At 46.8% G+C, this 143235-nt stretch overlaps 3 protein-coding genes and 3 long non-coding RNA genes across 26 annotated transcripts in view; 4 read left to right on the top strand and 2 right to left on the bottom strand.

Moving 5' to 3' along the window:
- Positions 1-13743: 13743 nt before the first annotated feature.
- Positions 13744-39383, bottom strand: KLF9 (KLF transcription factor 9). Its single transcript, XM_082696705.1, has 2 exons — positions 37792-39383; positions 13744-17235 (listed from the first exon to the last, which is right to left on the bottom strand). The coding sequence occupies exons 1-2, from the start codon at positions 38294-38296 to the stop codon at positions 17006-17008; spliced, it is 735 nt and encodes a 244-aa protein (XP_082552831.1). The 5' UTR covers positions 38297-39383; the 3' UTR covers positions 13744-17005.
- A 283-nt stretch (positions 39384-39666) lies between these two features.
- LOC309847003 (uncharacterized protein) lies at positions 39667-58423 on the top strand (the record flags this gene model as incomplete). Of its 3 annotated transcripts, XM_082696711.1 has the most annotated exons (5): positions 52329-52654; positions 55670-55800; positions 57374-57681; positions 57932-58074; positions 58167-58423. In XM_082696711.1, exons 3-5 carry the CDS (start codon positions 57596-57598, stop codon positions 58421-58423), a joined length of 486 nt encoding a protein of 161 aa, XP_082552837.1. In that variant the 5' UTR covers positions 52329-52654; positions 55670-55800; positions 57374-57595. The 3 variants fall into 3 exon arrangements, 1 of the variants encoding a protein (XP_082552837.1); XR_014302250.1 differs by lacking the exons at positions 52329-52654; positions 57932-58074; positions 58167-58423 and adding an exon at positions 39667-39852 and having other exon boundaries at positions 57374-57615; XR_014302251.1 differs by lacking the exons at positions 52329-52654; positions 55670-55800; positions 57374-57681; positions 57932-58074; positions 58167-58423 and adding exons at positions 39667-39852; positions 46211-49023.
- A 7574-nt stretch (positions 58424-65997) lies between these two features.
- On the top strand, positions 65998-66904 carry LOC309847008. The gene is made up of 2 exons (XR_014302256.1): positions 65998-66288; positions 66662-66904. It is a non-coding gene; the product is annotated as an uncharacterized lncRNA (long non-coding RNA).
- Positions 66905-67393: 489 nt separating this feature from the next.
- On the top strand, positions 67394-72080 carry LOC309847005. The gene is made up of 3 exons (XR_014302253.1): positions 67394-67649; positions 69021-69304; positions 70173-72080. It is a non-coding gene; the product is annotated as an uncharacterized lncRNA (long non-coding RNA).
- Positions 72081-75022: 2942 nt separating this feature from the next.
- On the top strand, positions 75023-76108 carry LOC309847007. The gene is made up of 2 exons (XR_014302255.1): positions 75023-75580; positions 75875-76108. It is a non-coding gene; the product is annotated as an uncharacterized lncRNA (long non-coding RNA).
- Positions 76109-117142: 41034 nt separating this feature from the next.
- TRPM3 (transient receptor potential cation channel subfamily M member 3) overlaps positions 117143-143235 on the bottom strand; it is a gene marked incomplete at its 3' end in the record, with an annotated part of 782399 nt that continues 756306 nt past the window's right edge. For 17 of the 19 annotated variants that reach the window (XM_082696696.1, XM_082696693.1, XM_082696679.1 and 14 more), the window contains 4 exons: positions 136410-136560; positions 136092-136291; positions 134457-134589; positions 117143-125665 (listed from right to left, as the gene is read on the bottom strand). In XM_082696696.1, the coding sequence (XP_082552822.1) occupies positions 124213-125665; positions 134457-134589; positions 136092-136291; positions 136410-136560 (1937 nt within the window). The remainder of the gene's footprint in view (positions 125666-134456; positions 134590-136091; positions 136292-136409; positions 136561-143235) is intronic. The other 2 variants (XM_082696689.1, XM_082696688.1) reach the window with 1 other exon arrangement.

Below are 143235 nucleotides of genomic sequence, written 5' to 3' on the forward strand. Positions count from 1 at the left end.
GCATAACACTAAAGAAAAGCCACAAGAGAACAAAGAGAAGAACAGGGGGAAACTACAAAAATAATGAACAAATAATTAATAAAATGGCAGTAAGTATGCACCAATAATTAATGTATTTGGATTAAATGTTCAAAAAACCTCATCCAAAAAATAAAAAATTATAAAAAAAATAAAAAAAAAAACCTCATCCAAATGTTGCCTGTAATACACTTCAGACTCGAAGACACACACAGACTGAAAATGAAGGAATGGAAAAGATATTCTGTGGGAATGAAAATTGGTGTGGGGGGGAAGCAGGGGTAGCAGGACTTAGCAGACATGATGGAGTTCAAAACAAAGACTATATCAAGAAGCAGAGAAGGGCATTACAGAATGACAATGTGATGAATACTAGAGGATATAACAACTGGAAATATCTTTGTATCCAACAGAGGAACACCTAGATACGTCAAGGAAAATTTAAGACATAAAGGAAGAAAATGAGGGTAATAATACATTTACATCATACAGAGATCACCAAGACAGAAAATCAACAAGCAAACGGTGGCTTTGAAGGACACATGAAATCAAATGGACTTTACGTACAGAACATTTCAACCTAAAACAGCAGAATACACCTTTTTCTTGAGTGCACATGGGTCAATGAAGAAATTGAAGAGAAAATATTTTAAAAAATACCTGAAGGCAAATGAAAATGGAAAGAAGGTTCCAAAATCTTTGGGACAGAGTAAAAGCAGTTCAAAGAGGGAAGTTTATAGCAATTTAGGCCTACTTCAAGGAACAAGAAAAATCTCAACCTGTTTGCACACATAAAGGAATTAGAAAAAGAACAAGTCCAAAATATAGAAGGAAATGTTACATATCAAAGCAGAAATACATGAAACAGAGACTAAAAAATAGTGAAATGATCAATGGAACTAAAAGTTGTTTCTTTGAAAGGATAAACAAAACTGACCAACCTTTAGTCACATGCATCACACACAAATGTGCGTGCGCACACACGTGTACCACTAAAAAACCCTCAAAATCAGAAATCAGAGAGAAGTTACAACCTAAGAAATACTAACAAGATAAATATAAGCGATTGCATTAGACTGCTCTGAAAAAAAATACACCAACAAATTGGATAACCTCCAAGAAATGGACACATTCCTAGAAACATGCACTCTTTCAAGACTGAATTGGAAAGAAATGGAAAATCTGAACAGACCATTCATCATAGTAAAACTGTATCCATAATTAAAAAAAAAAAACAAAACAAAACCCAGTAAACAAAAGCCAAAGCCCAGGTCTTCACAGTTGGATTCTACCAAACATGTAGAGAGTTATTATATAGACTTCCCAAACTACTGTCCCACCCAAAAAACAATTAAAGAGGAAGGAACACCAAATTCATTCATTACTTGGATATCTAAACTAGACCAAAGCATGACAAAAAAAAAGAAAGTTACACACCAACATCCCTGATGAACATAGACACCAAAACCCTCAAAGTAACAGTAAACCAAATGCAACTTTACACAAAAAGATTCATTCACAACAATCCAGTGGGATTTATTTCAGAGATTCAGGGATGATTCAGTATTTGCCAATCAATGTGATACATCATATTCACAAAATGAAGAATGAAAATCATACAATCATCTCAGTAGCTTAAAAAAAAAAATCTTTGACCAAATTCATTATTTATGATAAAAAAAAAAAACCTCAGTGTTAGAGGAAACACACCTCAACATATTAAAGACCACACGTGACAAATCCACAGCTGACACAGTCAATAGTGAAAAGCTGAAAGCTTTTCTTCTAAGATCAAGACGAGGATGTTCATTCTCACTTTTATTCAACACAGAGCTGAAGTCCTAGGCACAGCAATCAGTCAACAAAAGAAATAAAATGCATCCAAACTAGGAAGAAGTAAAACTGGGACTATTTGCATTTAACGTGACACTATATATAGAAAACCCTGAAGACTCCACAAAACGAACAAAAAACAATAACAATAAAAGAACCACCGTAACTATTAGAACTAATAAAGGGACTCAGTAAACTTGCAGGATACAAAATTAATATAAAAATATGCTGGATTTCTATAGACTAATAATCAAAGGGAAGTTAAAACAATTCCATTTGTAATTGAATCAAAAAGAATCAAATACCTAGGAATAAGTTTAACCAAGGAAGTGAAAGACTTGTACTTGGAAAATTCTAAGACAATGGTGAAAGAAATTCAAGAGGATATAAACAGAAACAGCCCATGCTCGTGGATTCCAAGAGTATTATAATGTCCATCCTACTTAAAGCAATCTACAGATTCAATGCAAACTCTATCAAAACACCAATAGCATTTTTCACAGAACCAGAACAAATAAAATTTGTTAAAATGTGTATTGAATTCCTAAAACCTGTATGGAATTACATAAAACCTTGAAGGGCCAAAGTGATCCTGAGAAAGAATGAAGAGGAAGGCATCACACACCCAGATTTCAAAGTATACTACAGAACTATACGAAACAGAACAGTATGGTACTGGTACAAAAATAAAGAACACAGCTCAGTGCAGAGAATTGTGAGCCCAGAAATAAACCCATGCTTATATGGTTAATTTACCGGACAGCTGCATGCAAAAGAATAAAATTGGACCATACAGAAAAATAAATTCACATGGATTAAAGACCTAAATCTGAGAACTGAAATCATGAAACTCCTAAAAGAAAACATAGGCAGTTAACTCTTGGACGACAGTCTTAGCTAGCTAGCTAGCTAGCTAGCTATCTCCATAGGCAAGAGAGACAAAAGCAAAAACAACAGAGACTACATCAAACTAAAAAGCTTTTGCACAGTGAAGGAAACCACCAACCAAACAAAAAGAAAACTTCTGAATGGGAGAAGGTATTTGCAAATGATACCTGATAAATGTTCTTATCCAAAATATATAAAGAACTCCCACAAGTCAAATCATGACAGTTTGATTAGAAATAGGCCAAGGACCTGAACAGAAAATATTTTCTCAGAGAAGACTTATAGATAGCCAAGAGACACATTAAAAGATGCTCAACAACACTGATCAGGGAAATCCAAGTCAAAACCATATGGAGAGGGGCGCCTGGGTGGCTCAGTGGGTTAAAGCCTCTGCCTTTTGCTCAGGTCAGGATCCCAGGGTCCTGGGATAGAGCCCTGCATTGGGCTCTCTGCTCAGCGGGGAGCCTGCTTCCTCCTCTCTCTCTGCCTGCTTCTCTGTCTACTTGTGATCTCTGTCAAATAAATAAAATCTTTAAAACAAACAACCATACGGAGAGATTTCCTCCCACCTGTCAGAATGGCTCAAGTCTAAACGACCAGACATAACAAGTGTTGGTGACAATGTGGAGACGAAGGGACCCTCATGCACTGTTAGTGAGAAGGTCACGTGGGGCAGCCAGGATGGAAAACAGTAGGAGATTTTCTCAAAAAATTAAAAATAGAAACACTGTATGATCCAGCGACTTCTAATTCTGGTTGTTTACTCCAAGAAGATGAAAACACACTAATTCAAAAGGATATGTGCATCCCTAGGTGCACGGAAGCGTCATTTACAATAGTCAAGATATGAAAACAACCTACGTGTCCACTGACGGACCAATGAACAGAGAAGATGGGCTTACATCGGCAATGAAGTACTACACAGCAGTAAGACAGAATCAAATCTTGCCATTTTTTTTTTTAAGATTTTTATTTATTTTGAGAGAGAGAGAGAGAACATGAGAGGGGAGGTCAGAGGGAGAAGCAGACTCCGCATAGAGCTGGGAGCCCAATGTAGGACTTGATCCCAGGACTCTGGGGCCATGACCTGAGCCAAAGGCAGTTGCTTAACCAACTGAGCCACTCAGGCGCCCAAATCTTGCCATTTCTAACCACAAAGATGGACCTAGAGGATATTAGGCCAAGTGACATATTTAAGATAAACAGAAACACTGTATGAGTTCACTTATATGTGGAATCAAAGAAACAAGTGAACAAACACAACAAAAAATAAACAGACTCATAAATACAGAGAACCAGGTGGTGGTTGCCAGAAGGGACAGTGGTGGGCACGTGGGCAAAGTAGATGAAGGGGATTTAGAGGTGGAAATCCCCAGTTCTAAGAGAAATTGAGTCATGGGGATGTAAAATATAGCACAGAGAACAGAGTCAATAATATTGTAATAACTTTGATGGTGAGAGATGGTGACTACACACCGTGGTGAGCATCTCGTAATGTATACAGATGACCAGTCACTCTGTACAACTGAACAGCATGAAACGTCACTACTGTTCAATTGAAATAAATAACCCTTAAAAGAATCCATTTAATCCTTAGTCTCAAGAAAAAAAAGAAAACTGGGGGAAGTTAGCTGGAATCTTGGCTACCATAAACACAGTATGATGAAATTATATAATGAACACATCCTAGAACATAACAAAAGTTTAGAAAAGCTATAAGCTGCTTAGCCTTTCCTCTATGGAGACCCCTGTCTGGTGTTTTGGGGTTTTTGTTTCTTTCTTTTTTTTTTTTTTTAGTTGTCTTGGTTTGTCAAATGTGTAATTATTGTGTATTTCAATGTGCAGATGAATAGAGAGGCTGACCTAGGCAGGATCTAAAATCTGCCAGAACTAGGCGAAACCCCAACAGAGATAACGCACCGCACCGAAACCTTTGAAGGGACTGAGCGGGGAGGTAGCGTGCTAGGGCTGGTATCCTGCTGCTTGAGGAAAAGGGAGAAATCTGCCAACATCTGATGGTTCACAGCTTAAAAATGCAAAGAATGTATAGGACCCTAAGGTTTTTCCTGGAATTAACAGAAAGTAGGCATACCTCCTTAGGTAAATATGCTTGCTTTGAGCTCCTGTTGGAAGAAACTAGGAGTCTCCAGGGGGTGTGGTGTTTCTGCCCGAGAACACAAAGGTGTCTTTGAGAATAAGCAAAACGGAGTTCAGTTTGGCGTGCCTATGATCATTCTAAGGGCTGGGGCCCTTTAAATCCTGCTCTTGTGGGTACAGCTTTGTTGAGTGTTAGTTTCACTTAATAAAGACTTCTTTACTTTTATAGAACAGCTGTAACAGAATGGATGATGGGCTAGATTCGCCCTCCAATTTTTTTAGGCTCAATGGAGCCATAATTTAACCCTGCCAGTTCTGGCGGCACACAGATCAGCCCCACCCAAACGCCCATTATCCAAGAGGAGAGGAGGGCAAAAAACTTTCTGCAGAGGCTCCTTTCTGTTTGGGGGACTGCCTTTTGTAGGAAAAAATCAGAATATTTACCGTTAGTATCTGAACATCTCACCTACACAGAAATGAGAAGGTCAAAGCGATCACACCGCACGGGAATCCTCCCATTATAAAGGGACAAACAATGAGTTTTGGAACACTGAAAAAAAAATTTTTTTTAAATAAAATAAACACAGGGATTACAGGGGTCCCTTTGAGTAACATCTTCTCAGATGCCTGTTTATAAATTGAATAACAAAGGAAGCCAAATGACAAAGGAAGGCGTTGCTGATCAAATATCAATTAAAATGTATGACAAACACAAACTTCAAGTAGTCAGTATTTGAAAATAGATATAAAACCTAAAAGCTTACCCTAAAATCTTGTCTAGACCACCCACCTGGTAGCTCCTAACGGACAGGCTGACTGTCTAGAAAGAAACAAGCCGCCTTAGCTGTGCCAGCCTTGCAAACCTGAATCTATCACCTCCACTGGGATTTAAGAAAAAGGATGGGTATTTCAAAAATTCAGCCTTCAAAAGACATTTGATTTTTAAAAATACGATCCAATGGGCAATACCGCTTATATTTAAAGCTTGCCTTCAGGAAATATTTATTTTTTAAAAAAGATTTTATTTATTTATTTGACGGAGATCACAAGTAGGCAGAGAGGCAGGGAGAGAGAGGAGGGGAAGCAGGCTCCCTGCTGAGCAGAGAGCCCCATGTGGGGCTCCATCCTAGGACCCTGAGATCAGGACCTGAGTTGAAGGCAGAGATCAGGACCTGAGCCACCCAGGCGCCCCTCAAGAAATATTTGGATAGGAAAAAGCCTAGAGCAGAGGTCAGCAAACATTTTACATGAAGGGCCAGATCTCAAATACTTTAGGCTTTGCAGGCTGTACAGTCTCTGCCACAAAATCTTCACTCGGACACTGTGTGACAGCTGTCACAGACTGTATGTAAATGAATGAATGGCTGTGTCCCAATAAAACTTTATTTATAAACACTGAAATGTGAATTTCATGTAAGTTTCATGTGTCTGGTAGAACATTCTTTTCGAATTGTTCGACCATTTAAAATTGTGGAAACCATTCTCAGCGTTATGGGTTCATTAAAAAAAAAAAAAAAGAAAGAAAGAAAGAAAGAACAGGCTATGGGTCAGGATTGACCAGGGGCCAGAGTTTGCCAACACCAACGCACGCCCCCCCATAGCGCACTGTACACACATTGCAGACTCTTTATATAAACAAAGGCTGACTTCAGAAAACTGTACCCACACGAGGGAGAAATGGGACTGAAACTCCTTTTATTAAGTGAAGCCTAGATTAACTCCAGGGGTGGGAGATGGAAAGACCAAGTATTTGCTGAATGCCTAGCACGGTGACTGTTCCACCGGAACAGTCCCAGGAGACGCTACATACACACGCACGCTTTTCCTAGAGGAGGTAGGACGCTCAGAGAGAGGAACTGCTTTGCCTAGATGTGGTTCTCAGCCAGCATTTGAACATGGGTCAGTCTTCAGAAAACCTGTAGTTTTCCAGGGAGGAGCAGGGTTGATGGGGAAGGTGGGAAGGGCAAGAGAAGCTCCGAGAAGAGGAAAAAACCCAAGCAGCAGGAGCTTTGGGGCTGCAAGGAACAGAGCGGACCTGGGCTAGAGCATGGACGCTAGAGTGAGCATTCACTGCTCTGCTACGCAGCAGCCCTAGAGACCATTCCTCATCCACCCAAAGTGACTGGGTGGTGTGACCCCAGATTGGCTTGTGGTGCGGGGGGCCAGCAGTCCTAAGTGGACCGCTAAAAATCGAACTTAATTAAGGCCAGACCATACAGCAAATCACCCGCCAGACAAGAACTACAGCTCTACCACTGCTGTTCGAAGAGGCAAGTTTAAGTCCATCTAAGTTTCGATCGACTTCTGGCATTTTTCCTCCTCCTTTTAACAAATACATAATCCCTCTGTAAAGACTTGGGAAAAATACACGTAAGGACTACACATGAAAAACTGTCCATGCAAATAATCACACTTGACATTTTTGGGGAATATCCTTTAAGTTTTTCTGGTCTTTTATCTACACATTTTGAAGCGGGGACTCTGCTATTCACCGCTTTTTGCACCAAACATACCTCAGACTTGTTTCTAGGTCATTCCCCAAAGTCAAATCTATAAGTCGTTCCCCCCAAAACAAAGCAGAATGACCGTTATCAAAAAAGGTTGGTGCAAATCTTCGCTCCGTCCGCGCCCCAGGTGTGAACAATACCTATCAGATCTGAGCGAGGTTTGCAAAGAACTCCAGTGGGAAAACCTGCTCACCTTGCCAGGGAATCTCGAATTTATATAATCATGGGATCCTTCTGGTACATAACATTTAGAAAACTGATACTCTACAGAATATCCGTGGTCAAAAGCTGTTCTGCATGATTTGTAATGGTCCCGAATATTCGGTGATTTATGCAATCCCTTACGAACTTTTACAAACAAAACCAACCACCAAGCCCAGTTTTGCAACTAAATCTTTACAAACACGAATTCCTTGGAGATGCAATTGCTCTGTCAAGGATGCGAACCTTACAGTTTTCTTTTTTCAGAAATGGGTATTGTAGATAAAATTGTCTTGCGTTTGCATGAGAACTTGAATGCTACATTTCCATTCTAAGTTTACTTCATTAATAATTAATGGAGACACTGAACCAGGCAAGCCTCTACTAGATGCTTAATATCCCATTTCTACTCTAAGACCAACATGAAAAAACAGCTGAAACTCTCATATACTCCTGGAGCAAACAAACTGGTACTTTGCAAAACTGTCGGCAGCATCTACTAAAAATGAACACAAGCGCACTCCATGTATTACTTTTCTAGTGCTGTATAACCCATCACCACAAACTTAGCGGCTTAAAACAAAACCATAGTCAACTCACAGTTCTGTAGATCAGTCTGACACAGGGTGGCTGGGTTGTCGTCTCCTGCCCAACGCTGAAATCAAGGTGTTCCAAGGACGGAGTCCTTACCTGGAGTCCTTGGGGAGAAATCCACATTCTATCTCCTTCAGGTTGTTGGCAAAATTCGGGTCCTTGAGGTCCTGTTTCCTTGCTGGTGGGCAGCTGAGAGCCACCCTCCGCTCCCAGAGGGCACCCCGTAGTCCTTGCAGGGGGACCCCGGATTATGAAGCCAGCAACAACGCCGGAAGGCTCCCTTATGTCCAGTGTCTCCGTCTCTCTCTCCTGCTCCTAGCTGCAGAGGAACTCTCTGTATTTAAGGTGGCTGGTGTGATCAGGTTCACCTGGCTATCTCGGTCTCATAAAGCCCACCTGGATAATATCCCTGTCATTAGGGCATGGAATCGGGTGGCTATTTTGGTATTCTGCCCGCCTCCTCCCATAACTGAGTTCCAGTCCTAGATACATACCCAGCCGAAATGCATACACAGTTTTCTCCAAAATGCAGGCACAGAAGGCTAAGAGAAACACGATCCATAGTAGCCAAAACCTAGAGAAACTCTTTAACAATAATAATGGTATATTTTTATAATATACACACACAGTGTGGAGTAACCAGGTCAGTATTTCATGGGACTAAGTGCAGGGGAACCTAACGGAGCCCAGAAAGTCTCAGAAGGCTTCCCGGGGAAAGTATAGCTTTCACGGCAAAGAATGAGAGTGAGTGATGGGGTAAAAGTGGGCAGGACTGGCTCTGCAATTGACATAATAGGAAAAGAGGTAACATGCATGTAAAAATTATGAGCAGATGGGTATCATAAATGGACAGCAAAATGTGTGTGTGGGGGGGGCAATGACATGCCCAGAGAAGTAGACAAGGATCAGAACATGGAGAACCTTGGAGACCACATTAATACGACTGACCTCGGGGCGCCTGGGTGGTTCAGTCGGTTGAGCATCTGACTTTTGATTTCAGCTCAGGTCATGATCTCAGGGTCCCGAGAGGGAGCCCTATGTTGGCTCCACACTGGGTATAGAGCCTGTTTAAGATTCTCTCTCCCTCAGCCCCTCCCCCAACTCCTCTCCTGTGCTCTCTAAAAAAACAAAGACTGAGGCTGACCTTAATCCTGTTGCTGATGGCGACAGAAGAGGAGGACCTTGTAAAAGAAAGGATATGGACATATTCACAATCGGGATCAGGACACTGCAAAGTGGAAGGTGACATTTCAAGAGGAACGTGAGGACACTAGGTTAGTTAGGAGGCTGTTCAAGGAGTACAGGTTAAGAGATGGGAACCTGAGTTGCTGGCATGAAAGGAGCAGGAAAGTTATCAGAAGTCTGGAAGACTTGTATCCACCTCCATGCCCCAAATCTCAGAGTCCTATGAGCGTTTTTGTGGTTTTGAATCCCATTAGCTCTCAGGAGGACATGTGCCGATCTATCCTAATCTCCACTAGCAAATGCCCGTGTCTCCCAGTTCTTGACAGAATGGGTGTTTTAAAAAAAAATCTCACCACTTACATAGGCAATAACTGTACCTCATTATTTTATATTGTATTTTTGGTCGAAAGTATTAACATTTTTAAAATGTGCGTTGACTGTCATTTTGTAAAGTATCAATTCACATCACTTTAGGCTAGATTGTTCTAACGGTGTTCGTTTCTTCCTATTGTGAGAAATTATAAAGATACTAACCCCTTTGAAGTGCGTTTCTCCATATCCACACCTTTTGATTTTGTGGAGGCTGATTTTTTTTTCATTTCTAATAATTTCACGTGATTAATTAAATCAATTCCTCTATTATTGGTTTCCACCTTGGGATTTAGGCATTTGAGTTCTTCCCCAATCATGACTGGTGAATCTTTACCTAGATTTTCTTTAGGTGCTTTAGTCATTTTATTTAAATCTTCAATTGATACAGGATTTATTTTGGTATATACTATACAGTATCTTAATTTTTTTCTGGATAATCATTTGGCTAAACAAAATGGGTAATTCATACCACTCATATATATTAAATTCTTAGGTCTTCAAAACAGGCTGTAATTCATGAACCAAATTCCCCTACGTTACTTTTCTTTTCTAAAATACTCTCAACTGTTTTTGCAAATAAGGGTTAAGTGAGCTTCCTAGAGTGAACTGAAATGTTTCTCATCATTTTCTATGCTCTGTGTTCTAACAGTTTAAAATCTAAAGGAGATACTGGTTCCTTAAAGCTTTGAAAGATTTTGTTTATAAAATTTTCCAGATGCTGAAATTCTCTGACATTTGTCAACTTCTTTTATAGCTTTTGGTCCATATAATTTACCATCCATTAAAAGTGTTCTTTGGGGGGCACCTGGGTAGCTCAGTGGGTTAAAGCCTCTGCCTTCGGCTCAGGTCATGATCCCAGAGTCCTGGGATCGGAACCTTACATCGGGCTTTCTGCTTAGCAGGGAGCCTGCTTTTCCTCCTCTCTCTGCCTGCCTCTCTGCCTGCTTGTGATCTCTGTCTGTCAAATAAATAAATAAAAATCATAAAAAAAAAAAAAGTGTTCTTTGGGGTGCCTGGCTGGCTCAGTCCATAGAGCATGTGACTCTTGATCTCAGGGTGGAGTTCCACACTGGGTGTAGAGGTTACTTAAAAATAACATCTTCTGGGGCGCCTGGGTAGCTCAGTGGGTTAAGCCCCTGCCTTCAGCTTGGGTCATGATCTCAGGGTCCTGGGATGGAGCACCCGTTGGGCTCTCTGCTCAGCAGGGAGCCTGCTTCCCCCTCTTTTTCTGCTGCCTCTCTGCCTACTTGTGATCTCTTTCTCTGTCAAATAAATAAATATTATCTTTTTTTTTTTAAAGTTAACTATTTGTTTAAAAAAAACTTCTAAGAAACAGGCAAATCTTCTTTAACTAGAAGAACCATTTAATCAAAATGTCCAAAAATATTAACGTATCATACCTATAGCTAATTTCTCTTTTCATTCATAACCTGCATTCAGATTTTCTTTTTCTTGCTAGGCTTTGTCAAAAGTGTATATTTTATTGGTCTTTTTAAAGATACACTTTTTGGGTTACCTATCAATCCCATTTAAATTTTATTCTTTCCTCGTGCTTTTCCTAATTTTTTTTTTCACTTTTTGGCTTCTGAATTGATTGCTTGGTTTATTTTTATTTTGTTCATGGATTTAAGCATGTAAGGCTCTAAGTTTTACTTGAGGTAGAGCTTTGGGATTTTTTTTGGATTTATAATTTTCCCTATTTTTATTGTCTTAAACTGTGATTATAATTTGTATTTTTGTCTTTGACCTATGAATTAAATGACAGCATTTTAATTTCCACTATTTTAAAAAATTATCATTTTGTTATGAATCGCTCACTGTGGTCAGAAAATGTAGTCTACAGTGTGTTACTTATAGTCTTACTATATCCTCTATTTTTGTCCAGGTTCCTTGGATATTTGAAAAGAACATGCATATTATAAAAATACTCTTTCTCTTCCTTGGGTAAGACGGTGGTTTTCATGAAGTCCTCCTGCTGGTTTTTTGTTTTTTGGGGTTTTTTTTGCATTTTTTTGCTTTGCAGTTTGATGGACTGTGACTAGGCATGGTTACATTTTCAATCGAGAATGTGCCCATACAAAGTAATTTTTTCCTGAAATTCTATTTTTTTTAATAAAGATTTTTATTTATTTATTAGACAGAGATCACAAGTAGGCAGAGAGGCAGGCGGAGGGGTCGGGGAAGCAGGTTCCCCACTGAGCAGAGAGACCGATTCGGGGCTCGATCCCAGGACCCTGGGATCATGACCCGAGCTGAAGGCAGAGGCTTAACCCACTGAGCAACCCAGGTGCCCCTTAAATTCTATTTTTTCCTGATACCAATATGACTACTCTTGTTCAGTGGATTCTTTGCCTTGTTTTTAACAATCACTGTTTAGCCAGTGTCGTTTCATTATTAGGGGACCCTCTAGTGAAATGTGCGCGGGTGTGCGCGCACACACACACACACACACACACGTTTGCAGGTGCACACATAGGCAGTACTTCATTTTTTCATCCAAATTGAAAATCTGACTTTAAATAAGGACGTTTAGGTGACACGCGTATTCTGTGTTTCTTATTTTGTCTGTTTCTTCTTATTTTGCCTTCTTTTGCTGGGCATCGATCCGGACTAATTTGTTTTCACTTTCTACAGACTGTGCAGGACGTCACTGTCCTTCCCCTTTTAGGTCTTTCACTTCCCGATTATTCCTGCCCCTACCCAAGCAGCTGTCTGTTTTCACCATTCTCATGTAACGGCTCTAATAAGCCACCAATAACTTCAGAGTCCTAAATACAGCGAAGGCTTCCCTTTTCACGAGCTCTGGTCTTACGACACCCTCCTCGTGACATTCAACACATCTGATCACTCTGCCCTCCCCCTCTGCCCCTTAGTCTAAGACCCTGCCCTTGTCTGGATTTTGTCTGCTGGTCATTGCTTTCTGTCCTTCCTTCTCCTCTCTCCCCCCCTCCGCCCCGTCCCCACTAGGCGCTAACACTGCCCTTTCCGTCTATATTCTACCACTGGGGAGTTCCTCCACTTGTGGCTTTAGTTACTCTCAGATATGCCTGACTTCCAAATCTCCAGTCCAGATCACTTTTTCGAACCCTAATGTCGCCTTCCCCCCACACTTAGGTCATATGCCTCTTGTTTTCATCACGTTCTTCTCACGATCTGCAATTATACGGAAAATTTACTTATGTGTTTCCATTCACGGACAGTATAGCCCCCGACTGCAGAAAGCTGGTAGGTTTTTCTTCAGTCTTGCATCCGCAGTGACAACAGTGCCTGACGTTAATTAATAGGGGCTCAGCAAAATGGGTCAAATGAAAATGACTCTTAATAAATCCCACTGACCTGATGCAGGCATGGAATTGACGGAGAACTGGATTGAGCAGATCCAGTTGTCTACACCTGTCTACACCACTTACTAGACGTGTCTTTTAGCCAGTTATCTGACCCTCAGTTTCTTCGTCTGAAATATGAGAATAACAAAGGCCTCTACTAGACGGGGCTGCACAGAACTGCTCCATGGATTAAACGAGAAGACAGACCTAAACAGAGTACATAGTAAGGGCTTAATAAATTGTAGCTAGCTAGTGTGTATCTATAGAAATGAAGCGTGTGCATGCACACACACACACACATTTTGTTCACTTCATTTAGTGTAATGGTTCTACCGTCCTGTCTTTGGGACCTTGACTTGCGTCTTCTTAACAACATTGTATCTCAAGAGCAGAGTCGGAGTCCCTAACGTCCTCCGCCCACTGCCTAGGCCGCCCCAGCACGGTTATGAGCTTTTATAAACCTCTTTAAATGATTTACCTGAAAATATAAATATTTTTCTCCAGTATCATACAGTGGTTTCAAGCAGCCTACATTCCTTCTACTTCCTCAGAGGTCTGCGAACAGTAAATACACACAGGTCTCTACAAATATCACACATGCTGAACGACAGAGTAAAATCATCTTTGGACTTACCGTAACAAATCCTGCGGGCCCACGCCGAAGCGGCAGCCCCCGTCACGGCCAGGTACGCCCCTTTTACAACACACAGCGGCAGGGACAATTTCATCTTTGTCATTTATTCCTTTTATTTGGACAACGTATATACATATGTACAAAATACCTACTGTCAGAATCCTCTTTTATAATTTCATTTGATTTACAAAACGGGACAACAAAATAACTTAGGTCACTAATACTGTACAAAAATAAAACTGATTAAACAGTTGTAAAGATCAGTATCTTACAGTGTTACAGATCATTCATCTGCGGTGAAAGAACATCTCGGTCTATCCAGAGTGATGAGTGCTGTGCTAAGTCTACCTGCGAAGTGACGAGTAACCAATTTCTGTAACATGACTACCAAATATAATTCTCAAAAGAAGCATGATGTAAAGCCAGACCTTAAAGCCAGGGCGTCATTCCAAAGCGGTGAAGGGCTTTCTTCTTCCCTAACCAAGGAGAGGAGTTATCTTAACTCTAAAACTATTAAATTTTCCAGAATATGACAACTACTTACAGTATTAGATAAAACGACTTGTCTTTCTTTTTAAACACCTGCAAGAGTCTTTCAAAAAAATTCAGTTTGGTTAAAAAAGTAAACAAAAATTACTATCCTGCATTTGGATTTTTACAAGTTAAATCCATGGTCTTTTTAATATAAAAAGTAATTGCTTCATAGTTTTAGTGTTCAATGAACTCTAGTAGTCCTATTTGAACCATATCTTGATAGAGTAAATCTAATTAGAATGCTGGTTCCTGTTTCGTGACATTTGAAAACAGGATTTATCACGAAGAATAAAAAGCCTTGAGTTTATACGTTACGTTACTATAACATATAAGAGAATATCAAATGTGTGTTCTTCAACAACTTGAAAAGGCAAGTAACAACTTTTTTTTTTTTGGGAAGTTAAATTGTGCATTTTTTTTTTTTTTAAACAAGTTGCTGCGTTTATATCCATCTAAGTAAGTGCGGGACAAAAGCCACATATAGATTTACTCTTGAAACTACAAAGATTGTCTTTCACTGACTTTGCTTGGTTTTCCTTCATTTCTTTCTGTGAGGGGAAGATGAGTTTGTCCAAGTTGGTGGGTTGCTAGGCAGCCCCAAACTCCTCACTCACTAAAAGGCAGCGTGCAAAGGATCACAAGCAGGACCGTTCCGTGAGCTCAGTAAGAAATAGACAGCCTAACCTATTTCGTATGGAAGAACAGATGTCCTTAAAACTTATTTTGGACACAGAAATTAAAATTTGGTTTAAAATAAGCGTTTCAAAAATCTGAAACAGAGGTAGAAAGTGTTCTTTATTTTTCCTGACATGTTTTCCCGTGAGAAAACACTTTCCTTTTTATCTCAATGGACTGTTCCCAGTCCCTAATGTTAAAAGCAGTTCTCTTTATAGAACTACTGATACAACTACATTGGTTAAACAAACAAAAAAGAAAAACACCGTGCTAGTGATGGCTATTGTATTGGAAGTCGGAGTCAGCCGTGCCCCACGCCTGCTGTAGGAGCCCACACCGGTTCTGAACCTGGCAACGAGCATGTGTTGGGTGAAATCACGAGTTCACTGACGGGGAGGCACCCTAAGTTTACACGACACAGCTTATAGCACATGTATAAACGAGAGTGCACCGTAGCTCCCTGTGTTAAATAGCAGATAAAATTGCCAGAAAGCATTCTTTCTGACAAAAGAAAATGTAAACATTTCTCCCACAGTCACTGCTGACTCCCTGTACTTGAGGTTTCTTTGCTATGAAAACAGTTCAGTTTTTTCTGACCACGTGAAGGCCAAAAATTAAGTTTTCAGGTAAATGGCATTTTATGGATGTAGTGGTTTAGGCCATTGTAGACACCTGGATACAAGATACATAGTGGTGAGGCTTCTGATGTCAAAGATACAGTGATGTGTCTTCAATCACATGCATTTCGTGTGCCTCTGTTCTCCAAAAGGGACCATTTCGAAGTCACCTTGGATAATCCTCATGGTATTTTCCCTTGGGACTCACTACTTACGGGGATATATTTTTCTTTTCACATGTCAGCTTCCTCTTCCTTTTTTACATAACTCTTGCACCTGTTAGTGGGAGTTTGTAGGAACACGGGAAGGAGACCCACACACCTCTTTTTCTTCACAAAATCGGTGTTTAAGAAGTTACTGTTATGCACCCGTTCGATAAAACCCAACAGAGTCAAAACCCTCTCCCTTCGTGGCACTGGAACAGTAAAGTGATGTTAACTAAAAGGATCGGAAAATTTGGAAAAGTTAATAGAGTTAAAATTCTCTTTGTTCTTTTTGCATTTTTTAAAAAAATACTACCCTCCTTCTCCTTCAGCATCTGTCTTATATATTCTGCCCTCCCATCTCTGCCATGATCTCATAGGGAAACGTGTATACTATATATATATATGTATATTTAAAAAAAAAAGCAGATTATAACGTGGTTCCAAACAGAATGTCTGCTTCTATCCTTAAAGCACATATTTAACGTATTCCTCCTCTGCATTAGAAAATAAAAGTGCAGCTTATGTTCAAAAAGTACAATTCATACAAAGCAAGGTTTAAAAGTTCCGTACTTAGTGTAACCTTTTAGAGGTTTGTCTTGATTAGTATAAACTCAGACTGCTTACCCATTGACTATAAGTAATTTTTGTTGTTGTTGTTTTCAAGTCTTTAGATGACAGATCATGCTGGAATAGATGTGCTCTTGCTTGCATAAAGACAGCTGTGCTATGGCGTGTTTTTTGTTGGTTTTTGTGTGTTTTTTTTTTTTTTTTTAATCTCAAAGGTTAACGTGATTCAAGAGAGTGGTTTTGCTAAAGAAACCGAAGCACACTCGTCATTACATCGAAAAGGTAAGAAAACAATTCTGAGACAGCAAGCACAAAGGGCCCAGAATCACTGTGCGACGCCACAGGTCCGCTCACCGGGTCAGACGTATGTACACCAGTGTTGAATCTTTAAGAGTTCACCCCCTCCCCCAGCCCCGTCTTGGCCTTGCCCCCCTCCCCCCACCCCCATCCACCCCCCCCCCAAAAAAAATAAAGGAGAGAGAGAGAGAGAGAAAAAAAAAGAAAAAACCCAAAACCAAAGCATCCGCCTTCCCTGCAGCAGTCAGAGACGGTTCCGAGCTGCGTCTGCGAGGGGCCCCAGGCTGGGCTTGGGTCGCGGGCTGCGCTGTGCTTTTCAGAAACCGCGGCGGGGCGGGGAGCGCGGGGGCGGCGGCGGCGGGCAGGGCCCCGCGCGCCCCGCAGCGCGCCCCCTGGCGGCCAGCCGTGTCCCCGGGCGCCGGCGCGGTCGGGTCCGGCGGGCGCGCGCCGCCGCTCACAAGGGGTGGGCCAGCGCCTTTTTCGAGCGCTTGATCATACTGGGGTGGAACTCGGTGTGGCGCCGCGCGTGCTTGGTGAGGTGGTCGCTCCTCATGAAGCGCTTCTCGCACAGCGGGCAGCGGAACTGCTTCTCGCCCGTGTGCGTCCGGTAGTGGCGCGTCAGCTCGTCCGAGCGCGAGAACTTTTTAAGGCAGTCTGGCCACGTGCAGGGGAAGGGCCGCTCACCTGCGGGCGGGAGGGGGGTCGAGACAGGACGCGGGTGAGACACAGCGTCGCGGAGGGCGGCAGGGGCAGCCCCGGGACCCGCGCCACGCGGCCCCGCCCCCAGCACCCCCCACCCCCCCGCCCCGGTCGCCGGGCTGGCATCCCGACCCCCGGGGCCAGGCACGGGGCTGCACGCGGGGACAGTCTGCGCAGAGGACCTGACGGAGGCCTCGGGAGGAAGCAGCGCCGACAGACACATTGCTGTCGCCTAAGCCACCCCCCCAGGGACACCTAACAGACCCATAACTACCCTGAGGACGTTCCCCTGAATCATGTTCTCCACGCGAAGGAACCTGCTGTGTTACACCCAGGGGACCCCTGAGCGCCTTGGCTGCTAACATCATCATCATCATCATCATCATTATTATTACTACTATTATTTGGGGGAGGGGCCTGGTTATTCCACGTGGTGGCTGGTCGCACAGGTTCTCCCAGAAAGTCAGGAACCTCAGCCCTTCCCTGCATTTGCTGAGGCCGCTAGCCTAACCCACGTCTCCCCTAGAGCAGGTGTTTCCCCTGGAGCTCCTGAGTGCTGTGGTCACCGAGCCTCTGTCAGGGCCAGTCTGGGGACAGGGAGGCCGGCACCCGACCAGAAAGCCTGCTTCTTCCTGAGCATCTTGGTAACAAATACTTTTAGAGACCTGGAATGTGCTTCCCTGTGAAGGCCATATTTTAAGTCATATTGTTTTATTATGATTAATCTCTATGCCCCACTTGGGGCTCAAACTCACAACACTGACATCAAGAGTCATACACTCTTCAGGGTGGCTTAGGGGGTTAAAGCCTCTGCCTTCGGCTCAGGTCATGATCCTGAGATCGAGTCCTACATCGGGCTCTCTGCTCAGCAGCGAGCCTGCTTCCCCCCTCTCTCTGCCTGCTTGTGATCTCTGTCAAATAAATAAATAAAATCTTAAAAAAAAAAAAAAAGAGTCACATCCTCTTCTGATAGAGCCAGCCAGGCGCCCCAAGTCATATTGTCCTATACAAAAAATACATTTGTTCCCTCTGCTGCGTAATAATCCTTTAACTATCTGAAGACGGCTCTTCTTTCTCTAGTCTCTGTTCAGACTAAGCGGCCCTAGTTTCTTTCCTATTCCTCATCAAAGAATTAACATTATTCTAAAACAGTAGGCGCTAAAGGCTTCACATGCGTAATCACACTGATTTCTCAGAGGATGCCCCTTGGAGGTGGCCCATTTCACAGATGAGGAAACAGGCTCAGCACTTGCTGATGTTTCCAGCAGCCCTTCCTTCGCGGCGGCTTTCCTCAGATTCACCATATTGTCTCCATGTCCCACTTACTTAAAATGCAGCCAAGCTTCCCCCTCCCATGTGATCACGTTAGCCCTGGGGGGCCTCCAGGCCCCTGCTGTGGCAGGAGAGGGCCCGTGGCCACATTGGCAGGACCCACACACAAGCTGAAAGGCAGAACGAGCCGTTTAAGATGAGAGGGCCTTGTGTCTCCCTCTTTGTGTGTGCCGGCCTGCCTACTTCTCACCTCATTCAAGCACAGCCCAAAGCAGCGGCTTCACAGACCCTAGGCACACAGGCTCCTGCCTTCCGCAGAACTCTCCAGACACTCCTTTGGTAGGTGTGAGGAGTGCATGTTTTCTCACTTCTGTCCCCACCTTCCTGGAACCCAGAGACTCCAAAGGCTGAGGGCTGCCCGGTGCGGTGCGTCTGAGTCATGCAAATATTATTCATCCTTCCCCTGCCCCCTGCTTCTCCTACCCTGGGCCAGAGATGTAGAAATACCGATAACAACAACAAAACCAAGCCTGTGTCATCTCGATGACAGTCCGCACATGGCTAAGATTTTATTTGCTGTTCTCTCAGCAGAGCAATGGTCATCACGCCCCGGTCAATCTCCTTGTTCTTACGGGAAACCGATATGTGCAAAACATATCTGTACCAGTAGCTTCGTTACACGTGGGTCGGGGAGTAAACCCTTGCTTCGCCGGGGGCTGGAGAGCCACAGTAGCACAAGGCAACACGACACCGATGAATGCCGAGTCCTACCCGAGGTGGACGGGTGCTGGGGTTCAGGAGGCATGAGTATGCTCAGAGACTCCAGAGGGCCAACACCCCCCAAAACCAAACAAAAAGCAACCGTACTTCAAACTGAACCCTCTGAAAAACTCAACAACACAGAATTGGAAACCACACTTTTTTGCAATTTCTGCTGGATCCAACAGCATTCTACCTGGTTCAGAGCTTGGAACAAAAAGGTGGAATTCGGGGTGTCATAACCCAACAAGGTTGAACCCCCTGGGATGAGGACAACATCAGTCTGATTTTTGTGCTGTTTATACTGCCAAGCATTTAGTTACTTCCTAAGTGTGTGAGCGTGTGTGTGTGTGTGTATGAGCGTGTGTGTGTGTGTGTACGTATGGCTGGGGTCGCTCACATGACCAGACCTACTCAGAAGTTCCCAGATCGCTGGGGAAGACAACTCCAGCCTCTTTCAGAGTTACACAGCCAAGGTCCTCTGAATCCCCGTGAAAGGTTTATGGGAGAAGTGTTCTCTAAAACATGTTATGTTAAAAAATATAATGAAGGGTTAGAATTCACACAGCGATGAATTATAAAACCAAACCAAACCAAAGCATGCCAAACAAAACCACCGTGCCTGCTCCCTCCGTACTGGAACCGTCTCTCCCCTGCTTTGTGATTTGGTGGTGAGAAAAGCGACAGAAAGGAAAGGCTTGGTGTTTTCTCGGTGCTTGTTAGGACAAAAACTCGTCAGAGTGATTTTTCTTAGAGGAGTGGTAATGTGGTTTAGCTTACTCACTAGCACATGTTTCTTTCAAGTGAGTCATGAGAGGAGGTTAATTTATTGGAACAGATCTGTGTCCACTGTGGAAAAAATGGATCAGAAGACCACTCTGCTATAGTCTGCATTGGAAAGAGAAAGAAGGTTCTCCCTCTGTTTTAGGAAGAAGGCTTGATGGAAGAGAGAGTCGATGGAAAATGGTCATGAAGCTTGAATCGGCTGTATGTACGGAACTATTAAGTATTTATGCTTGTGATGTATGTATGTTTCAAGTGTAATCAGGGTCCCTCCCCACTGAATTCACCTTCAGTCTAGCTTATGGCTACACTGTCCTCACGGCTCCTCATGGCTGTCCCCGTGTGATTATTCTCTTGCTTCTAACCCAGATGCTGCCTTTGACGTAGCATCTTTATCCGTTTCAGAGAAGAGAGGGCCACCTACTGAGCCCAGAGCAAATCCGAGCCAACAGCAGCCTTTGTTAGACTCATATAACTCGTATAATTCCACCTTACAGTTTCTAAGCATTTAAAAAAAGATCCACTTGGATGTGAATTCCTAGTGTAGAATCTCCAGGATCATTCTTTATTTTTCTCGGATCCTTTGGGAAAACATTAGGAGCTTTGGATCAGTGATCTAAACCAGGGGTTTAGCAAGCTATAGCCCCCAGGCCAAATCTGACCTGTAAAGTCTGTGAGTTAAAATGGTATAAACACCATTTTTACTTTGGTTTTTTACCAAAGCAGCTGGAAGGGGGGGGGGAGGGTGGAGAAATCAAAAGAACAATAATATTCTGGGATAGGAGAAAGTTTGATGAAATTCAAATTGCCATGTCCATATCCCAAGTTTATTGGACCACAGCCACATTCGTCTGTTTGGGTATTGTTATCTATGGTGGCTTTCTCACTGCGACAGTGGGGTCAAACAGTGGCTGCAGACACTGGACGGCCGACAAAGCTTTGTTAAGGAGAAAGTTGGCCAACCCATGATCTCACCCTGAAGACTTGAACTTGTACCTGCTGTACACCAGAGTTTGCAAGTCCAGATGTCTTCAGGAGCCAGACACATGGTGAAAATGGGTGAAACACCAGGTGCATTCACGGGTTGTGCTGGATAGGGCTTTGTCCCCTCAAAGGCATTTGGATTCAACACTTTACAAAGCATTGTGCCAGCCAGACAATGTGTACGTGCAGGAAGCCTGGGTTCTTCTTGGGGACCTAGGATTTGTAGCCCTTTGAAACCACCCACTTCTTTAACCCATGAAGGTTCTGCAACCTACTCTGGGATACATTTCGAATGTTCGCTAACAATAGACACATAATAATGTATCATCTAAAAAATGATACACGCTTTGCACCTAAGAAAGTACGGAATGGAGAAATCCTATGCGGAGAAGGAACAGAATTTAAAGGTGAATGGGACCAGAGATCATGGGACAGAGGAAGAAAAGAGAGGTCTTGGAGAAGCTGTGGCTGTTGTCTCGTCGTCCTACAGCCAAGGGGAAATCAAGTCAGGCCTGGGATTCTGCTCAGTGCTAAGGCCCACAAAAGAACAGTTAAGTTTCTTCACACCGACCAAATCGCAGGGCACAGCAACTACCAATTAAAGAATCTTTAAATTAGTCCTTAGTATTAGTGAGAGCGGTACCGTTCTCCAGGGGAGGGGGGCAGGAAGAACAGGCATGTACTAGTGTTTTATTTCTGGCCTTTACAGGAAAACATACCCAGAGGCAGTGACACAGTCAACTCTTGCTCTACGGGAGCAGAGCTCTCGCAGCACAAGCTCCTGCGCTCTCAGCATTTACACGCCGCTCCCCTCCCCTTGCAGCCCCGAGTGAAGCACCTCTCGGTGACAGGCTCGGCTTGGAGTAGAAAATTAACTGGATCAGAATAGCTACTGATCCAGTATGGCACCCAGTGTGTAGAACACTTTTTTGCAGACAAAGGTCAGGCCTCCCGAGGTCTCCTGGGCCTCCAAGGGGTTGAGAGGAGGGGAGAAGAGGCTGCTGGCTATGCGCATGCGCGCCTGCCAACTTAGCCCAAAGAAGGGGACAGCTCCTTGTTTTCCAGAAGGGGCCTCCACTCTACCTGGGGGTCAGTGGACAACGCCAAGTGGTGAGTCCTCCGTACAAGGGAAGAAAGAGGACAGTGTGGGGAGTGCCAGCTGGTTACACTCAACTTGGTCCAGGCTCCCTTGGGTTCAGAAAGGCTGCCAGTGAGCTATGGGCCCAGGGTCCGGGAGGCCTAGGCTTTCAACACACCTGCTTTCCCACCTGGCTCTTCTCCATGTCTGTTTCCCAGCTCCGTGGAAGAGCCTAAAAGGGGCTGACCTTAATCAAGGCAGGAAGGTTAAAAATACACGCTTCATGAACCTCCCATGGCCTCTACCAAAGGGAACTCCCTCTTGTAAAACAAATCTAAGGGCGTGAGGCCTCCTTTTCAGAACGGAACTCCAAAAATGCCAATTAGGAATCATGGCTTCTTGCAGATGGACAAAATCAGGGCCGCTTCTTGAGGAGAAAATAGTGCATTTTGATCATTAAAAAAAGCAACTAGGATTCCAGAGATAAAAGGATAACCTGACATTAGAAATCACATTGATAGGATTCCCCCTTTAAACCGACTAATACACTCACCCCCACATGTATTTTCCCTCGAAAAATGCAAAATAGTGTTTGGTAAAATTCAACATCCAGCCCTAATAAAAGCTTTTAGGAAAATAGAAGAATTATTCCTTAACGGGGTAGAAAAATATAGATCGAAAACACCTCCCCTGCAAGGTCAGCAGGAAGATAAAGGCAGCATTCTATTAGTCGGGCTGGAGGCATGAATGGACACTGCCCCCATCACTATAGCTACTTAATGTTGTTCAGGAAATGCTGGTGAGTGCCATTAGATAACAAAGGAAGAAGTAAATCATCACAAGGGGAAGGTGCTAGAAGGATTATTTGCAATTGATACAACTTTCTATTTGGAAAGTCGAAGAGAAATACCGAAAAAAACTAATATAAATTTAAAAAATGCATTCTCCGGTATAAACATACAAAAGAGCAGTGGTGGTTTTCTTATATGTTAACCACAGCCAGTCAGGATGAGCCTAATGATAAAAGTTCAGGACCTGCATGAAGAAAATCATCAGACCCTGATATAAAAGAAAATGAATAAATGGAACACTTCCCATGCTCTCGGATGATAAGATTCAACAGTAGAACATGGCAATGCTGTACAAAGTCGTCTATGAAATTAACACATACCTTAGAAATTCTTTTTTCTTGAACTTGACAAAATTATTCTAAAGTGAATTTGGAAGAATAAGTACACTCCACTTGCCAAGAAAATTTTGCAAGAGAACAACAATAAGTGAACACTAGTGATACCAGTTATTACAATGTATGATTAAAGCTGTAATAATTAAGACAGTGCGAGACCAGCACAGGAAAAGACAACTCAGTGGAACAGAGTCAAGTCTGAAAATAAACCGAAGACTCAACACGGATGGGATGTTCCAAATTAGTGATGAAATGAATGTTTAACTCAATAAATGGTATAGACATCTGAAAAGATTAAATCTCGGTCCCTCCCTTATACAGTTCCCTTCAATAAATTCCATAAATTTACATTTATCTACATAAATGTAAAATATAAGACCACAGAGGTGAGAGAAAGTATAGGTGACTATTTTTAGAATCCTAGAGTGGGGAGAGATTGTCTAAACATGAAACCAAAGGCAAAATTCTATTGGAAGAGTAGTTGTGAAATACATAACAAATTTTAAACTTCTGTATAGTAAAAATATACATAAGTGAAAAAATTTGAGTTAGAATGGTGAATAAAGGAATTTGCAGCATAAGACAAAAGACAATACAAAAGGTACACTTACAAATCAAAATTAATAACCCAATTTAATAAAATGACACAAGGATGCAAATAAGTAATTTGCAAAATAAGAAATATTAATGGCCAATAAATAAATGAAAATATATTTAATCTCACAAGTAATCAAAACAGGTCAATTAAGACATCAATGAAATATTTATCAGGCAGGCAAAAATGTTCAAAAGTATGTGCATATGGGGCAACCGGGTGGTTCAGTTGGTTAAGCACCTGACTTTTGACCTCAAGGTCATGAGTTCAAGCCCTGTGTTGGGCTCTATCCTGGACATGGTGCCTACTTATCAAAAAAAGAAAAAAAAAAAGTTTGTACATAAGCCCATCATTAGCGGAGTTATGAGGAAACAGACAACTTCTGCAAAAATGCACTTATCATTGATCTAGAGCTATCTGGCAATACATTCGTCTAGGAATTATTTCTGGTATTAATTAGAGAGGAACGCAATGGTATACAGGGATACCTGCTTGGTTCCTAAGAGCTAAAACTTGGTAACAACTTAACAATAGAGAAACAGTTTGCTACATTGTAGTGTATCCATCCAGTGGGAAAATGTGTATTTGTTACAAAGGTACTAGGTTGTTACAGAATGAAATGGAAAAGGTTAGTAAGACACCACTACCTGAAAAGGGCAGTGTGTGATCGGCTGAATAGGTAGGTATGAGCAGCATCTATGGAGGGAGAAAATCCTGGAACAGTAAATACAGAATATGGACAGTAGAGGTCTACAGGCGGGGGTATTAAGAGTAACACTTTCTGTTGTATTTTCTGTTTTTTTAAAAACAGTTAAGTAGAAATTTCTTTTATAAGACAAAGTTAGAAAAAAGTCTTACACAAAACAAAGGAAATGGATGAATTTGAGTTTAAAGTTTTCCATGAATGGATTGATCATTGATCAAGAATATATTCTATACAGAGAATGGGGGGCAAGTCAGGTATTTACTTTCTACTGGGAAATAACATTCCAGCGTCCAAGACCAAAGAAAGGAGCATCATTCTGTTTCCTTCTCAAACTGTTAGAAAGTAAGAAACTTTCAGAGGACACTTCACCTGTTTCCTCACTCCTTCTCTACTCCCCCCGCCAACTTTTTCTGTAATTGAGAAAAAATCACCCCACAAGGACAGGCAGGAATCTCCCTTCAGAGTTACATGGACAGTAATGACAAGGCTGCAACACCGAGGCGTGCGTTCGCTGGGAAGCCGGGGAGTGAGTGTATGCAGGGGTGCAAACCCCAGGGTCCCATACAGCGTTCCCAGACGAGGATGGCGGGACACATACCCGTCCAGACCTGCCCTGACCCTAGGCCTTCAGGACCCCCCTCCCCTTGTCCACGATCACCTATCCTCGTTCCGACTGCGGAGCGACGCTATTACAGTTACAGAATGTGAGCCTTTGCTCTATTCTTTTTCATGTCCTTGACCCTCAAATGCAGCAGGACCATGCACTTGACAGAAGAGGTAGGCAACAGACAATTCTACACTTCCCTGCAAATGTTGCTCCAATTAACCTCAAAAATCAAGAAATCAAAAGTCAGAAGAAAAACCCAAAGTCTCCCATTTGCCAGAATTATTGCGACCTGCACAGGCAGAGGCTCTGAAGAAATAAACACACTTCATCGGCTCTGGAAGAATCGTCCTGCCCCATATCTACTGCCATTCCATTATCCTGTCATTTGCTCTTGGCTCCTTTCTGAATCCCGCTTGTGATCTGGTTTCTTTTTATATTCCACTGGTTGATATAACAGAGTCATTTTAGAGCTTGAATGTGTGATTTTACTTCCTGGCCCCTGTGTTTATCTGTGGAAAGCAACCCGCTCCATTCTTTAGGTTCTGAGCTGGGAAGTGGGGGGAGTGTCTGTAACATCTATCATGGGACGCTTGATGTCGGTGTCTAGGAAGCAAGCCTGTCTGAATATTGTGTGTGTGTCCCCAACCTCAACGGATCTGGGAGTTCATTCGTGCGCTGGGGCCTCAGAAGGAGAGACAGTGGACACCAGATTCTTGACTCTGGGTTCTCAACCTAGCAAGAGAAATGTCCTCATGTCTCAGTCATACGGCCCCACCGGAGCTGGCGGAGGTGCAGTGACCTTACCCCCACTCCCAAGCACACAGCTAGGTCTGGGCTCAGATTAACTGACTCCCCTGCCCACGGTCTTCCTGCCCATCCCAGACTATACGGCTTCTGCCCAGTTGTTTGTGGGAAAGAGAAATAATAAATGAACCCACTAAACACTGAGCGGGATATAAATGTTTAATGGCAAAACCATCCTGAGAACATAGATTCTTTGGATCTTTGCATTTTGGATGACTTTGAGAACCATCAGATTCAAACCTGTCAAACCTGACAGATAAAGCCAACTCAGAGGGCAGAGGGCTTGTCCAAGGGTATGCCAGGATGAGAACCGGTTTTCAAACGCCTCCTTCAACTTGGAGCACAAGACAAGATCAGATGTGAAAGAAGAGCAAAGGCTCTAACTCACTAGAGAACGGGCTTCCTACCACGGGCTTCTCCCATTCTCTTACTCCTGGGTTCTTCTCCCCAGACGGGCTGACTTCGGGAGGGCATGTATAGTTTCAAGTCTCTTGACTGGACCAGTGCTTCCTACTGACACCTGAGCTATAGAGAGGCTGGAGGGGCTGAGTTTACAGAACAGGTATTGATGGTCCCTAAGAAAGGTCCTGTATTCTCTACTCTCCTGTTAATAATAGGTGTGGGCAGTCCTAGGGAGGGGCCACTGTCATGGGGCCTAGAGCGTGCACCAGCGGCTCTAGGGAAGTCCCCTCTCTCCCGGGGCGGGGCACGCAACTGCTGGAGTTGGGCAGCCACGCCAAGAGGAGGGTCTCGGTGCATGCCTCCTAGCCTCACCCTTCCAAATGTAGGGTGGGTCCTGAGCCCAGGACCACACAGCTGGGAGAATGTCCCTGGCATCCCGAGTCACAGAGCACAAGGATCTGCCACTCTCCAGAGGCCCTTTCGAGCAGAGGAGGTCAGCGCATGAGGACCGAGACCTAAGCTGACACACGACACCCCACAGAGGACCATCAAGGTCAAAGCATAGTATGCAAGATCCACAGCCCTCCCATGATGTCAGGAAGAAAAGAGGGGGACTTCTTGCTTCCCAAATACTAGCTCACTCCCAGGAGAAAGAAAGGCAAAGGAAGAGGGAGAGAGAATGCTGATTTTTGCAAACATTTACCCAAAAAAGAATGCAATTCAATAGAAGTGACAGAGAGACCCTGCCTAGGAGTCAAGATGACATTTCTGCATCAACAGCCCAAAATGGTGGGGGGTGAGGGCAGGGGTTGGGGGAGAACATGCGCCAGCGCTCAACAACCCAGCTCTGGTTACGGAGTGACATCTTTGCACACCTCGGGCTTGTGATTGGGAAATTCGTGCCCGATGCACACAGTGGCTTTACAAGCGCCAATGAGACGTCTGGCTTCCTTCGCAAATACAAGGATTCCCTTTCCATTTGCGTACTTAGGTCTAATCATACGTAGCATCCGCAGCTCCCAGTCTCAAGCAACCGCGATCCAGGACTAACGACTTCCGCTTGGATCAAGCAATGGGCAAAAGACAAAAGCCCAGGAGACAAGACTGCTGTCTGGTTAGAAAAATGCCTGCTCTACCTGCCAGCCAGGCAGGGGCCCTCGCGGTGGCTCAGAGGGACTGGTGATGCTTTTCCAGCATGTGCGACCAGCCTTTTCCCTCTGGGCTCAACCTCTGTACGCCGCTGGCCCCACAGTAAGGCTGTGATGACCACATGCCATAGGGGCCACCATCAAATCGTTTTTCAAGCTTTAATGGGCTGAGCTACGGGTTCCTATGGCCTGGTGTTTGTCACCAAGGACCACAAAGCTTGGCAGGACTGAGCTGTCCGACCTTCCGCAAGCAGCCCCCCACCAGCCCTCCTGGGGCTGGCATTCCCTGGGCAGAGCTTCGCCACATGAAAGCCAGCAGGACATCGAGATGACTCAGGCTGGAGGGACAGAGCCCCTGTTTCTTCACACCGGGAACCCCCGCTTGCGACAGATAATGCTCCCTAGACAAACATTTCTATGGCAGCACAGAAATTTAAGTCATGTTTATGTGTTTTTTTTGTGAGTTATTTTTAAGAGCTAATGTTTGCCTCACTATTTAGTAGGGTGGTGTCGGGCACGACGCATGATGGATTGACTCGGGAACCCCAACGGGAATTGTCGTACAAACAGCCCGTCTTTGTGAATTTGAGGCCTTTATCTGTTCACACCCAGGTGACAAACATTCCTGTAGACACAATTCATTTCTCTGGGCATTAAAATGGGTAGACAACCGGAATTAAGAAAACGTGAATGAGGCTGCTTATCACACTGCTGCTGTTAACCTTATTCCATGAGAGGCTTCTAGAACGTCCACGGAAGCGGCATGAAGTATGAGCCTGAACACAAGAAATGCATGTTGAAATAATCTATCTTCTGCCAAGACCATTTAGTATAGGCAGTGGCGGTCTATCTTTAAGGATGAACTCCAGAGATAGCTCTGAGTCCTTCCTCTTCAAAGGAGAGGGGGGGAATGCTGTCGTACGGATCTGTCTCTAATTTTGTCAAACCGCTGCTTTTTGGAAAATCCTGTCTATAGTTCTACGTGGGCAGATGGAGGGGGTATCTGCTGGCTTTGGCTGTCTGGCATCCATTGCTTCTTTGGGGTCACAAATAGCATGCCTTGAATTTCCTTGTCGAAACTATCCCTTCCCCACTCTGAGTCTATGTAATTCTTGGGCAGGAGAGGGGACCCCACACGCCAAGCCCAGAGGTTCGATGTGACCTAGCCATGCCACTGTGACTGAGTTCAGGGACAGGTGCAGAATTCTAGCTCAGTTATGAAGACTGAAGCCCAAGACTTTGCTGGGATCACTGGGAAAGGAGAACTTCCTCTCCTTGCTGAATTGGCAGGCTGGGAAAGTGCTACCACCGGCGGCTACCTTACCACTCTCCAGAGACAGCCTGCCCACGAATGAAGCCAAAGCACAGGACAGCAGAGCTGAGCCAGGGAGAGAGCCAGACACCGCGTCCCCGAATCCAGAGATACCAGAAACCAGAGCTACCCTGATGTGTGGGTAATTTGAACCAATAAAGTTCTATTTTTTTAAGGAGCTGGTCCTAGTCTAGACTCAGAGAGTCTAGACCGAGAGCCCTGACTAATACAGCTGTGGATCCAGAACGGGTGTCTTTTCAACAGGAAGGAAGCAGGTTCTGAATAGCTCTTGGAAAATATAGGATAGGTTTGGTCAGAGTCCAAGATCTCTGTAGATATTCTTAACCAAGGTTCATAAAAACCAGCCACGCGCCAGAGTTAGAACACAAGAGTAGACAGCGAAGGACCTTGGGGCCAAGTCCAGGAGAGGCATGCAAGGCAGGATCTCTTTCCACTGGTGAACCGCACAGGGTCCAGGCCAACAAAAATTCATGCGTAATTCCAGGTAGTTAGAAACATATGAAGAAAATTCCAGAGTAACAACCTGGACTAAGATAACTGACACCATGTCTAATTCCTCCTATAAAACAAGAGTACTTTCCTATCTCATAGGACTTCCATGAGTTTCAGTGTCACAGTGTATGTAAACCATTTGGCTTAGAAGCTGGCACATAAAAAATGCTGAATGTTATTGCTGTTTCTATTATTACTATTAATAATTTTCCATTATTACTATTATTCACAATGTTCACAGTGCCTGCTTTCAACATCTAAAACAGCTCTATGCCTGTAACAGTCACTCAATAAATAAATATTCTTTCAACGAATGAGCTGTTGCTGGACTGCTCCGGAATTGCAAACACAAATTCTAGGATCCTCAAGGCCTTCTGGGAAATACCTGTAAATTATTTTGAATTATAATTCTTGGTGTATGGGGACACTGTCCAATATGCTTTAAACACCTTATCTGAATTAGTCTTGGAACAACATCAGTTGAATCACTGAACTCCATTTTACAGATGGGAACACTGAGGCTCAGAGAGTTTGTACCATATGAGAGTGGCAGAGGCAGGACTCGAGCACAGTCTGAGGGCCCCAAAGCCCTCTGACTGGTCTCTCTACTGAAGCAAAGGCCTGTCCTGGAGATGCCTGCGTTCGAGGTCCTTAGAGTGGGCTGGCCTCCCTACCACACACTCTTCTCACTGCCTCTACCTCATCAAAGCTGGGCCCCTGGGAGGGAGAGATGGGGAAACCTCCTCTTCCCTCCCTTTGAACCAAGACGATCTATAAAATTCATTCCGGTTCTGAAGTATCTGCAAGGCTTCTGTCCCGTTGCCTGCCCCACCGCTTCCCTCTTTGGTTCCAGTCGACTCTGGGAGGCACTCACTTCCAAAATGACAGAGACTTGCCTTGGAAAAATGTTCACACTTTGTTTGATACAAAATACTGCTGCCTGCATTTCAAATCCTTGTCATTAATTTTGCATGGCTTAAGCTCCCCTCTCTTTATTTTCATCTACGTAAATAATGCCCTCGCTTTTTAAAAAGGCTCAATCAGGGATGAATTCCGTTCTCCTGTTCAAATTTATGATCATTCTCAGTTTTATTTAAAAAAAAAAGAAAGAAAGAAAAATATCGAACACCCAGGGGCCCTGGGCTTAGCCAAAGAGCTAGCTGTTTCTTGCAGCTCTAGAACCCTTGGATTTCATTTCTGGATGTTCATTCGCGGCTCAGGATTCCAGAGGTAACATAGCTCACGATGCACCCAGATTCCAAGTGAAGCCTGTGGGTGCACCTTTGCAAACATGGGCTTGGAGCACCAATGGAAATGAATGCCTCGCAGGAACCCAGGCATAAAAAATGGAGACCCCTCACTCCCTTAGTGGGAAAGGCATTCTCTGTGCATAATAATGTGAGTCCTATTATTTCCTGAGGGGACTGCTTGAGGCCAGGGTAAGACAAATGTTTACTACTGGCCTTAATGCACCAAAAAGGTATTAAAGTTTCAGGAGGGCTCCAGGAAGGGTGGAGAAGGAAATCTCACTGACACTTGGCCTCGGGCTGGTTCCCAGTGTGCAGTTCCCATAATAAGAGGGCAGAGGTCCCAGGGCTGACACTACCTCTTGTCCTTTCGCTTGGTTAATTTGGTTAATGCGAAGCCGCTTTTTAAACCGGGATTTAAAAAATGTTAACCGAGGGTTGGAATTTTCGGGAGACCGTGGCGGGGTGGGGGAGAAGTCAGATCAAAGAATTGCAAAGAATTCACCATGAGGGAAGGTCTCTAGGTCGGCCTTGCCCAGGCCTTTAGCAGGTCTTTGACAGCCCTTCAGAGTCCGGGGCGCCCTCTTGTGTTGCTGAGGAAACCCGGGCCCCCGGAGGCCGGGCTCTGGGCCCAAAGTCACATGGCTGTCAGGGCAGCAGGCCAGCCTCGGAACCCTCCAAGAGAACGTGCGTCCACAAAACAATCCCCGTGCCTACGAGGGTGGCCAGACCCTCCTCTACAGGCAAAAGGATGGGTGTGATGACCCCTCAAGGTCACTTTCAAGCTCCAAATTTTCTTTTGATACTGACAGCTGCTGCCACCAAAGGACTTTGACCTAGACCTAGGCCTGTGACTAGCTTCCCAACAAAAAGTAGGGCGCAGCCAGAGACAGGACCGCTGAGAGACCACTGCAAAGGATCCCATTTCTTTCCTTTTAACCATCTGTGGGGTGTTTTTTTTTTTTTCCTTTCCCGTCGCCCCTCCTTTTTGCGTGTGTTGCATAGAAACAGAAAGTGCCTTTGTACCAATTACGAGGTACTAATTTACGTTCTTCAGTGGGCGTGGGGCTTGCTGGAGAAACATTAGGAGAAGGTGGGAGGGTCGGATGTGGGGGAGGCTTGGAGGGCTGCAAGCTTTTTCTTCAAGCCTGAGAACAGCCACGGGGAGGGAAAAAGCAACCCCCCAAATCTGGAAGTCAAGACTAACGAAAATGACGAAGCTGGTTTTATCTTGTTTGTTTAAATCAACCATGCCCGTGACTGGTGTGCCTGAGTGGCTCAGTGGGGTCAAGCCTCTGTCTTTGGCTCAGGTCATGATCCCAGGGTTCTGGGATCGAGCCCCACATCGGGCTCTCTGCTCAGCGGGGAGCCTGCTTCCCTTCCTCTCTCTCTGCCTGCCTCTCTGCTTACTTGTGATCTCTGTCAAATAAATAAATACAAAAATCTTAAAAAAAAAAAAAAAAAAAAGAAAGAATGCCAGTGACCATAAGGCATTCAGAAATCACCCTGATGGCCTAGAAGGCCGACTCTAACCGGCGCACGCCATGTGCTCTCAGGGGCTCCTGGAAGAGTGAATACTGGAGCCCATCTGCCCACTTTTCTTCCCAACGAACTTCTCAAGGAAGACTATTGTCAGCCGCTTTCCCAATAGGTCATATGATAGTTCTCCCTGGGAAGTTCGAGCTGGGAATTTCCCACAGACATTGCAGAATGACTCGCTCTTGGGATAAACGTCAACAATTGAGACAAGAATGTAAATCTGACCCTTATGTTCAGAATCCAAGAACTCATTTCCCTCAGGTTACATCTTTACATCTGAAGGTAATGGGGTGTTGCCATCAAAACAGCTCTGTATTTGTCCAGAGACCTCCTCCCCCACCCCAGGCCCTACTTGTCCCTTCCCCTGTCCTCGCCACTCGTCAAAGATCCTAGGGGAAAAGAGGGGGAAAATCTTTTCATCCTATAATTCTACTCCGTGTGTATTTTCTGTTGTGAGACAATAACCTTGCCGGCAGCCAAAGCTTTTCTAAGTCAACTCTGCTTTAGTTCTGTGAGGACAGGGGAAGTGAGGAAGAGGAACCCTGGGTCCTACCTTGGGGACTGGCAACAAAGAGAAGTTGGGTTCCCCGAAAGGCCTCAATCCCCAGCGGGCTGGGGCTCCGGCGGCCACCTGGGCCATGAGTCCTTGGAACCGAGGGGGTTTCAGCCTCTTGTCTGAAACCCAGAAGCAATCCCTTCCGGAGTCCCTCCTCGAGATCCTTAGAAGCCTCACATCTTCTAGAGCTGGAGCCCGTGTGCTGCTATTTGCCTTCTTCTCGCCTGTAGATTGTCATTTTTTTGCATGAGGTGGTGTCTAGACTGTCTCACTGGGGAGTGGGGTGCATATGGCCCCAAGGGGGCAAAAATCAGATCTTTGGCAGGTGAGCAAAGTCTTAGCTATCACAGTGGTTTGTGGCCTTTTAAAGGAGTTCAGGACACACACAGCCCTGCAGTCTTCCCGTGGCACTGTCATGCCATGGGAGGGAGGCCGATTATAGGGAGAAAATGTCTAACGTCTCCTTAGGGGAAAGAAAATGGGGGTGGGGGGTAGAAAAACAATTACCTGTGCAAGCAAGCCCCACTCGGGCTAAGCTGTAAATCTATTTTGGATGAAGCGTGTCAGGCTATGAAATACAACAATCCACATCACTTGGGAAGCCCTATGGAGAGAAGAACAGGGCAGAGAATGTGTCCTCAGGGACCACACGCAGGGCCTCCCTTCTGCTTCGGAAGAGCAGAGAAAGTGGCAGAGACTGGACACGGGCAAATGAGGAGCCTGCCCCAAGGACACTTGTGCCTGAGGCCCCCAGTCTGGGGTCTGCGGCCAAAGCGAGACCTTGCCCTGTCCCTGAGCCCCTGCCTCCCGGGGAATGGAATGGGTCCTTCGTCCCACCTCTGATGGGACAAGGCTGTCCTAAACCAAAGGGTTCACTCGAATGCTTTTTCCGATAATTAAAGGAGATGAGTACAAGAGGCTCAAGCCAGGCCTGGCACCTGTGTTAACAAAATTTTAAACCTAGAGAACTTCGTGGCTGAACGGACATTCCTAAAGAGCCCAGAAAACCCGTTTCCAGGGTTGGAGGAGACCTTCCACGGCGAGGGTCCTTCAGACCCTCCTGCCCGATTTTCTCAGGTATCCCAGGGAAATATGCAAGCAGGAGAGGGAGAAACAGAAGCAATCGCTCTTTTGGGGGTTTTGCAACTCTGTGTCTCCTTGATTTTACACAAATGTCCTTCTGCTCTATTAAAAAAAAACAAATGTTGTTTTTAAAACGTTTTCCGTAGAACTGGAAGGATATACCCAGTGTCCTCAAGCTCAACCCATGTCGCCACTGAGGGAGAGCTGACTCGAGTCCTTCTGAAAAGAAAGTAAAATGGCACTTAGCCTGGGAGCAAAGCCTCAGGTCTCTGTCCTGGGATGTCAGCCTCATCATCAGCCTCATCGACACCAGCTGGTCCTGAAGACTTCGATCTGGAATTCGGATGTCCTTGCTTCCTTCCTCCAAACTTACCCCCACCCCGCCCCCCCCAATATATACATAATAATGCAAGGTGACCACAAAGTCAGGAAACAGGATAAACTTTTTTCTTTTTTTTAGTGTTCATGATGGGTGGAGGAGATGGGGATGTGGCAGAGGCCTGCGGTGTGAGTGGATATTGTGGAGCCCGTTTGGGGTATATGCTCTGAGGTGGGGGAGGAGTGTATGGCTGTAGATGTGGGGGCTGTGAGGAGACTTCTGTGTGTGTGTGTGTGTATGTGTGTGTGTGTGTGTGTTTGTAGGTGATGGCAGTGATGGGGGGTGTGGGTCTGCAGGGGGTGTGTGACAGGATTAACTTCAAATTGCTTGCATTAAAAAAAAAAAAAATATATATATATATATATATTGCATGTGTTATCAGGCAAAGCACTCTAATGGGTCTAACTGTTAAGCTGTAACGTTACCAAAAATACCCTCGAAAGTGTCCCAAAAGTCTGGAAATGAGAAGGAATGTATTTGTGGCATTTTTTTAAATTAAACCATGGATCTGCTGCTTAAAGGTTAGAAGCACATTACTGGAAAAGAGTATCTGACCCAGGGGCTGAAGGAAAGCAAATTGAGCACAGTATTATAAAATGTAAACTGACGTACTACTTCAAAAAAAGTTCATCCTGGTTCCTGATTTGGAGGAATCCCTCTCTATTACACACAAACTCTCAGATCCAGGATTTCTTGAGGTTTTCTGTTTGTGGCACCCTAAGCTAATTGCTTTGTCTACGTTATTTAATCTTTGCACAAGAGCCTATGAGGAGACCAGTGGTAACAGCCTATCCAGTGGATTAAGAAACTGAGGTTCAAAGGGGTGGGTAGTAAACTTACACGCCAGCAAAGATGATGCAAATGATTAAAATAAAGGACACTGCCCTGCAAAAAATGATCAGTTCAAGCCAACTGTTGCTGGATAGGGATTCAGGCCCCGTACTGCCCGACTGATCGATTTTTCCAGAGAAGCCAGAACTCTGGATTTGGGCCGAATCTTCTGATTTTCAGATGCTGGTGACTAATTACATTTTTCTATTAACTCTGTGTTGGCCAAGCCAAACGGATTTGCGAAGCAAACCCAGCGGCAAGCCTCTAGTTTGCCAGCTTGGAATTGAAGGAACTCGCTGAAGTTTCCCCCACCTGGGAAACAAGATGACAGAGGAGAACCAAACTCAAAATCGTCCTTCTCTCTTAGGAAAGGACAGCAGTGGCTGCACTGGCTTAAAGGCAATTTTGTTTAAATGACTCAACTTCTAAGGCCACTGCATCCATGGAAGTGGGAGCTGTAGGAGGCTCTAGGAGGCGACCACGCAGCAGGAAGGACTCTCATTGGGCCACACTGAGCAGGGGGGTGTGGCTGGAATTTTAGCTGTTAAAATCTTCACCAAATGCAAACGTTCCAAGGGCTAGCTCAGGTCCACCTTCTGGATTTAATACCAGCAAAAAGCAAAACAACAACAACAACATTACCTCATTTCCCCTCACACCAATGCAATCTAACTTGAAGCCGAAACTGCAACTTCCAAATGTACCAGACCTGTAAGTCTCTTATTTAAAGAGGATCCTTGACACACACCTTCTTCAGCAGGAGGGTGCTTCCCACCATATTTACAGACGCTGAGGTTTTTGTTCAACCTTGCCCTGGTGTTCCAGAGTCTCCAAACCTAAACAAGACACCTGCTCTCATCCGATCACTAGTTTCAAGAGACCGACTGCAGCATTTAGAATGGGATTAACATTTCACTCGGTCTTCCACTCCTGACTGTGTAAAAGGTTCTCCTGGAACAGCTGAGCTGCCTTGCCTTATGGAAAATTAGAGATCAGCACGAATGCACACACCCATAAGCAGCCATTTCTGTAAATGCCCGAGAAAAATCACTCAGCTGAATGGTTCAGAACTCCAGGAATCTTTTTTTCTAAGACAGCAAGGCTCAGGTAGCTGCCACAGAAACCCTGCAAGGCCTCCCCAGCCCAGCCTCCTGACCGGGCAGCTCCCTGAAGGAGAGCGTGCCTTTGCTCAAGGTGGCAGTGGGTGTCTGAGCTCTGGGAACATGGCTGACAAGGCCAGGCCCGCCCAACAGCTGCTGGTGAGTAACACCCTCCAGTTAATATACCCCTGCCTCACCCCGGGGGAGTCACACGAAAGGTCACATCCCCCAATCCGGGCGTACATCTGCCTTCCGACAGCCTTACACATACAGACTTCCAAGTCTGCTGTTTGAGGGCAGCTTTAGATGACAACCCCAAACAACCTCTTGGGACATGAATCACGCAGGAAACTCTGTTGCACGCCCGTGCCAGCAGCCACCTCAACAAGAAGCACCGTCCAAAGGAAATAAAATCCGAAACGCAGTTACGTGGCTTTGCTTTTCAAAAGCAAAACCAAATCAAAAACCAACCCATGATCATTTTAAAACCACAGGCCCAGGGCCTCGTCTTAAAAGTACCAACAAGGACACCCCCAGATGACAATACTTGGCTAAGTAACTCCAATAGCCTCTTCAAGATCACGTCAGAGGGTCGAAGGAACAGAGGATCCAAGAAAAGATCAAGTCCTGTGCTTCCTTATCAGAATAGCATCGGCAGAAGAACGTTACTAAAGATGGTGAGATAGCACGGCCCAACCCTTTCCAACTTTTTCTGAGTTATGTTAAACAGAATCAGCAAAATTGGCTGACCAAGGTCTCTGTACGCCTCCAAAGCCCGTTTTATACTGCATATGTCTTCCTGGCCACATTCCTTCAGCCGGGCCTTTTAGGTCTCGCTGGGGAGAGAGCCTTCCAGGAGGTCTCCAGGCCCAGGTTCTCTACCCAGCCTTGACCTCAGGCAAGGACCACACCTGCCCCCTAACTATTCGGGGTAGAGAGGGTGCCACGAATCATGGGGGTCGGGTGGTGGGGGGGTGGGAATCAGCTACCGAATCTCATTAAAAAGGCTGTCATTAAAAAGGCTAACTGGTCCTGAAGTTAACCCACCAGCCATCACTGGATCAGACTCCTCTGCCGCCTGAAGCCGTGTTATTTTAAACCACCCTGGGGACTCTTGGCCAAATTTAAAACCACCTCGGCAAGCCCTGAAAAGTGGCAAGCATACAGCTAAATGAGTCCTTAGTCATCCCTAAAAGGTTCCACGTAAAGCGTGCCGCTTCTCCCCAGGTTCTGGGCATTTCGCTGCAATCCCTCAAGAGAATCAAATAAAAGATACGCCATTTGACCTCCCCAGTGCCAGCGCCTGCCCAGGTGGGGTGGCCCCACGGTCGGCCGCGGGGTGCGGGAGTCCTGGGGGCGGGGCGGGCCGGGAGGGGCGGCACCACTCCCCTCCGAGCCACGCACAGGGGCTGGCACTCCGCACTCACTCTGCCCGCCAGGTTAAGGCTCTCCATGGCTTCTAGAGACTGGAGACGATTACGGAGAGAGGGAGCTTTTCCGTCTCTACGCGGCTCCAACCTTTAAAGCGTTAAACAGCATCTTATCCAAAATGTGGGCACCCTTGAGGCCGAGCGTGGTGTCCTTAACGCCCGGAAAGACTGCCCGGCCAAAGGTTAACTAACCCCAGAGCTCGGTGGGAGAGGGAGACGCCGCTAACCTGTATGCACTCTGTAATGGGCTTTGAGATGGGAGGATTTTCCATAGACTTTCCCACAGCCACTGTAGGGGCACTTGTGCCTCTTTTCGGAGGCGTGTTTCCCCTTCGCAGCCACTCCAGGGTGGAGGAGGGAGAGCGGGCTGGGCGCGCTGCCAGGATCCTGTCTCTCCTCCGGGCTGTGAGAAGGACTCGACCCAGATTCGGTGGTCACGTCGCTGTCGGATCCCATATCCTCATCCGGACTCTCCAGACTGTCGCTGCACACCGAGGGGGTCTGGATGGGTCGGTACTTGTTCAGGTCCAACAAGCTCTTGGCGATGGTGACCAGCGTGCAGTAATCCTTCCAGGTGTCCCCCGGGTCGCCGTGCTCCTTGGTCACCTCGCGCTCAGGGAGTCGCAGTCGCTCGGCGTCCGGAGCGCCCCCATGCTCCGGCACCGCAGCGCGGTTCGAAATAGAAACCAGACACTGGGCAGCCACGAAGTCCATGTAGGCGGCCGCGGACATGGTGCGGGCGACAGCAGCCCCGGCGGCGCGGCCGAACTTGGCGGTGGCTGCGGAGGTTCGGCTCGCCCTGCCCTGGCCTCGGACGACGAGCGCGGCGCGGCGCGGCGGCCAAGGGGGCGGGGGCGCGGGGCGCTTCCGACTCGCAGGAGCGCGAGGCGACCTCAGCCCCTCATCTTTACGTAACCGGCAGCGCCTCCGCACGCAGCATCCACGGCCCCGGGCTCCGCCGCGCTGCTGCTGCCGCCGCCGCCGCCGCCGCTCGCCGCCGCTCGCCGCCGCCCGCGCCCCGCGCCCGGCGTGATCCCCCCGACGGGCGCGCCGGCCGCTCCGAGCCGGCTCCCTTGGAAAGATGCCACACGTGGCGGCCGCAAGTTTATTCGCTGGAAAACGCCCCCGAGGCGCTGGGAGAGGAAACTGCAAGCGCGGTCCACGCCCTCCGCCGCCTCTCCGTCCAGCCAAAGCCCCAGGACATTCACCCGACCACCCCGGCGCGGGTGGCGAGGGCCGGACCGAGCGCCGCGTCTAAGAGACACTTTTCCCCCCGTCGGCGGACGCCGTCTGAGCCCCTGCTCCGGCCGGACCGCACCGATCCGGCATTCTCTCGCTCAGTAACAATTTCGCAGAATCCCATCACGTCACAATCCAAACCCCCTCCAATTGGCCAGCGGGGAGGGTGATTCAACTCTGTTTACTTTCTCCCCCTGCCAGTCAGAACGGCCCTTCGGTGGAGAGGTGCGTCTGGAACCGAGGCGTGCGGCCAATCCGACTGTGCCGTTTCGCCGCCTCGTGCTACCCCGGCCGCCTCGAACGCTGACATTTAAAAGGGTAACAGCCGGGAGGCTAGAAAGGAGGCCGCTGCCCAGCCTCGGGAGCGCCTCTCGGTCCGGGAGCCGCGCCGGGGCCTCCGCGCCCGCGGTCCCGCCCGCGGAGCCGGGGGACACGCCTTTCCCGGGCACTGGCGCGCGCGCTCGTGACAAAAGAAAACTTCAGGTGCGGTTCTCCAGCTTGCAAACAGTTAAGTGACTTCCTGCAAACGCTAGAGTCCCAGCAACCGGCCTTCCAATCAAAAGTAAGTTGGTTGATGTCACTGACATGGGCCCAGCCAATCAGGAGGGCGCTCCGAAAGCAAGCGCTCCGCACTTGTAAACGCCGAGAGCTGTAGTGAAACTGGACACATCCCCGTGTTTTGGGTGGCCGGTAGTAAAAGTGAGATATGTATGCGAGGGCAGGGGTGATGAGCAAATGCAACGCCGAGTCAAAACTTAAAACAACAACAACAACAACAACAAACAACGAAATATGACAGGCCGAGTTGCCCAAGAATAAATACAAATGAGAAAGCATCATTTCATTTTTTTTTTTTTCATATTCGGGGATGCAGCATACTTGGAGGCAGATTTTTAATAATCATTCGATCTAGTGCACAAATTGACTATGAGTAATTCATCTTAAAACCAAAGTCTTTTTTACTGGCTCACTGTTCCTACCTGGAACACCCCATCTTTGCTTCTGTGATGCCTTTTCATTCCTCTCCTTCCCAATGCAATCTACTCTAGGTAAGTTATTTCAGTTTTGTTTTGAAGCTCCTGGAACCCATCTTCAATGAAATGGACGCAAAAATTTCTATGACTTTATCAAAGACACCATTCTCCTTCGATCGATCCCTGGATGAATTTCAGGGGTTCTCTTCCCCTTAGAAGCAGTGATATGCAGGGACATGACTTGTCTATCTTATCAGGTAGACAGTGACAGAGCTCAACTGAAATCATAAATCTAATGATTCCAAGCCCTTTGGGCTTTACAACAACCAAGCTCTTCGATTTTGTGAAGTAGTAACTGTGCTAAACAGATTCTTAAGAACGGCAACAAGCCAGAGATCCTTAGCTATTGAATATTTTGGCATTACTTGATCAATGATTAGCATGGGTCTTGGAGTCTGATGAACTCAGTTTGCCTCTCCCTCTGAATGAACGATGAGTTGTTTTCCATCATGATAGCTGAGAAAAGAATCTAGGGTTGATGCCTAATGCAGGAGGCAAACTGTTAGCACGATTGCTTAAAAATACGTTGATTTTCCTAATTGGGTGTGAGAGGTACCTGCCTCTCACTGATACAGATCCACTGAGGTTCAACCATGGGCTCTACTGGCTGTTAGCCTTAGGTTAAGGTTTGGGAAAGTTATACTACTTTCCTGGTCTCTAAAGGAAGAGTTCCAAATGAACCCTCCCAGTTTGAAGGTCAGTATAGTTTTTTTGTTTTTGACTTTGCTTTTGCCATGGTCCAGGAAGATATAGCAGTAGGTTGATTATATGGAAAGGTGAAGTGTGAAAAGGAAGTGGCGGTCAGCCGTGAGTGTTACCATCGCCATCAGTATCATGGTAAAGTAGGTACATCATGGAATGTAATGGTAAAAGTGGCAAAAAAAAAAAAAAAAAAAAAAAGGTAGAAGTGAAGCCATCTTAGAGTTCTTATATTCCAATCCCCTTAATTTTAGAAAAGAATTCACTGAAGCCCAGGGGAGTTTGCCTACTTCATAATTTTTCTGGGACAAACTCTGTCCCCAAGGATACATGATCATCTAGAAGTCACACCTTGGCTTGCGTCTTTAAAGTCCAGCACAAATACCAATGGGATGGCTCCAGGGTCTCTATGATCACTGCCTGCACAGTCTCTTGAACTTGAATTGCAACAGGCATTGCACTGAGCACCCCCGGATTGCCCTAGAGTTCATTAACATTGGGGTTATTCCAGAAAAGAAGGAAAGTCTGTATCTTTCCTTGGACATTATAATCCAGGAACTTGAATGAATCCATCATCATCGTTTTTTTGCAAAATATAACTCCCCCCTTACTTCTTGCCCTCTTTTCTTTCATTAATTACCTTTAATTTAATTTTGCTTGGACTGGACATAAACCCTGAATTCTTCCAACTCGTTCATTTCAACAGTTATAGAAGAAAAGTAATAAAAGAAAACCAAGATTTCATGCACACGAGTTTCTCTCACATATTTATAAATGTATCTGCTGCTCGACTTGATTTAGAATAGCTTTTTAAACCCAGAAATTCTAGAATTATAGAATGCTTTCCCCTTTATCTCTTTTTCCACTCATTCCTTCTCCAGATACTTAAGTTTCAGTCACGGAGCTAGGCATGGGCGAGTACAGAAATGAAAAGACAGTCTATCCTCGATGAGACTGATATGTTAAAAATAAATTATATATACCATAAACTAACATATATCACAAGTAATAATTCCTACATCAGGAATGTGTGTGTGTGTGTGTGTGTGTGTGTGTGTGTGTGTAATTTAACAAGCTTCCCTTGCTCTGTTAGGATGTGTGTTATAATAGTTTTATGATTAAACTCAGCTTACACTGTTTTGCCAGCATGTAGTTGTCCCAATTAAATTCTGGCAAAGTAAATTATCCCAAATTAATATGAATCATTCCTAATTACAATGAATAATTTACCAGTAAAGTATATATTATGCCACATAAACATGAGAGGTCTGGTTTCCCCCAATTTAGTCTTTGTAAATACACATTTCAAATCCACACAGACCAACTGGGAGGAGCATGGGACTTCAAAGACTCTAACTGTGCTCCTCGTTTATAAGTATGTGTTTTCCTCTCTAAATTCTGTCTAAGCCTTGGTTTTATTATCCCAGTTCTCAAGAACAAGCGTTTATGGGCCTGTAGCTAAAGTCTTATTTTCTGTGCATCCTAAGATAATTATCAGTATCACCTCTAGAAGAGGTAGTGCCTACCTTGAGCTGATTCTTTGAGCAGGTATTTGGGCCAGCTTAGGGTAGAGAAGGGGCCTCCTGGGCCCGAGATGAGCAGCACGACCCTAGGCAACCTCTTAGAATTATTTCCTTATCTGTGAATTAAGGGCATTAGATGAATACATCTCCACAGTCTCTTACATATTCCAAATATTCTACGGACCCCCCCCCCCACCCAAAAAAAAAAAAATCATAGGGAAAAGTACTGAGCAAAACTTGGGTTCTTTAAACACCATCTCATGTGTTATGTATGTACATACAGGTCTTTATGGCAATGAAGGTCAGAATGTCTTAAATCAGTATTTAATGGGATAGCGGGCACAATACAAACTTGTCCTGAATCCCTTCAATCTTTTCTTCCTTAATTTCATGGTCTTGCTTTTTTCTCTCTTCAAGCTAGCTTGTGCAAATTTTCCACCCTAGCCTAGCCCAAGCGGAGGTATTTCCAGGACGAATGCAGCCCATTCCCAGTCCTCTTCCCTGAGATTTTAAATTTAATCCTTATTGAGCCCCTGGGCAGAGTTTCCCCAACTCTCTGGTGGAGCTTATCACCTGGGTCTTAATCTAAAATATATATTGCCCAGTCTCATCTTTGCCCAAGACCCAGGGAGGTTTAGGTTAGAACAGGACTATGTACATAGTGGGTTCTGCCAACTCTGGCTTTTCTCACTCTTTCCTGCTGGGAGGCGTGGACGGTGCTGGGCAGGGCTGCCAGCCTCCCGGCGGGAAGGAAGGAGAACAGATGGCCCGCTGGGGGTAGGGGATCACGTGTCGGACCTCACTCTGGGCTAGATCCAGACTTCTTTCAGGACCCAGGCCCTTCGGCTTCAGCGGTTCCACCTAGGCACACAGCATCTATCTACCTGGGGCAAACCAGCATTCATTTTAGGGAAAGCTGGGAATTAGGAGGTGGTGGTGAGTTGGGGGAGGGGAAGGCGTACCGAAGGGATCCGGGCTCCCAGCAAAGGCAGCAGTGCTGGATTTGAAATACAATCAGGTAAAGACCTATCTGCCAAAACGCCCGCGACCGTAACATCAGTTAACACGCAGGGTCTGGAGAGGGAGGGGGGCTCCGGCCCGCTCGCAAACTTGCACAACGCCCTACTTTGCTCTCGCTCCACTTAGCAGCCTTCCGCAAACTCCAGGCCTTTCCTTTGCCGAGCAGAAAGGCCACACGTTCATGCATATGCAGGAGGATAAGTTTAGCTAGCAGCCCCCCGCGCGCGGAGAGGCCCTGCGCGGCGCACCGTGCATCACCCGCGCTCGGGGGCGGGCGCTCGGCTCCGGCAGCAGACTGGCGGGCGGCGCGGCCACTTGCGGGCTGCGCGCCCCGGCCTGGCATCGCCCTTTTAAAAAGTCTTCCGCAGGCGGCCGCCGCAGCAACAGCAGCCGGAGGAGCCGAGTTCATCTGAGGACAGCCCCAGTTCTCAGAAATCCCTTCCCTGCTGGAACATCAAGCTCCCTTTACTGCAGTTGAACAAACTGCCCTAGATTGGGGGATGAGGAACCCGCCCCAAACTCGTGCAAGGAGCTCCGGGCGCCCGCGCCCACGTGAGCTAACCTTGAAATTAGTCCCCGCAACCCCGGCGGGAGGTGGGGCAGGCTGGCGGGGGTGAGAGTGGGCGGGGGCCGGCTGCTGGCTCTTCTAGGCCCAAGCCCTTGGGTTTGGGCCCTCCGCTGGCGCGTACCGCGCCCACCACCCTGTTTCATAACTGTCGGGTTGAATATTTTTCTTTTTTAACTCTTTGGGGGAGCACAGGTGCGCGCGCGCGTGTGTACTTGTGTGTGTGTTGAAGGAGGTTGGAGGGGGGCGGGTAGAGGCACCTTCCCCATCCCCCACAGCCGCGAAGAGGAAAACCTGCCTTGCGGTCTCCCCTGGGAACACTGCGGAGTAGGGTGTCGGGATGACATCAGCTTCTAAACATAGCCCGCACCGCACCCCAACTCTGAGCGCAGCGAGGAGAGCTGGGGCGGGAGCGAGGGGACGCAGGGAGGCGGGTGCTGCTGTCCGCGGGCGGGGCGCGCCGGCCGGCCGGGCTGTGCGGGAGGACATGACTTTGCAGGAATCCTGCTCGCAAGAGTTTGCAGGCGATCTCTCCCGCGATGGTCGGGCCACGGGGTTAGGAAACATTCTTTCCATTCCGCGCGCTCCCTTGCCCCACAAAAGCCACGGACACACGTGCGCACGCACGCAGTCCCGGGATCTAAGGTGTCTTTATTTATATAAATCAACCCAACCCCCGGCCGTAGCTCCCAGCTTGGGTCCGCCCGGGGGCATCCATGCCCTCCAGCCTCGCGCCTGCCTGGGGGCTAAGCCCGCGAGGGGGTCGGCGCAGCCCTCCCGGTGAGTCAGATGGGCTGTGTTTCCTGTGGTTGTTGTGGAACAGTTTGTCCTTTTTACCAACCCCCCCCCTCGCCCGGTCTCCACCCCCTTGGTAAATATAGCGCTCACGTTTCATCATCTCTTTGTCCAACGAGCGCCAGACACCCCGGCCCGCGGCCCCCGCCGCCTCCCTCCTCCTCCCGGCTCGCGGTTACCTCGCATAACCCCGCGCGGGCAGGCGGCGGGCAGCAGCTTGCCCCACGGCCCCCGCCAGCCCTGCACCCCACCGCTTCCCGGGCGGTACACTCCCACCCCCACCTCCTGTTCCCACCCCTGCTGCCAATGCCCCCGCGAGTTGTGTCCCCAAGCCTCCGTCCCACCCCTCTGGCCCGCTGTCCCGGGGACCGGGCCGGGATTCGTGTAGGTGTTGGGAGGTTCACTCCCGTTCTTCCCAGCCGCAGGCGTCCCCCCCGCGCTCCGGCCGGTCCTGGGTCGTCCTCCACTTACCCAACCTCCCCTCTCCCAAGTCCCAGGGCCGCCCCCTGTGCCCCTACTGAGCGCAGGTGACGAGCTGCTGAGACCGTGACTGATTCACAGACCGCTAAACCCGCGACGCTCACTTGGGGGTGGGCGCTTCGGGAACGTCTCCTTCCCACCCCCGCACCCCAGAGGGGAGTGGGCTGGAGGGGCGGGAAAAGCGGGGTGGGTGGGTAACAGCCGAGAAGTGCGTGCTTCCCCGTCCCTCTCCCCCTCCCCCTCCCGCTTTCATTTGCACACATACAGCCACCCACCGGGGACCGGAGGCGGCTGGTGTTCTCTGAACGCCGGGAACTGGCTCTCTCTGTGGTCTCCTGTTTACTTCCCTCCTCGCCTTCCCCCTCCCTCCGCCGCGCCCCCACCACCCCACGCTGCCTCCCGCCCCGGAGCAGCTGGGAAACCTGCTGCAAAACACTGCAGTCATGAGATTTCCCTGGACCCGAGCTGTGGCCTGGGTTTGCCCTGCCTTGCCCTGCCTTGCCCTGGGTCCACTTGGGGCTCTTGGTCCTGGAAGGAGAGGCTCTTCGGGCTCCCCATCCAGGGACCGGAAGAGGGGACAGCCTCCCCCCTCGCTCCTTTGTCCTCCCTCCCTCCCTTGGCACCAGATACCATCCTGTGGGGGCCCTGCCTGGCTGCCTTTTTGGCCAGGGCTCTGGGCCACCCCTAGGAGTGGCCACCTGTCCCGGGAGGGGTAGTGAGAGAAACGACAGTGTGCAAGGACTCCGAATCCAGGATGCTGCGGGGCTGGCTAATTGGCCATCACAGGCTGTCCTGGTCGGGCCAGGGTGCCGGAAGTTCCCTGCTGACTGAGGTTTTCCGGCAGAGCCCCCCCAAAACCTGCTCCCAGGGACACACCCTCTCCTTATGGAGTCTGGCAAAACCTTCCCTTGCAAAGCTTGCTTCCCAGCAGGGAAGAATTCGGTTTCTCTTCCTAAGTAAGCTGAGTGAACAAAGAGCTCCCCGGAGGCCATGAGGGTGCGCTCTGGGGGCCGCCCACCTGAAGCTCACCCCCATTTATAAACCACCTCTTCACCACAGCTCTGGGCTCCACTGTCATGGTTACCAGCTCCCTGTCCTTCCGCAGCAGCTCGAACATTGCACAGAGGTGGAAACAAACAGGGGCATTGAAAATGTCCTTTTGAATATTCCAAACGCAGCCTTGGAATTTGGGTAGTGGAGAAGAGGGAATGCAAGCCCCCCCCTGTGGTTCAGTGGTTGCCTTCGGACCCCATGACCTTGAATGAATCCGTCACCTTAATTGGCCCCTCAGGTGCCCGAGGAGGGAAAGGAGCCGGTTGAGATACTACAGAGTGCAGTTCGGAACAGAGGAGGTCCACCTGCGCTGGGGAATCTCAAGTCAGTCTCTGCCCTTTCCACCCAGCCTGACCCCCCAGCTGCTGAACCCCCAGCACACTACACCGCCCCCTTCTGCCGTCTCCTATGGATACCCTCTCCTTCCCGGAGATTCCAGCACCTGACCCACAGTCCTCCACCTTCACGCCACCCCTGCTAATGTTTTAGGGGAATCTAGCAGCCTTGTGGAATAATGACCTGTCAGGAACCCTAGTCGCCCCACGGCAACCCTTTTGCCCTCCACCTTGGACCTTTGTCATGTGGATACCCTGGACCTTTTTTACTTCTAAAGAACAGCACCACCTCTGCTGTCTTCATCTAAAGCCAACCGGTGCCTGACCAACATCTCTAACCCCTCCACCTTATTTTTACTCTAATAACCCACTTGAATGGTTCTTTGACCTTACTTTGACCTTCAGCCTACTCTTTCACTGTTCCTTATGGCCCTTACAGTCTCACAACCCTCCTATCCAGCTTCGATTTCATGGTCTCTGTCCATCACTCTACCATCCATGCACCTCTCTCTGCCTTCTTCCTGGGACCACCCACCCGGCAAGAACCTGATTCTGTCCAGCTTAACCCGCAGGACAAATCCAACAGTGCCGTCCTCACTAATTCTACAATCATGAATCTCAAGTTCATGATCAACACCGCCCTTCTGCTTTTCCCTACTCTGTTGGCTCTCTCACACTCTGAAATGACCCTGCACCCCTCCCCCCTTCCTCACTCTGAGCTGAAAACCTTGCTCCTTAATCTCTGACAAAATAAACGCAGTTTCACAAGAACTGCCCTATCTTGCCAGCACCACAGCTTCCATCCCACCTGCCTCTCTGCCCTGGCGTGGCCTTCCCTCCTGCCACAGGGAGGTAGTAGCATCCGGGCCCTTAGGTAAACCAGATCTTTCCACTTGGCACCATGGTCTGTCCCTCTCTCAACCACCGACTGACTGCTCCTGGGATTATCCCCTATCTCCTGCTCCTCAGCTGTCCCCTTCTCTTAAGTAATTCTTGGGGACACAAAAACATGGTGTAGTTCTTTTTTTCTATTTTTGAGAGAGAGAGAGGGAGACTGAGAAAGAGTGAAAATGTGTGTGTAAGCAGCAGGGGTGGGGCAGAGAGAGAGAGAGAATGAATGAATCTTAAGCAGTCTCCACGCTCAGCACAGAGACTAATGTGGGGCTCAGTCTCATGACCCTGAGATGGTGCCCTGAGCCGACATGGAGAGTCCAATGTTTAACGGACTGAGCCCCCCAGGCACCCCTTCCCTTCCTTTCTTTATATGTGTTTGTACGTATATCTCCTTAGCCCCCAATTCCCCTCCATTATTACTCTTTTTTGCCACTTTTTTCTTGGCTGCAGACATCTCAAAGTTGCCTGTGTGCCTGCATCTCCCATTCCCTCTTGATCTCAGGCCCATCTGACTTTCACTGTCCTTGCACCGCCAAAACCGCTGTTGTCAAGGTCACGAAGGAGCGCCGTCCTACTGGATCCCCTGGCCAGGCATTTCCCTTCATGCAGCTTAGAGCAAAGAAGACTAAGGAGGACAATGAAGGAGGAGGAAAACAGGAAAAATACGCCGTCTTAGAAGCAAAGGGGAGACAGTGTTTCAGGGAAAAGAGTTTAATTCTTCATCTCCTTTGCTGATTTCATTTCTTCTTTGGACTCTCTAAACATCGCAGTGCCCTGTCCTTTGGCTCTTCTCTACGCCTACACTCGCTCTCTTGGTGATAGGATCCTTACCTTCTAGCTGCCAATGACTCCCAAAAATATTTTTTAAAGATTTTATTTCTTTGAGAGAGAGTGAGTGAGCACATGAGCTGGGGAAAGGGGCAGAGGGAGAAGCAAACTCGCAGCTGACCAGGGAGCCCGATGCAGGACTCGATCCCAGGACCCTGGGATCATGACCTGAGCTGAAGGCAGACCCTTAACCCACTGAGCCACCCAGGAGCTCCTGACTCTCAAGTTTTTATCTTCAGTCTAGACCTCACTCCTGAATTCCACATTTGACTGTCCATCTGTCCATTCATCATTTCCACTTGGTTATCTAGCAGGCATCTCAAACTTCACATATTTCTAATGGAACTATTGGTTATTTCTCCCTACAATGGCTTCATACAAGGCCCTCCCATCTTTGGAAAAGGCATCCCTGTGCTTCTGGTTGCTCAGGCCAGGAACTGAGGAGTTATCTTTCATTCTGTTCCTTAACCTATACCCCTGGGCTAAGCCCTCAGGAACCCTGTCAGCTGTGATTTCCAAATATATCCTGAATCTGCACTTGTCAATTTCACGACCACCTTCTTCTCTCTCGGGTTGCTAAATGCAAGAGCCTTCTAGCTGCTCTCCGTGCTCCCACTGAGCCCTGGCTTCTTTTTTTCTCAACACAACTGCCACAGTGCTCTCCTTGACCCCCATATCAGGTCAGGTCCCTCCTCTGCTCAGATCTCCACAGTGCTCCCCATCTCTCCTTGAGTAACTGTCCAAGTCCTTAGCCAGGCTCTTTCTCCTACCTGGAAACTCCGCTCCACGAGGGTTCTGCATGGGCTGCTGGGATGGCTCAGTTGGTTGAGTGTCTGCCTTTGGCTCAGGTCGTGATCCCAGGGTCCTGAGATTGAGCCCCACCTGGGCTCCCTGCTCAGTGGGGAGCCTGCTTCTCCCTCTCCCTCTATCCCAGCACCGCCCCCCGCACGGTGCTCTCTATCTCAAATGAATAAATAAAATCTGCAAAAATCAAGAGAGGGTTCTGCATGGCTCACTCCCACACCTTCCTCAAGTCTTTGCTCCCCAGTCCCCCTCTAAAAGTGGTCTATCTACCTTGACTGTTGCATTTAGACAACTGCGATTGCTCGCTCCTAAGTTTTCTTTTTTCCTGTGACACTTAGCATATTATGACATGCTACGCAATTTGCTTATTTATGAGAGAGAGAGAGAGTGTGTGTGCATGTGCATAAGTGTTGGGGGAGGAGCAGAGAAGGAGAGAATCTTAAGTAGACTGCACCCTTACTGCACAGGCCACTGTGGGTCTCGAACTCATGACCCTGAGATCACAACCTGAGCTGAAATCAAGAGTCAGACCCTTAACTGAGCCACCCAGGGGCCCTGCCTCTCTACATTTACAAAAAAACAAAAGTGAGATCAGGCTGTACTTTTCAAAATCTCGTTTTCAGCTAACAATTTTCTGTGAATGGTTTCCATATCCTACATCACATTCTTCTACCTTATTATTTTAAAAAATAATTTCTCTCTTGAATAAGTAAACATTCACACGGTTTAGTTAAAAAAGTATAAAAGGCTGTGTAATGCAAAATCTCTTTCCCAACCTTGTCCCTTTTCTTGTTACCTTTTTCGGAAGCAACGGAATATTTCTGTCTGGCGCAACCCCCCCCCCCCCTTTTCAGGAGGTAAGTTCTTCCTCAGGTATTTTATGTACATCCAAGCAAATACATATATATATCTTGCTTACATTGGACACAAATGGCTAATATCAAATCAGTGCTCTGTGGTTTACTTTATTTTTTAAAAAGATAGATTTATTTATTTATTTTAGAAAGAGAAAGCACGAACAGGAGGGACAGAGGGAGAAAAAAACCTCAAGCAGACTCTGCACTGAGCTTGGAGCCCATTGTGGGGTGTCCTCTCATGACCCTGAGATCAGGACCTGAGCAGAAACCCAGAGTCTGACGCTCAACCGACAGGGCCATCCAGGCACCCCCTATACCTTACTTTATGAACATAATAATATATCTTGACAATCACTAAAGATCAATATATGTAGCTTCCTTAAGTTTAAGGGCTTCCATGTAATTCTGATATAAGGGATGCCTGGGTGGCTCAGTTGGTTAAGCATCTGCCTTTGGTTCAGGTCATGATCATGACCCCAGGGGATTGAGCCCGAAATGAACTCCTTGCTCGGCCGGACAGCAGCTTCTCCCTCTGCCTGCAGCTCTCCCTGCTTGTGCTCTCTCTGGCAAATAAATAAAATTTAAAAAAAAAAAAAAAGAATTCTGATATAAATGTACCTTAATTTATCTAACAAGTCCCCTGCTGCTCAGCATTTAGGTTACTTTGAATCTTTTGGAATTTCAAAAATTATTACCATAAATAACCTTCATTCACACTGGGGCAATGGAGCCATAGGAGGAAGTTCTTGAAATGAAATGCCTGATTAAAAGATACCTGCCTTCGTAACTCTGAGAGATGTCAAACTGCTTTCTCCAGACTTTGTACCAGTTTATAGACGCCTCCTCCTAAGTCTGCAGGAGCACATGTTATTCCCATCCCCATCAACAAGTTGGTTAAAAACGACTTCGATCTTTGCTGATGTGATTAATAAAAATGATATTTTAGGGTGCTTTTAATTTTCCACCTCTCATTATAGGTGAGGTTGGGTATCTTTTCACATGATTGAGAGCTTTTGATTATATATATATTATATATATTTATAGATAAATATATATTCTAATATATATTATATATATTATTATATATTATAATATATTTACATATTATATATATATATTTTATCCATAGTTATTACCCCTTTTCTTTCAGACCATCAGATTTTTTTCCCACAGGGTCTTTGTATATCAGGACATCAGCCTTCTCTCTGCATGGATCACAAATGTCTTCCCCAATGTGTCACTTGCTTTTTCACTTTACTTATTGTGTTTGTGCCGTGCAGGAGTTTTTAATGTTATTATTGCTGTATTTTTCAGTTTTCTGTACTTCCAAATGTTATTTCAGAAAGGTCTTCCATATTCTTATTATGAAATAACTGTCTCATGGCTTCCTCTCATGCCTTCATGATCTTATTGACCTATTAAAAATTTTTTCTGAGCTGATAATGCCTTTTCTTTTTTTTTTTTTTTCCTTACCTCATTGTACTTACCCAAACCTCTAGCAAAATGTTGGTGAAAGTAGGGACAGTGGGCATCCTTGCCTTGATCTTGGTTTTACACGGGAGCAAATAGGTGAATGATGAGCTGACTCTGCATTGCCGAATTACTCTCCACGAAGTTGATGCCAATTTGAACTGCTCTGCCTGGCTTGGAGTTGCCTAGGAAACCGTAACCATTAAGTATGATGTTAGCTGTAGGTTGTCGATGTCCTTTATCACATTTAGAAAGTCCCCTTCTATTCCTAGTTTGCTGAGAGTTTTTATCATAAATTTTGACAAGTGCTTTTTCTGTATCTATGGGGATGATCATATGTTGGTTTGTTGGTTTTTTTCTGGCCTTTATCCTGTTAATGTAGTGAATTATATTACTTTATTTTTGACCCTGAAGTCATTTGTGGCGTAAACCCTGCATTTCTGGAGTAAACCCCACTTGGTCATGACTTATCCTTTTATATATTGCTTGATTATATATGGCTAATACTCGGTAATGGGATTTTATATTATGTTCATGAGGGATATTGGTCTATAACTGTCTTTCTTATAGCATCCTTGCTATGTATTGATTTAAATTCCTGTTCATTTTTCAGTCCATTTCTGGATTTTATATTCTATTCTCTTCCACGAATCATTGCCTTTCTTATCTTACTATTGTTAACGGGTGGATTGTTGGGTATTTAGGAATTGGGTTATTTCCCGTGTCCTGTTATTACAGACTATGCTGCAATGAACAGTATTTCGGCTAGATCTTTTCCGACTCCTTGATTATACCCTTAGTGTAAATCCTTAGAAGTTGAGTAACTGGGTCAATGCAGAGATGGAAGCAGAGTAGTGTACAAGTGCTTTCTTCCTTCATGCCTTCCAGGGGCCCCTTCCATCCCACGCATGCGTCCCATTGATGGAACCTAAGCGGAAGCAAGATGGCAAAGAAATGTGGAAAAGTCCTTGGCAGGATCCAGCTCCCACTGAGACAGAGCAGCAGGGTTGGGATCAAGGACATTGGATCTGCGCAGCTGTAAGGAGCCTTGTCCTTAGAGAAGCCCTTTGCTGTCAGTGTCTTGAAATTCATAATCCTTTCTGAGCAAGGGGTCTTGCATTTTCACATTGCTCTGGCCCTGCAGATGATGTGGTCGGTCCTGCCGAGCCAAGCACGGAGGGACCAGAACAGAGCTGAGCGGAAAATGCCAGGGCTGCTCTGTTACCAAATGGTTCCTCACAACGTTTATGCCAATTTGAATTACTTCCCAATGTAGGGAGTTGCCTGGGAAACCACAAATTCGTTATGGCGCTGATAGGGAAGTGCTTAAGGGTCCCCCTCGACAGTCTCCAGCAGTAGCAAAAGCAAGAGCAGAGAAGTCAACGAATTGGTTCCTTGCTCTTCCAACTCAGGGAGTCTGACTAGAAACCCTCCCTGTGCTCCAATGTGTCACACCCCCCCCTTCACCCTTAAAGAAGAAAACAGATCTGACTGGTGAGTATTACTGGTTGTCACAAAATTCATATGGTTTGTTTGTTTGTTTGTTTGTTGGTCTATCTGGTCTACCATTAAATTTATCTTTTACTATTCTTTCTATAACTTACTGGTGCAGAGGAAACAGTGGGTCTCACAGCAGTACTTGGGGGTTGGGCTTTTCTAGACCTGCTTCTGGAAGCAGACACCAGGCCTCACATTGGCTCTGAAGAACCCACCAACAGGAAAGGAATGGGAAAGATGTTCAGAGAAGGTTCTGGAGATTTGGGGAGGGTGGTTACAAGGGTCAGAGTGTGGCCCTGCCACTGTGGAGGGGTGGGGAGGTGACCTAGAGAGGAAGCAGAGGCACCTCCTAGGGAACCCAGACGGGTTCAACCCTTTAGAGACCAAGATGAGCCCACTGTGGGATAAGGCACTTTCAAATATACCTCCCCTATGCCTACCACCATTGTCAAAAATGTCCTTCTTAAAGATCTATTTCCTGATTTAAAGCCCATAGGTAACTTTCTGTAGCTACTCATGAAGGAAGCAATTCATTCATTCATTCATTCATTCAATCATTCATTCTTCAATAGATTGGGCTTCCACAATATGCCAGCACTGGACTTGGTAGTAGGGGTATAATGGTGACTAGAACACCCATGACCCCTGCCTTCCCAGTTCTACGGTCTAAAAGGGGAGGCAACTAATCAGTTGCAGTACAGTGTGATTAGCATTGGGTCAGAGGAATCAATAGGGGGCCGTAAGAGAAACATAACAGGGGCCCCCCACCTTGTCAGAGCATCAAGGAGGACTGAGAACAAAGCTGGGGGGGGCAGTTAGGTAAGGAAGGAGGGGAATGGGGGGGAGGGGTGTTAGGAAGGGGAAGAGCACATACAAAGTCCAGAGGTGAGAAATTAAGCTTCTATAAGAAACTGAAAGAAGTTCGGTGTGGGGACGCCCCAGGAGGGAGAGCTGATGCTCAGAAAGGGGGCTCGAGTCACATCTTCATGGGCTTTGAGTATCCGTAGGGCCTTGATCCTAAGGACAAGGGCAAGCCGTTCAGGTCTTTAGCCTGGAAGGAGACAGAGATTTGTGCTTTTGGAATGCTATTCTGTCTATGTTCTGAGGAAGGAATAGAGTGGAGCCAAGCTTAGAGGAAGGAAGACGAGAGCCCAGGGAAGAAAGGATGTGGCTTGGAATAGGGTTGGGGCAAAGGGATGGAGAGAAGTTGGCAGTTTCTGAGAAGCTGAGGAGGAAACATTGTCAGGGCTTGGGAATCAGATCAGGTGGAGCAGGGCAAGGCAGGGCAAGCATGACTCTTTAGTCTAGGGATCAGACAACCGGGGACACAAGCTTGTGGTTAGGACAAAGTTGGCCCTTGGGCGAGTTGAGTTTGAGGTGTCCGTGGAGCTGTCCAGCAGACGGGGGGCTCCTCACCTTGAATTACTTTGTTACAGATTAACAACCAAACTTGCACGTTACGAAGGGGAGAAGATGCAAGTACCTTTGCTTTGCTCAAGGAGGGGGACGGTCTCCCACCTTGAAATCATACGTCCAATGAGTGATCCCCCTCTCCTGGTTGCGTTAAACTCCCTGCACTTTCTATAGAGCATTCCTCTCACTATTACTGCTAAGTTGTCCATTTACCCATCAGTGTTCCTTACTGGATTATGAGCTGGAGGCAGGCTCGGGGTCCAAGACATCTTTGGTTTTCTAGCATCTCCTAGGGTACCTTGAACACAGTATACTCATCTCCCACTAAGTGACTTTAAAATAGGCTAAACATTCTGCTGCTAAGTGAAAAGCTGTTACATGGGGAAAAAACCCCAAACAAACCTGTGTTCATTTTAGTGGGAAAAACTGTGTTGTATCCCATCTCAAGATACCAAACAATTTTCAGATAGAACAATAAATTACAATGGCAACAAATTAAGTTAAAGACTAAGCACAATTTGGGGCATCTGGCTGGTTCAGTCGGCAGAGCACGTGACTCTTGATATTGGGATCCTGAGTTTGAGCTCTATGTTGGGTGCAGAGATTACTTAATTAAAAAAAAAAAAGAATAAGCACAATTTGAAAGTTCAATCAATACAGTTTCTACAGAAAAGGTAATGTATTAAAACTTTCTTGTAGTTATTCTTTGTTTTTTGTTTTTGTTTTTAATTCCTTTTGGTGACTTCTGCATTCTCACTGGGTTAAAAATAAAACTGTGGCCCAGAAAGATATTTCCAGAGTTAAAATAAAAGTTAAACAAGCACGTGCTTGGAAATACATGGAAATAGTGTGGGCACACTAAAGGTCACAGAGTCATAGATGCTGCAATTCCTCAGTCCTCTCCTGGAGCATGTGTACACACATCACAGTCCTCTCCTGGAGCATGTGTACACACATCAGGATGTTTCAGGTTCATATCAACATGACTTGCAATTCAGATTTGTTCCAAGCAATAAACTGTGTGTCAAGAAAATTGGTGAGTGGTCTTTGTTTGAAACCCCGATGAAGAAATAGTACTTGTTCATTGTTTAGTGAGTTTTTGAGTAAAAGAGTTATTATACGTATGTATATAAGAGAAAGAAGTGGTATGACTTCCAAGAGGTGTTATAGTGAAAAACTGCTAATGCATAAAAGAAAGAGGAAGGAAGGATCAATGAATGGATAGACACTTGGTAAGTCCCTCTGGGAAGGTCAGAAGGAGCCCTTGTTATCTGAGAGAAGTCTGAGAACACTGGGGAGCTCGCAGTGATGGCAGAACTGATGGGCAACCCAAGCAGAAGCCAGTGCAAAAACCAATATTCTGGAAGAATGCTAGCTACCCGTTAGCGATCGTTTGGTATAAGCTATGTGTAATGACAGAAGATCTCTCCTGGAGCCTTGGGCTCTGCCAAGAGCACCTTGCTTTGCACGCCAGCCCAGAAGGCCTTCATTTGGTCTGGGTGGCCAACTTGAGTGTGGAATCCCTTCAAGTTTCCAGTCCACTCTGTGGAAAGATCCTCATTTGTGTTGACCTCTGGGAATTCTCTCTTCTTCCTCAAGGTGACACCATGGCCTCTACTCCCTTGGGACTTGGACACCAGCCATGTTGCCATGTTGATTCTAGTCTGTCAAGTGGGCCAAGACGGCTGCAGCTTCCTTGGTCTAGGGCTGTGTTGGACAGTTAGCATATGGTAGGTACGACTTTTCTCCTCCCTGCACCCGGCAAAACCATCCGCCTTCACTTCTACTCCTACTGCCTCAACTTAAACCAATCTGGAGTAGAGAACAGTTTCTTGCATTTACCATCTACCTGGCATATGCGTTCCTTGAAATGTCAGGGTCTTATGCTCCCTCTCTTCTCCGTCCTTCTCAGTTTTTGCATTTGCTTCTCTGGTTTCCATACATGACTTTACGGTTTCACAGTGTGCCCATTTTGCTCTCTCTGGCCTGTCCCAGTGCTCTATTGGCTCTGATCTCTCTTTCTTTCCCCTGTATTTCTGCATACTTGTTCTCTCTGTGGCTTCCCACTAACGTATGTGAAGATCAGTGAGAGCTTTCTGTCCCACAGACCAATGGAAAAGCCATAAGGAGCTCTGAGCATGAACATTATGTGCACGGAAGCAGATCATAATAAATTACCAAAAAAAATTTCAGCATTATCAGATCTTAAATCTCAGGAGATGGTGGCCATTGAAATCCCATACAACCATTTTAAATTTTACTCCAGTCTTTCTTAAGCTCTCAGTTCTAAGGCATTCTACTGAATGAGTCGATATTTCTAGCAGCTCGTAGATTAGCAGGAGTTGGGGCAAAGGTGGTATAGGAAGCGAGCCTAAGTGTTCCCCAAGGGGTCTGCAATGATTATAGGAACCTTCCGTTGGATCCCCAAACAACTGTCTTCAGTGAGCTCTCAGTTTCCAGCTTCTTGAGTCTGGTGTTTATTGTTGAAAAGGTGTGTGGCTTCTCCCCTGGAGGCCCCTTCTCTGTTGCAAGGTCTGTTAACACGGTTTTAGATTTGACTGGAGACTAAGAGAAATCAGCTGACCAGAGAAAGTTGCATCTTGGCATTAGGCTGATTTCAATAAATTATAAATGGAACTAGCCACACTGAGTGAGGCCACCCATTCAGCCCAAGTTATATGAACAGGGGTTTAAGATGTCAGCGCTCTCATAGTTCACATTACCGTGTGGATCTCGGTGGAAATTTTACTCAGCACAACCACTTCAGGGGGAATATCATGTCTGAGTTGTTTGGAAAAGGCAACGTGGCTTCTCTTAACACTTTTATACTTTCAGTGCTTTCTAAGCAGCTTTGTCACCTGAAATGGAGGCAAACATTATTGCTCTCATGTCATGGGTGAAAAGAGGGTGCACGGCACGAATCGACTTTCACCTTGCAGGGCAACGGCTGAGTCATTCAGGGTCACAGGTCTGCTTTCTGCTGCTTATTCTATAGGACAGCCTCACCTCGTGGTCGGTGAGTTCAAAGCCCTGGGCTCCCCTACGGTGGGAGGCAGGCTGTTGGTGACCTTGAGTGACTTTCACAGTCTCTCTGGCTGCCTGTTTTCTTGCTGGAAGTCTAGATAACACACCCATACATCTGATTGTATATTTTTTTTAATTTTTTTTTTTAAATTAGGAATGATTGATTGCCAGTGAATCAGAGGTGAGGGAGTTCTTATTATACATAAGTGCAGAATCTCCAGGTTAGAAAGGACCTAGAAAGGACGGCTGGCTTAATGGTCCTGAAATTTTGCCTTACAGGGGAACTCGTGAAGGACTCCAAGACTACAGCTTTCTGAGGCCCAGCCTCCTGAAATGGAAAATACCAACAATGGAAAACACCAGGATTCTGTATTTAACAAAATCACCGCAGGTTGCCTGGTGCTGGTTTAGAAACCATGGCTTAGGTGGAACCCCTCCAAGAGCACGGAGCAGGAGGCGCGCTCGGCAGCCGCTGAGAAGACAGATGTGCACTGTAAATACATGGGCCACGGAGGAGAAAAGCGACCCCCTTCAGAGCTGTTGCGCTGGGGAGAGGTGCTGGGAAAGCCTGGAGTCTGTTTTTGCCAGTAAGTCCTTGAGTTTAGGTATTGGAAGCTGGAAAAAGCCCCAACTGGAGCAGGCTCAGCAGAGTCAGCTGTGTGACCTTGGGCAAGCCGTGCCCCATCTCCTGGCCTCAGTCTCCCATCTGTAAAATGGGAGTGCAGGCTGGTTGATCTCTAAGGTGTTTCTACGACACCTGGGCACTTACCTACCATCCTTTCTGATGGGGACGTGCTGCAATTCTAAGTGTGCTCCTTTATCTTAATGTTTTCATAGAATGCTTTACAGACCCAGTGCTTGTCGCATGGAACCTGTTCTAGTCATATCCTTCCCCCTCCCGCCCTCGAGCTGTGTAACTGCCCACAGCACTCAGAGCATTCCGAGAAGATTCTTGGGCTGGAAAAGCAACTTCCAAGAAGGTGAGATCTAGGGAAGAGAGAAGTCTAGATGGCAGAGGCTTGCGGAAAGAGAGGTGGTTTGGTTTGTCTCCTACGGGACATCTCTGTTCCAGGTGAGGGTAATTCTACCTGCTGCCTGCTACTGCGGAAGGTGACCAGAGAAGACTCCTTCGCTGGCAAAGACAGAAGGTTTTCCAGTAACCGTGCTCACCTGGCCCTGGGTCATGGCTGCTGTTGGCAGGGGAGGCAGGTAACGGCCATCACAGCTGGCACCGGCGTGGGCTGCTCAGGCCCCAGGCAGGCCCGGGACAGGAGGCCCAGCAAGGCAAGGCTGCAGGAGAAGCAGCAGCCTCTCATGGGCCGGAAGTGATCAAGTGTTCACCACGACTGAAATGGAACCAAAAGAGAACAGTTTCAGTAAAAGAGCCAATGCTGAGGAACCAAGGAAAAGGTTTTACTGGGCTGTTGTTGTTAGGGTCAATTCAATTCAGTGGAGGGATGGTTACTGAGTACCTCCTACGAGTCAGAAACTGAGCCCAGCTTTAGGAATTCAAAGGTAAACAGGGCACGGTCCGTTCTTTAGGTGTTTATAATCTGGTAAAGACGTTCTCCGAAGGATGGCATATCCCGTGTCTTTCCGGCGGGGACAGCACAGCGTGGGGCCGGGGGGGCTTTACAGGGTCTCGGGCAGCAGGAGAGGAAGGTAGAGAAGGTGACGTGAGTAGGACTTTGCTAGGAGAAGAAGGGAGTGGACAGGTCTTCCCAGCAGAAGAGACACAATTAGCAAAGACAAGGAGGTGTGTAGAAATGTGGTGTCTTTGGGAACCGAGAGGAGGTTGGGGGCATGAAGGGTAATAGGTACACAGCGGGGAGAGGGGGTCAGAGGGGTACGTTTCAGATTTCAGACCTAGCTGGGGAGCGAGCTGGGCTTAGAGTGTGTGTGTGGGTGTGTATGTGTGTGTGTGTGTATGTGTGTGTAAGAGCTTTAGCACATGGAGTCTCTTGTTAAATACTCACATTTGTGTTTGAGAAATACCATCCTAGAGAAAACACAGAGGACGAGTGGGCAGAGGGCAGGAACGGAGCTGGGATCATATTAGGCAGTTAGCGGGGAGAAGGGTGGTGGTCGAAAGGCCAGGTCACCCGTGTCCGGATGTGGCCAGTTGTGAAAGGGAGGTGCGAAAAATCATTCTTGGTTTTCTGGCTGGATCAAGGGACTCCAGAGCTGCCGCCCCCAACCCCGCCAGCCCCCGACCCCTCACCCTTCACCCCCTCCCGCCCCCTCCTCTAAGTCTGTATTCGTTGGGCCGGGGGCACCTGCTCTCTGCTTCCCCAACACGCATGCCAGATGACTTGGGAACAGGGGGCCGAGTGGCTCACTTGAAGGAACAGAGAGTTCTGAGAGGCGCCCATCAGAGGAAAGTACTTAAAAATAAACGTTGGCAAAACTCTTTTCAGAACTGTGTATTATTTAGGACTATTCATCTGGAAAACAAGTAAGTACATATATATAAAGGGGACCGTTACCCACGTACTGAAATGTACGCCGAAACTCTGTGACAGATCCCAGAGCACACCTCGCTGCGACCATCCTGCCGGGCTAGAAATGTGGGCAACGCGGCCAGCACCCCGGAAGGAAGCCCCTTCCCGTTCAGACCCCCCTTCCCTCCACTCCCCTGCCCCCAGGAGAACCACATCCTCAAACCGCGCATTTGGAAATTGCGTCAATTTAAAAAAAAAAAAAGTAACAAAAGCCCATCTTCCTTATTTTCCTTTTTCCCATTTTAGCTTAGTTTCTCCTTATCGTCGTCTGACTGACTTTGGCGGGGGTGGGGGTGGGGGGGGTGTCCTGAAATGGTCATTTGGTTCAGTCCCTCCGGTAGTCATAGAACCGCGGTCCCGGCTGTCCTCCTGTCCCTTCATCATCTCTGTGACTTTCTGTGGCTTCTGCAGCTGTGACTACAGAAAGGCCGTGCCTCCTGCCAGCGGCATTTGCTTGTGTCCACAGCGGTGAGTGCAGCCCGGACCATGTACAGGGACAGAGCGAGGAGAAGAAAGGGTGAACGTGGTGCCCGGACTCCTCACATTTCCTTATTTTAGGATCTCGGTGTCTTTACGGGCGTGAGGAGCTACGTACCCATCGCACTTTCTAGAGAGGCTCCTTCTTCAACCGGCCCTTAGGCTTGCAGGCTTCCGCCCGTTCTGGAAGCTACGCGTCCATTCATGACAGCGGGGAGTTGTGTGTGGAAAGAGGGTCTGCCTAGAAGAAAGGGTGGATGGCCCAGATGTCTGATCCCCTGGGGCGAGCCACCTCAAAAGAGGCCAATGGGGCCAGGCATGGGGGGGCATTTGGAAAGACCCACCAATTGCCAAGGAGCCCTCAGCCTCCTTCCCCGCTTTGTCATCCAGAAGGCGGAGTGGGCCCGCCTCTCCAAGTTCACCTCAAGGTTTACGAGGGTCAGCGTGTTTGTGCTGGCCTTGACATTTTCACAGATCGCTCGTGGTTGTTTTTATTAGTTTTATTCCAGCTGCTGTGCCAAGGCCCTTGGAGCAGCCTGGCCTTCCAGGCCGGCTTGGGCTTGGGCGTGGAGTCCCTGCTTAATTGACTCAAGTCGGGAAGAGGTACCATGTGCTTTGAACTCTTGCCTATTCCAATGCCGGACAAAATCCCAGGCAGGCACCGTAGGAAAACCAGTAATGAGGTTCACACCTCCAAGCTGACATCGCCCCCAGACTCGGACTCTGTCTGGTCAGGTGTTAAGTGCCAAGGTGAAGTGCAAGTCCAAGGGGGGGCAGGTCTGAGGCACAAACAGGGCCCGAGAATGTGCTTCCTCCTGGGTCCTAAGTGACGCCAGCCTTGGGAGATCTTGCAGCAATCCCGTCAAAACCCCGCAGCTAATAGCATCACGATGACCTAAATAAATTCACAGATATCAGTGACTGCCTGTGTTTTCACTTCACACCGACTCTCCCCAGATGTGCCTCGGCTGGGGAAGTACTTGGGAAAAGGCCTCAGGGAGAATTTTCCTGCGAAGCTATTAGTTTTATCCCACTTCCTAGAGAGAAAATAAGAAAAAAACAAAAACAAAAACTGAAGGAGGGTTAGGAAGAAGGGCCCCAGTCGCCATGATGTAGTGGATATGTCCTGCTGTTGAGATGCTTTCTTGTTTCATATTTATTATTTAAAAGAGATACCAAGGGCAGTGTCAATGGAGCAAAATATTTATTGACTTCCATGAACCGTCCCCCAATAGAGACTTTTTAAAAAACTTTTATCAATTCTAGTGTGAAATTGACTTCTATCTCCTCCAGTATAGTGTGTAATCAGAGTGTCTTTCTTTGATAAATTTTGATACTTGAAAATGGACCCAAGATCAAGCGTACCTCAAAAAGTGATATCTCAAAGAGGGGCTCCCTTCGGCTGCCATTTGTTTATCTGGAGTGTTGAGTCACCACTGGGAATCAGAAAGCAGTGGCCTGTTTACTAGAGCCTGGAAAGACGGTCTCCACATGTACCACTAGTGCAGGGTGTGGTGGATGGGGTGTGGTGGGAGAGAGAGGGAGAGGCCCTAAATTAAAACAGATTTAAGAGTTTTATCAACCAAAGGCAATGGAAGACCTTGCTTGGGTCCTGCCTTGGATAAACCCACTGACTCTAAAACAAACAAACAGGGAAACAGAACCTGTGACAATTGGGGGAAATAAGACACTGACTGGATATTTGATGACATTAAGAAATTATTTTTTCTTAAATGGCATTGCAGTTATGCTTTTTTTTTGTTTTTTTGTTTTTTGTTTTTTTTTTTTTTTATTTCAAGTTCTCAGGACACCTGGGTGGCTCAATCGGTTAAGTGGCTGCCTTCAGCTCAGGTCATGATCCTGGGGTCCTGGGATCGAGCCCCACATCAGGCTCCCTGCTCAGTGGGGAGCCTGTTTCTCCCTCTCCCTCTTCCTGCTGGTCTCTGCAAGTCCTGCCTGCTTGTGCACTCTCTCTAAAAAATAAATAAAATCTTAAAAAAAAAAAGTGCTCATCTTCTTATATTTTAGAAATAGGTACTGAAGTATTTACAAGATGAAATGATATAATGTCTGAAATTTGTTTCAAAATAACCCAAAGGGTCAGGATGGGGGTTAAGTGTGTGGCAAGGGAGGGGAGGCAAGAGATGAAATAAAATTGGCCTTGAACTGGTAACTGGTGACGATGAGAGATGCTTACAGGAGTTCTGATTTATTGTATTATTGTCTCTGCTTCTCCATGATGAACATTTCTGTGATGAAAAGTTACAAATGAAAGACCTCCTTGACTCTTGTCTCTGTTTGTTTTTTCTTTGTAAGGGAAGGAAAAGGTAGTAAGGACCCCCTCTCCAATGGGGCATACAATTGTTACCCTGGTTCAATTTATAATCAAAGAGATCTCAATGGGCTCTTTCTAATCTTATGAATCTTTGATTATATGATTCTGTAAAATTAAGATGAAGTGACACTGGCTTGGGGAGAGGCAGGAAAGCAAGGGACTCCATCCACTGGGAAGTGGTTGGTTTTTTTTACTTATACAAAGTCAGGGATCCGGTCTGATTGGTTATAAGGGGGTGGGGTGATGCAGGACAAGACAATGCTAGGCTTCAGGCACTCTTATAAATGCAGGTGGGGAGAGTACTTATGGTTTGTGTGATACAGCTCATTTAAATTTAAATTAAATTTTATTTTTTTAAAGATTTTATCTATTTTTTGAGAGAAAGAGAGAGAGCTCGAGTGAGGGTAGGAGCAGAGACAGAGGGAGGAACTGATTCTCCTGTTGAGCTTGGAGCCCCACTCTGGGCTGGACCCCTGAACCCAGAGATCATGACCGGAGCCGAACTGACGGAGCCACCCACACACAACCACCCCTCTCCCCCCCTTTTTAAGATTCGATAAAGCACATTTTAAAGAAACTCTGTCCTAGACTCAGAAATAACTTATACCTTAGCGTTGATTTCCAGCACTATCACCGCTGTATTCGTTATCTGTGCCGTGTAACAAATACGCCCACGTTCAGTGGCTGAAAACCACTAACATTTATTATCTTATGGTTTCTCTGGAAGGTGGTTCTGGCTCTCAGTCTCCCTGGAGGCTGCAGGCCGGCATTGGGTGCGGCTATCAAATTCACATCTGTGGGTCTCTCCACAAGGCTGCCTCCTGACCCGGTGGCCAGCTTCTCCTAGAGCAAGTGAACCGTGAGAGCATGAGAGAGAGCCTCACATGGAAGCCACAGTCTTTTGGTAACATAATCATGGAAGTGGTAGCTCATTGCTTCTGCTGCATTCTGTTCTTGATGAGTGAGTCACTAAACCCAGTGACAGTAACCGGCTCCTCCTCATTTGCCCCGGAGCTTTCCTACATTAGCACTGAAAGACCCACATCTTGGGCATCCCCTTGGTGCTGGGCAAACCAGGAGGACTTGTCGCCCTGAATCCAGCCGACACTCAAGCGCAGGGACTTCCATAAGGGCATGAAGACCAAGGGGTGGGGATTACAGAGGGTCACCTTGGAGGCTGGCTACCATAGCAACCTTTCTAAGATTTACTTCTCTTCTTACCGAAGAGTCAAGCCCATGAGCCTCTGGTGATTTATAAAATAAATGTTGCAGTTTGTAAATGATATAATGAATCATGTCAAAGTGAATTGAGTAAATATAGAAACCCACTCTAGAAACAAAACTTCATTTGAATGGGTTAATGAGATTTATTATATCCATGTATGTATGTATGTGTATATATATAGGGTTCCCCCCCGCCATCTAGTCATCATTTCAAGGCAAATATTGAAGTGGATATACCATTTCCATCTTTTGCTTTGCTTTCTAGAATTTCTGGCTAGATTTATGGCCTAATTTTTTTTTAATTTATTTGTTAGAGAGCGAGCGAGCGAGCACAGGCAGACAGAGTGGCAGGCAGAGGTAGAGGGAGTAGAAGGCTCCCCGCTGAGCAAGGAGCCCGATGTGGGACTCGATTCCAGGCCGCTGGGATCATGACCTGAGCCGAAGGCAGCTGCTTAACCAACTGACCTAATTTTTAAAGAAAAGTTAACTTTTGAACTATGGAAGTATCATGCTTTATTCTAGACTATTGGGAATCTATAGAAGAGTGATATGAAACAGAAAAAACATCCAAAGATTTTTGCTTATTTCTGTATATGTTGATGCTTTTTGTTTAACCTTGTAGTACACTTTCTATCTTTTCACACATTTCTTCATTCATGTGCTTTTTAGGGGCCCATAGTTTTCCGATTAAGGGGCTATGCCATGATGTTCTTTACATTTCCCTATGGCTGGATATTTTAATTAGTTTGAATTTTGGAGCATTCTCTAATAATTTTAACCCACGTTTGACCATTTTTGACTCTGACTCAGAAGAAAAGTCAAAAAAATCATTCATTCATTCATTCATTCAAGAGACCATTATTTACAAAGGACCTACTGTGCGTCACAGGAAGGACTAGTGACCTTAGAGGATGAGGAGTCAGAGAGAGGGGACTGCCCTGCCAGCACACAGCCTCCATTCTCCCCTGCTAAGGCATCCTCTCCATAGGGCAGGCTTTGCCTTTGTCGAGGGCCTTCACATCATTCGGTGCTGCCCATCCGTGGGTGGGGAGGTCTGCCCTATTCTGGAATTCAGTATTAGAAAGCTCATTATTCCCGTACCCTTAAGCCATATCTTCCCTCCCAGTCTTTATGACTCATGTCTTAGTCAGTTCAGGCTGCTGTAACAAAAACATCATAAACTCAGAGGCTTAAAACAACATCTATGTCTTATAGGTCTGGAGGCCGAGGGCAGGGCCCAGGTGAGGGGCCCCATTCTGATTTGCAGATGGCCGTCCTCTCGCTGTGTCCTCACATGGTGGAGAGCAGGGAGCGGTCTTGCACCTCTTCTTCTAAAGGCACCAAACCCTCATGAGGGCTCCACTCTCGTGACTTAATCCCCTTCCAAAGGCCTCATCTCCAAATACCACCCCACTGGGAATTAGAGTTCCAATATGTGAATTTTGGGGACACACATTCGGTCCACAGAATTGTAATAAAGCTGGTACTTTCGTCTTCTTCCGCTGGACTCCTGGGACTTTTTCCTCAACCAGTTCCGAACTTCCTCACATACCAATAGCTAAGGTCTAGTGTTGGGGTTGGGGTGGGGCTGATCCGGCTGTAGGACCCAGGGAGAAGCAGATTGTTCCCTTGGTTCAGCCCTTAACCAGTTTTCACAGAACAGATCATTTCCTTTCTTTGAGGCCCTGCACCCAAGCCCACCCTGCCCTCTTCTGGGGGTGGGGGACGCCACTCCCTTCCCCGCAGGAGGTGTAACCCTCTCCTGTTTTGAGCCAGCTGCTGACAGACCCTTTTTTCCAACCTCTTCCATCTGATAACTCGAGGGGGAGAACTTTAGGAATAGGGAGCAAGGAGAGAGGGCAGAAGTAGACCAAATAGTCGCCTTCCGGGCAGTGCCCAGCCTCACGCTTCTCAAACGCAAACTGACCCTTTTCAACCAAGTGGATGCACAGGAATGCAAGTTTAAGTAGGAGGAAACCTCTCTCAGGGGGCCCCTTGGCTCCTCAGGCGAATAGAACTCCTCAAGAGCCAACCCCAACAGCTGACCAGGCCATGTCTGAATACATAATACAGACAGACAGACAGACAGACAGACATACAACACATACATGCCAACTAAATGCAATAAAGATATATAGAATATATATGATAATATACGATAATACTATGTTTACACACATCTTAGGATTTAATGCTACAGACGGATACGTATACGTATATGCGGAACAAAGCAAGTGTATACACACACATTTGCTACATAGAACAGAACAACCTCCCCACCCGCAAGGCTTTAAGTTCAGTCAATAAACACAAGGAAGGCACTGTTTGCATACTTCAGCTGTCCTCAGGGTTGGCTCTCTGAGTCACGCCTCTCCTCCAACTCGGGATTTAAATCTGTTGGGAAGGCAGTATATGGAGGATGAGAAGTCAAGAACCGAGGCCTGCTTCCGACCCGCTCGCTGGCTGTGTGACCTGGAGAGACGCGCCCTCTTGCTTAGCTGCCTGAGTCTCACTGCAGTTGGTGGGGTAGAGGCTGTGCTGTATGGGCTTTCTAGCTCCTTCCGTAGGTGTATACTCTGAATGAACAGCCAATGACTTGTTAGCGGCCAGAGGAAGATGTGATGGGAGAGAGAAGGTGGTGAGCTTGGAAGAGACAGGTAAGAGGGCTGCCCTCACCCACCACAGAGTGGTATGGTATGCTACTGGGAAAGGACGGAGATCCAGACATTTTGGCTGAATGCAGGCCTGTCTTATCAATGGTTTCAAGAATGATGTAGAGGACTATAGTCCATTTTTGCACCCTTTAAAAGACAAGTGCAGGGCTGGGCCCTTCATTGGGTGACACAAGGAACAAACACAGTGGTGGACCAGCCACGGACAATTCCACGTTGCTAGCCAACAGGCTCACCTAAACCGCTGCCTGCAAGGGTCACCAGCCAGCCAACTCTGGGCTAGAAAGGCGTGATTCAAGATGTTTCCTTTGGGTTTCTCAAGTATTTACCTGGGTTCCCTGTATTTTTTGTTTTCTAGTTCCTCCTCACTCAAGCACTTCCCCTCTCTTCCCCCTCCAAGCCCACCTATTCTGGAAGCCTCCAAGATCGGCCCATCAGCGTTTGTCCTGAAACACACAGAAGGATTTCTGCGCTAGATACTGAGTTTTTGGTATTTCCTGCTGGAGCTCTGTCTGGGTGGAGTTGCCGCTGAAGTGCCAGAGTTTTCCTGTTTGTGCAGTTGATTTTCAAAACCTTAAATAAACTCTTTGTGATGTGTTCAGAATCGTAACAACGCAACAGCTGTTTATTGAGCACCTACTACGAGCCCGGCCCTGTTCCAGGGGCTGAGTGGATGGTGGTGACCTCAGAAGACACCCGGTTCAGCGAGCTCTCAGTCAGGTCCAGGACACTGATTAGTAAACAGGCACTTGCCCTCCACGTGGTGAGGTCCATGAAGGATAAAGTCCAGGGTGCTGGGATGAGAGGTGGGGGGTGAGGCAAATAGCAGGAGCAGCGAACCCAGGCTCAGGCCTGGCAGGGCTTGGGGTCGGGGGTGTGGATGTGCCAACAGAGAACCAAATCCCACTAAAACCAAACCCCCAAAACACGAGAAACTAAAGTTTGTAGAATCTGTTCTCATTTATCTGCAAGTCGAGGACTCCCCTTCCTTTGCAAGGAAACTTTTCCAAGCCTTTTTTTTTTTTTTTTTTTCCTCCATAGCTTGAGTCTCCCAATTCCTTCTGCATCTGCTGCGAGCGACCCTAGAGGCACCTACAGACGGATGGAGACAGCCTGTGGGAGGGAAGGCCTGGGACTGGGTGAAACGTTGCATTTCCTGCTCGGAAGGAGCAGGGAGAGGTGGGGTCAGGCCGGGAAAGTGAAGGGCTCCCAAGCTTCCAACAATTCGGGTCTTTAGAGGGAATTTCATGATTTCACGTGAAGTGAATTTTAGGCCTGTCCATCAGGCCCTTCTCTCCTCAAACACCAGGGAGGCGACACAAAAGTATATTCCAGAGCGGCTGGAGGTAAGTGACTTGTGTATTTTCTCCTTTTTAGAGTTCTCTGGGTCATTGTTCCCCTCCATTTGTGCAAATAATAAAGACCAACTTCTTGCCAAAAGAAAAAAAAAAAAATTGGGTGTGGGATAGGAAACAAAACAAAGGATTCTGTGTGTCTGGCCAGACAGAGTTCCCTGTGATTAGGCTTGGATCTACTTTTGATCTCTTGGTCAGGCAATAAAATGCCTATTTATTTAGTTTCAAAATAACTTTTTAAAGGTGTGATTTACACGCCATAAAACGCACCCGTTTTAAGTATACTGTTCTGCGAGTTCCGACAAATGTGTGTGTGGGCGCCACTTTCTCCACAACCAAGACCGGAACATGTGTGACCCCCCGAAGTCCCCGTAGGGCTTCCTCTGGTTCCCCCAGCCCCAGCCAGGCAACCACCGACCCAGTTTCTGTCACCAGAGATCAATTTGGCCTGTTTCAGAACTTCCACTAAATGGAATCCCACCGTGGTGCTCTGTTGTGTCTCGCTGTCTCCCCTGGGATCAGCATCAATTGAGATTGAGTCCTGTTGTTCATGTATTCTCCGTCCATTCCTTTATTTAAAATGCTGATTTTTTAAAAAAGATTTTATTTATTTAATTGACAGAGAGCGAGATCACAAGTAGGCAGAGAGAGAGAGAGAGAGGAGGAAGCAGGTTCCCTGCTGAGCAGAGAGCCCAATGTGGGGTCCGATCCCAGGACCCCGAGACCATGACCTGAGCTGAAGGCAGAGGCTCAACCCATTGAGCCACCCAGGCGCCCTAAAATGCTGATTTTTTAAGGAGCCAGCAGACGTTCGATTTTCACACTCAGGCAGAGGAGGGGATCGAGGTCCCTCCGTTCTACAAATTCTATCAACTCGCCCAGGAAGCGCAGGCCCAAGGACTGGGTCAGGTTGGTCGAATCCCATTTAAGCAGCAGCCGGACCCACGAATTTCCGAGGGGCCAGAGCCCAGGAGGACGGGGAGCAACAAGGCACTGACATGAGAGAGGACGACTGGGCTATTTGTCTGGTTCTAAGTTCAGCAAAATGGGACAATCCGGGAAACAGAAAATATACTGCTGTATTTACATGCGCACCTGCTTCAGGACGCCCAGCAGGAAGCGGCCGGTGGCAGAGTGGGGTCCTGCAGGGCTGGGGGGGGCAGAGATTACCAGGTAAGGGGAAGACCACGTCAGTTGTGTGGCTGATAAATGAGAACTACAAGGAGAGCTGGTCATTCCTGAGCACTCACTGGGCACCTGGCACTCTTCCTCCACTCACTGCGTCCTGGGAGTCTCTGCCCGTGCCTGAGTCTCTGCCCATGTCCATCACATCCCTTATCGTATTCCTTTTTCTTTTAAAAGAATTTATTCGACAGAGAGAGAGGGGGAGGACAAGCAGAGGGAGAGGGAGAAGCAGACTCCCCGCTGAGCAGGGAGCCTGAGGTGGGACTCGATTCCAAGACTTCAGATCATGACCTGAGCCGAAGGCAGACGCTTAACCCACCGAGCCACCAGGCGCCCCCTTACCATGTTCCTGTGCACTTATCACTGCGAGCCGTTTGCCCCCTGTGTTGGGGGACAGTCCTCGAGCTGCTGGAACTGATTTGCATCCCAGCCTGGACAGCGGGCGTACCTGGGACTTATGGGTAACCAGACAGGGCAGGGGACAAGCACCCCAGACCCCCGTGTCACCTGCCTTATCTCCAGTTCTCTGGTTCGTGGCATTTTGCTTGACTCAGCATTGCTGGGCCGCTTTCACTTCCCTGTCCCTTTTCCTCAACTTCTTTTATTTTACAGAGGGAGAGAGGGCAGCAGGGGCAGAGAGAGAGAGAGAGAGAGAGAGCAAAGAGAGAGTCACAAGCAGACTCCACTCCCAGCACGGAGGAGCCGGTCGTCGCGGGGCTTGATCTCACAACCCTGAGGCCATGACCTGAGCTAATAGAGCGAAGGGTCCAGTGCTTACGGGACTGAGCCACCCCTGCGCCCTTACTCCTCACCTTCTGAAGCAGTAGCTCCTGGTCTCGCTTCCTGATAAATCACATTTACATGACTCCTCCTCTCGGGGTCTGCTGCTGGGGACCCCGGACTTAGACAAAGTAGTGTGGCCACAGTCGTTTTACAAATAAGAAACCTGAGACTCTTTCTCTTTCTCTCTCTCTCTCTCTCTCTCTCTCTCTCACACACACACACACCCCTAGCTAGACTGTACTCATCCTTCAGACAGAAACCCAAACTTCACTTTCTTCGGCAGCTTTCCCGGACTCCGCACCCACGGCAAGTCCCCTGCTTATGCTCCCGCACGCCTCCTTTGTGGCACTGATCTCCAGTTCTCAGTCACAATGACCTGTTAGATCATCTCACCTACGACCATCTCCCTGCCAGACTGAGGGCTCCGGGAGGTCAGGAGGCTCTCACCTCTATCCCCAGCACCCCAGCAGAGTTTCTAGAACACAGTAATTGCTCAATAAATTTTTACCAAACAAATGATGTGAAGCTCCTTTAATTCTCTTGCAGGTGTTCACTGGTGGACCTCTTGGCCTCTGCATGGGCCAGAAATGCATAACGTATAACCCCCAGGGGTGACACGAGGCCTCCCGCCCAGCTCCATACTTCTGGGTATTTAGGGCAAGGTGACATTGCTTTGCTCCGGGGGACCAAAATTCAGCATCAGCTGTGGAGCTGAATCCAGATATGAGTCTGGAAGGCTGGGTGAAATTTGAACGGATTATTCACAGGAAATTTGAATATTATTTTAATGAAATCTGATGCCGCCTAAGCACATATACATTGAGAACTACAGACACGTTCTTGGATCCCTGTCCTTCTCATCAAAAGCACACTTAGTCCTGAGTTCTCATTAGGAAGCTGAGAAGCATCCTGTTTCCTTCTATTCCAACAATGATGATTCCCAGCTATATAAAATTTACAAACTGCTTTGGAAGCATCTGTAGAGAAAGGTGCCATATGAATGTATGAGATTATTGAAATAAATGCTGATTTAGAGATTCCCCAGGTGGATAGTTAAAATATACCCAGGCTCACACATAGCGCTCATACCCCATACTCAGGGTACTTTCCGCTCTGATCAGCAGGGATAAATTTTCCTACTTGACAGTTGACTGTAAATCAAAAGTGTGTTCTAATAGTCACCAGATTTCTGCTGCTGTGTGCTGCTGTTTTCGACAATCCTTCACCTCCCGGGACACAGGACCTGAAGGATCTTGGCACTTTCTCTCCACTGCACATGGAGAGAGGTGCTTAGCAGCAAAGCAAATATGAGTGGAGAATATAAATAAGTCAGGGTAGCCTTAGAAAAGTTGACCTCTGGATCCACCATTTTTTTCCCCAGTAGGTAACAGAATAAGAAATCAGGAGTTTCCCAGGTTTTTACCAATGTAAAAGAAAATACTTGTGTAACAGTATAAACGCTGGAGAGTATCTGACCATCAATAAATACTGAGTAAATAATTCTGAAGGTAAACACAAGCCCTTATTTCCATAAACCCCGATTACTGGGCTAAACTAACTGAACTTTCTCCTTCTGATTTTATCCCTCATAATCCTGCCCATCCATGTTTGCTTGGAGGAGCTCAAATAAACCAGACTGTTCCACACCCCAGTACCTTTGCACATGCTGCCCTTTGTGCCTGGACCAGAATGCTCCCTGTTAATCCAGGTGGGCTGGGGTCACTTTCGGATATTTTAATACCCAGTTACAGGATAACCTTTCATTTCCTTTATGAAGCTTTTCTTGACACATTCTCCCACTCTTAGAACTGCCACTTTATCCCGCGCAAATGCACTCATCTATTGAACACAAACATGGCTGGGCTCTCTTGGGAAGTCCTCTGCTCTCCCCCTGTACACTTTGAGGTCATAATCAATACTCCATCGCTACCCAGTTGTCTCCTTGGGATCTCCCAAGCCTCTTCCCAAAGCATTTTGAGTCATGTATATTTTGCTGAAATGTTCACAAGGGAGGTCAGTGGAAGGCTTACATGGAACACCACATGGGCAAACTTCGTAAAATCGTCCCCATTCCCAAAGCCTCTTCTCTCATTAGCAGCAGGCTTCCTGCCTGCCTAGTTGTCACCCCAATCCCACTTAGCATTTCAGCCCTTTCCACCCTTTCCCGTTCATAAAGGAGAAAGCCTCAAAATCCCTCAAGTTTCAGGGCCTTTCATCGAACAAGCCATCTCTTTGAGATTCCTCTTAAAAGGCCAGGGTAACAACATCAAATACATTTCTTCTCTTCCTGCTAAAGACTCGAGCTCCTTGAGGGTTGGAATCAAGCATACACACCTTGGTGTCTCCCATGCAAAATATTTAAAATATTTGTGAAACGTCAGGATAAGAGAATCTAGCCATAGAATAAAATCTCTGAAGTTCCACTGTGACCATGGCTTTCTTCTGCTCAAACACCTTCCGTACCTTCTCCACTCCTGCTCTGGCCAACTGCCCCTTCTTCCTGACTAGGATGGCTATGATGGGCCGTCTCCCCTCAAGGCCACCACGCATAATGTTGCCTTCAGGTGTCCATTTGAGTCATCTCTCCAGGCCTGGAATAACCTGTGTCACTCAAGAGAGTGGCTGGTGGTGGGGTACCATAACCCCATGGAAGGCCACCGTGGATGCAATTGGTCTGGTCTTGTGGTCCATTCAACTCCTAACCCTTCTTCAAGGCTCAATGCCTCGCCGACCTCTGGAGAGGTCCCTGAGGGTTGCAGTCCAGACATAATTCACTCCCTTGAGTCCTCAGGTTATAAGCCTTGAATGCAGCCACTCTGACGCTCTTGAAATATCCGGACTTACCTTATCATGCAATTGCGGGGGATGAGGTTTTGAGGTCATTCTTCTTCCCAGAATGTGCTCGTGATTAGACCTATTGACTGAAATTTTCAGGCCTTTTGCCCATTTCCAGACTTGCGGTATGCCGGTGCTTCTCTTGCCCCTTGAATTGATGTGGTCATGTGTGTCCCTTTAATTTGCTTTGCCCAGTAAAAGGTAAGCAGAACAGACATGAGCCCCTTTGGAGAAGAGGCTTTCAGAGGGAGAAGCATGATGAGCAGGTGAGTGGTTGATCCCACCGTGTGTCCCCCTGACCCAGGGACTGGCAGCGTGAGAGTTGTCTGGGGGATCGTTCACCTGTCCAGAGTCTTGAGGAAAGGCCCAGGTGATTCACAGTGGGCACATGGTGTGAGCAAGCAGTCAGCTGTGGTTGTGTTATATCGGCTTGCTCCAGAGGTTATTTGAATAATTAATAATAATAATAACATTAATTAATAACAAAGTTACGCTTGCACAACCAGACCTATCCAGACAGACTATAAGTTCCTTGCAGAGCCCAGGCAAAGCTGACCTCACTATCCCCCAGAGAACATAGCACAATGCCCCCAGGGCATCTGATAACTTTTGCTGAATGACTCTATAGACTGAGATATGGTGCGTAGAGGAGACTGAAGAGTAGGACTTGGGTGTCAGGACTTCAGCCAGAGGCTTTGGCCTTGGGAAATCCTAAAGAAGTGTATCAGATGATTCTAGCAGTATTCTAATAAGATTCTCACACGCGAGGAGGCAGGAGAGCGTAAGGCGAGGAACCTGGGCTCTCACGCTGGACTGGCCTAGGATTAAGGGCAACGTTCTGCCAGGCACTGGGCCGCATGACCTGTGGGCCCATTAGTGCAGTTGTTTGAATTGGAAATGACATCACGACTTGCTGTATAGGATTACTGCGGGGATTAAATGAGAGAATGTATGTAAAGCTTCTGGCACATAATGAATGGCAACCAACGTCATTCTTTTAGGCTGTCCTCCCATCAAATGTGTGTGGGTTGTACGAAATCTTGCTTAATTCTCTGGGAACGACTTCCCTTCGTTTACTCCCTCTGAGATCTTGGTCACTTGCCTAGTCCTTGAATTTATTTAGCTTGGTCTACCTCAGATCCCTGGGGTTTTGCTTTTACTGCCCCATGCACACTCTGGCATTCTGAGAAATTCCATCTGCAACTGACTGGAATTGGCAGTAGCCCTTGGCAAAGGACGTCAGGGAGTGGGGGAGGGGGAAGCATTTTTTGCAACCGGAGTTCTGCTGCCAAAATCTTAAACAGGGCCCTCCACGTGGTGGGTGAAGTCAGGGAGGTGATCTTCGTGGGGCAGAAAAAATTGAGGATGTCATGGTGACCAGGTCCAAGGAAGCCCTACGTTGGCCTGGGCCCTGGCTCACGGAGCAGGTGATCCTTCTACTGAACCCTGGGATCCTATCGGTGTTGGTGACATCGGCAGCAGGGGCGCCTGTGAATGTGTCAATGATTGACTCCTTTCGTACCCTGGGGCTTGGTATGGCGCCTGAGGGCTTGTGTTTCCTTGAACTCCCAGCCTAGCGAGCCCTGTGTTCTCAGGTTCATGGGTTGTCCGTTGTCCTTCGTTGTCCGTGACTGAGTCCTTGAGGCTACCTCTGTCCATGTCCCCCGCCCCCTGGGGAGGCAGCCGCAGTGAGGTAGCTGGTCCAATCTCTCCAAAGGTGCTTGTGTAACTTGTTTTTCCAAGTCTTGGCAGGAGCTCCAGGGCTGAAGTGAGAAAGGCTGTTTACATTCTAGAAGAGCAGTCCCGAGCAGTGTCTGACATCAGGGCTGTCCCCAATCAATCCCTGCTCCCCCGCAGCTTCTTCTCTCTGGGATGGCTTGTGACCCAGAAGCAAGGAGCCTGAGCGTGAAGAAGACAGGCTGTGACGAAGCCTTCACCCAGCACCAGGGCTCCGCGGCCGCCTTGTGTAAACCTGAGAGGCGAGGAAGCAGCTTGAGAACGAGGCTTTTGTCGCCTCCGTGTTTGGTGCAGTGGCTCGCACTGAGCACAGTGCGTGGTGGCCATGATCAGTGGCCATCCACTAAGTCAGTAACGGGGCAAACGCGTGGACAAGAAAACATGTGAGAGGACACAGTGGTGGCAGTTCTCAACTGACATGTTAACGGCTTTCTCTGAACGGTGGTACTTCCATTACTAACGCTCATTGACTCTTTATTATCTGGTTGATGCCATGCAAAGGCATATGTGATTTCCTTGCATTCTACGATAGTCAATAGTTCTACAGAACGGTAGCCCCTGTTCCCCTTAATAGCCAAAGAGGCCACAGAGACTCATGGGCCGGAGGTCTGGGATCTTGCCTGAGGTTTACAGACCGTAAAGCAGGACTCGAACGCTGGGGCCAGCACCCAAGCCCCTGCTTTTCCACTTTCCATTTTCCCCACGCTGCCCCTCACCCCTGCTGGCCTCGGCCACCTGCAGCAGCACAACAAAGCACTCCAAGGAGGGGGGAGGGGGGCCGAGGAGGCAGCACCGCCACTCCCCTGCGGTGGGCAGCCTGCATTCTTGTTGTCACTCCTTCCTCTATCAAATGGGCTTGAATTCAGCATGAAAAGCGCAGTGGGGCAGCGGCCCCATTCCAGAGGTCAGCACTTAATACTGAAAACACCCACCCATACTCAGGCCTTCTGGTCCCTCGGTCTCCAGACCCTCCCCCTCCCTGGACACCTTCCCAGTGTGGATGCACACAACTTCCCTCTCTTCCTCCTCTTGTGATTGGCTTCTAGGCTAGGATTTCCCTGCTCTAGAATGATCCTGCGACAGCTACTGCCCCATACTTAGACCGTCTCTGGCATCATATATGCACTCTTCAAATATTTACTGAAGTGCGTGCTAACTTCCAGAAGAAATAAGACCAAAACGGGAATCCAGAAGAAAATGGAAAAGCCCGGAGGGCGGGGGAGGGACTGCAGGCGCCCAGTCTCCTCTCTCCCCGCCTCCCCCTGCCCCAGGACCCCTGCAGCCCGGCGGATTCAGAGTTCAGGTTGCCTTTTGATGACGGTAACATCCGAACCGGCAAAAAAGCTCCAGTCGAAGCCAGAGCAGAAAGTGACCACGCAGGGGTTGGTTTCCTTGGAAATGTTTCAGCTGTAATTACTCTCCCCGAGGAAATATCCAAACAACTTCCTCCACCCGCTGGGGGCAAGAAGCAACCACCCGGTGGAGAAGCGCTTCTGCGACCTCGGGCTCCCGGGGCGGCTGCGGTGCGTGTGTCCGCGTGTGCGCGCGGTGGCAGCTCGGGGACCGGCCGCGGGGCGCCTTTGACAGCCGCTCTATTCAAACGCCCGGGCCGTGGGCTGGCGCGCGGTGCCTGCCGCCGCCGCGGCTGAGATCATGCTGTTGATTTTGTTTTACAGAGAGCGGCCCAGCCTGTTGTGCAGAGTACAGAATGTTCTCTTCTGTGAACTGAGCTTGAACTTCTCCAACCCACTTTGTCTGAGGAATCACGCAGACGCAGAGGGGAAAAGGCAGGGAAGATAACCCCCAAATTGTTGAAATCATTGTGTTCTCTCTGGTTTTGGCCCAGATCGGTTGCTTTTCACGACGCATAATGAAAAATCCCAAGCATTAGAGTTCTTGGAAGAACTGAATGCCTGTGATGTCCTTTGTCTCAGCCAGGGCTTGGGGCTTCAACTTTGGAAATGTACGAGTCTGTCACTCTTTCTCCTTGATTTTTGGTTCTTTCCCCTTTATTTTCTTTCTCCCTTTTTTCTTCCTCCTTCTCTCTCTTCTCTTCCTTCCCATTCCCTTCTCCCTCCCTCTTACCCATCTCTCTCTCTTTCTGTCTCTTTCTTCCCTTTAAGGCACTAAAGGGACAAGGACAACAAAAGCCATTTTTCCTGTAAGAGAGAGAAAGGCTTCCAGTGCCTGTGACTTCTCTTGCAGTTGTTCAGGCTATCGTGATTTTAAAAGAGTGTTCCCCAGTTTGTTGTATGGCCCGAGAGAACGGACAGCAAGGGCTTTGGGTTGATGGCCTTCATTAAATCACCCACTTGAGAAGCTGCCCATGCTTGGTAAAAGTGGTTTGAATTTTCTCTTTGAAAACAACCTTTGCCTAGTCTTAGGGCCCAGTCTCCAGATTGGAGGCACTCTGATAAACAGTTTGGGGGTCTGCTTGGAGGCTCTGAGTGTGAGACCTCTCTAGGACAGACAGCAGTAGCTTTCCAACTTATTTTTAATAGCAGTGGATTCCTTTCCTTATACTCATCTTTACCCCAAACTCACTGGTAAGGCAGAAGATCACAACTTCATGTGAGTCATGGATTGGAAGTGTGAGCTGTGGGTCTGAGTCTCCTACTTGTGAGTGTACATAAGATATTGGACAAGTCAATGTGTGAGAGGGACACAAAGCTTGTCTTCTGTATGTGTACAGTCATCTACAAGCGTCAAGTGCTATCCTGGGTCACCACCACCACCAAAAGGATCTTCTCTTGAATTTGCTCTCTACCATGTGCCTCATAACTGGGGGCCCACTGGCTGATGAACCTTGTTCACTGCTGGAAACTGGGAGATTCCTACCAGAGGGTCTACTGAGATGATTCCATTTCCCTGGACAGTCCACGTGACTTTCTGACTTTCTTTTTTAGGTTAACATGCCACCAGAATATTGGTTCATTCATTCATTCAATCCATAAAATATTACTGAATTCTTGTTGTGTTTAAGTTACTGGATGGGACCTAGGGGTTGGGAGATAAGGAAGCTATGTTCATTGCCTTTAAAGAGGTTATTGTCCAGTGGGAGCGGCGGAAATACACATGTACATACACACGCACCCATTCACACATAGTATTTATGTATTCCTTGTAATACAAATGAGGTCAATACATGTTCAATGGAGGGGCACGTTTAAAATGTGAAGGCAGAGTATTACAGGAACAAGATAAAGATCCTAATAAGTGGGAGTTGAGCCCAAAGCAGTCTAGACAGCAGAATACAGACATCATGAAAATAGTTAACAGGTTAACAGGATAGTGTAGTATATTTGAATATCAGTGAGTAGTTCTTTTGGCTGAGCAGTTGATGCTAGAGGATGTAAGAAGAAGCAAAAAAATACACTGACCCTAGATTGGGGATATCTACTTCCCTCTCTTATGTCTATTGTTAACCATTCTTCCGGAGTCTGTATGAACCTCAGAATCCTACTCAACACAGTTCTCTAAGAGGCCACCACCAGTCAGTCGGTGTTGGCCCCTGAAATAAAACCATCTGTCAGCATCAGGGAAGATGGCAGAGGAGAAGGATCCTGAGCTGACACCCTCCCAGAGATACACCAAGGCCATAACTACACATATTTCAACTCACTCTAAAAACCACCGGAAGGCTGGCAGAGCGCACCTCCCCAGCTGGAGTCCTAAAGAAGAGACCACATGGAAAAGGTTGGGAGAGAAAGAGATGTAGTTGGGAACCAGACACCCAGCCTGACTACCTGCAAGTGGGCAGGGGAGCACCAGCATGGAGGAGGGAGCACGGAAGTAGCAGTTTAAAAGGTGCCTGCGTGATACATGCAGGAGATTTGTTGGCTAATTTCAGGATGTGTGGTAGAGGAACAGGGATCTGCAGGAGCTTCCTATGGAAACAGAAGTACTGGTGCGGGCCATTTTCTTGCTCTCCTTTAGCACGGATAGCTGAAAATTTGCAGGAACCAGCTCTGACACTCTCCATTTCCTTGCCCAGGTGGTCCCCTGTGGATCCAGGTGGACCCCCCCAGAGGCAGGCTCCCCTCCCAAGGGGCTCCCATCCTGCCACATCCGATTCTGGTGGGCAGCTCCCTGAAACAGAATACCCATTTCTTTCAAGTGCACGTGGAATATTCTGTAGGATAGATCACATGCTAGGCCACGAAACAAGTCTCGGTTACTTGAGAAGACTGAGATCTTGTGGGAAATGGGAAATCAAGTACAAGGAAAAAACCTGGAAAAATACAAACACCCGGAGGTTAAACAATACGTTACTCAACAACCGAAGGGTCAATAGAGAAATCAAAGAGGAAACACTATCAGGAGACAAAAGAAAATGTGTATATATAGTGATATTTATATGCCTAAAGAACAGCAACAAAAAAGAATAAACAAAACCCAAAGTTAGGAGGAAGAAGGAAAAATAGAAGTCAGAGGGGAAATAAATGAAGTAGAGAGTTTAAAAAAAAAGAAAAGAAAAGAAAGAAATAGAATTAAGGGTGGTTCTTTGATAAGATAAACAAAGTTGACAAACCTTCAGCCACAATAATCAGGAAGAAAGGAGAGGCCTTGAATAAAGAAAATCAGGAATGAAGAAGAAGTTACAACTGACACCAAAGAAACACAAAGGAGCGTAAGAGACTACTACAGAAAATTATACGCCAGTAAATTGGACAATTAGAAGAAATGGTACAATCTTCTAAGACTGAACACTGAAGAAATAGAAAACCTGAACAAATTGAATCAGTAATTAAAAAAATGCCAACACACAGAAGTCCAGGACCAAATGGCTTCACAGGTGAATTCTAGCAAATATTTAGAGAAAAGTTAACATCTATCCTTCTCAAACTATTCCAAAAATCAGAAGAGGAGGGGATGTTTTTGAACTCATCCTATGAGGCCAGCATTACCCTGATACTAATCCTATAGGAACTACAAAAAAAGAAAATTACAGACCAACGTGAATATAGATACAAAAATCTCCAACAAAATATTAGCAAACCCAATTAGAAAATACATTAAAAGGATTATTCACCAGGTCAAATGGTATTATCTCAGGAACACAAGGATGGTTTATATCCAAAAACTGATCAACATGACCTACTACATTTAACACAATGAAGGATAAAAATCATACGCATATCCATAGGTGCAGAAAAAGCATTTGACAAAGTTTAACATCCATTTATGATAAAAACTCTCAACCAAGTGGTACAAAAAACCCACACCTCAACAAAATAAAGGCCATACTAACAAATCCACAGCTAACAAGTACTCAGTACTAAAAAGCTGAAACCTTTTTTCCCAGGATCAGGAATAAGACACGGTGTCCACTCTCACCACTTTTATTTACCAGAGTGTGGAAGTCCTGTCCACAGCAATCAAATAAAAAAAGAAATAAAAGGCAGCCAAATTGGTAAGGAAGGAGCAAAATGACACTATTTGCAGATGACATGGTGTTCTACTTAGAAAACCCTGAAGACTCCAGCAAAAACTATTAAAACTAATAATTGAATTCAGTAAAGTTGCAGGATATAAAATTAATATACAGAAATCTGTTGTGCTTCTATAAACCAATAATGAAATAGTAGAAAGAGAAATAAGAAAACAACCCCATTTACAATTGCGTCAAAAAGAGTAAAATACCTAGAAATAAATTTAACCAAGGAAGTGAAAGATCTGTACTCGGAGAACTATGAGGCATTGATGAAGGAAATTAAATACGACACAAATAAGTGGAAAGGGACACCATGCTTGTGGACTGGAAGAATTAATATTGTTAAAATGTCCATACTCCCCAAAGCAATCTACAGATTCCGCGCAATCCCTTTCAAAATACCAATTGTATTTTTCATAAAACTGGAACAAAAAAAAAATCCTGAATGTCTATGGACCCACAAAGACTCTGGCTAGACAAAGCAATCTTGGGAAAGAAAAACAAAGATGGAGGCATCACACTTGCAGATTTCAAGCCATACGACAAAACTGTAGCAATCTAAACAGTACGGTCCGGGCCCAAAAACACAGAGGAATGGAACGGAACTGAGATCCCAGAGGTGAATCTGTGCTATTATGGTCACTTAGTCTGTGACAAAGGAAGTGAAAATATACGATGGGGGGAAAGAGACTCTTTTCAGTAAATGGTGTTGGGAAAACAGGACAGCTATATGAAAAAGCATGAAATTGGACCACTTTCTTATACCCTACACAAAAATAAACTCAAATGGATTACAGACCTAAATATAAGACCTGAAGCTATAAAACTTTTAGACTTCTTGAAAAGATTCTATTTATTTATTTATTTATTTATGTATTTGTCCGAGAAAGAGAGCACGCGCGCACGAGAGCATGCACAAGCAGGCAAAGTGGCACACAGAGGCGGAGAGAGAAGCAGGCTCCCTGCTGAGCAAGGAGCCTGATGTGGGACTCGATCCCATGACCCTGGGATCATGACCTGAGCCAAAGGCAGCGGCTTAACCAAATGAGCCACCCAGGTGCCCTGAAACCATAAAAATTTTAAAAGAAAACATAGGTTGTCATGGACATTGGCCTTAGCAATATTTTTCTGCATGTGTCTCCCCAGAAAGGGAAATGAAAGCAAAAATAAACAATTGGGACTACATCCAAATAAAAAGCTTTTGAATAGTGAAGGCAACCATCACAAAATGAAAAGACAACCTACTGCATGGGAGAAGATATTTGCAAATGATAAATCCAATAAAGGGTTCATATCCAAAGTATATAAAGAACTCCTACAACTAAACATCAAAAAACTCCCCCAATAATCTGATGTAAAAATGAGCAGAAGACCTGAATCGACATTTTTCCGAACAAGACATACAGATGGGGGCACCTGGGTGGCTCAGTGGGTTAAAGCCTCTGCCTTCAGCTCAGGTCATGATCCCAGAGTCCTGGGATCGTGCCCCACATCGGGCTCTTTGCTCGGTGGGGAGCCTGCTTCCCTTCTTCTCTCTCTGCCTGCCTCTCTGCCCACTTATGATCTCTGTCTGTCAAATAAATAAATAAAATCTTAAAAAAAAAAAAAAAAGACATACAGATGGCCAAGAGAGACACGAGAAGATGCTCGGCATCACTCATCACGTGGGAAATAGAAATCAAAATCCCAATGAGGGATCACCTAACACCAGCAGAATGGCTAAAAACAGAAAGACAAAATAACAAATGCTGGTAAGGATGTGGAGAAAAAAGAATCTTCCTGCACTGCTGGTGGGAGTGTAAATTGGTACAGCTGCTGTGGAAGACAGTATGGAGGTAAAAAAAAAAAAAAATAGAATTACCATAGGATTCACTAATTCCACTTCTGGGTACTTTCCCAAAGGAAATGAAAATATGAACTCAAAAAGATCTCTGTGTTCCTATGTTCATGTCAGCATTATTTACAATAGCAAAGATCTGGAAGCACCCTACGTGTCCATCTGTAGACGAATGGATAAAGATGTGTATGCATACAATGAAATGTTACTTAGCCATAAAAGAGAATGAGATTTTGCTATTCCTGATAACATGGATGGACCTAGAAGATATTAAGTGAAATATGTCAGGTAGAAAAAAACAAACCCTGTATGACTTCACTTATATGTGGGATCTAAAGCACAAAACAAACAAAACCAAAATAGAAACACACTAAAAAGTATAGAGACCAGAACACACTAAAAAGCATTATAGAGGGCACACGATATGACGGGCATTGGGTGTTCTATGCAACAAATGGATCCTTGAACACTACATCTGAAACTAATGATGTATTGTATGTTGTGTGGTTGAATTTAAATTAAAAAAATAATAATAATAAATAAATAGAAAAACCTGGTGGTTTCCAGAGGGGAGATGGGCAGAGGAATAGGCAAAGTAGGTAAAGCAGATTAGGGGCTACAGACTTTGTTATTATAAAAAGAAGTCACAGGGATGAAAAGTATAGCCCAGGGAAGAGAGTCAGTAACTGTAATAACTTCATATGGTAACAGGTGGTAACATTTATTATGGTGAGCCTGTTGCCATGCATATAACTATGGAATCACTGTTGTGCATCTGGAACTAATATAATATTACATGTCAACTATATTCAACTAAAATTGAAAAAAATATTAAAAGAATTTTAAAGCCACTTGTCCTTCTCTGCTGGGGCTGTGATACTCCTGTTTACACATTTTATGTTATTTGGTGTTCTTGGGGGAGTTTCTGCATGTTTTTAAGAAGGGGATTGATAAGAGTGAATGCCAAGATTCAACTGATGCTTTCGTAAGGAAGCCGCTGGCCATGGGAAGGCTCCGTGGGAAAGGGGGGGACAGAGAGACAAGTAAGCAGACCACACAAACCATCCTGACCAGTGGCAGTGGGAGGGACAAATGTGCTGGATAGATGGGTCTCTGCGGAGGTAGGGTTAGTGATAAGAGAGGAAGGGGAAGGGAACTTGACAGTAACTGAGTATTTTCATTTGGCTTAGTGACACGCAAGCGGGGTTGCTCTGGTCTGAATGTGCCCCCCCCCCCCCGCCAATTCATAGGTTGAGAAATGCTAACCCTAAATAAATGAGGCCCTGGGGGTAGAGCCCTCATGATGGGAGTATTTCCTTAGGAGAGAGACCCAGCTGAGCTCCCCAGCCCCTTCCAAAGCTACAGGGACACAGCAGAAAGTCTCAGATCTGGCAGAGGCCCCTCACTCTACCGTGCTATGATCTTGGTCTTCCGGCTTCCAGAACCGTGAGAAATACATTTCTGTGGTTTATAAGCTATCCAGTCTGTGACATTTAATTTAGTATTATTATTTAAGATCCATTTTTTTATTTTAGAGAGAGAGAACAGGGGCAGACGGGGGAGAGAGAGAGAGAGAGAATATCAGGCAGATTCCCTGCTCAGCACGAGCCTAACTCGGAGCTCAATCTCACGGCTCGGAGGTCACCACCTAAGCCAAGACTCAGAGTCGGACACCCAACTGACTGAGCCACCCATACGCCCCTGGTGAGCTTTTTACCTTTCTTTTATAAGGGGAAGAGGATACACTGAGTTTCAGACAGGAGAGACAATGGAGAGAATTCAGCCATCATTTGGAAGTACAGAGAGCTCTTGGGAGTCAAGAGCTAAAAAAGTAATTCAGAATTCAGCCACACAGAGGAACCAAGGGAAGCCCTGAGAGTAGATGTTATCACCCAGAAAGAGCTATGCAGGTCTCTTACAGGCCCGTGGGGGAAGAGGGCCAGGTTAGACCTCGAGAGGTACTTATATTAATGAACACCAGAGGAAGAACATTCTAGAAATAATTCAAATTCCTAACACTATGGGAGACCATCTAGCTCTCCACCGCTGTATCTGATTTTTCTTTAACACACAACAAAGACTGGGGGTGCCTGGCTGGCTCGGTTGCTAGAGTGTACAACTCTTGACCTCAGGGCTGTGAGTTCAAGCCTCACATTAGGGATACAGTTTACTTAATTAAAAAAATTTTTTTTCGGAGTGCCTGGGTGGCTCAGTTGGTTGGTCCACCTTTTGATTTTGGCTCAGGTCATGACCGCAGTCTTGGGATCGAGGCCAACTTTGGGCTGCACCCTCAGCGGGCAGTCTGCTGGGGGATTCTCTTTTCCTCTGCCCCTCCCCCCACTTGTGTGTGCACTCTCTCTAAATAAATAGTCCTAAAAAGAAAAAAAAAGAATGATGACTCATCTTCTTTAATACAGAATCTGTATTCTGTGCCTGTTTGAGAATAAAAGAAAACAGGTTGTTTTCTCCTGCATATTCTCTAAGGCAGTATTTCAACTCTTAGTGGTTGGCCATGACCCCCAGAGAGAAAACAAGTTGCTTATGCATATATAATTACGTATCTGAGACAAAGGGCTTTGTGGGACAATATCTACCTGTATCTTCTACATCTGATGCTATTTTCTATTTTATTCTCTTTCAGTAAGGAAAAAAAAAAAAAGCTAGCTGGGTCCCAGTGAGTTGATACCAGAAGAGACACTGGGGTTCAGGGCGGTGGTTTCGGGAAGTCCACTCTCCCTCTAGTGGTCGGCATCTTTCAGCAGAGATCAGAGCTTGTTCCTCTTAGTCTCAGCTTGGCCTGGCGACCCCTGCAGAAGAATTTAGCTCCTTCTCCAAGGGCCCCTCTTTCCTGGAGGAATTTTTTTTTTTTTAAGATTGTATTTATTTATTTGACAGACGGAGATCACAAGCAGGCAGAGAGGCAGGCAGAGAGAGAGAGGAGGAAGCAGGCTCCCTGCTGAGCAGAGAGCCCGATGCGGGGCTCGATCCCAGGACCCTGAGATCATGACCTGGGCCGAAGGCAGCGGCTTTACCCACTGAGCCACCCAGGCGCCCCTCCTGGGGGAATTTTTAGCTTTGGGAGGAAGTCTAGGTGAGTTCTACCCACAGGGCTGCTGATGTTGTTCCCAGAGGCACATCACCACCATCACCACCATCATCAGGACAGGGACAGAATCAAGCACTTCACATACATTATTAACGATTCTCATAACAAGCCTGTGAGGGAAATGTGATTATTACCTCCATTTTACAGATGAGATCTATCAGAGCTAAGAGAGGGACCCCTCCCCCCAACTCTGATCTGCCCGTGAGTGGCGAGCTGAGCTGCCTCCCCGGCCGGCTCGCGGGGCAGCGGGGATAAGCTCCATCTTCCTTGGTTTGCTCCGTGTCATCCCCGTCAGGCCCCAGCAAGTGTCTCTCAGCGAGGCTGCGGCTGTCACGGAGTCTCTGACATGCCTTCGAGAAGCAGAGGCAGGAAAAGAAGACAGCCAGAGAGGAAAAGTAAGGGGGCTGCACGGAAGGCTGATGAATGTACTTTTGAGGCAGGGCTGGAAAGGGGTAGCGGACAAGCCCTCGGCACCGTGAACTCCTTGCCTCTGTCTTCGCCCTGACGGTCACCCACGCCACATCTCCAGCAGGCTGACCTCTCCCAAACAGCTCTGTCGTCCTCACTCTCGTGCTGCCTGTGGACACGGCCACTCCCCCTGTCCAGAGCTGAAGCCCTTCCTCTCTCCCTTCAATGCCAGTTCAGGGTCTCCCCTTCTGATGGCCATTCCAGCCCTAGCTACCGCCCCCATTCCTGGCCCATGACCCCCTCATGTGGTTCAGCCTGGGAGCTTTTCTCTCGGGCTCTGGATGCACGGGGCCTGTCTGATCTCAGTGCCTGGGGTCGTCTTGGGTCCCCGCCTGCAATGCACCTCCTCCTTCCCCCTCTAGACCTACCCAGGCTTGAAGACTCTGTTTCCACCAGGCTTCTGCCCCAATGGCTTCCCCTATCCCTTCTTCTGTCTTTGCCTCTTTGCCTTTGCATCATTCGTTGAGGAGTATTACCAAGCACTGCAGAATATTTAAATGGTCCACAGGTACACCCTCAACAAATCCATTCATTCGTTTTATTTACTTAAATATTTACTTATTTATTTTTTAAAAAGATTTTATTTATTTGTCCGATTGTTAAGCAAGGGGAGTTGCAGGTAGAGGGAGAAGCAGGCTTCCTGCTGCGCAAGGAGCCTGATGCGGGACTCGATCCCAGAACCCTGAGATCATGACCTGAGCGAAAGACAGATGCTTATCTGACTGAGCCACCCAAGTGTCCCAAGATTCACTTATTTTAGAGGGAGAGAGAGAGCGTGCATGTATGAGTGGTGAGAGGGGGATAGAGTCTCAAGCAGGTTCCCTGCCAAGGGCAGAGCCAGACATGGGGCTCAATCTCGCGACCCTGAGATCATGACCTTCGCCAAAACCTAAGAGTCAGACATTTAACCAGCTGGGCCACCCAGGTGCCCCTTCACTCATTCATTTTGAAATTATTGTTTGAATTGCCTATTAAATTTCTGACGCAGGAAAATCAATGACAGTGAAGGTAGGTATCATGCCCCCAGGATTTGCAAACAGGGCAGCTCCGTGCAGGGGAGAGCTGTAGGAGCAGGGCCAGACCCCCCTCACCACCTCCAGAGAGGAGGGGGCATGTGAGAGAGGGTGGGCCGGTGAGAGACGTGCACTCTCCTGGTCACAGATATTGGTTCAGAGACGGGGTGTGTCCAGCTAGGCCCCTGGGAAACCAGTCCCGGGTTCTTGCTAGAACTATCTGGGAATGCCAGGCTGGTGGAACATGAGCCAGGGGCTGCTGGCAATTATTACTGCCACCACCTGCAGGGGGCCCATCCAAAGGTGAAGCCAGCATGGAGGACACCGGAGTTGGGCTTCTCGATAACACCTGCTAAGCCCCTGAACGCAGCCACTACTGCACCAGAAAGCCATTGGATTCTTTCTCGCTGAGGCCGGTTTCTGGGCAGATTCAGTAACATACCACTCCAACAGCTCTAACTGTGCGGCCTCTTCTGTGATCCCCACTCCGTGGTGATCTACCAGCGGAGAACAGCTCAAGACATGGCTCCCCAGCCTTCACTAGCCAAGCTGCATTCCCATCCTGGCTCAGGCCGGACTGAGGGTCAGATTCAAGCGAGTCTGTTGATTTCACACGGTGCTGTGGAGAGGAGCCCCGCCTGTCCCCCCGTGTCAAAGCCTTCCCACGGCCCCGGACTGGCGCTGGTGGCCTTCAACTGCTCAGTGAATCCCTGTGGCTTCTGGGCCACTTCCTGTCCGCCCACTGGTGCCAAGAGTTGGTATTGGTGTCTCTGCACATGGTAGAGGTGACCCTCTATCATTTGATAGGCGAGGTGTATCTCGAAATGAGATAGGATTCTCATGTCGAGCAAGACTTGCGGAAATGAGCTTGTAGGTCTACAGGGGACCGATCAACTGTAAGTGGTGACACAGAGAGAACCAGGAAAGAAACTTCATTTCAGTAATGCCTGTGGGCAAGTGCTGGCCACTGGGTATATGCTTTATCTGTTCTCTGCCAAGTTCTTATCAGTCCATCAGCATGTATCTAATAAGCACTGACTAGAAATTAGAGCCAGACCCTGGCAGGCATCTGCCAGAGCCCTAAGCCAATATTTGTCTAATACACATCTTTGGCGATTAATAATGCTTTACAGCCTTGATGTCATTTAGAGACAACATTGAACACAAGGAGGACAAACCCTTGGTTCCCAATATGGTGCCTGTCTCCACCCCTGGGTCAAGGAATGACCAAATATTCCTGAGAATATTTTCACACGGCGGGTTATGCCTTGAACTAAAACACTGCCTTACCTTCAATGTCCTGAGGACGCCCCACCGGCTTCCGTGCCTGCATCCAGTCTCCGGCCAAGGCCACACGCGGACACGCCCTTGGCTCAGGTCCTTCTTGCTCAAGTGCTTCTGCCTGGTGAGTATTTGGAACATTTCAGGCCCCCTCTCTGGCCCCTTTTAGGTAAGGCCTTCTGTAGTCCAGTCATAATAAAATAATGACAGCAGTCTTCTGCGACGGAGCCCAGTGAGTATCTCCTGTTAGAGGTGCGTTCAGAAGCGAGGCTAGCCACCGGTCTGCGTGTGAGATGGTGGGTAGCAGGCGATCCTACCAGAGAGGATGATTTAATTAGAACCTGTTAGGAGCAGGACTTCCCATTCAGCTCCTCCTGATTAAGAAAGCTCAGACTGGACGCCTGGGTGGTTCAGTGGGTTAAGCCTATGCTTTCTGCTCAGGTCGTGATCTCAGGGTTCTGGGATGGAGCCCGGCATCAGGCTGTCTGCTGAGCAGGGAGTCTGCTCCCCCCTCCCCCCACCTTCCTCTCTGCCTACTTGTGATCGCTCTCTCTCTCTCTCTCAAACAAATAAATAAATAAATAAATAAAATCTTAAAAAAAGAAAAGAAAGCTCAGATCCTTCTGAGACAGAACAATACACCCCCTGCCCCCTAATATCCCAGAAATCACTAGGCTTGAAAGATCTGGTAATAGTTGTATTTTTCCTATAGCCAAGAGCTGGGCAGTAGATTTCACTTACCTGCTTCTCCTTCACGGAAGCTGGGTTGCCGTGGTTTTCGGGCAGATGCTAAAGCAGTGGGGTCTCCTGGGCACTGGCTCTCAGCCTGGAGGTCACATTAGAAAATGAAGATTTTAGGGGCGTTTGGGTAGCTCAGTCAGTAGAGCATGACTATTGATCTCAGGGTTCTAAGTTCGAGCCCCGCATTGGTTATGGAGATTACTTAACAATCTAAATAAATAAATAAATAAATATTTAAACCTAAATCTTAAAAAGAAAAAAGAAAAAAGAAACCTGGGGGTTTAAAAAACTACTCATGTCTGCCCCGCCCCTCCCCCACCCCACTGAGAGTCCGAGTTCATGTGGTCTGGGGTGCATCTGGCATCAGGATTGAAAAATCTTGCCACCTGGGGCACCTGGGTGGCTCAGTTAAGTGTCTGCCTTTGGCTCAGGTCGTGATCCCAGGGTCCGGAGATGCAGCTCCTGCACTGGGTTCCCGGCTTGGCAGGGAGCCTGCTTTTCCCTCTCCCACTCCCCCTGCTTGTGTCCCTGCTCTTGCCGTCTCTCTCTGTCAAGTAAATAAATAAAATCTTTAAAAAAGAAAGAAAGAAAGAAAAAGTCTTGCCAGCTATTTATAATGTGCTGTAGTTGTGTGATCTGACCAGGTGCTGAGGAAAAAAGAAAAGGCTAAATCCAGCCTTTGTTTATAAAGGTTATCATTGCTTAGAATTTCCTTTTTATATGCCATGGAATTTATGACTTTGTAATAAAGAAAACTGGACAAGGCTTTTTGGTTTTTTTGGCTGTCGGTGGGAGGAAAAGCCTCCTCCTTGTGCATCCCATAGTAGAGGGGGTCAGGGGGCTGGGGAGTGGGGGGGGGGTGCCTGGGGAGGGTTGGGGGGGGAGGGGCAGTGCTCTGTATACCAGAATTTGCAGCCTTGCACACTTGTCCAGTGTAGGGATGGGGTCAGGCAGCTAAATGCTGGAGGAGATAACAGGATACCAACAAGGAGCGAGGCAGGACTCCTACCTAGCTCAAGGTGTGACATTGACTCAGGGATGGCTGATTGGTACCTTTTTTTTTTTTGAGAAGACATACATAAGGATTTGTAAACTGAATCTCTCACTTTTAAGAACACTGAGCGGTCAGCTGGGTGGCTCAGTCAGTTAAGCGTCTGACTCTTAATTTCAGTTCAGGTCACGATCAAGGTCGTGAGATCAAGCCCCATGGGGGGCTCCATGCTCAGGGGGGAGTCTGCCGGGGATTCTCTCCTTCTCAAGCTCTCTGAAAATAAATAAATATTTTAAAATAACAAAAAACAACAAAAAACCCACTGAGTGCCAAAAAGCACATGTGGAGAGTAGACACACAGACCCCATCCTGTCTTTGAAAGTCACCTTAATTCCTTCCCACACTCCATGAGAAGACAGCTTGTAATCCTCTCTCAAGCGTGGAGATGCATTGCAATTCTTCGAATAAAAAACAAACATCAAAAAATTCCAAGAGTAATCAGTGTCCTTGGCTAGTTCAGGTACTTCTTCCTCTCCTGTCTCTGTTTCCACGTGCAGCCATGCCGTCCTCTTCAGCGTGTAGACACGCATACGGTGACCCAAAGACTTAGAGGGATATGCCCAGGGTCGCATGGTCAAGTAGTGGCCATAGGACATTCTTGAACATTCTTGATCAAACATCTAGTCCCTACTTCTTTCTTCCCAAAAGAATTACCAATATGGGCATCTGTCCTTCCCAGCGTGAAACCTAGGGATGCTCAAGGTGACAGCATGTCCAGCACCAAGCAGATCCTGGTTCATCTAAGCCAGTCTACACACGGCATTCTCCCGGGAACTGCTACGGATCCCGTGGTGAGGACTTGACCTGGGGTGGCCCAGTCAGATCCACGGGGAGGACTTACGTCCCACGCTTGGGGGAGAAGACGGTCTTTCCTGCCTCCATCCCCAGTGGGAGCCATTAGGGGTCTCTCTGATGCAGGTTTCCAAACACCGTCAGAGCACCGAGTGACTTTCTAGGGCTCGGTTTGCAGCAGGTGAATCTTATGTCCCCAGTGAGGTGAATGGCAGTACCTGCGTCTGCACGTGGAAACAGAGACAGGAGAGGAAGAAGTACCTGAACCAGCCAAGATATTGTGTCTGTAAGAAATGGATGATGCACTTCAAGCTGCCTAAATAACAAAAGAAACACACTGGCTCAAGTAAAGAAAAAGTATTTGGATACGTGACTCAATCTATAGGCTCAAATGACATCACTAGGACCTGCCTCTAGTCACTTCTGGGCCATCCTATCCACCCACATTGACTTTATTTATTCTCACATTCCCCACAGGGTCAGTGGACAGCCAACAGCTCTGGACACAACTTGTCCCCGGCCCCAGACCCGTGGAGTGGACGTGAACCCCTGCCCCCCTCATTGCTCTGTGGATTGCAGGGGTCTCATTGGCTCTGGGGGATCACATGGCCATTTCCCCACCGATGGCTGCGGCCGTGGTCTCAATGGCCAGGCCCGAGTTGTGTGTCTCTCTCTCCCTGGAAAGAGCATCAACTGCAAACGGCAGCCGATCCGTGAAGGAAAATTATTGTTCTGTCAGCCAGGAGACAGGCAAATTGGTGCTGGCTGCCCAACTCAATAACTAGAAGCTTTTCCAAATGTGTAGGTTTTGTTGGGTTTATATTGTGCACAGAGCAAGAGAATTTGAAATCAGAGATCTCAGCCCACAATAGTTCACTGGGGAGGGATACCACTTTGCCATTTGCTGGCGGATTGTTGGGGATTGAATGAGATCCTGTATAGCAAAGTACTTTTTAAAATGTTAAAGGCTAAACCCACATGAGGGACTGTTGTCTGTCATTACTGTTGTCTTTTCTGAGCTTCTCCCACTCATGCTCTGATTAGGATGTAATGTGATTTCAGGCAAGACAGAGGAGGAAATGCATCAGTAGCAGCTAGAATGATTTTGGCCAAGGTGGCCCTAAGCGTACGTGGCATCTCTATGAGAATGAGAAATAGACCCCTCCTTCCCTCTAGGTGATGCAATTCTCAGGGAACACGGCTTGACAAGTGGATAGAATCTTTGTGCAAAGAAAAAGTCACCCCTTCCCCTAGCTAGACACACCTGCATGCTAGCTGACATGGCATGGTGAGTGGGAAGCCTACTGGATTTCAGCAGTTGCTGCCCCCTAGGCAGGAAGGTGACCAGGCAGGGGTGGGGAGTTCTGTGCAGTGCACAACCTGCACTGCTGTACTTTGTGGCCCTGACGCTGGTGATGAACCATTGAGCAGGTTGAACTCTGGAAGCCTCACCACTCCTTTTCCTGGCAAAGTTCATGCAAGCCTTAAGACCATTTATCACCTTCCTCTTTTTGGAGCATGTTCACTTTGTGCTAAATGTACCAGGCTGCATTCTGTTTCTTTTAGTTAATTACCCACTGGCGCTTCAGAATCGGCCGGCCTTTTCAGATGCTCAGTGCACATCATTCCAACAGCAGGGAAGAGAAGACTTCCTTTCTAACCACGCTGATGAGTGATGTCGCCGAGGGTGGCTCACCCTTTAAAATGAACACAGGGCAATTGCTGCACCGCGGTCGGCTGTTGCTGGAAAGTCAGACGCCGATTTCTCTGAAATGCCCAGGAAGAAGGGAGGGAAAGCACAGACAGCTTCCCCTAGACGGACCGCCACTGTTTGCTGTTCTAAATCCTCCTGGCAACAGCAACTCCGGAAAGAAATTATTTGAACCAGAGCCAGCCAGCCTCCAGGGAGCCAGGGATCTAATACTGTTGCCTTTGTGTTGCTGTGACTGAAAGTCGTCTTCTTCTTAAAAGATTATCCTTCTCTTGCGTGACAGATGGATAGTTGGAGCCAACAGGAACTTGCCATGTGGTTGCCCCTTTCGCTTCACCCTGGGTGTCTTCTGGGACACCTGAAATGCTAGAGACTTTTCAACGCGACGTGAAGCAGGATTCGCCCATTGCCGCGAGGCCAGTGCTGCGGTTTAGGTGAACCGAATGTCAGTGTGGCGCGTGCTCGGACGGCACCCACCTTGGCTTCACGCCGCTGTTCTTCCTTCGGTCCTCTCCGGGGACCCAGCATAGTCTGCCGCCCCACCTGCCAGCTCCCGTCTCCCTGTGTACTTCCTCCTTCCTCCCAGGCCGTGGTTTGTTTGTCCTCCTCTCCCCATAGATCCATCCTCTGCCTCCTCCTTTTTTTTTTTTTTTTTTTTTTTTGCCCCCTCTGGGCTCCTTGCCCCCATGCTTCTGGTTGAGAGGCACAGTGGGCCCCCGGAAGGTGTCCGTCTGTTTCCTGCAGGGACACTCAGTGATACAGTCTTCATCCTTGCCCTGTTCTGGAGTGTCTTCCTGGACGTTCGCCTGGGACCTAAGAGAACACCCCGGCCCATCTCTTCAGCCACCTGTGCCCGTGTTAATTCTCTGTGACCCTCTCGTCTTCCGACGCTCTTCCATCCTCCTCCCCTTCCTTCTGCTCACCGACAAGAACCGTCATAGCTGCTTCTTAAGTGGTCTTCTTGTTTCCACTCCATCCTGCCTCTTCTGGAAATCAGCGATTTAAAAAAATCTCCCTAGATACAGGCCTCCGGTTATGGAGTGAATAAATCCTGGGGAGGAAAGGGGACGGCACGGGGGATGCAGCCAGTGGCATCGCGACAGAGTCGGCTGGCGACAGAGGGCAGCCGCGCCTGCGGTGAGCACAGCGTCACATACAGAAACGTCGTGTCGCTGTCCTATACCTGAAACCGAAACTCGTGTGACCCTGCGTTACATTAGGAACCTACAACTATAGTCTAAAGATTTTATTTATTTATTTTTAAAGATTGTTTTTCTTTGAGAGCAAGAGAGCCTGAGCTGGGGGAGAAGCAGAGGGAGAAGGAGATGCAGGCTCCCCGCTGAGCAGAGAGCCCATGTGGAGCTCAGTCCTGAGACTCCGGGATCAGAACCCGAGCTGAAGGCCGACACTTGACCGACTGAGCCACCTAGGTGTACCCTACTTATTTGAGAGAGAGAGAGAGAGAGAGAGAGAGAGGCAGAGTGAGAGGGACAGAGTCTTCAGCAGACGCTGTGTTCAGGACGGAACCCAATGTGAGGCTCAACTCCAGGACCCTTAGCTCACAACCTGATCCGAGACCAAGAATTGTCCCCTTAACTGACTGTGCCACCCAGGCACGCCCTGTAAGTCTATCTTTCAAATATAAATCTCCCCAAACACCTAGAACCCATTTCTGAAGGGAGGTTCCTGATCGCCTCCATCCTCCCCTTGTGAGGGTCTCCCAGCCTGCCCCACCTTGCTGGGAGCCCTGGGAGACGGACGGATCAAAGGACTCCCTCACCCCCTTGCTTCCTGCTGGGCTGAGCCAGTTGGGAAGCACGGAAGGGAAAGCAGAAGGCAGGAGGAAGGTGAGGTTGGGGTACTCATCCCCCGGCTGCCTCCCGGATGGGCAGGGGTTGGCAGTGGCCATGCGTCCCTCGCGTGGGCCACAGCTGTCAGCAGACGCCCCCGCTGCCGCTGCTCCTTCTCCCCTCCGGCTCTTGGGAAGAGAGCCTCTCCCTCCTGCGGCTCGCCTGCACCTGCCCACCACCTTGTTCACAGTCCTGTCCTGTGAAACGGTCCTGGATGACCTTCGGTTGAGGGTGCCTTGGACTTCCTGCTGGGACCCCGACTAACGTCCTGGGGTCAAACCCAGTGGACTCCCCTTCTCGTCATGGAGGAGCTCGCATTGCATTCCGGTCACTCCAATTTAATACAGCTTAGCTCAGTCTGGTTAGAACTTTCATCTCCTCTCTAATTTAATTCTCATTTCTTGTCCTCTCCTCAAGGATACGGATGCTTGGAGTAAGGCGTGGTAGAACCTTTCAAGTCTTCTTCCTCTACCCGGCATCCAGCGCATGTTGGGAAGGAGGAAGAGGGGAGGGGACAAATCTCTCTTTCCCCATCTAGCTACTGAGACAGTTTCATCTTTTGGTCCATGAAAGTCTCTGGCTGACACTGTGGGCCAGGGGAGGCTCTCTAAGGGGCAAGAGTCCAGACGAATGGGCGAGGTTATTCCGTGCCAACCAACCAACCCAGAATCTGAAAAACCCAGATTGGCAAAGCCTGACTTCTCTTTCTACAGCACGTCCACGGCAGGTCGGCAGAAGCCCTGCTCACCAGATCCCTCAGGGACTCAAGCTGATGGGACAGCCCCTGCCCCAACACTGCTGCTTTCCCAGGAGGACAGCGCCTCGCAGAAGGTCCTGCACCGGGACTGCCACAGATCAGGGAGACACTGACCCTTGCATGCACGTTATTGGCCAGAACTAGTCACATGACTCCACTCAGTGGGGAGGCGTCAGGAAATGTAATCTTTCCACCTCCGGGGCGTGGGGGTGGGGGGGGTGTCTGAGTGAGCCCGGAACGCTGCTGATGCGTCCACAGGGCACATGCGTGAGTTCTTCAGAAGATTCTGCAAAGCCTTGTTCTCCGGCAGGGGAAGATCAGACTCCAGCCTGCCTAAAGCTGACTCCAGTCTCCATCACTGGAGGCGCACTCCCCAGCACATGGCTTCCCGGTTTCTACTCCTGACAGGCAGCACTGCTCCCCCCACCCCCAACCCAAGGGGATAAGTCATAAGATGTCTGAAGCTCAGCTGCTATTTTTATTTTTTTTAAGAAAATTATCCTGTTCAAATACACGCTTGCCATGAAATTGACCAATTGCATTATTTTAAAGTACACAGTTTAGTGATGTTTACTACATGCACAGGGTTGTACAGCCATCACCACTTCCTCATTCCAGAGCATTTCCACCCCCCAAAGGGAAACCCCATACCCATTAAGCAGTTACTCCCCATTTCTATCCTCCCTCTAGCCCTGGCAACCTTGAATCGGCTTTCTGTCTGTGAAATGGCCTGTTCTGGCTGTTACGTATAAATGGAATCATTTGATCTAGGTCTTTGAGCGCAGCTACTTTCTGAGGTGCCCCTGTGACCCATGGGAAACTCATCCACTGTTGTACCAAGCTCTGGCTGGGCAGGTCCCCACAGACGCCTCCTCTGTCCCCCTGCTGTCACTCTGGTTTCCTTCCCCCTGGCTCAGTGGGACAGCAGCACCCCGCTTGTCTAAGCAGGGAATCGACTGTTCTCAGACCCTCTGGGTGCATCTCTATGGGAATCCCTTCCTTACACACGTACGGAGTGATGGAGAAGAAGACACATCCCCAGTGCGCAGGGGAAAAGCCACTGTATTCACTGGCCAGTGTCTCCGGATTCCCACTCCACCCTGGCAGGAAGCGCTTTCTTAGCTCGAAGTGGGCTGATTGTAGTGAAAGCACAGTTAACAAGCCCTGGGGGAGTGTAGCATCTGGCCCCATTTTCCCCCTATACTCTTGACCATATGTGCTGTTTAGCTGCGGTCATTTTTGGCTACAGGCTTGAGGACCACGCTGCCACAGGAAAGTCCTATTTGAGGTCTCCTTATGCCTCATTTTGAGAATGTTCCTCCCCACTCAGCAGCTTTTCATGTCTGTTATGCATGGGTCAGTCCCAAACTCTTGGCTTGGCCTTCTAGGCTCTTGACAAACTAGTTCCTGTTTAGCCTTCCTTCTCGCTGTGCCCCGCACAAACTCTGCTCTCCGTAGGCTGGTCGGCTCAACTCCCTGCCTCCAGAGAGACCTTGCTCCATTTGGGTTGGGGTCCTTTATCCTGCCATCCCCACCTGGAGTGCCCTTCCTCTCTTCCTGGATGGGGGGCTCTTTGCCCCGGTCTCCTCACGGCCTTCCTGGGTCTCTTCCTCCGCTCCTCCCTGAAGTCCACCGCCTGGCCTGTCCCTTTGTGTGTTGCCTTGGTGGCCAGTGACCTGCTAGGGGTTGACACCGCCTTCTGGGGACGGGGGGAGTTGAATGACCCCACTGATTGTGGTCAGCATGAAGGCTGACCCTCACACCCTCACGCCGTGTGTCCTCAAAAATGGAAACTGGCAGAGCCAGACAGAAGGGCGGTTAGCCAAGGCCACAGAACCCAAACCCTTCTCCGGGCTGGAAGGAGTGAGGAAGGGGACTCTGGAGAGCTCCGCCATCTTCCAGGGACACCTGCTCGGGGTCCCGCTAGGACTAGGTATCAGGAAGCAATGGTCAGGGGCGCCTGGGTGGCTCAGTCGGTTAAGCCTCTGCCTTCGGCTCAGGTCATGATCTCAGGGTCCTGGGATCGAGCCCTGCATCGGGCTCTTTGCTCAGTGGGGAGCCTGTTTCCCCGCCCCCACCACCTACTTGTGATCTCTGTCAAATAAGTAAATAATATTAAAAAAAAAAAAAAAAAGGAATTGATGGTCAAACATGTTGTGTTGGAGTCCTCTCAGGTTGAGCCAGAAGTCCATTCTGTTGCGGCCAGGTTTAGGGGGAGGGGTGGGGGAAGGGAGAGAGGAAAGGGAGCAAGAAAGGGAATTTGGGGGGGAAGAGAAGGCAGGAAGAGAGAAAGGGCAGGTCAAAGGAAGGGAAGGGTGGGGGAGGGGAAGGGACTAAGGAATCCCAAATTTGGTGAAAAGCGAGATTTTTCTCATCCTGCTGAAGGGAGGAGCTGGTGGTCCTTGGGCTCCTGTATCCACGCGTTCCTCCTCCTCCTCCTCCTCCTCCTCATCATCCTGCTCTCCTCCAGTCACCTGCCGTCACAGTCCAAAGCAGCCTCAGCCCAGACTGCATCCCCCCTTTGGCAATATCCTCTCTGTGCTGTGCCCTGCTCTGCTCCTGTGTTTCTGGTTTAGTTCACTGCCACGCGGGAAGCGGACTTGTGCCCTGGAGGAATTATTCCGAGAGCTGGACGGGTGCCCGGAGGGACAGACTGTGGTCGCATCTCCAGCGCGGGCTGACCTTTCACAGGATGGCCTGGAGCCACTCAGATGCCCGGAGTTTCCCTGGGCCCAGCAGGCCCCTGGAAGTGGGTGGGCCTTGTGCCTGCTGCCCCAGCCCTGGGGTAGCCTTCTTCCTTTCCGGGTCCCGGGCTAGGCCCTCCCTAGCTCAGGGCAGACTGGCAACATTCTGGTGAGGTTCTCGGACGTCTGCAAATCCTTGCTCCCTTACTTGAAGGCAGAGCCTCTAGGCACAAGGGTTATGAAGAAAGTTCGTATACGCGACTCCTCTAAAGCCCGTGATGTGGCGTGTGTCCAGGTGAGGGGGCCCGCAGCTGTCTTCTTTTGTGTCAGCCTTAGCACCACGTGCGTGCTCATCCGTGAAGCCTTCGCTCCTGGACTAGGCAGCGGCTCTGGAAAGACGCCTGACCTCCAGACGCTCCACTCCCTTCGGTCTGTGGCTGGTGGATTCATTTTGCTAAAGGCCGTCTCGTAGCTTCTCATTCTTCCCCTCAAAAGCCATCAGTGGCTACCATTGCCTACTATGGAATGAATAACCGGTTTGTGCCATCAAACTCTCGGTGCTTCGTCCAGACAGTACAACGCTGAGGGCAGGCCTGGGAGCCGGGGAGCCATGACTCTCAGTAGGTTGGGACCCCGACTCCTGGTCCTGGTCCCAGGGATGCCACTTGGAATGTTGGTCCTGGGATGATCCTGCCTCTTGAGCCAAAGATCCTTTCCATTTGGGGTTCCTCCTTATCTCAGGCCTTCAAGTAGCAGCCATTTACACAATCTGGAAAAGGAACGTTCTAGATGAATCTCCAGGTTTGCAGATCACGAGAAGCTGGTGATAACTAGTTCTTGGCACGAAGACTCTCACATTTTTCCTCCCTGACCCATGGTAGTTGGGACTAATCCACTTAGGGCTCAAGGAGCCCAGCTGAGACCTCAAAAGGTTTCTGAACCCCACCTGGGCCACCGGTACCCACTGACTGAACTTGCCAAGTGAGACGGAAACCTGTTATTCCGACACACACTTCTTCTACTGAACAAAACTCTAAACCTTGATAAGACCGTGTATAAGAAGACATGAACAGGTCACTACAAGGGACCCAGAGTGGTAGGAGGGAGGGGCTGGCGTTCACAATTGTGTGATGATTACATTTTGAGATTTAACCAGAAAATTTTCTTCCTCATTCCCAATTATCCTTAGCCCTTTCCTGAATTCAGGCTAAAGACATTCTGCTTTTATTCTTTTACTGCGCGAATGACTCAGCAAAAACGCAGAGAGAGCTAAGAGTCTAAACAGACTTTGGAAACTCCTGGCAGAGATGGTAATTCAGGGGAGGGGGGGGGGGTGGTGTGCAGAGAAAAGCATTTGATGTTCAGAAGCTTAAGTTTTGGAGTTTCAAAAGGAGAGCTCCAAAGGGGAGCTCAGGGCACTAGGAACACAGGAGGAATAGAAAAAAGGAATGAAGGCAGACAAACAGGGAAAGGCAGTCCTGGAGCGGAGGCTGGAGACTAAGACCTCGGAGGTGAAATTCTGGGGAGCAGGGAGTCTCTGACAAGCGCTCCTGGGCCCTGCAGGTCCCTGGGTCACGTCTGGAGGAGAAAGGATGGGCTCCTAGCTGGGCTTGGGAAACTGAGGCCACAGGGAACCTGCACCTCTCTTTCCTGGGGTGAGCCTAAGAAAGGGCCCAGCGTGGTGTGGAAGGTGGAGGGCCTCAGACCAACGCTCTGGGTTTCTTGAAGCCCAGGGGAGTGTGAGAAGCTCGCTCGGGCAGGATCCTGAGCTCCTGAGAGCGCCAAGGATGAGGCACAGAGAGAGGCAGGGGACACACCACAGGGCAGAGGACAGTGAGGGTGGGGACCCTCTGTGATACCAGTGTGGTAGATGACACAGAGGGCCCAGGGACCCCGACCGGAGGAAAGGATCGCTATAGGGATTCTGAGTTTGGGGAGATAAAATTTCTGCCATTGAGCAGAATGAGAGCACGGAAAAGGAAAGCAAGTCACATTGCGGGCACATTTTAGCGGATATTTATATGCACTGCACATAGAAAGGCACTCCCCAGGGGCGCCTGAGTGGCTCAGGGGGTTAAGGTCTGCCCTTAGCTCAAGGTCATGACCTCAAGGTCCTGGGATGGAGCCCCATGGGGCTCCCTGCTCAGCGGGGAGCCTGCTTCTCCCTCTCCTCTTACCCCCACCCACCCACGCCCCACTGGTGCTCTCTCTCAAAGAAGTAAATGAATTAATTTAAAAAAAAAAAAGAAAAAAAGAAAGGCGTTTCCCTGACTGTAATTAGGAAGTGTCTCTTGACTGACTATGGCCTGGTTGTCTCTTTCCAGAAGCATCTAGTTCTCTGCCAGGCTCCCCTGATCTGGAGCACTGGGTGGGGGTCTGGACAGTGCGCTCCGGGAACTATGGTGGGGAAGACTCAGGGTAGGCCGTGCTGAGAGCGGGAGGAAGCTGGCGGGGTAGGGCCGGCAGGCATGGCAGCTGTGTGACGACGAGCGAGGCCGAGAAGGCACGCGGCTAACAGGAGGTCTCCTCAGAATCATCAAGGGGGACGGCTGGGCCCCCCGGATTGTGTGTGCAGACCCAGAGCACTGCGGATCGAGAGCTGGGCCCAATGCACAGTACTGGAGGGAAGGTATTTTTGGAATCACAGAGGAGAAAAGATCTCTGGGCCTATTAGACCTGCAAGAATGTAAACAAATAAAAGTATGAAAAATGTCAAAGAAGGTTCACTTAGGGCCTAGCGTTTCTGATCCTCAGCATTATCGGCATTGCGAGGCAGGTAAGCCTTTGTCGTCCTGTGTATTGCAAGATGTCTAGCAGCAGCCCTGGCCTCCGCCCACCACAAGACAGGAGCGCCCTGACCCCTGTCCAACCCCAGGTGTGATGATACGTTCAGATGACTCCGTATGTCTCCTGTCGGGGTTGGAGGGCAAAACTGCTCCCCCCCGCCACCGCCCAGTAGAGAACACTGGCTTAGTTTCACGTTCCCAAAGCGTGCATCATGGAATGGGTTTATGCAAAAGAGATGTGGGGTCTCTGCGGCCCCATCAGTCTGCAAATGCTGAGTGAGAAGCCGCTAACCAGAGCTACTTGTTTGCAGGACTTCCCAGGCCTGCCGCATGGCCACGGACACGTTAAATCTCCAAGAGGGAGCGTGTCCGATCAGTGCACGTTCAGTACACGCCGGACATTGCTACATTAGACACATTCATGGCCTGGAAGTCACGAGGGTTAATAAACACGTTATTGGCACTTCAAAACGGACGTATCTACCCAGATTTTGTTTTTGCCGTTTCATGGTCATCCGAGGTCAGTCTAATTATTCCTTCTTCTAGGAGAACCAGGGCTCAGAATTAAGGTATGTTCTCATGGCCAACCACCAACACACGGGGAGACTGGGTTTTAGATTCTCCACTCCATGTTCTTAGTAGGGTTCCGCCTGGCTTCCTGGGCACTGCCCGGTGCTTCTGAAGCTCAGGTCCTGCCACGAAGTTTCTCCCCGACCTCCGGGACACGGGCCATCTTCTGTTCAGAGTTCTCTCAAGAGACACTGTTCACTGGGTCCCCATTTATAGAGGCAAACGGGAGGCTCAGTGGGAAAATACTGTCTATCTTCGGCACAAGGCAGCTTCCTCGGGTTACAATTTTTAAGTAAAACGGTTTTCTTCCTTCTGAAAATGAAAATGGTCATTGCATTGCTTTATATTTTCTTTGCTTGCCAGGAAGCTCAGATCCAAAACTTCTATCTTGTCGGACAGTGTTCTTTCTTCTTGGTTCTATTATTATTTATTGCATATTTTCATACGGTTTGTATACAGCCTCAAACACATAGAATTAATAAATGGAAACCTAGTCACCCCTTAAAAAAAAACAAACCCTCAATGCTTAAAAATGCTTCCATCTGATTTTATTTTGTAATCATGGTGAAATGCTATGTGTGGGTGGCGGCCAGGAGTGGTCCCATTTGGGTGAAAGCAAGCAGCCATCCTTGTGAGTATCATCTAAGCCACGTATCAAGCGTAGGGTTTACAAAGCCTTTGCATAATCATTACCTTATTTGAGCTCATCAACTAGCCTGCGAGCTGGAGCAGGTATCACTAATTACCATTCCCATTTGACTGCTGATGAGTAAACAAACCCAGGCTCAAATATTTTTAGAAGACTTATTTTTTTGGCTTTCCAAGGTTTCTGGCCCAGACTAGCTGGTGGAAGAATCGAGATGCAGAGCTGGGTCTTTGGCCTCCACGTGGAACGCTGGACCTGAGCAGGTGGCAAATCTGCGGCACCTGTAATGGACGCAGCCACCCCACCCCCCACCCCCGCAATGACCCCCACGTACAAGCTCCAGGGTCCAAGAGGGGGGCAGTACAGCCCTCAGTGATTTGCACCCGTTTCCCACTGAGCACAACCATTGCCAGAGTCCTCCCCACAGGGCCCCAGACACACATCGTCAGTCACACAACAGATATCCCAAGACAGAGGGACAATTTTTAGAGTTCTGTGAAACTCAAAGATCCTCAAATTGTAGGCCTATATACAAGATTAAAAACACGAGATCATAGGGGCACCTGGGTGGCTCATTCGGTCCAGAACATCCGGCTCTCGGTTTGGGGTTCTGATCTCGGGGTTATGGGATCAAGCCCGGTGTCAGGCTCTGTGCTTAGCAGGGAAAATGCCAGAGATTCTTTCCCTTGGCCGCCCTGCCCCCACCCAGCCCCCCCCACCCGCCTGCCCTGGGTGCATGTGTGCTAAAATAAATAAATAAAGCTCGAAAAAAGAAGCGTGAGATTATAAAAGTGATGGCTTTTGTCTGTAGCCTCTGCATGGCCATTCGAACTGCCGTGGTGGGAGTCAGCTCTGGCCGCCGTAATAAAATGCCATAGAAGGGGGGTGGTTCGAACAACAGAAACTTCACTCTCACCGTTCTGGGGGCCAGAAGTCCAAGTCCGAGGTGCTGACTGTTGTGGCGTCCGGTGACTTCCCCAGCGGCGGGTCTCACGGGGTGCTCACTCCTCGGTGCGCGCCCCAAGAGAGCGGGAGAGCGTGTGCTCGGGGAACGTGGAAGCTGGAAGCTGCTCTCCCCCCTTTATGAGGCCTCCTTTGTGAGCTGATTTAGCCTTAACGATCTCCACCGGGCCCTCTCTCCAAATATGGCCTCGTGGGGGGCTTTGGGACCAGAAGCCCATGAATTAGGGGAGGGGGCGCAGTTCAGCCCACAGCAAGCAGACCTGTCGTTGGGGAGTAAGTTTATTCCCAAGGTTTGCTCCGGTCTGGATGGGGCGAACTGTGCAATCAGCCATTGCTGATGGGCTAACCAGCGCGCACGGGACACCTGGAGCAGAGCCGGGGCTGATCTCGAGGTTTGGCGGCTTCAGCTGTAACGGCCCTGAGCTCCCTTCTCAGCGGATGTTTGGAGGCCCGCACTCAGGGTCACTGCAAGTCTGGCGCTAGGTTCCAAATTTGCACGTGGGCCGGCCCCCCAGGGCAGCAGGTATAGAGAGCTGCACAGACAGCTGGTCCGAGGAAGCGGAGAGGAATGTCTTCTGCAGTGCCAGAGAAGGGCTCCAGCGGAAGCCCGCTTCTCTGTCTTCAGGGACACCATGATCGCAGGGCTTTGGGTTTAAAAATAAAATCACAACGTTCTCTGAAGTGTGGTCTTTTGTCTGACTTGCAGTATAAATTAAGGGCAATTAAAATCAAGACCCTCCTTGTGGCGTGGGATGGTTTATCAGTGAATTTGCTTCCTTTGCTATCTGGTCCCAGATGATGTGAGATCTCGGTCATCCTGGGTGAATAACAAGGCGACACCCCAGCCTAGTGTTCTTCGTGGAAGGCTGATGTGTTATTTAAGGCCACGTTCCTATTCTTTTTTAGTCAATTTCCTTAATGTCCTTTGAATGTGCTAGAAAGATGGCCCAATGATAAAGGAATCTTGGGATCATTGATTGACAATCACGCCTCACCCTTTTCCTCATCTCTCTCTCTCTCAAGGATAAGGGACCCAGAGCCTCGCATGATAAAGCCACAAAAGGAACCAAATTATGCTGAGCAAAAAATATTCTTTTCCTGAGAATTTCCCAGGAGTTTGGGTATTTTTGACTCTTGCTCACTAAATATGGAAAGATTGAGACACCACGAGAAGCAGGGGAGCTGTTCTGCTTTTTTTAGTCCTTCTGTTAAGAAATCATTTCATCTCTTTGAGGCTGTGTTTACAATGTCTCAGAAGTCCCCTCCCTGTGGAAAAGTCAGAGCCCTCTGCACGGTCACAGTTTCTGGAGATGTTCTCTGGCTTTTATTTTTGTATAAAGGATAAAGCTCCGTGAACGATCGTTTCTATTTCCTGGTGGTCTGATGACTGCCCAACATAGGGAATGAAGCAAATGGCATCTTTCATCTTGGAGGAGTCCTCCCTCTGCCTTGCATTTGGCACTGGCTCCCAGTGTTCTCTGAATTGATTCAATGGGCGTGTCAGTGGAACTGCAAGGGGGGTGCGGGGGGGCAGGGGAGGCAGGGGTGGTGGGTTGGTGGGGGCGGAGGTGAGGGGTGGAGGTGGGGAAGGCAGAGGAGGGACGACCTGGGTACCAGGGCTAGGGAGGGAACTTTGTACTGCCCTCTGCATGCACAGTATGGCTTTTTATGAAGGGATAGATAAGATCGGGAACTTCAGTTAATGGGGGTTAATTTTAAGGATATGATTGTGGAAATCAAGAAGAAGTGGAATGGTCAGCTCTACAGAAAATGAGTGCATTGTTCAAGGAGCATGAACACTCATTCAGAGTTCAGAGTTTAATACTTTGGCAGTAACGTTGGTCCAAGAGCAACCTGGTGACCGGCCATATTGCTGGCCCTGTGTCACATTCCCCCCCACCCAGAGTCATTTTACGTGTTTCTCTATTTTTGGTGGTACATGCACTCTGGTCTTCAGAACTAGGGGTTTGGTCAGATTCTTCTCCTTGCTCTTCTTGTTTCGCTAAGGACTTGTGTTTTCTATCTGGTTATCTCTCCCTTAGGGTTGTGAACAACCACGAATGTTCATTGTCTGGATATATTAACTTATTACCATCAAAAAATGATCATATTCTGATTTTATCATTCTTTATTGGCCGGGAGACTAGCTATGAAGAGAAAATTTCCAGGTCAACTGTTTGATTACCCTGACGTACGTTTCCTTCAGGAAACAGTAAATGCTTGATTTTTCCCTTCTATTTATTAGTTTTCAAGATGATGAGTTGGTTCTCTGAGGAGCATATGGGGAAGTTTTGCATTCCTATAAAGTCATATTTTTAACTGTGTTCATAGACTATGTAGACCTTAACAGTGTTCAGGACTTGCACAGGGAAAAACAAGACCCTTTAGGAAGAGCTTCTCATGCACTGTTAGTGGAAATGTCAATCGTTGGAACCACTTTGAAAGGCCATTGGGCAAAATCTAGAAAAGATAAGTACGTTGCTCCAACCCAGCAATTTTTTTTCTAGAGAAACTCTTAAAGTTGCAGGCCTACAACATTATTTATAATAGTAGGCATTAAAAAAAACCAAAAACGTTAACGTCCATAAAAAGGAGAATGACTAAATGGATTATTATATATTCAAGTGATAGAATAGATCAATATATAGCAACATAGATTTCAAAAGCATAATATTGAACAAAAAACAGACTATAGAATGAGTATGGTAACGTATCATTTGTGTAAAATTAAAATCTACAAAACAATACTGTGTGTTGTTTATGGCTACATAAATAGATTTTAACTGTAATAAAACATGAACAAAACCCTTCTTTCTCTGAGCTCCCGGGAAGAGAGAATTGTAGTTTGTAAATAACTCTTTTTATATTATTTTCCTGTTTCTCTGCTCATTGCACTGCCTTGCCTTCCGGTTTTCCCCTGGGATTTAGGTTTGATTGACTAGTCTGATTGATATTTCCACTTGGATGCATTCTTGCGAAGGCATGTGGGGAGAAATGGCAGTGACCGCGCTGGGTAGTGAGCCATCTTGGGGGACCGGGGTGGAGGGAACAACGGTACTGAATTAAGAGAGAACCCCAAGGTTTTATTTACTTGGTGCTTTCTGCAGCCTTCCAGAAGGAAGACTATTTCTTGTGTAAACATGTCAGATCTGTAAAAAGTACAGGAAATCAGCTTCCGAAATTGTGAAACATCAGTGGCACGACAGCGTGCTCTGTGACAGTATAAAGTGCAAATTTTCATCATCAGAGGAGCTGCAAACAAAGAAAAATGGAGCCCTGGGCGATATGAGGCAAAAGCCACAGTGTTTGGGGGTGGGAGAAACAGTCTTGTGCTCTGAGAAATGAGACTGTGGGTTTGGGGAGGCAAGCTGGCAGCCCACAAACGTTTTTTTGTTAAAATTGTTTTGGCAAAAAAAAAAAAAAAATTTTTTTTTTGGTTGAATTTTTATTGGGAAAAATGTACTGTTTAAAATTGGGTAAACATTGAAGTATTGGGAGATTTCACATTAAAAACTATATAAATTTGGATTCTGGGTTCTCTTGACAATCTGAAGGTTGGGCACCTCTGGGCTCACTGTGTGTGGGTGGCAGGGAGCAGTCACCAATAGCGCTGCCCCCTGCAGGGTGAGCATGTGCTCTCTCGGCTACCTGCTGTCCCCACAGGACAGCGCCCCTTATCCCTGTCACCTGCCTGCTCCATTAACAGATCAGTACTGCCTATTTTCCCTCTGCAGATAATGGCATTTGCATTTCTCCCCTAACCAAGGTTTCTTCCCTTCGAACATTTTTAGTCACACGTTTCCAGTCATATTCAAATGAAAACCAAGAGCCCTGTGCCCCTAGGGTTCCCCCACCTTTCTCAGGCCTTTGTATTCTTTGGGGGTTGGGCAATCTGATTCCACTAAAAGGTGAGTTGGTAGATCCTCCTAGAAACCCTGGTTCCTCATTGGCAGGACCTTAGTGCTTGGTCTTGGTCCTCTGTGGCCGTGAAAGATGGCAGAGTGCACTGGGCTGCCAAAAATAAATTTTACAATTCTGAATGCAGACCGCACTCTATTATTTATAACACCCACAGCAACGATTCCCAAAGAACGAAGTCTAATTAAGAATTCCTACTCATTATCTAGTGAGAAAATAGATTGGGATGAGTCTCAGACTTCATCCCTGCCTGTGTATGGGGTGGGGGCGGGAGGGCGAGGGCTCCCCAGGTGAGGAGAAAGAGAGGCCCAATGGCAGGTTCAAATAGGTCATTCAATCAAAAGACTCATTTCCACAAGGCAACCTCGCAGAAGACTGCGTGCCCAGTGCCGTGGGCAGAAGTGGGTTCAGATGAGTCAGTGTGGACTGAGACTGAAATATAAAAGATACTGCCAGCTCAACAACACAGGCAAACTGTAGCTGGAACGTTTCCATGGAGAGGGCACGTGCATGATGTAACCAGAGGATGTCGGGAAGGGGTGTCCCAAGGGATACCCACCACCACCACCACCACCACCACCACCACCACCACCATTTTGCAAAATTCAGCTTCCATCGCTGCTTCCTTACCTGTCTGATATCCCATTGCTAGAGAGCCATATCTTGGTATTCAGACACGATCCCTAGGCATGGTCTCTTTTTGTATAAATATCCCTGGGAGAAGCTTTAAAAAAGGCTTTTTAAAATACGGTTACTGTCTGTGCCAGCCTCTTCCTTATACATGAATTCGTGCCCAAGGTGACATAGCTAGTCAGTGGTCACCAACAGTGGGCTCCTCCAATTCCAGATGTCTTGGTCTTTGTAGAAGTTAGTTCTCAGTGTATGTTCCTAGGACTTCTGCGGGTCCTGAGGCAGGTCTATGAGGTCAGAACTGTTTTCACAGTAATACGAAGACAGTATTAGCCTTTTGAACTCTCATTCCCTCATGGACGTATGGTGGAGTTTTCCAGAGGCTACGTGAGATGTACTATTACAACAGATTGAATCAGAAGCAGATAGGGAATCCAGCTGTCTTCTAAGTCAGGCGCTGAAGAGCTTTGCAAACATACAAAACAATGCCATTCTACTCGCTTATTTTTTTGTTTATTTATTTTGGAGCTCTTTGGGATTGTCAATAATTTTGAGGAATGCAAAGCATCCTGAGATCGAAATATTTGAGAACTGCTGTTCAGTGGCACAGCTAGCACACTGCCTAATCTTCTTCATCGAAATGTGGGCTGGGTTGCTTTTTCTCTGAGACAGCCAGCCCTGGAAGTGAGAGTCTATGGGGAGAAAGGTGGGCTTTACCATGGAGGACAGACTTAGACCCGAGAAGATAGCACAAGGGTCTTTAGGGAGAGAAGAGGGCATGGAGCGGGGAGTTGGGAAGAGCTAGGAACAAAAGCTTCTCTACGCCCAGGACTGGGAGTTGGATTATTATGGTGTAGTGGTGGGAACCAAGACCTGCTTCGGAAGACTCGTTTCAGCAAAACCATTTAGGAATGGTGCGATCTGGGCAGATCACTTATCTTCACAGGGTTTTCCTCTTCCTTAGCTCTTGGCTGGACTAAATCAAGATTTTCAACCCACTATGATGATAAAATCATAGATAATAATACATAGAGAAGTAATGAAAGATAAAATAATATAAAAAGAGCAAAGCTTAGAAATATTGATTTAATAAAAAATTAAGGCATATTTGGCATTGTCTCCTAGCATAAGGCTGCTCTACTTCTCTGAGTTCTGATGTGCTTTCTTGAGTGGGAGCACAGTAAGCACAGAATGGGTTCACCCCAGGAAGCGTAAGTCACCACAGCAGAGGAGAGAGGCAAAGAGCCACTGAAACTAGGTGATTTAGTACAGTTCTCTTTTGGCTCAAAGTCTCTAGAGGTCTAGCGTATGGTTTGGTGCATCTCCTGTTAGCATGTGTCCTCAAAGGATAGAGGAGAGACCACTTGGAAGGAGGGTCAAGAGTTACCAGACTTTCTGGCAGCACAGACCTGTGATTTCCCAGCTCTGTCACCTAATTTATTTGTGTGTTTTTGAGCAAGAGATAGAATCTCTTTGAAAAATGGAATAATATTGCCCACCGTCTAGGTAGCTGTTCAATGAGAAAACATATGTCCAATTGGCTGGCTCATAGCCAACAGTCTATGAAACATTGGCCTCCTTCTGTTTTCTCAAAGTGCATACACAGAGAACGAATGATATAACATGAAAAGTTGCTTTTTGGGGGGGTATCTCTTGAGGACACAGAAGGCTGTCTCAGAGGAGTGGGTTTCCAGAACTTAGATGTTGATTAAGAGGAGAAGAAATGTGATAATTGTGTCCATGGAGCTGAGAGAATGCCATCTCAGTGGCCTGGTCACTCCTGGCAGCCGCATGGAATGCTTCCTGATTCATAGCTGCTCTCCTGGGTCCTACTTCCCCGGGGGCATGACAGACGAACCCACAGGCAGCAAAGACTTTGCTCCCCATTTATCTTCTGGCTTGCTGTTGGAGCCATTTGTTTTCCAACAGGTGAGCTGGAGGAGATGGATTATAGGTTGTCAGGATAATAAGTAACGGGATGTTGTGATCATTTTCTTTGTGATGTACAAGTGGGAAATACTTAAGTGCTTCAATTTAGCCTAACAACAAGCTCAGGAAATAGAAATTCTGAATCCCAATCTTTCCTCCCTGGTTTCACTTACTGACTTGAAAATTCCCAGAAAAAGTGCCTTATTCAGGTTTAAGGAAAAAAAAAAAAAAAAAAACCTCTTGGCACAATTGTATTTGGAGAAGATAAAGTAAACACTGGCTAGAGTTAAACATTATTTGACAGCACTTTGTGCAAATAAATATGGTAGGCAAAGAGATCTGAGGGGATGTTGTCAGGACTCCTAGGTTGGTGCCACTGAATGAGCTCCCACTGAAAACCTTCTCTTAGGATCCCAGAACACAGAGTTCTAGAACTCCAAGCACACAGCTTGCATGCAATCTGAGAAGGGGATTGGAAAAAGCATAGGCCTTGGAATTGGGAGACAGCTGGGTTTGAACTGGGGCTCTTCTATCTGCTAAGTGTGTGACTTTGGAAATATCCTTTAACCATAGGAACCTCAATTTTCTTATCCATAAGTTGGAGGTGACAAAATCTACCTTGTAGAACTGTTTTGAGGATTCGACATAATGTATGTGAAGTGTGTTATAACAACAGATGCCTAATTAATGGTAGCTCTGATGGTCATGTTGTCTGTAGTCTGTGCTGATAAATTTAGGACACCTACTTTAACTGAAACTATTTGCCCTGGGGAGTTACCTCACAGCACCCCTTTATATACCACACCCTGTATTGTTCGCTCCTCTAGTCTTGCTGAAAACGACTAGGTTTGGAGACAAGTCAACTCCTCAATGGTCACGAGCCGCATACATAACCTTAGGAAGGAAGCACATTAAGTACATTGTGTAAGTATGTGGTAGAGAAGATGGAGAACGGGTGATCAGATCCACTCTTCCTAGTTCTAATGGAAGATCATCTCAACTTACTTTCCTACAGCTTTGGAAAACATACATACAGATATAAAGCAAATAAAGCAAAATGTCAAGCATCATTGCCCATAGGCAGAGGGTATAAAAGTGTTCATCATCCTATTCTTTCAATGGCTCTGTATGTTTGCAAGTTTCCATGATTAAGAGGAGAAAAAAGAGAGAGGGGGACTTAGGGGTTGGTTCTAGACTTCTTATTAATACTGGAAAAACTAAGAGAGAGTAATCGTTCTATTCCCTGTTAGTAGACCAGCAGCCCATACTGGTTTAAAAAATAAAAGGAGACGAAGCCTGTTCACTTAGACTTTTCAATGTGACAGAGAGGAAATCTAGTTATATGTCAGTCCCTTAAAGTCACGATGAGAAATCCGGGTGCTGGGATGTGGGCGACTTTCTCAGCAGCAGACAGTCCTTCCTGAGGTGGAGGTGGGGAGCCTGATCTCAAGACAGAATTGAGGTAATTGACAAGACTATTAGCTCATCTCCATTTGTAGGCGGAGTTTGCAGTGGGAGAATCTTTGGTTCTCAGGGGACTCGGAGGTGCACAGGCTGTTCGAGCTGCCTTCATCGGAAATAGACTGACTTATTTAATTCAGGATCTTATGGTCTCGAGTTCAGTGCGGTTGCTCAGCAGCTGTGGAGGAGGACAGGTGAGAGCCTGCCATTTGCCTCAGGGCTCATCCAGCTGTCAGCCCCATTTCTTCTGCAGACAGATGTTTCAGGACGACTGTGTCTGCTTTTTGTTTTGCCAGCCTGCATGGAATCTCAGAGCTTTGGACTTGGAGAGACGTTTGAGTCTTAACCTGGGCTCCCAGATTCTTCCTTCGGTGACTGTGGATGGGCTTCCGGGATTCCAAGAACACCTTCGGTGACTGTGGATGGGCTTCCGGGATTCCAAGAACACTTTTCAACAGTCTCATGATTCTAAGCTTTCTTCCCTAGGAAAGGTTCCTATCTTTCAGCAGATTCCAATAAGTGATTACAACTCAAGAAATTTAAGAGCCACTTATCTGGTCCAACCTCTACACCCCACATAGCAGACAGAAAAAAAAAATGAGAGAACAAATTAGGAAAAACATTTTTTGGAATGTCTGTATACTTTAAAGAACTGACCTGGTTTTCAGCCTCTGCAGACTGAGCTAATGGGCCAGGAAAATCGGTTGAATGAAATAGAGCCACTGGGGAGCTTTTGCTGTCAGCATAGAAACTCCAAATAGCAGAGACAAGTCTGGTTGAAATCCCCAAGAAGGCAACATCATTTGGGAGCAGGCTCTGCAGTCTCGAGAAGCCAGGGACATGGGGGAGACCAGTTGGATGCTTTTGCATATTTACATTTGAGCTCTGAGAAAGAGAGTATCATTGAGAAATATTAATGTCAACCAATTCTATTGTCCACCCACTTTCCTCTCCACCTCTCCACCTGGCCCCTCCAACCCATTTTTAAAAACGTGGGTCTCTGGGCAGAACTGAATTCTGGCAGAACTAAGAACCGAGAAAGCTCAGTTTTCTTTCTGAAACACAGAAAGCCCTCTCTTTGATGAAGTATGGTTGTGCTCACCCAATGAGCAAGATAAAGACAGAAGAGATTCTTTAAACACTGAAAGTGGTAGGGGCATAGCAAGGGGTTGGGGAATAGTTATAACCAACCCATTTAGGTACTTCTTATTTTTCTTTTTAATTTTTAAATTAAGCATAAATAACAGAGTTTTAAGTTAGTTTCAGGTTTACATTATAATGATTCAGCAATTGTATACATGACTCAGTGCTCATCACCGTAAGTGACCCCCCTCACCTGTTTCACCCATCTCTTCACACCCTCTCCCCTCCGGCAGCTACCAGTTTCTTTCTATACCGTTTAATTTTTGAAAGACTCCAAGTATCTGGGTGCTAGATGGAGGGTCTGGTGTGTCCTGAATGTCCTGAAGCTGCCTCTGCTTCAAGTGGCTTCGAGAGTCTCGAGTGGCTCCTGGTGATGCGGGAAGCTTCCTTCTGCATCCAGTCTCCTTTCTGCCACCGTCTTATTGTCAGCTCCTCCCGAGCACCCAGTCACCCTGTGGACCTCTCTGTTAGCAGCATCTTCCTACCACTGCACGGACTTTCATGCCAAGTTTGAAATTCCCCTTATGGGACATCTGTTGGATTTTGTATACCCTTCTCCTGGATTAGGAGGCCACTGAGGGCATATTCAGATATGCCATGATGGGAAAAAATACCTTGGTGGGCAAAGTATCTATAACTATGGTCTCCAAAGTACCTTTCAGCCCAGATCCAGTATGCTCGAAAAGGTCCCATCTGTCTCCTACCTCAGCCTTATTCCCACTTGCCATGGCTTGGCCAAAAAACCATTGTTCATACGTTCAGCCATTCAACTCATCACTTGTTTGTTTCGTAATTCATTTATTTGTTCACTCATGTATTTGGTAAATGTTGGTTGGCTCACAACTGGAATATACAATTGCTCACCCCCCCCACCTGAATAATATTTGAGGATTCACCTTTGAGAATCAAAATCTCAGAGTCATCTTCCATGTTCCCCTTCCCATTGGGCTGTTTCTACCCTCACCCTATCGTGAGGGCCCTACTTGATTTCTCCTGCTGCATTTAACCCCATCGATGGTCCTTTTACCCCATTGGCAAGTCCTGCCTCTCTTCCACTTTGGCTTCTATCATTTCTTTTTTTCAGGTCATCCTCACCTCTCCCCTAGACCACATTTTCTGGACTTGCCTTGTCCTACTATGATACGTTGACATACCTGTAGCCATTATGAATTACTTACCTGTTTTCTGGTGCTTTCTTGTCTCTTCATTCCATTGTGACTTTTTTTGATGGCAATCCTTTTTTGATGGTAAAACTTTTTGCCTGTAATCCTTCCCCGAAACCCTGCTTTTCAGCCTTTCAAAATCCCACTCATCCTTCAAGGCTGAGATATTTGAGCTCAAGTGTCCATCACCCCTCCTGAGAAGCCCCTCCCAAACTTTCCTTCAACCCTGCTCTCCAGTTACTGCGAATTTGACTGCACATTTCAAAAGCACACTCTGTGCTCCAGAAGGCTTTGTTTATGTAATCTATTCATGGTGCTTTGAAAACTCTGATTTGGATAATGACATATCTGCTTCTGTTGGACGGGGAGCTCGCTGAGGTCACAGACAGTCTATGCATTTATTTCCTGACTCATTCCATGAGCAGGCACTGAACTGGGCACCAGAGACTGCACCACGGTGCTTGTGGTTTACCTGGAGAGACAAACAAGTCAACCTACCATCATCAAGTAAGGTGACAATTGATGGAGGATACATGTGAGGCTTGACACATGGTCAAGAATGGAGAGTTTATTATGATGAATTACAGAAGGCTTCACAGAGGTAGAGCTGGTTGAGTTCTGACTTAAAGGATATATTGCCTTATTTCATTAATTCTGAGTACACATCCCCCCCCCCATGTTTTGAAACCAGAATGTGTCTTTTGATCAACGTGTGCCTATCGTGTGCCTATCGCATTTCTTTTCCACTGCAACACTGATACTGATTTGGCAGGGTGTCGTACGGTCTGTGGCATCTTTGTACTAAGGTAGGGTGCTTCGATTCTTGTGGTTACATGTAAAAGGTACCAACTTGATTTTAAATGAAAGCGTGTGCATGGGAGGCATATTAGTTTTCTATCGCTGCTGCAGTAAGTCACCACAAATGCAGCAGCTTTCAACAACACAAATTTATTCTTTTACAGTTCTGGAGATCAGAAGTAAAAATGAATCTTGAGGGGCTAAAATCAAGATGTCAGCAGGTCTGTTTCCTTCTGGAGGCCAGGGGAGGAATCTATTCCTTGTCTTCTCCAGCTTTTGAGGCTGCCTTCATTCATTTCTCGGCTGGTGGCCCCTTCGCTCATCTTCAGCGTGAATCACTTCAATCTTCGCTTCCCTTGTCACACCTGCTCTCTGACTCTGACCACCCCCTCCTCCCTCTTATAAAGACCTTTGTAATTACACTGAGCCTATGTGGCTAATCCAAGATCATCTGCCTATCTCAACACTCTTAATTCATTACATCTGCAGATAAGATAACATGCATAGGTCCTGGGGGGTGAGAATGTGGGCATCTTTGGGCGGTCATCAGTTGGCTTACCATATGCGGAATTTATATTAAGGATACTGATATGCTCTTAGACCCCAACATGGGACTATGGTTATGTTCCAGGAGGAGTCTCGAATTTCTGTTTCCCCTATCTGCTCCTGTCTCTGTCTCTATATTCCTTCTTTCTCATGGCAGATTGATTTTCTCTGCAACTCTGCCATACACAGGAACATGATTGTCAAGAATTCCTGAGCCTGTAAGTTATGGCTTCACCATGCCAACCCCATTTGTTCCAAATTCCTAAGAAAAAAGCTCTGACTAGCACTCTTGGGTCTATGTCACCCTTTGCCAAAGATCTAGCCAAAACGGTGGCCACAGACAAAGGACACTGCTCTTCCGCAACATACAAAATGGCTGCCAGGAAGGAAGAATCTCGAGGGATGCTCGTCTGGGCACATACTAGAACACAGTCTTCTGAAAGGATGACTCGTTCATCAGGAAATTAAGTAAGAGGGTAGCATTTCAAGTAGAATGTGCTGGTACTTGGTCAAGTGTTTTTCCAAAAGTGAGTCTCCACTGAAAAATTTGTTGAATTAGGTTGAATTGTAAAACTTCTTCAGTGTCTTCATCTGTGGGGTTTTACTACCTCTTGCCTGGAATCCTGTGGTCAGTCCCACGGCACCTCTCCCTCCCCTGCCACGTCACATTTTTGCCCAGAATTCTTTAGTCACTTTCAGAATAAAGTCCAAATTCTAATCTGGATTCATGTGTAAAATGATGAGTGCTTCCCTCCCCCTTGCATCTGGGACGGAAGAATAACAATGCTGATTTCATAGATGTGCTGAGTGGATGAAGTGGAGATAAGGGATGGTGATATTTCCCTGCAAATTTCCAGTGTGAGTCCTCTGCCCTGATCATGTTGGCTTCTGTTTTCCAAGCAGACCTTAATCATTCTCATGGCTACAGCTTTGTTTTCCAACAGCCTTGGAAATAAACACCTGCTTCTTACCTCCTGTCTTCCCCAGCCCCGTCTATTTCATTAAGCCTGGCTAGGCTACAGATGTTCATTCTTTCCTCTTACCCGAAAAGCATCTCTTGTTTGTTCTATGCAGTCTCAGAGCACATTATGTAGTCCGGTTTCCTCCCCGAATGTGGGAAACCATCCACACCCAGCCTTCCTGGCGGCCATTTTGCTTCCACGTGAACACTTTCAGTGTTGATGAGCTAAATTTGGGCCGCTCATCCTGATTTCTTCAACAGCTCTAATTAAATAACTATACCATGTAATTATCTTTTTAGTCATGACAGTCTTGCCTTTTTAATAACATTTTCAGTACTTCCAGGGGAACAAAGTAGCTGCTCGAAAGATATTGGTTGTATTTCTGCCTAAAATGACAATTTCACGACATTAGTAGCTAAACCATTGCTACCACTTTTCTCTTCTTTCAAATTTACCATTCCTTGGAGGAGACATGTTGCTTTTCCAGGGCTTGTGGTTATTGGAACGATGTCTAGAACAGATGTCTGAGCAGAAAGAAGGCAAAGGTGTCTGTTGATCCTTGAACCAACTTTTCTTGGGCCACTTTAGATTACTTTTCAACAGTATCTGAGTTTTTGGAAAAAAAAGGAAAAACTTCTGCAATGCAACTTCTACTCCTTCCTCTGTATTCTTTCAATCTTTACTATTCACGTATGACTATCTCTACATCTATATCCCTGCTTTAATTTTTATGAAAATTAGGATTAGACCCTATATGTTGCTCTCAATTTCTTTTTAAAAAGACTTGAAAAGCAGAGAAAGACAATTATCATACGGCTTCACTCATATGTGGAACATAAGCAATAGCACGGAGGACCGTAGGGGTGGGGAGGGAAAACTAAAGGGGGAGAAATAAGAGAGGGAGATGAACCATGAGAAACTATGGACTCCAGAAACAAACTGAAGGTTTCAGAGGGGAGGGGGGGCGGTAGGGATGGGGTAGCTGGGTGATGGGTATTGAGGAGGGCACGTGCCTCAAAAAGTAATGATGTACTATACAGCGGTTAATTGAACATAATAAAAATAAATAAATAAAAAGACTTGACAATATACCAATGGCCTCTTCTCATGTCAATGTACAAAGATTTAATTATTCTTAATGGCTCCATGGTATGGCACAGTTGGTCTATTTTTTTTTTCCCCTACTGACAGTACATCTATTGTTTCCAACTGATTCCTGAATTCCAATTTCTCTGCTTTGAAAGGTATTAAAAAGATAAATGACTGCCACACTCTTACTTTATAAATTTACCTCATATTAAGGGTTGAGTTTTATCGCCCCCACTGTTTCTATGTTGAAATCCTAGCCCCTTGATCCTTAGAATGTGACCTTTTCGGTGAATAGGGTCATTTCAGATATAACTAGTTCAGGTGAGGTCGCACTGGAATGCAGTGGGTGACATACTATAAGAAGAGTAAATCTGGACACGGGTGGCACACAGGTAGAGTATCATGTGAAGATGGCAGAGATTGGGGTGATGCCACAAGCCAAGGAATGTCAAGGATTGCCAGAAAATCACGAGAAGCTATGAAAGAGGCATTGAATAGATTCTCACAGCCCTCAAAAGGAACCAATCTTGACAACACTTTGATCTTGGACTTCTTGCTTCTAGAACTATAAGGCAAAAAATTTCTGTTATACTACCTAATTTGTGGTATTTTTTAAAGGCAGCCCTGATGAACAAACACATCTAGTCTTATATAAAATAGATGGGTCTTTGGTGCCTGAGATGAAGAATATTGGGGCAATGGTTCATTGTTTTGAGTACAAGTCCTTTTAGTGTGACTATATTATGTCCTAAGATAATGACTGTGACACAGCACAAGAGAAAGATGGCTGATAGACGGCTGAAACTGGAAGACAGTACTGTGCCAAATGTTGGGCGAAGGCCAAGTTAACAACCAGAGATCAGGAGAGGTAAAAAAGTAATTCCTGAGAACATTCCACTGATAGGGATGTGGTAATCTAGGCCTTTAAACAACAAGTCATGTTCTGGTTTTTAATCAAACAGAGTAATGTCAACAAGTAAGTAACAGACAAATTACTTTTAAATCTAAATTAACTTTTAAATTTAGCCCTAGAGAATTAATTTTCTTCGGCCTTCATCAATATCTCCTTCAAGGAAGCGCTATGCTTTTCCAAATCTGAGATTTTGGTAGCAAAGGATGGACCCAATTTTCCAGGAAATCTGAGAGCATGTGGTTGAAGAGTGTATGTGTTACATAAATCTGCATATTCATAAACACAGACACATTGCTACACCATCCGTCCCATTTTCAAAAGATTGGCTAGACAGAGCCAGTGGGAAAGGTACAGATGAAGAGACTAGTTGGAGCAAAGCCTCATTCATAAAACTGGGGTCAGTACTGGAGATTCCATGGGGCTGCCCAGAAGTTCTAACCAGGATGAAGCACTAGAGCATTTGAAGGCTCATCAAATTACTGTTCCCCTTACCTGGAGTGACCTCCGTGTGTCTTATTAAACCCTCCCTGTTCCTTAGGAACATTCCAGGGCAGCCTTTTCCAGAGGCTACCTGTTCTCAACTTCTGCTCTGCAAATTAATTTACATGGCCCTAAGCAATTATCTCTGTGTGCCCCAACTCCTCTTGGCATGCAGATGGTGGAGATCAAGTGATGGCAAATAAATGCACAAGGAAACCCAAGTCATGTTTTAAACTACCGAGGTTTTTTTTTTTTTTTTTTATTGCAAAACATTTGTTACAGAAATTTCAGAAAGTTTTTCCCAGGGTATCTGCCAACTTCTGCTTCGAATTATATATCTAAACAAACAAGCTCAAAGTGCATTGTGAATCCAATAATAGACCTTTAAAAAAGAACAATTCCTCTAAGGATTTATATATATTTATAATGTCGATAGATATGCCAACCGCGGTCTATCCATACACAAAGAAGGAAAAGATGTATATATATTTAACAAACCCAATTTCAAAATTGTTATATTTATAGGAATTCATTTAAAAATGATATCTGAATAATTTCCCCCATTATAAACTATGGTTAGAATGCTTACAAATGAGAGTCTAAGTTCTAGGTTATGAAATGACTATGAGTACAGTATCCCATGTATACTGTTTTGCACAGCAGGAACAACAATATAAACTCAAGTTAGACGCTCTAGTGACAAAAAGCAGATCAGCCTTGATACGATGCTATGTACGGTACTCTTCTTCTGAATCCCCCTCACAAAGATCCTGTCTTTGGGTCCAGAAAGATGCAGCTAGCAAATACACATGCATCTCTCATTCAGGAGAAAAGGAATAACCCTGAATAGGGTTGAGTTCCTCTCCACCCCCACCTCAGTTCTCGGTGTATTTCTTGTATACACTAAGTCAGGATCAAGAACATGATCCCAGCTGGCCCTAAGTCAGAGGTCCCAAACTATTGCCACTGGGACTGAATGGTGCTGGCAGACATGTTTGTTTGGCTAGCAGAGTGTTTACAAATTGGAATGTGAATGTTTTTGTCATAGGACGCGTGTTCCCTCGTGCCCCACAAACCCTGCTTCTTCCTGTTGTCTTTCTTGAGTCCAACGGGAACATTTGTGTCCTGGCGTCAGGCCCTGCCTGTCCTTGGGCTTGCAGCCCCACCATCTAGATGCAGACGGCTGGTTCTGATGACATGTGGGGAACGGGGGTAAAGACGTGAGGGGATCTTTTAGGGTTCAGATAGGCATAGAATTGGACGGGGCTGACACAAACACTGGCTGAGTTCAGGATAGGGGGTAGAATGCGGGGTGGGTGGGGAGAGCCTAGGTTAGTGGAAAGATGAGGGGTGGACAAAGTCTGAAAGCATGACCTGTTCCAAGGAGCCTGTGTTTCAGTTTACTGTGCCAGGCTCCACGGGGTGCTGAGGTCATAGGACCAAGGGTCTGTGGGTTTGGCAAAAAGCCTGTTGTGCTGGGCCAAGAGAAAAGAAGAAAGTTAGGGGGGTGAAGAAAGCTGCACATCTGGGGGCCAAGCTGAACTTACTTCTGTGGCCCAATGCTCCGGGCAGCTTGCCCGTCCCAGAGGAAGGCCTGGGTCAAGGTTGGTACCGAAGCTCTGCAGAGAGCCCACCGACTTGTGGCCATGTGTGCCCTTTTCACTTTCCAGCACATAAACGCTATGCAGACAGGCAAGGGGCTGGAGGCTTAAGGGGGCTGGCAGACAAGGGAACTTAGGGAAGGGAAAATTCACCTCACTCTTACTGCCAGGTGGATTACGTGGCCACCAAGACCCTTTCTCAGACAGACATATAGAGATCGTCACGTCTTGATGTCATAGCAGCGACCAGCGCAAGGAACTCATCAGAGAAAAGGTAACAACATGGCTTTTGTGAGTGGATTAAAAAAGAAAAGAAAAAAAAAATCTTGTTTTCCTTAAATCAGAACCAAGCCCTGCTTTGGTTGACTCTGGTATGGGGAAAGAGAATGTTTAACACGGAAAGGAAAGAGAAAGCTTAGGCCAGCAGAGGCTGGGAGAAGTTTTCTCTCCCTGTTGGAAGAGCAGTCATTTATAAGACTGTGCAAAGTGGCTCCTTTCCATTTGGAAAAGAGAGGCTTCTGATAATGACATGGTGATTTCTTTAAAGGGCAACCTTCTTCAGTCACCCAGTTCTGGATAAGACCCCCAGTCACCCACCCCTCGCTCGCCTCTGGACCAGGCTCGCACACAAGGTAGAAAAGCCACCAGGTAGGAGGGAGGTCAAGGGCGTCATTGGGCCACTCATTCATAATGCTCTGTGGCTTTCTGTACTGTCCGAATGGACTTCTCACTTTCCTCTCTGGTTTCGCGATTTGCACCCAGTGGCCCTAAAGGATCAGAAATGTGTCTTTCCTACATCACAGATGCGCCAACACCTGCATAGTGTCGGCCAGCCATCTCTGGGTCCCCTAGCTACGCACCCTGTGGTTAATACCTTATTTCATATTATTTGTTCGGAGCTTAAAATAAGATTAAAAAGAAACCCTTGGTTACTTTTTTGTTTTTAATTTTTAAAAATCAAACATAATCCCCAAACAGTATAAGAAGCCCAACAATGTGAGCGAATTCCTAGCTGGGTTAAGTGTTACAGCAGGCAATAGTCAAATATTAAGTGTCTTTAAAAAGTCAAAAGAAACGCATAAAGCAGAGCATGCATTTTGTCGCCACAAAATTAAGACTGGATTTGGAGAGGGATTACTTCATTTAAGTTACATCGCTATCGTTAAAGAATAATGAGTCAGATGCAATATCGAGAACATATATAACTACCTACACACTAGCATCACTTCATCTAGAAACAAACGTATCAGTGTTACTAAATGAACATATTTATAAAATACTGTACACTGCTTCCGCAGGGGGTTAGCAGATGTAAACAAACAGCTAATTCCACACTGGAGTTGAAAATATTATCTTAAGTTCATTTGTCACAGAGTCTTTCACATCACAGGCCAGTTCGCATTTTGCAAAACCCAACTTGCCTACCACGGCTCATGGGGCTGGTTAGAGGACAGACCTCGGCCCAGGCAAGTAGTTCCTTGAGGGTTAGAGAACTGCGAAAACCATAAAGCAGATCGAGAACCAAAGTGCTCATTTTGCGAGGATGCTGAATAACGTGGAATTGGGAACATACTTAATCCTTGCAACATGTGCTTCTTTATTGAATGTTACAGATTGGCCAGTGATTATAAAGCTGTCCTGTAACGTTCATTAATACAACCACATGCTACAACTATGCCGGGTGAAAAATGGGTTACATATATGTGTATGTGTGTTTTATAATACAGCATTGCTCGACACATCGGATGGCACAGTCTATAGATGGCGCATGATGGATGACTGGATAATATTGATTGCCAAGACAGAAGTCACAGCCAAACATTCAGGAAGATTAGACTGCAGAGCCTCAGAAAGTCGAATTAATGTACTATCCAGTTATCTACCATAATATTATCTATAGAAACCATCTTTGAGAATACATTTGAAACATTCAGAAGAAACACACTGTGTGTTTTTACAAGTACCTTTTCCCCACTGGATTATTCATATATATATTCACATATATATGTGTGTGTATACACACACACACACACACATATACATACATACATATGTGTGTGTGTGTGTATGTGTGTGTGTATATGTATTTTTTTAAGGAGAACTTTCAAAGTGCTAAATATATATCCTAGACCTGGAAGTTTAGACTTAAAAGGAAAGCCAGTTCTGTTAAAGTGCTCTGTTCTGCCTGCTAATACACCTCTGGCTTGCAGAAATGTATGAACTAGCCATGGCAACTGTGCCCAAGTTTTCCAGCCCCTCATTCAAATCCGTCAAGGAGGAAGTTTCTAACTGTAAGTATGGGTCAATCAGGGAATTTCCATGGCCATTTTCATAAAACACCCTTTTCTTTCTTTTTTTTTTTTTTTCAAAAGGAACAAGTGACTTAGAACAAATCATGACGTATAGTAGCATGTAAAAATTGGCACCTCAGAAGCAGATGATGAAACCAAAGCTATTACTGCTGTGAGCTCTCTCTGACTTTATTTATGTTCCTCAATAATGTGCTGCCCATGAGCTGCTTAACTCATAGAGACAGGTAATTAACGTCCCCTTGATCAGGGATGGGATGGAATAAATGAGCTGAACACGAGCTTGACTGCACAAGACCATGGAGTCAATGCCATGGCGGGGCGCGGAGAACCCAGAAATGGGAAGAAATGGATTGAGACAGAATACACATGTATGTGCACAGGAAAGAAATGGCTCATGAGAATTGCATGGTTTACATTTAAAGTAATTCAAATTTGGCTTATATATTTTGCACACATCACAAAGAGGTAAGAGCTTCGTTTTCCTGTACGACAAAAGGACCAGGCAGTCACGAGGTCTGGACTGGCAAGGACTGCATTTCCCCGGTCCTGTTCTGCTCTCTCCAGAAATCATGATGAATGGAAACACTTGTGCACATAATTTCTTTCCCTCGCTTTCCGTCTGGTCCAGAATGGGGCCCTAGAGGTACCATGATGTCCTGCTCTGTGGTCAAAGAATAATGGTTTTTGCCTCCTTCCTGGATTCCTCTACAGACTCACTCAGAGAGCCTCTGGCTTCTTAAATCATCAAACATTAGGATACAAGTATATCAAAATAGCAAAATATAATCTAAGGGACGAAAAGAACAAAATCTTGGTTCCAACTCTGGTGCTGAGACTTGGCCTTCCTGAGAATCACAGAGAAATGGTCTCAAATGTAAAGTGCCTATTTGGACTTCGTATCGATTATGAACAAACATGGTTCCTCTTCCTCATTATCAAGCAACTGGAACCAGGGGTTCATGGACCCTCCTTTCAAGTTACATTGCAATGCTGCATGTATATACATTTTCTTCTGGGGAGAGGGCCCAGAGCTTTCATCAGATTCTCACTGAGATGCATGGCTCAAGGAAGTTTAAGGGCAACTGATTTTTTCTCAGACCAAATGCCTATTTGCTGAAAGGGAAACAGCCAATGTGGGGCTCAATAAAAATGTAAGCATTTCTAGAGTAATCACACACGAGGGAGTCTGGTTGCTTGTGTCCGATTTACTCAAATGCCAAAGAGTGAGAAGGAATTCTTTAATTCTTTGTATGTGGCCTCATAACTATCTCTATAGCCAAAAGGTTTGTTCAGAGGGGTTTTAAAAAAAAAAACACAAAACCTTACAGTCTAGAGCTTTAGTCCACATATTTACTTGATTTCACATAATGAGAAAATTTGGAGCTCCCAATGACAACTCAACGGGAGAACCACATAGTATTTTGGGGGCCGAGAATATTAGGTCATTTTCCTTAAAGATTTTATTCTTTTGAAAATCAGGGACACAAGAAGGAATTGGAACATTTGAGGGTCAATATTTCTTTATCCCCCTTCAAATCCAGATTCTGACCTAGTAACGTACGTCTGTATTAAAGAGTCCGTAATACTATCTGGTTTAGAATTGCATGTCTAATTCAGACTGTACTTGGCGTAATCACTTCGTGCAGGAGAAACCAGACTAAATAAGATGTCATTGCAGCAAGTGTTTCCGGACAGAAAAGAAGCAAAGGGCAGGTAGCCAGTCATTTTGGCAACTTTAGTTTGGGACAAGGAAGAGTTAAGGTCATAGGGATTTAAAAAAAAACCAAAAACATAATTTCAACATCTGTCAAAATTCAACTTAACAGAATGAGCTCTTTTAATGGAACTCCTTGGATATTAAAAATCCTGGTTTATACCTCAAGGTGATAGAAAAGTCCAAGCCTCTGAAGAAAGCTCTATATGCCTGTCTATATACTATATATAAACATGTCTCTGTGTAAATGCATATATAGGTATATAAGCAGCATATACTATAGAAGTCTTTATGTGGTTTGCTTTCTACTTGGGTCTACTCTATCATTTTTATAGCTCTACATATAAGAAAAATATTCATGGTAGGCCTGCAACTGATGGCTTTGGGTTGTACCAAATTCCCAGTCAATTCTAAGATTATTTATGATTTGAAACTTCCTTAAAAAGTACTTTGGAACATTTCCATATAAAAGATACCAGCCCTTGAAAAACTCCAATTAAATTTATGCTGAGCTCAGATTAAATGGCAAAACTCTAGGTATGAAAATATCCACGTGTGATCAGATCTTCATATACAAAATGGTCATGTGATGAGTGGTGTGAAGAATTTCTAGATACATCTTGGAGATGTTCAGAAGACATGGGGGAGCCATGCAAATGATGACAATCACACAGCAGCATGACACGGGACACGAAGGGTGAGAATGTAACAGTATACCACATGGCAATTTTAGGTGAGTTCTGCCCACTATATATATTTCTTTCTTTCAGTTCACTATCACAGATTCAGTGAGTGACTTCATTGATGACAAGTGAGGTACAAAATAAATTAAAAATATAAAATTATTTAATTACATTCATCCTGAGCTTGCTCAACTATACTCGAATGCCCACTGTCTGTAATAAACTACTTGACCCTTGTTTTTAGCCTCAATTCTTCTTTCATTTTGCTTGCAACACAAAAAGGCATTTCTGTTCCCTTTATTTTCTTCAAGAAAGATAAACAGTTGTGGCACCAGAAGTGAATATAGAAGAGACAGGTGAACTATGACTGTTACCTTGTTTTTTCTTTATAATGATCAATTACAGAAGTGTTGGCATGAGAAGGATGTGGGACGTTAGGTAGAACTGCTTGCTGCCGGCTTATACTGAATAAAAAGGATGCTCTTCATCAGTCACCAGTGATGGAGCCAATGTGAAAAGAAAACAGAATTGAAGTTTAGAATATCTCATTTGTATGCTGGCTACTTTATTTTATCTTATTTTGCAATTTAGCCCTGTATCCTAAAACTCTTGATAATGGTCAGAAATGGAAAGATGCCTCCTGGCATGGAGAGTGCGTGAAGCCCCTTCATTCCCAGAGCTCATGGCTTTCTGAAGTCGCTAGACCTACACGCTCACCGCACCCCTTCTTCTCCCTCTTTTCCCACCCTACCCATCGAGTGTGAACATGACTTAAAGCCCCTGTGTTTGGCACTGGGCTAGACCAAGTGCTTTCCTGATCTGCGGCCCAGAGGTCACCTTCGAGTTAACACCTCCCAAGGCATTGCTTGTTTTGCTCAGCTAAGAATAAAGCAGGTAAGCTTCAAGGAAGGGGAACAGGTGGAGTTCAGGGAGGATTTCAGGGCTGGATTCTTGAGCCTCCTGCAGTGCTGACTAAGAAGGTTTAGTTGTGCTTGCTTTCAAAGCTGTGGAAGGCAGATGTTCTCGACAGTCTCCTCATGGACAGGCTGTCCCCTCGTCCCTCTGGCTTGGAGGACTTACTCCTCTGGAAGGGGTTTCGCAGGCTTGCTGTGTTCCGCTGCCTGTCGAGCTTGTCACTGATGGAGAAGCTCTTCCTGGTGTGTGCATATGATGCACTTGGCTCCTCTGCCGAGTAGCTGTTGGCACGCTCTATCTTGGGAACCGTGATGTTGTTGGACAGGGTTCTGTCCGAGTTATCACCCTCCTGGGAGGGTACTGTGATGGTGGCTCTGCGGCCTTTGGCCTCGTTCTCCTCGCTGTCAGAGCTGGGGTGACTCAGTTCTGCTTCTCGCTCAGGATGGCAGCACAATGGATCCTCCACTTTCCCTCCCAGGGCACCAGGGAAGGTGGCCCTGTCAGCAATCGCTTGAGGGGCATTGACACACCTTGTGTCAATACAGTCTGTAATACTTGTGTATTCTGCTGTTTTCACGGGCACCCCAAAGTTGGCGTAGTAGCTCCTCGACGGAGAAAACATAAAGCTATGAGATTTCACAATGGGGGCCTCTTCTAGAAGAAAGGGAGTGGTGGCTAGGTAGCGGCTACTTTTGGAGCGCTCGATGCTCTGGTACATTGGAGGGTCAGTGTCCCAGGGGTTTTGGCATTCTGGGAGGTGCGTATAGTCTGAAGAAAAAGATCTCGTGTCCATGGAGGTGATGTCCTCAAAATCGATGCTCCGGCTTGGAGGTCTGTCTGTGGGTGCAAGAGTTGCATAGGCACTACTTGAAGGAGCTGTGGAAGGTGCTAGAGCCGAAAAGCTGGGCTCTCCCAGCCCAAGGATGTTCATGGAATTGTCCAGAGGGTCCATATCACAGTGGAGTTCATCCATGGCGGAGACATAGATGTCGATACACGAAGACGGTCTTCTAGAGTCAGGAACAATGGCCAAGGTGTTTGCGGGGGCTGCAGGAGCTTTGGACTCTTTCGCTACAGAGTGGGAGCTAGTAGCCCGGTGTAGGCTCAGGGACCTTTCTTTAAAAAGACTCTCCAACTTTTCTATACCACCTTTGTCTTTCATATTGACTGAATAGAAAGAATGGCTTCTCATACGGGGCATTAGGGTTGGAGAAGTTGGGGACATGGTCTCCTCACCTGCAGGGTCTATACTCTCTTGGAGCTTGAAGGTGTTCCCCTCCTGGCTGTTGAAGCTGCTCTGGCGAACGATGTAGGCGGCGTCTGTGCAGTCAGACGAGGTCCGGGAGCGGATTTTGTTGGACTCGGCCCGCTCCAGACCTGTCAGGCGCTCTAGGGCCGTGGCCATGCGCCCAATGAGGTCCTCGAGCTGCGCCAGTCGGATGTCCACGGTCTGGAGCGAGGCCTTCATGCAGTGCTCCCTCTCATTGACTTCCTCCAGCCGCATGGACATGTTCTCCACCCTGGGCAAGAAACACAAGGAGGGTCACGCAAGGCCGGACTCCTCTCCGGAGAAGCTAAATCATCTGGAGCTGGAAGAGGCCTGAGAGATGATCTAATCCAGTGGTATTTATCTACCAAACCCCTTTCCACTCAGTAAAATTTAATGCACAATCCCGATAAACACCAAAGTTGAGTAGTTCTTATTGAAGTGGAGTGGGACCCAAGTACCTCATGACTTAGCTGGGACCTGGAGCGGGGTTCAAGGAACTAACCATGTATCAGGGCTTTGGCTAAATCAGTTGCCACCAAGATGAGGATGTTGCCTTTCGATGACTTGATTCAGAACTGCACCAGAGAATTTCAGGAGGCAGCTTTTCTTGTTGCAGTGTCCACAGAAGACTTGGAGTGTGGACTGGGGTTATTTTGCTTTGCACTATTTTTTTTTTTTTAAAGATTTATTTATTTATTTATTTGACAGAGAGAAAGCGAAAAAGAGAGTGTGTGCAAGCAGGGGGAGCAGCAGAAGGAGAGAGAGAAGTAGACTCCCCACTGAGGAGGGAGTCCGGGGATGGGGCTCGATCCCAGAACCCCTGGATCATGACCTGAGCTGAAGGCAGGCTCATAACCTCTGGAGCCTCCCAGGCGCCCTCATTTTGCATTTAGATAATCATCTTTTTTGGTTGTTGCCATTTACAATCATGCTTTTAAAATTTAGCACCTCTGAAGGAATTAATACAGTCCTGTCACAGAGGCACCTGTGACATAATTTAACCCAAGCATTTCATTAATGAGGGAAAAGCAAACATCAAGAAATTTAACCAAGATTACATAAAGTAATTTATGGTAAAACCTGGAGTGCCTATCAAGAAGTAAATTCTACTACTCCTCTCTCTCTCTGGATAGCTGGTCACAGATGCCTTATATTACAGTCATTTCTAGATGTCTCTACCCTCCCCACTGATAATTCTCAAGGGCGTGGTCTGTCTCATATTCCTTTTTCCATTTCCATGCTGCCAGCTGCCACTAATGGTTCACCGAGTCCATCGTGGTTATGAACTTGATTTCAATGGTCTAGTAGGCTGCCTGGACATTTATTTACAAAGACAGAGCCCACATACTTAAAATAAAGCTGTGCCATACTTTTCACTTGACTGGGGAAGGAGAAACCAGAACCAAGCTTTGCTGTGACCTCCAACTTGCACTGTGAAATGCCGCAAGGCAGATCTTTTGGAGACTCTAAGTGAGATCCATTCACAACTTTTCTGGAGAAGCTAGAGATAAAGATAACGTTTCCAATACTCCCAGTGGGCGGGCGCAGTAAGTCCCATGACTGCTGAGCCTTCAAAGAAACATGCTGGGGGCGGAGTACAGAATGTGCTTTACGAACAGTGGTGGGAATTGGGGCTGGGTCCCCTCAGCTGTTGTGATTGGGGGGAGGGGGCAATATGTAAATCGTAGCGACACCCTCGTCAGAGAAAAATACACGTTACAGTGCCCAAAGGAGGAGTTAGAGGCATGTGGTTTCCCTCTCAGAGGAACTGAAGTTCTTTTCTTTTTTTTTTTTAAGATTTTATTTATTTATTTGACAGAGAGAAGCACAGTGAGAGGGAACACAAACAGGGGGAGGGGCAGAGGGAGAAGCAGGCCCCCCACTGAGCGGTGAGCCAGATGCCATGTCAGGACCTTGGGATCATGGCCTGAGCTAGAGGCAGACACTTAATCTACAAAGCCACCCAGGGGCCCCAGACCTGGAGGCTTTAAAAAACCAAAAAGCTCTTCTGGCCAGAGTGGGTGTGTGTGAGCCTCTGGCCTCGGCCCTGTCTCTGTCTCTGTCCTCAATAGTCCCCCCAACCCCCCCCCAACTCCCTCCTCTCACTCTTTTATCTTCCAGGGTCCCTTCCCCCGGCTCAAGGTTCCAGACTGCCCTCACCAGCCCTGCCCTGGAGATGTCCTTCTCGTGCTCCAGACCCAGCGCAGCACTTCCAGGGGCCGGGAACTTTCTGCCGCCACGCCCCGGTGTATTCCTAAAAGACTTGAAAATTGAGCAATTCTGTATCTGGCAAACCCAATGCTCTTCGCCCAGCTCATGCAGCTGATTCAGAAGGAAAATACAACCTTCCCCAGCTTCAGTTGATTTTGTGGTATAAACATAGCTGGAGAAACACTACTTAAAATAATAAGTTTGTGTGTCGTACAGAGGCACGATTCACTTTGTCACCATCTAGCCTCTGCAGTTTGGTTTCACAGGGACTGCAGTTTCATATTTTGCCATGCAGTAAGCTTTGGGTAAGTGGGTAAAATACGTCTTCATTAAAGTCGGGAGCAGGAGAGACCCATTTTTGTAGAATGAGACTTTCCATTTTGGATGCTCTAGGTACTGGGATCTCTTAGGTGTTTAGTGTTGGCAGAATCAAAATAGGCAGGACAGTTTTCTTCCTCCCTCTCCTTCCTTTCCTGGAGAGTGGTATATAAAAAGTTGGTATGGAAAGAGCGAAAGATGCTCTTTCAGCATGACTGTGTGTGAACACGGGTCTGAACACTGGAACATAGCTCCCTGCTCTGCGGGGAGCTCCCTGCCTGTGTCCCTCCTGCCTTCCGCCCAAGGATCCAACGGGGCAGAGAAAAGCAGCCGATGAGAGGCAGAACTAAGGCACCATGAGCCCAAGGAGGAGTTGGAGCTGGTTCCGGATAGTAAACGAGACAGAAACTAAGGAGCCCCGCGGGAAGGGAGAGGGTTTTTCAAGGAAAACGAAGAGGTGGGGGGGGGGGGGAGGACTCAAAGGCCAAGGACAGGAGCAGGGCCCCAGGGAATGGCAGACGCGGGTGGGGGGGGGTGGGGGGGGTGGGGAAGACAGCCCGAACAGGATCCCGGAGCTATTCCTCGCCAATCTCTCCTCAGCCGCTCTCCTGTGGGGTCTGAGCGGTTCGGAAAAGTAAGAATTGGGAGGAGGGGCTGTTTCTTCCAACTTCTGGATTTCTGGATGTGTTTAACCACCAAACGGTATGAGCAGTTAGGTCGTGAATATAACTGCAGAGGTTTAATACAAGAGTTGAAGAGAAGAAAAGATCCTGGAATCAAAATTTACATGTTTGTTCCATAAACAGAGTGCCTCCCTTCGTCTTAAAACATTTCTTTTTTTAAAGATTTTATTTATTTATTTATTTGTCAGAGAGAGCACGCACGAACAGGCAGAGTGGCAGGCAGAGGTGGAGAGAGAAGGCTCCCTGCTGAGCAAGGAGCCAGATGTGGGACTCAATCCTAGGACCCTGGGATGACCTGAGCCAATGACCTGAGCCAATGACCTGAGCCACAGGCTTTGGCTTAACCGACTGAGCCACTCAGGCCTCCCAGAACATTTTTTGAGAAGTGATTGTACATGGGTGTGCGTCACCGATATAAATAGGTGTGAGGGACCAGCAGAGTTCTGGGTCATGATTGCAGTCACTAGTTACTGACTCTGGTCAAACCACTCAAGGGATAAAACAGAAGTAAGAATGGTAAGAATTTATGAATCGATAGGAAGTCTCAAGGAGAGAGAGACAGGAAGTCACTAAGTGAGGATGAAAAAGAGGCACCATGGAAGGGAAGATGCCTTTTCTTCTTTCCCTTTTTCACGTCTCGTCTCTGGGTGTCACAGGGCATACTCAGCATCACTTTGGAGGCAAGCACAAGAGGGGCACGACAGGGTCCTGGAAGGATGTGATGTCTCCTGTCCCTGGGTGCCCAAGAAAGTGACAGCTGGGACCCCACCAGAGGGCACGCAGTGGGTTGTTGAAAAGCACAGGGAAGAAGACAACGAGCCTCTAATGGCCAATATGATGAAGAAAAGAGCCTTCACAAGAAGATTCTAATGACACAGAAAATGTCAGCTTCAAAGTGCAATTTCTTAAAAGCTGTTATTTTCTAGAAATTCATTTTCTTTCCTGATATGCTCAAAATGTGGTCAAAGGAAATGCAGTAAAAGAAAGAGAAGGACTGGGGCACCTGGGTGGCTCAGTGGGTTAAAGCCTCTGCCTTCAGCTCAGGTCATGATCCCAGGGTCCTGGGATCGAGCCCCACATCTGGCTCTCTGCTCAGCAGGGAGCCTGCTTCCTCCTCTCTCTGCCTGCTTCTCTGCCTACTTGTGATCTCTGTCTGTCATATAAATAAATAAATAAATCTTTACCCCCCCCCCCAAAAAAAAGACAGACAAGGACTGGTTGGCCATGCCTGTTTCACTTATTTTTTAAAAAAAGATTTATTTATTTACTTGATAAAGAGAGAGGAAGAGAGCACACAAGCAGGGGGAGAGGCAGAGGGAGAGGGAGTAGCAGGCTCTCTACTGGGCGGGGAACCCTATTTGGACTTGATCCTGGGGCCCTGGGATCATGACGTGAGCTGAAGGCAGACGCTTAATCAACTGAGCCACCCAGGTGCCCTGCCATGCCTGTTTTAGATCTCAAATAAAATAAGATGGAAACAGAGAGGAAGGCAAATCATAAGAGACTCTTAACTTTGGGGGAAAAACTGAGGGTTCCTGGAGGGGAGGTGGGGGGTAGAGGGGAGGCGGGGGTAGAGGGTAATTGGGTGATGGGCATTAAGGAGGGCACTTGAAGTAATGAGCACTGGCTGTTGTATGCAACTGATGAATCACTCAACTCTACCTCTGAAACTAGTAATACACTGTATATTAATTAAACTGAATTAAACAAAAACAAAAACAAAAACCAACCTCCCTGGAGTGCTAGCAGTAGGATGGCTACAGGATAAGGGGCAAACACAATGCCATATCACATGAACCAATCACAGGGCCTCTTGCTGGGGGAGAGGGCATGCTCACACAGGTTTTCAAATGAAAGGCAATGGTGCAGAACAAATAAGGCAAACTCTGGCTTCTCCATAGACTGACACCTAATTTGTGAATTATTCAATTCCCTTGGGGTCACCTTCCCTTCCCTTTGGGCTAGTCATCTTTCTCATCATACTGGGAAGGAAAAGGGAACGCAGTTTAAATCCAACTCAATCAGCAGAGCTACCAAAGATCAGCACTGGAAAAAAGATATGGTTGGGAGGTGGGTAAAGCTCATCTTTCTTGGCTTACACTGGTTTTTGATTACTTATGAGTCTCATATATCTGAAGTTATTCTTGTCTCCCTGTGTTATGAAAATTAGAAGTTGAATACACTATTAATAGTCACATGACTGTTCCTTTTTTTTTTTTTTTTTTTGGATCTAGGTGAAGAGCAAAAAGGGCACAAAGCCCTTTGGCTCAGGAATGATGATGTTCGATAAGTGATGCTAGAAACCATGCATATCCTTCTTCGCTTAAATTGTTACTGGAGAGAAGAAAAATCAAACTGCAACTTCTTCTGACAAGTGGAACTGGACAGGTGGGGTGATGGGGAGGGTGATCTGGAAGCTCTCAGTTGTGGGTCTGAGAGTTAAATGCCCACGGGGAGGGCAGATCAAGTGAGCAGGTGAAGTCAGGAAGCAGGTGAGGACAGAGCAGGGATGCTGTGGCAGCAGAGGGGATGCCCAGGCCAGAGGCACTCAGAACAGATTTCAACCATCACTGCAAGCCTAACCCAATAGCCCTCTGTGGGCAGATGTTGCCCAAGAGCCACCAGTTTGCAAACCCTGCTTTAAGGGAGTTAAGAACTTGCCGCTGCGATCACTAGAAAATGGAAGCAATCCTTAATAACCAGTGGGAAATAAAAAAGAAATGCCAGGAGACTGGAGATAGGAAAAGGTTTTTCTGATATGAAAAGTTCCTGAATTATAGGAATTATATGAGTTTGACATAAATTCTAGGCAGCATTACAGAATAGCTCAGTAGTATATAGTTAAGCAGATGGTACTTTTTGAGTACTTTAAAAAGGTAGAGTTCTTTAACAGGAGACTTTATGGGCACAGCAGTCATCTTGTCTTGATAATTTAGACCAATACAGTAACACAGATGCATAATGTTTGTGATGGAGTACCTAGTGATTTTAGCAGGGAGGCTGACACACTGGGCTGAGGGGAGAAATGTGGATATCTGGCTGGTTATTAACAAAAGGAGAGGGGGGTGGAACAGGGGCCAATACTGTCAGTGGAAGGTATTTTTAGAGTCATACCAATGTCTTGGTTCTGTCTTGGTTCACCTGATCTGTGCTGGTGGGCATCTGGGGAATTATGGTGAAGGCATAGCAGGTATACGTATCAAGTCAACAATGAGATAAAATGAATATAATGGAGAAAAGAAGGATTTTTCAGAATCAATTCCTAAGAGGTGTTAGTGATCTCTCAAATACTGTATTGCGCTCTTTATATAACATTTGGGTGCAAAAATATGACTTAGGAATGATGCATTTAAGTTGACAATTATGGAAGTATCTTTGTATTTCTATAAAGATTTATGCAAGTAAAACTTATATAAATAAGTTATATTTTACAGGCGGTGGCACAGAGAGGAATGTGGGGCTTGCTATGTAAAGAAATCCTTTTCCCAAGTCTTTTAGCAGAGCAGAGCCAGCTCTTAATTTTTCTGATCTCAAATCCCTGTATTGGGGCTGTTTAACATGAAGAGAGAATTATATAATATCTTATTCATATGTGTACAGTTAATTATGTAAATTAAACATTAACTATCCACATGTGTGTGTGTGTATTATATATATGTGTATTATCTATCATTTATTATCTATTGTATGTTGTCTATCTGTTGACAGCAAATGGGACATGTGATTTCACCTGCCGTTCCACTCAGAAAGTGTCCTAGAGCGCGCGTGAGGTGGGGAATACGGGTCCTCTGCTTCCTTGGTTGATCTTCGTTCCCTCATGCACCTTGTGGCATTTGTTGTGCAGAGTGCAATTCTAGTTTTTAACGATTTTTTGGTACACTTGCAAATGCGAAACAAACCAATACCACCACTACCACCACCGACAAAAATCAAACCCCAAACAAACACAGACAGAAGCAACAGAAGCAGGATGAGACCTGGACGTAGATGCACCTCTCTGGCGCCTGAGCTTGGTCGTGAGCTTGTCCTGGCCTTCCAGGCCTCCACTCCTCCAGAAAGCTATTTAATGCCTAAGACACAGGAAGGGGTGCCTGTGATCTGTCCTGAATTTCTGGAAATTGCTCACCTTGGTCATCGTCCTTGAGGGCAGAGCTCTGTAACCACACCCAGAAGAAGACGGTCTTGGGGAAGGAGTCTCCTGCAAGTGCTTACAGGTGGGCATGAGAGGCTCAGGTAAGGTGATATATATAGTTCCTTCCTGTTTCTATCCAGTTCCAAGGAACTGGTGGCATGGTCACAACATGTTCCCAGGCGCTGGTGCCCATACCTCTCATTCTAGTTCCCCAGAGAGGTGAAGGCTTCCTTGCATCTCAACACTCCTTCCCCCTTTCTTTGATCCCAGGTCTGTAGCTTTTTGAGATCAAAAAACATTTCAAAGTCTCGTGCACATATGCTTTGGAAATGTTTGAGCAACAGGCAATGTGTCCGCGTGGCATAGTTTTCTGGAAACCACATGGCTATATGTCCATTAATAAATAGCTTTTTCAAGGCCTTAGAATGAGAGATTTTTAGATTTACAGCTCCTTCCTCTGTTTGCCAGAAAATTGCTTCACATCATATCGTCCTAGAATGCTCTGTTGTGCAATGACAGATGTGCATAAAATTTGTGCGCAGCTTTAAACTTTGTTAATATTGGCGGAGTACCAATGGATACAATCACTCACTGGCATGTGTGTATATACCTGCTTATCTAGACTGCATTCTTCAAAGAAATGAAGAGCCAGGGACAGAGAATGCAGCTTGTGTAATTTCTACAGAGCCACTAGAGAGTGTACAAAGTGGGTGAGCAGATAAAATGTCATTTCCTGAAAACTTGAGGTCACTGATTCATATCTTAGAAGTCTAAATCATATCAACTGAAGTCATCAATATAATGCCTTTCCCCACTATTTATAATAGTGCCATCTTCATGTCTCAAATGCTTACAATTGAAAGTTACACCAAGCTTTGTAAGTCTGCACATTCTTTACCAGAATGGTTCCCAAATGATGGGTTTTGAACATGCCAGCCCAGAATGAAGTGTTTATTAGTCTACAGCAAAATGAGAAAAATCAGAAAATGTAAATCCCTTTGCATTAATCTAGGTTAATTACACTTCCAGGATTCTTTCTTTATATTTTGGGATTGTTTTTTTCTTGTAGTGTTACTGGTCCACAAAACTATTGGACCAGTGAGATCTGCAAGTATATCACCACTGGCTAGAAGAATCTGCTTCTCTTCATTTGTTTTCATATGGTTCCATAAAAAGAATAAAACAAAATAATTCGTAAAAAACCCCTCTTCTATTATTGTACCTAATTCAGAAGGCTCTGGCTGCTGCTGATTCAGAGGCACTGAATATCCATATGAACCAGGTACGAGGACTGTTCTCCTCCTGAAAAGATGTCTGGAGATCTACATGAAACGCCAACTTGCTGGAGACTCAGCCCAAGGAGAGACCAAGGTCTCTCCTTGGGCTGGGTCTCTCTTGGTTGGTGTCTGGGCGGGAATGTTCCAATTTCTGGTCTGAGCCAGCAAACCTGTCTTAGACTCAACAACCTAGTGTCCAGGAGAGTGGGTGCTATTGCCTCCTGGAGAAGTCCAGGATCTCTAAGTATGGGATTTTGGTCAATAGATGCTTCAGACAATGTTCCATTCTCTCATAAGCTTGGACAATAAAAATAAGCACAAGGGGAATCTTTGTTTTGGGGGGCTGCAAACAAACACAGCTGGTAAGGCACGCCATGACACAAAACATCCTTGGGAGGGGCGTGTGCCCATGGAACGTACCTTTCCGAAGTCACCCGTATCCTCTCATCATTGGATGAGTTGAATCGATCATCCTTTTCTCTGAAATATTCCTCTATGCACTGCTCTTCGAAATCGTGTACTTTCTTGAGCTCATCATCAGTTATGAACAATTCTGTGGAAAAAAAGTGAGCGATGTAAGACAGGAAGGACAAGCAATGGCGTCTGATCTATGGGCCTAATGACTTTCCTCACTTAATCAACGTTCAGAAAAGGGGTTGAAATTCTTTACTAAGTGTCAGACTAACTCCCAGCCCAGTCGGGTGACCTCTGTCCCTGTGCTCCTTCTGTGCGTTAGGCTCACTCTGGAGCCCTGGAGTTCTGAGTGTGTCTGGTTTACTGCAGGGACGGGTTCGCATCATACACACTGCAAGGCTGAGAAAGGAGCTAAGTCAAAGAAAAAGCAGGTTACTCAAAAGCTCAGTTTCTGGTTTGTGGAGTGTGGCAGACGCCCACAGCTGAGGCTGGAAAGCCACATCCACACATCTCCAGCCTCCTCTGAGGTTGGCAGCAACCACAAGACCCAGTTTGGCTCCAGAGAAAGAAGTGTGCTGCAGGGAGGGGTGGTGTGCTGGGAAGAGGTTCTGCCTTCCTGATAAACTCTTCAGAGGGAGCTGCTTCTCTCCACATTTTCGCACCTTCCCCTTCTTCCTGTCTGGAACACAAATGTGATGACTGGGAAGACAGCAGCTATTTTGCTCCCACGAGATAAGACAGTGCAAGAAGGAAGAGCGGAGCCTAAAAGGGAATGCAGGGTCTTTGACTTCAGGGAGCCACTACTGAGCTCTGGACTCCTACCCCTTCGCTTTTGGTTACACGAGAAAAATACAACTTTATTGATTTGTGTTGTTGTTAGTCCGGTTTTCTGTAACTATCAGGGAGAGTAATTCATAAGTGATACAGCCGTAGAAAGAGCCCAGTGGAAATGTGAACCCCTTTCCCACTAAGCTTTCTATTTGCCTAGATTTGTGTTTCTAGTGGAAACAGTAACTTCTGGAATTCCAGGCCCTCTTTGACTCACTAGTTTTAATGTCTAGAAAGAAGCTGGGCATTGTTTTGTCAGGGAAGTTGTTAAAAGCTTCAGACTTAGAGAAGCCATTGAGGAAGTGGCTTTGGTTTCAGCTTTGGCGCACTAGTGATCACCAAGAGGTACCCCCCTGAGCTCCAAACCCAGAGGCTATGGCCCAGTAGATTTAATGCAGGTGCTCTATTTAACACACTTAGAGAAACCACAGGAGCTTGCCTGTATGAGGCTGGACTCCCAGTGGTTCCTAAGTGTGCGTGGGGTACTGAGGGGCATTTAGGGACCTGCAGGAGCTATTGGTATTCAATGTGTGGAGGCTGGGCGTGCTAAATCTTCTGTGATGTGTGGGACAATCCCACGCCATGAAGAATTATTCCATCCCAATGCCAATAGAACCTCCTTTTAGAAACACTGGGTAGAAGGTGGATCGTGGAGTGTTTCTGTTTTTCCTTTGACTAATAGAGAGCAGGGCTGGTTTCCTCATGAAGTCCTACAGGCATAATAGGGTGGGCATGGGGTCCTACATGGCTGTCTGCAGGAGATGGTAGGAATCCCTGCTTTGTGGTGGCCCAGGGCCGTCACCCGAAGCTTACTCAAGCCATAGTCCCTCTCGTCTGGGTCGCTCTCGTGTTTTCGCCATCGGCAGCACAGATGCTGGAAGATCATGGTCATGTGGCTAAAGATGATCAGAGGTGGGGGCAGAACCGGCCTTTCGTGGAAAGTCATGATAAGCTGATACCTCTGAAACTTCCACACTTGGTTGGATATGGATTTTACCTCAAAGAATGTATTGCTGAAATAGAGATGAGAGAGAATCAAGTGAGAGATGCCACTCCTTTCTCAGGCACCAGAGCCTGCCCTCCCCTGGCCTCCCACTCCGTCCCAAGACCTCCGAGGAAGGATCCACTTACTTGAAGACAGCGATGAGCAGGTTGACCAGCAAGATGTTTGCCACTAAAAGGTAGCAGGCCATGATGGCCGGCACAATCCAGGCTCCCGTCTTGCAGGGAGGCAACTGAATTATTTTGCCATCCTCTCGGGTCTCATTCTGTCCACAGGGAGCTGAAGGAAGCAACAGAGGCAAGAAATGAGAAACTGTGGTTCTGTGATTAAAAAAAAAAAGAAAAAGAAAAAGAAAAAAGGACTGATTTGAAGGAGAGAGGGTTTTTTTAGATGGAAGAAAAAGAGGGCCATCTCAAACAAAAAGGGAAAAAAAAAAAAGAATTCTAAAAAAGCCAAAATAGAAAAATGGAAGCTTTGTGGATATCCCAAGGGATGGATCCCAGAGCGGAGCTGGTTCGGCTCCCGAGGTGTCACCGGACATGAAAGAGGTGTTGGGACGCCCGCTTGCTCATCCTGTCCCTTGCCCCCGACCCCCAGTGAAGGATACTGGCTGTCAGGAGGAAGCCTGTCAAGGGCTTTCCTGGGGAGGGGCGGGGGGTGCAGAGTCTCACGGACCCAGCAAGTTACTTCCAAAATGTGCCGTGGAGGCTGCAGCGTCCAGCCAGGTGTAAGAGCAGCGGCAGCGGGTTATTGATTGGAATTAACACGGGCACAGCTCACTGCTGTGGGAAACAACCCAGGGCACCAAGCTAAGGATCTGCGGCCTCAGCGTAGAAGGCGTAAAGCAGGGCAGCGCCTTGGGAAGTCTGCGGAGCGCTTGCTGCTCGGCGCCCCTGATGGATGGCATTTCGCTGGGAGGCCAATGAGAGGTGATGAGCTGGGACTCTGGAGCCCTTAGGTACCTGCTTTCTTCTGGTGGCATTTCCATTCTGAAAATGCGCTTTTCAAGGGCCCAGGGCACAGAACCCAACTGCACTGAATAAGTGGGCAAGTGGGAAAAAAAAAAAAAGAGAGAGAGAAAGTTCTGGAGGTGGGGGCGAGGAGGAAGGTGATGTGTGGGACTGGGGGAATGTGAGTAATGTGCTAATGAGGCCTGCTTCGAGTTTCCAGGTAAATTCAGGGGAAAAGCAAATCCTTCACAGAGCTTTTTAGCGCTGCACGGAGAACATGGCTGGGGAGTGAGATGGTGCCCGGGGTAGCAGGGAGACGTGAGGTCCCTCTCCTTCTCCAGCTGCCTCCTACTGGCTTAGAAGGTGGCCTGCCTGTAGGAAGCAGGAGGGGCCTGCAGTGGTCTCAGCACTTGCTACAGGCAGCTTCTGAAGGTCTGCCGGGAGGGTGTGCAATGCTGGTCCAGAGTCTCGGCTGGAGTATCTGGCAAGGGCGGTCCATTCCCTTCTCAAGAGCTAACGTGGCTACGTGGGGTGCGCCATCGTGGTTCTCAACCCTGGCTGTGCTGGGGAGCTTTAAAATACGCCGATGCCCCATTCCACCCCCAGACAACTGAACCAGAATCTCTGAGGGTGGCCAGGGAAAGGGTATTTCTTTCCTTTAAAACTTCCCAGGTGCCTCTAAGGAGAGTCCCCTGAGCTAGATTTAGGCTGGTAAGTGTATGTGATTTCTGACATTCTCTCAAGCCCCAAAATGCATGTTCTTAGCCCAAAAGGGGTTTTTAATGTCAGGACACTAAGACAGAAAAGATGCTTCGTTTGGATCAGGCCATTGTGTATCGGGGTCAGGTGTGTTCCAGCATCATTGTTACTGGTATGTGGGGCACTAAAACCACCCAAGAGGGTCCTCTGGAAGGAGCTGATTACTCCTTTGGAAGGAAAACCCAATGATGGAGCAACAACCCCCCCCCCCCCCGCCCCCGTGCTTCAGGATGAAGTCCGAACTCTGAGGGTGTCTGGTCCTGTGCCACCTCTAGCCACTTCCTACCCCTCCGCAGCATACAAACTGGACTGAGTCTCTTGTGGTTCCTAGAAATGTCACGCTCTCTCTTACTTCCTGATTTTCAGCCATGCTGCTCTTGCTTCCAGAAGGCCCCTCCAAAACCTCGCTCCCACTCCCATGCTCCACCTTGGGTGCACCCTGTTCAGTTTTCAACGTTCACGTAGCTTTCTGGAGCTTTCTGGAACCCATCGCAGCTCACTTTCCGCTCCCTTCCAGCCAGGACTGGGGGAGGTGTTGACAGAGACTCCCTGCCTGGTTAAGCCCTGCTCAGGCTCTCCTGGGCTCTTTTTCAGCTAGACCTGGACTTTTGTCTCTTCATTGTCATTTTCAGCAGGAATCCTGCTAAGCCACTTTGGCCTGAATTCCCACCCTTAATAACTCATCACCACCGATACCTGCTCCATTTTCTCATCCTCCACCATCCCCCAGCCTGTGTCTTGACCACCTTGGCCAGCCCTCGCCAAGAAGCCGGTTCGGCCTGTAGGGCAGGAACCCCCTACCCTGGTATTTCCTCTTCCTGATTTTCCAGCTACTGACCTACCCACCGATTTCTGGTTTCCCTGGCTGCATTCAGAGTTGGGCCCAATCTCTCTCTCCTGTCGCAAACCACCATCGTAGTAGCTCTCCACCCCCTTGAATGAAGTCTCCCTTGCCATCTTCCCCAGGAAATGCTGATCCCAGTTCTTTATCTCGGATCCTCAAAAGGGAAGGACAGTAGAGACGGGAGCACACCCTTGGCGAGAGCATAGCACGGGCCAGCCTCTGCTCTGGGCACTTCACGAGGGGTGACATGCCTTACCCAAGATCGCACAGCTAATGAGGGGTAATGCCAGAACCATTCAATCATTCATCAAACAAAACAAAACAAAAACAAACCGAGAGCTTGCTACGTGCTAGCGGAACTGGGACTGGAGATAACAGTGATGAACGAAGAAGTGAGTCCTGGCTTCCCTCTGACCCCAGAGCTGGTAAGTATTCCGATTTATCTCAAGTGGCCTTTCCAATGTAGTAATACATAATAATAGTAGCGACCACCTAGTGCATGCTTAAATGTCAGGCCCTGGGCTATGAGCTTTAGTTATACCACCTTATTTTAATTGTGACAATATTTTGACACAATAGATATCCTTATCCCCATTTTACAGATGAAGACCTGAGGCTCAGAAAGCTTGAGGATCCCTGTCCAGATCTCAGTCAGAAAGTCCGTGCAAGCCTTCTTGATTACAGTTCCCACTGTGTCTCTGAAGAAGGGGCCTACACAGGGCTGAGGGGGGGCCTTTCTGTTATGAACAAATGCAGACACAAGTCCATAGGCATCTGAATTTTTCTCATTTCCATCAACATGAATAATGGCCTGAGCCATTCCGATGAGGTAACAAGGTCAGAGAGTGAAGAAAGAAATCTCATTCACACTATGGGTATCAGATGTAGGCACCCACGTCGCAAAGATTAAGATGCATACCCTTTCAATTCCATCCTATAATATATTTGGAAAAGAAACTTTTTAAAAAATTCACACAGTACCTTCTCCCCAAAGAGTAACAGAAAATTAAAATGAAACACTAGGCAGTGTTTGATATAATCAGAGTCATCCTTAAAAATATGACGAAGAAGCGTATTTCTCCAAGATTGTTCCTTCCCCTCCTGTCTGAAGAAACGTCTCAAAAGCTTATTCCAGATCACAGTCAATGGAATAAAGAGCTTAGTTAAGTGTATGACTACATTTATCCTATCTTTTTTTTAAAGGAAGGATTTTCAACTAAAAATCCATCCTGAGAAGATAACAGGACAAAAAGGATTTCTCCACCTCCTTTTGAAAATCCATACAGTTTGCCAGAGGATTTAGAATTCCATTAGCACAGCTTCTACGGCCTACTCCAAGGGTGAATTAGATTTAGATGGCTCTGCTCTTTTCTCACACAATGCTTTTTTTGGCAAGACAACTGGAGATGCTTCCCTTCGTATGGCTACATCCTTCTAGAAGGTTCCTGATCTAAATGTCTTGGGTGGTGGTGGAGCCAGACAGGAGTTTTCCTTATGGAAGTGGGGGGCAACTTTCTATTTCTTTCAGCTTTTGGGTAGGGCTACCATCTATGTCTTCCAGTAACAGAGGAGAGGAAGAGCAGGTGTAATTGAAAACCAGGGAAGCTCCGACTTTGTAGAGTCAAAAGCACCATCGTCAGCTCTGCCTCTGCCTTCTTCCGTGTTTCTTTTCTTTTCCCTTCCCCCAGCCAAACTGCTAGGTAAGAGGCAAAGCGGTAGTGACGCGGCACAAAGGTAACTGTCAGGAAGGAGAGAGAAGAGGCCTCAGTTTCTCCACAGGTGAATGTCGGGAATGCTATTCCCTACAGCATGGGAAGTCCAAGATGATTTCAGAATACAGGGGCAGGGCACTGAATAACACTGAATCAGACAGTGAGAAACTGATGACCTTTTCAAGTCCCTTTTGATCTCCCTGACTCCATCAGAAAGAATCGCCAGTTGAGGATAATACTCCTTTAAGACGTGCTTCATTTTTGCTGAGCTCCCTTATTAGTGAAAATTGGGCAGGCTGAAGGCTCAAACGACTGGACAGAATTTCATAACAAGGTGATGGTCGCTCTGTTTTATGGTTATCTTCTATTTCTATAAAATCACACTGATTTTTCAACTTAGGGCCATGATGATACATTTTAAAAAATAATTTAGCTTTGAAAAAGAAGCCAATTTCTCTAAAACCATCAAAGGCTAGAGCACATTTCTACAAAACAATGAATGGTTTATGTGACTAACGATTGAGAAATGCTGGACTAGATGATTTCCAAGCCCATCTAGCCCTGTTATTCTGTGACTCTGTGTTTCTGTGGCAAGGAGTAAAAGACCAGAATAACTCTCAGACTGGATGGTATATCCCTGGAGCTAATCTATCCCTGTAGGTCTATCCCTGTAGGTCACTTGTAGAAGCCTTACACTTTCCACCTTGAGCCCAAAACCAATCAAATAATTAGCCCCCACTGCCTGACATGCCCCACTGCAGGGGGCACCAGTGACAAAGTCTTGGACTCTTCCGGGCTTCTGGTCTACTTGCTATTTGCACACATGTTCAGCCTTAAGCCACTTAAAAAGCACTATTAAACTGAATACGCCTCATTTTTTTTCATCTGGTGAATGAGAAAGCAGGATGTCACAAGCCAAGGTGGGTCATGTGTGAGTCGTGGGTGTGGGTGGGGCATGCATTATGGGGAAGAAAGTCACTTTCCTCTGTTGCCTTAGTTCTCCAGTCTTGCTATTCAATACATGTAGTTCACATGGTGACAAAATTATTGTTTTTTTTTTATGTTATTTGAGAGACTTCAAAATTCCAACCTTGGTATTCATTCTTTGGATCAGGAATTAGTATCAGAAAGATTCTGGGCAAGTCTTGCTGGGGCAGGAGGTAGCCTGTGGCACGGGTCCGTGAGTTTGTTGCCATGACACACTGGATTGACTGCACAAGTGGCTCCAGTTTCTCTCCTCCCCCCAGAGCGAAGCTCCTTTGCCATGTGATCTGATAGTTTTTCTCACCAAAGAAGTAGAAACTATTTTTTTGCTCCTTGATTCTGAGTTTGGCCACGTGAGTCTCTTTGGCCAATGGGATGTTAGCAAATGGGATCCCCAGAGAACCCAGACAAAACCCTTGAATGCTTCTGTTTCCACTCTTCCACCCCAGTCATAACCATAAGGAACAGGTCCAAGTTAGTCTGGAGGAGACACACATGCACCTCTGATTCCAGGCACTTCTGCTGCTGGAGCTCAGGCTGGTCTGGATCAGTTGACAGCCAGCGGAGTCCCTGGCACATGACTGAGCCCAGCCATGACCAGGAGAACCGTCCAGCCAGCCCACACCCTCCTGAGCTCGACAGGCTTACAGCTTTAAGCCACACCTTCTAGGCTGGTGGGTCTCCGGGCATCATCAATAGGTAATGTCCATATCCATGGCCAAGAGACAATGACAATACATACTGATACGCACACTCTACATCCTTTGCACTGCTCACAGATAGGAGAGACAGCCTGCCTTTCAAGGCAGACACAGCTCTAAGTTCTTCACTACCACCCGCTCCCCCGCAAACTCCCAGTTTAGGGCCATTCCCATCACCACCCAAAGAGGAGCAAATTCACTGAATGGTGACCAATGACTAACCAGACTCTGTCTTTAGAACTTAAACTGAGGTGCAGAAACTCGAGGGAGAGGATGCCAGGAGCTTCACGGAAACATCACTGGAGTCAGACCAAGTTAGATCGTGTCAAAGGAAAGCAAGTCATCAGAGGGAAGGAGCGAAGAGAGAGAGGAGGGAGGAAAGGGGAGAGGCAGGGACGTGATTGACTGATTGAGGCTACAGGGAAGTGGTGAGAAGGCAGAAGACAGCGGTCATGTCTTCGGAGTCTGGCTTCCCCAAACCACTTCCAGTTTCACTTCCAGTCAGTGCATGTCATGCTTTGCTTCCTGTCTTTGAATGTCTCTGAGGTTTCCTCTTATACACTTAGAGTCGGTCTTTATTTATTCTAGTTTGAGTGGGTTTTGTTTTCTCACAATTACCGTTTTTCTCTTGTTGAGGACAGTCATTCACACCTTAGAGAGAATCAGCATCTTGGGCTAGAAGTTTCTTGAGAGGGGACCATGATCCAGAGTGCTGGGAGTTCATGGCAGTTATGGAGGGGCTCAGGAAAATGTTGGAAGGACAGAAATAAAAAGCATTTACCTTACAATTTTACTGAGGGCTCACCTCACTCGTTTTGCTATTTGCCTAAACAAACTAGGATTACTGGAGCTTTTTTCTTCTTCAGACCAAAACCAAAAGAAAACATAAGTCGGAGAAAGTCAAATAAATGACTGACTCTCTCAGACCTCTGTGTCACCGTCCGTCTCCACTGTCATTCTTGACTAGAAGGTTCTTGTCATAGCTCCTCATGTGGCAACAATAT

This window comes from Mustela nivalis (genome assembly GCF_964662115.1).
Source record: "Mustela nivalis genome assembly, chromosome: 13".
NCBI classification, from domain to species: Eukaryota; Metazoa; Chordata; class Mammalia; order Carnivora; family Mustelidae; genus Mustela; species Mustela nivalis.

Excerpts from the sequence above, each read along its gene's own strand:
- KLF9 (XM_082696705.1), bottom strand. The coding sequence starts at position 38,296 with ATGTCCGCGGCCGCCTACATGGACTTCGTGGCTGCCCAGTGTCTGGTT. Across the intron at positions 17,236-37,791 it reads CCATTACAGAGTGCATACAG|GTGAGCGGCCCTTCCCCTGC; the intron begins GTTAGCGGCGTC and ends TCCCGCCCGCAG.